We start from the raw sequence: 108,090 nt of genomic DNA, 5'->3' as shown, positions 1-108,090 counted from the left end.
TACAGTAATGCACATGCGATGGGTTTAATACACTTACCAGATGACAGCTAACCAACTAATCAACCTTACCTTTCAAGCCCACAATTAAATGCACTTTGTCATGCTCTGCCTAATCAACCTTTAAGGTGATGCTCACTCCCTTCCTTCAAGATGGTGGCTTCTCCATCACAGTCACAGTCTCTCTAAGTCATTGGTCCTTAAATGCCCTTTTTAGCCATGTTTGCATTAGGCCGTTTTCCTCAGCAGGAACTTGACAGCCTCTTTTGGGTGTCTTGAACCTTAGTACACATTTTCAGTGCAGGACCCACCCTTATAGGATCTTGTTAAGGGCCATTTTCCAGGGAGAAATTAGCAGGTACTTCTGTGTGGCCCTGCTTGGTGGGGCTAGCAGTGATGATTGATGCTTGATTGGGTCTTGGGTTAATGAATAACCAACTATTTTAAACAATATAAACAAGTTGTATTATGGTTTAATTTAGCATAGCACAGAAACCAAATATGGGCGGGCATATCAGGGCTAGTCACATTTCTATTGACACTTCCAGGGCTTGATCATGTCTCCTGCAGCCAGAGACTTTTTGCCCTCCTGATTACCCTCCAACTAGTGCTGGAGAGGGTGTTTAGGTGGAAGGGGATGAAATCAGGGCTCAACACAATACTTAGACTGAGGAGACCATGCAGTAGCAGTTTGATCTAGTAGGGGAGAAGAACCAGCACGATGCTAACACTTTTTGGAAGGTCTCCATTCTGACTCGGTTGATAGGCATGAAAGCTGAGAATATTCAGTACAAAGGAGTTGCACGACTACTATCAGGTCATAACAAAAAAAGTGAACTTGCTGTGTGTTACAAATATGGCACAGGTATAGAAACGGTGCAGAAAATTGTATCAGAGTGTCCTATGATGGTAGCAACTCTATAATTGTGGATCTTGAAACATATTTCAGCACAAAACACTGCTGACACAATATGTATGGGTGCTTAATTAACATCAAATTCAGAATGAGTTCTTGTAATAACAAAATAACAATGCTAATCCATTGTGTGATTTGAAGAGGCTACTGCTTTAAACAATTGAGGATTTAGCTTTAGTTTGCTTTTTAACTGCAAACTTGGCTTGTGAGCTAACTAATGTTAACGTATGCTGTTAGCTTATATTAGAGCCGCATCATTACCAGAACCCCGAGATGACATCATAGTCATCATCTTAGATAAACAAACAAAAATAATTTGGTGAATTGACACAGAATGACCCTGAGATAATATCATTTTGACTTAAAAGTTCATGAATTACAGGTAAAATGAGGATCAACTAATGAGTATGTGTGAACATTTCAAACTATCACACTTGGAGATTTGTGTGTTGCGTAGGCTCATGCTATATGAAATACCTCGATATCTGAAAATGCTGTTTGTGAAACCCATATTCACTTTAGTTTGAACAGTGAAACTGCAGCAATTTGTGGGCAATCTGGTGTTATGTAGCAAATCTTAAGTAAGGTTCTAGTGAGTAATAAGCACGCATGTCTAGTGAAGTTGGTGGGAAACCTAACCATTTACGTATATGGACATTTATTCTTCAGTTGACGTGGAAAGTTCGTTAATAGTTGAAATGTCCCTCAGATTGTTAACTTTTGATAGCACAACAATAGGGACATAAAGGTTAGAATGAATGGACTGGCTGAAAGCTTTTATGCTTCACCCAAGATCTTACAGCACACCCAAGATCTTACAGCACACCCAAGATCTTACAGCATAGCCAAGATCTTACAGCACACCCAAGATCTTACAGCATACCCAAGATCTTACAGCACACAGCACATCCAAGATCTTACAGCACACAGCACATCCAAGATCTTACAGCACAGCCAAGATCTTACGTCAGCACACCCAAGATCTTACAGCATACCCAAGATCTTACAGCACACAGCACATCCAAGATCTTACAGCACACAGCACATCCAAGATCTTACAGCACAGCCAAGATCTTACGTCAGCACACCCAAGATCTTACAGTATATCCAAGATCTTACAGCACACCCAAGATCTTACAGCATCACCCCAAATACCAATTTTTTTTGCACATATTGCAGGCCACCAAGTCCAAGACTACTTCACATAATAGTTATTTACTTGTGATTTTAGATACAAATACAAAAACAACATGCATACAACATGCATAGATTGTAGCTGAATGTAAGTGAAAATAAGTTTAAATCTGGATCCACTGTTTAACTTTACTTAAAGTGTAAAAGATCTCAGGATCACCAACGTGCCTGAGCCTGGCAGACGGTTAATACATAGCTACACTTAAATTGATTTGTTTTGTTTGTTTTTTGCATTTTAATTTCATAAAATTCATGATCTGCTCATAGCTTTAAATAACCTCTCTGCAAGCTGTCAGACACGCATTCCACCGAAGACCACTGTACAGCATAAAAGAAGAAGAAAAAAGAAAAGAAAAAAAAAGATTTATGACGCTAAGTTTCCACTTGGGCTCCCAGAGCAGCTATGCTTATATTATTCCAGTAGTCTTGGACTTGCCAGACATGCCCTGAAAATGCTTCTGTCGAAAAGACAGAAGCACTTTCAGGGAGTTATTGCAGAGAAAAGAAATGTGTGTTAAGTGCAGACAGTTTTGGCATTTGATTATTATTTCCTGGTGAGTATACTGTTATTTATGAAAAAATACACATACACACACAAAAATAGATGAGAAAAAAAGGCCTTTCCCTTATACAAATGGTACTTCAAAACTATTTGCAACTCTCTCGGAAGCCTGTTAATGATTTTATCAGAGGAATGTCAGGTCCCAACAAAAGTATTTTGCTGACTGTAGTAGTTGGCATTTTTTAACAGCCGCAGTCGGTTCCTAGTAAGAAACCCCTTGGAAAAAGATCATGCACAGAGTTGTCGGCTTTAGGTAGGAGTGGGAGCAGGCCTCTTATTTCCTCCTCCAACTTTTAATGGAAAACAGACGGAGCACAAGACATTTCACATGAGCTGTGGATATGGTTATTTTTCTTGCCATTCCTCATCAGTTAGACCACCACTGTGCAACAAGATGTGAATGATTTTCCTCAATGAGCCCAACACACAAAAAGAAGTACTGCTTTGAAGAAGGCTACATAAACAGCTTCCCATTTAAAACCTACAACCTGATTTTATTAGATTGTTTTTCCCTTTGTTGCCTTTTTGATCATTGTTGTAGGTAATACGCTACTGTGTGTTTTTACGACAGTAGCAGCTGGGATAGTTTACTCTCTGTGATGCAAAACGCAAAATGTGTGGAGAGAGAGTGACATACTCAACTCATTATGGATATTCAGCTATTCAGAGAGGAAGGTTTGGATTGATTTATCTGAAGTGTCCTTCTTGGTGGCCTTTAGAGCTCTCCTTAATAGATCCATACATTAGATCATGATTAACGAGTGAATACATAGACAATGATTACAATGAATACAATATGGCTGCAGGCGGCAATACGTGGGGTCCAAACAGTGGCAGTCCTTGAGGATGTCGATGCTGATTGAAAAATTATGAATGGAGATATTTCTGACTGTAAGCCACAGCAGCAACTGCAGGTGCCAGAAAAAGACCTTTGACCTTTGAGAATTGGGATTGAGTGCGGACCTTGAGGACTTATGATGCTTATTGAAAATGTAAGAATTGAGAATATTTGAGACTGTAAGCCATAGTAGCAGAAGCAGGTGTCAGACTAACTTGAGCATTTAGATTTTTGTATTTGGAAATTGAGACAAGATGCACCATGAAACTATGAGGGCTTGCATCTGCACTGAGCCACCGGGAAAGACAAACTCACTTAGATGTGTCCAGTAAAAAAAGGAAAGTGTTCAAGACCAGGAGGTTCACAGGGTCCATTATTAATTGAATTCATTTTAGAGTTTAGATACTTGTGTTAAATGTACACTTTATGCACAATTTGATACATAGTAGATATGGTCCCTGGTCACTCCGGTGTTTGGAATGTGATAAGGAATAAAAACATGGGTAATTGCCAACATTGAGTAGATTATACGCTATTAATCTCACTGATGCAGCAGTGTGGTCTCTGTGCTAAGGCGTTTTTTTTTTTAGATAATTGCATTATATAAGAGCACCACCTTAAGGTTAATATGCGTTATTTTATGCGCTTGAGTAGTGGGTGCAATTTCCAACCCAACTGCCAAAGTTGGCGTTTTTAGGCCTTAAGGATTTTGCTGCACTTTTACTGGAGAAAAATAAGAATAAGATGAATTATTATGAGAAAAAAAACAATAGGCTTAAGGCAGCCTAAAGACCAGTTTTTTTTTTTTTAACATTTGGCCAAAATGTTGAAATATTACATTGATTCTAATGTCTTATTCTTAATTCTATAGGTAAGTAAATCAGCCAGTTCCTTGAGTTGATAGTCATAGCCCACCATAATGGCATTAGCAGGACCCTTTGTGCACAGTAAGAGCTGGCCTACAACTTTCCATAGGACCATGTGTATACGCACAATCCCACGATTTGCAAATACAGTGTATACACAGTTCTTATCATAAATCTGATTATGTGCACATGAACGCATGAACTCTTCAGAGAGCACTTCCCGTCCTAACTGGCACTTCGACTTATATTTCTTATGTAAAGTAGTATTTATTGTTACACCAGGTTCTATTGCTCGTAGCTTGACTATTCTCTCCCTTGTATGTCGCTTTGGACAAAAGCATCTGCTAAAGGACTAAATGTAAATGTAAATGAATGCACTTAATGTCCACTCCTACCATTACCAATAAATAACGTCAAATCACGATTGCACTAATGACATTGAAATCACATGTACCTAAAAATTCTGATCTATGCGGTAATATGGTAGTGAGAGCAAAAACAGAAATCCGTTTTGTGTCTGATTTGTTACCACATATTGATGTTGGACAGTTTAAATATGAAGACATTCAGTTATTTTGTGGAATGTGAGCAAAGACTTGGAATTAGGAATGTACCATGCTGTGTAAGTGCAGTCTTGGGGTGCTGTCACCATGAGACAGATGAGGTCATCGCTTGGAGTTAAATACCATCACTATAGTTGCTAAAGCTAACTAACTGAAATTTCTAATAGCAGACTAACTTGTATAATCTCACCTGCATCACATGACTCAGCACATAGATCTGATAGGCTGATGTTTTGACTGACAATGTCAATGTTCAGTCTGATTCAGAATATGCTAACATTTATTTTTGTGTCTGTGTTATAAAATACCTAACCAAACTGAAAACTTTTTATCAATTATACAAAGGTCTGTCTTCCTACTCACTTACAATGGGCAATGGATCTCTGGAAATGAGTAATACGACATGGTTTTGGACTTGTGGGCCAACATAGACCTAAGATTAGACTTGCTAATAACTGATGTTATTGAGTAACATTTAGTGTATTTAAACCCCAATAGAAAACAGTAGAGGTATTTATCATGTTTTTTTTTACCAGGTTCTTTTTTCTTTTCTGTGACTGTTGTGACAAAGACCAAATGTATGTTGTCCTCCAGGGTGACATTCAGCAGCTACTGATGGTGACGGACCCCAAAGCCGCCTATGACTACTGTGAACACTTGAGTCCAGACTGTGATGCTCCCCACTGGGACTCACCACAAGCTCAGGAACCCGAGGAAGAGGTGAGGATAAAAGTGCACTCATCATTTTATTTGCTGTTTGATTTATTTAACATCATTGAACACATACAGTATTTACTCAAATGTTTATTGTACCTGAGTTATACACTGCTTCATTTAGTCACATTTTGTCTCTAATTTCTTCAACTTTAACTTTTGACTCATTTGTGTGAAATAACTTCACTTTGCTCATAGGACATTTGCTAACTAGGATAACTAATAAATAGGAACTATTTGTAGAGGCTGTGCCTGCTTTCAAGTTGAATTTCTTTTTCTCTGTTCCATCACATGCATTCAATAAGAGATCTGCAGCTCAAGCACCTCTCTGCTATTCTAATTATGGGTTGCCTGTCTCCCTTCTGGAATTTCAACCTTTCCAGCCAGCCAGCCTTACATTTTTCCAGAAGTATTTCACCAAATAACTGATGAGCTCACCGTGGAAATGTTTTCCCTCTTCTCCGTCTCACTAAGTTGGGGCCCATTCTGGAAGAGCCTTTTTCACTAATGATTTTCCCAGGTTTTGTCAGTTAATCACTAAAACACCTGAAAAGATAGTCAAATAATTGTAATTCTTTCAACTGTAAAGTTTAAACTGTAGGTGTAAACTACTCAATGAGTCTATTGTTTGTCTTTGTGTGTTTGGTTCTGATCTCAGGACAGTTAGAAGTACTACTGCCTCAATGCACTTTTGCAGATGCATCCTCCAGATTTGGCTTCTCAGGTTGCATTGACCATTTTGTGCCTGTGGTGCATTTTAGCCTTCTGCATTTTTATGAATCCTTTTGTCACTTCTATGATTTTAGCAATATATAGGAATGGAATAGATTTATGTCAAGAAATCATAATCACAAAGAGGATAATGCAGGAAGAAGTCACAGCATACAAAGCAAATGTGAGGTGACCACAACCATACTTACTGCCTGCTGTTATAATATTATTGCAAATCTCTATATATTAAGGATTAATTATCCAATATGTATCCATGTGTACATATATCGGGACAAATCCATTATCTGTGTAGCTGGGCAAATCCATTAAAATGTTACTTTCAGCCATTCATTTTTTTTTACTGTATTGTAATATAATAGCTATGCTGATGACAGCCACATTTACCCAACTTTCAAACCTTAAATAAATCAGGAGAGACAACCATGTGAAAGCAATAACCAAATTAGCTTTTTCCAATCTCAAAAACATAGCCATAGGCCTTATGTCAAAACATGATTTCGAAAAACTCAGTTATGCTTTTATTTCCAGCAGGGTTTACAAAGAGCTTTTTCACAAACAGGGTTTTGCAAACAGCTTCAGCTTATGACGAAATGCATCTGCTAAAGTTTTCACGAAAACCAAAAGAACTGACCACATTACTCCGATACTTAAATCCTCACACTAGCATCCAGTAAGTCACAGAACTGACTTAAAAGCACTGCTGCCTGTTCATCAATGTTGGCAGGACCCAAATACCTCTTAGACATATTTCAGCAGTACACACCTGCTTGACCTCTCAGATCTGTTGGTGATACCCACTGTCTGAGCTAACTTCCTGATGACATCAGAGGTGCACCAACTGTAACCAGTTTCAAATCTAGACTTAAAACCCATTCTCAGATGCTTTTTGTTAACTGATCTAATGCACTCTTCCTCTTTAATATTTTATTTGAATTGATGGTTGAACATTTTTAATGCCATTTACCTTTTGAATCTCTTATTTTTCTATGTTCTTGTATCTGCTCATTTGTAGAGCCCTTTGAATTACCAATGTGTATACATTGTGCTATATCTGTAAACTTGCATCCTAGTATTGAACCTTGTATCAAGAAATCATCACACCAGGTGGTATATACCTGCCTTCCCTTTGGTTGTCCACTAACTGTCTCACCCCTCATCTTCTTAGTACACCACAGACTACACCGAGTACTATGACTATGGGGAATCGGACCTAACTGCGGCTGAGCATCCAACAGAGGAGACTAGCACAGTGACAAAGGTAAATGAGTGACTTTCACTTGGATATGCAGACAATTGAGACTTTGTTTTTATTTTCAGTCAAAACCAGTTTCGTAAAATAGCTTGTTGACAATGTGAATGCAATACAGTTTGTGTTGAGGGATTGGTTCTGTTTTGGGCAGACAGCCCATTCTTGCATACGACACGTCAAGTCAACAAGAGGTTCCCAATGATTTCGATGATTTCTTGACTTCAGAGATTTGTTTACAAACTGAATACCGGGAGTGACCAGGACCATGTATTTAACCCTCCCAATTGAAAGGGAAAATGTAATATAGTTGCTGAGATTGATAAACTAGTGGATGTTACATATATTATAGTTACTGAGATTGATAAACTAGTGGATGTTACATATATTATAGTTACTGAGATTGATAAACTAGTGGATGTTACATGTAATATAGTTACTGGGATTGATAAACTAGTGGATGTTACATGTAATATAGTTACTGAGATTGATAAACTAGTGGATGTTACATATAATATAGTTACTGAGATTGATAGGCTAGTGGATGTTACAATTACTGGGAGAAATCTTGAAAGTTCTAAAAACTTTTGACAGCTTAGTTGTACATAACATGATACACCAGGCTACATGAAATATGGATTTTTTCCCCCCAAGAAAATTACTTAATCAAGGGAACATGATATTAGATTAGATTAAATTAGATTCAACTTTATTGTCATTGCACAGAGTACAAGTACTGAGACAACGAAATGCTGTTTAGCATCTAACCAGAAGTGCAAAAAGCAGAAAAGTGCAGAGTATGTGCATATGTATAGTGGTAATATAAAAATAAATAGGATATATACAGTATGAGATATATGGGGTATGAACAGTAAGAACATGAGCAGCAATAGTAGTGAGTAGTGCAGATGTGATATAGGTATATATAAAGTGCTGGTGTAAGTACAGGTGATGGTAGCAGTAGAAGTTATGATTATATATGATATATTGTCATGCCACATATTAAAGTCCGTCTGTCATGATGACTGGTGGTATCTAATAGGTATCAAAACACCTTTATGAGAAGGTTATGTTAGCTGTATAATGAAGGGTCCCAGTAATGTGTTACCTTCATTTTATAGAAGTGTTGTATGGGTTCATTGTGGTTCACCATTTGGATGTCTTTTTAAAACAATGAAGACATGCATTATAGACATGCATTATAGACATTCAACCAGGTGATTCAACCAGGACCTGTGATTCAACCAGGACCTTTTCCCACAGAGATCATTAATGCTGACATTGCTTATAATCTATGACTACATAACATGTGCGTCCACAGATGTGTTGCCATGTATTTCGATGTTGTAGAAATATGATTGTCTTATTATCTGTATCTTGATGTTGTACAAATATGATTGACTTATTATCTTTATCTTGAATCTTCCTGGGGATGGGCCATGAGATGCACTGTTATGAAAGCACTGATGGTCCATCTGTGATAGAAAACATGTGTTTTTGTGTTCCCTAAATGATGATCAGGTGTTTGGTATGCATTTGTTGAATTTTTAAGTTGATATCCGTAAGGTTTATTAATATTCTTTTTGCTATTTGAAAGAGGCAATACCTCTAGCATTTTGTAAGGAATAATAAATTGGTATCTAATCTGATGTAAAATTTCAGTAGGATATGCCATAGTATTGCCACTGCCTTTTATGGTTTTACAGTTATTGTTGTATTTCATTTTTTGTCATATTTGTGCTGAAGAAGATACAGGAGCAGCCAGGAACAGCTGATGAGGAGTATTACACTGATAATGAATTTGCCTACGATGCATTAGCTGGTTCTGAATCTCCAACTAAAATAACCACACCCAATAAGGTAATGATCGCTTCTCATTTTCTGTGACTAATAGCAAATGTATGTTGATGTGTGTACACTTTGTCATTGTCAGATCATACAGACATTATTCTGTTTTTGTGTGTGCTGCATACACATACTATACATTTTTAAGTGATTGATGTTTTTGGTGAAATTGGTGAATTGTACTGCCCTGTGGGGTATTTCAGGACACGAGATAAGTGATTGCACCTTAAATCAGTAAATAATGCATTACTGGAGGCTAACCTGGTTCATACAAGTAACTTAATCGCCTCTAAATAAGTCTGCCTGGTCAAGTAACTTAATGGCCTCTAAATAAGTCTGCCTGGTCATTGGCAGGCAAAAGGCATGCTAAACGTAGCAGGATAACCTTGTTTAGATAAGTGCACCTGGAGTCGGTGTCTTTATAAAACACAAGCTCTGTGCTATGGTTACCATGGTTATGGTGCATAGCGGCCATTGTCTTTCCCTGTTCTTGTCATTGATTTTCTTTAGCAGCAAATATGAGACACTATTTCAATATGAGACACTATTTCAATATGAGACACTATTTTAATATGACACTATTTTAATATGACACATTTTAATATGAGACACTTTTTAATCAGTGATGTTTAGTTAGGGATTGTTATAGAAAGCCCAGAAAAATTTGGAATTACATCCAGTAATTGTTGTAAGACCTCTTTTTCATATCTTCATTCATAACATAACTATAACTATTATTTTTCGCTACACAGTGATGGGCTATGCTATATTATACATTAATACAATATAGTCTACATGCTTGCAGTAGGAAAGATTTCAAAAGGTTATTGCTGACAGCATATTATAAAAAGATGGCGTTAAATAAAAGAAAATTGACTATACACATAAAATAAAAGTTATTCTTACATTAACTCCAAATTTAGGACTTAAAAATGCAGGCCACAATAGCCAATAGAATTTCGTCCCTCCCCTCCATGCCTGGAATAGGGTTTGACTTGGTCATTTTGGAGTCAGAATGCACACACAGAGCCGTCAGCTAGAAGACCATGAAGAGCGATTAGCTGAATTTGACAAAAAAGTGAAGACTGTAAAAGACGTATGCCGTCTATATCAGTAGCCTTGTGGACTGCCTCCTCTGGCTCAATGAGATGCTATGGAGTCCTCATCTAACTAGAGAACTAGCTAGCTAACAGCCCACATACTTGCCTTGCTGTTCAGAACATCAGAAACATCATTTAATTTTCTAAGAGAAAGTTCGCAAACTAGTCAAATTCTATTGCAGTTGTCATGTTGTTATAATTATTATATTAATTGCTAATCCCGACTATTCATTTGGCTATTTGGGGGGTTTTAGGTTACATTCTATCCTGGAAAAGTAAATCCAGAGCTTTACAAAAAGTAACAATGCAGATAGATTCCCATTTACTGACAGTTCCATTTATGATGTTCTGCCCCACCAGGAAACAGGCTATGAGGAGGAAGGTGTTGACTACATCACAGGACTGGATGAAGTGGCGGTAGAGAATCCCACAGTCACTCAGACCATGCCTGTGAAGACTGCTCAGTCTAAAGGCACACAGGACCCTGCCAACTATGACTTTAAAGAGTATGACCTTAATGAATATGACTCAAAGGATCTGGAGAGCGTGGACACATATCAGTATGGAGCATATGATGGACATGATGCATATGAGAAGAAGACTGACATCTCCCCAGAAGAGAGTGAATTTGGTGTCCCTGCTGTAACAGATTTTACAGAAAGTGCTGTGAGTAAAATAGTACATGTTAGTACATCTTCCACAAGCCTTACAGAGTCCGAAGAGTAGCTTAGAAGGAAGAACATCCACATGTATTTCTTGATAGATATTTTCTGAAGGAAAAAACATACGGATTGAAAGAAACAAAGTCCTGAAATTATGTGGAAAAAAAACATTCACTAAAGTGATCAATGAGGTTTTTCAAAACGAATGAATGAGGGAAAAATGAAAAAAGGGAGGGTAAGAGTGCATGCCCACGCTTGAAATCTCTGAACTATTCTGAATTTCCGTTGGTCTTGTGTTGATCAAAAGATGCTTAGAGCCCAGCATAGGCCTCCCTGGGCCTGTGTGGGCTGTATTTTGGCCTGGCCCTTATAGGAGTGCCTATAGGGAGATGACCCCAATGACCCTGGGCCTGTGTGGGCTGTCTTTTGGCTGCGCCTAATAGCAGTGCATATAGGGAGATGACCCCAGTGACCCTGTCAAGCAGAAAGGGCGGATGACCCAACATGGGCTTACCCAGAGTGAGCCTGCATTGAATTTCATAGGCTATGATTTCAGTGGGGCACATTAGGTCTAAAGGTTCTGTTGGCCCAGCCTGTGTGGATTCACACTCATGAGGAGTGTCCATAATAAATCCTCAGTCATCCAGACTGATCAACTGTACTGCAGGCCCAGGATTGGCTAACCCTCTATGGGTCCATTTTCAAAAGATCCAGTGTGCTGTGATAACAGATTATTTCAGGCAGTCAAGTTGCATTGCTGCGTCTATGTTGTCACAACATGTTGTTAGTTGCTGTAAGTGCAAGTTAAATAAATGGTCTTCACTGTCTGTGCAATCTTTGCTTTCACTATTTAACCTTAGGTTTCGAGAGGTGGTGGAGAAAAGGGAGAAAAGGGGGAGCCAGCTGTGATTGAGCCAGTAAGTTTTTCAGTCTTTCATTATTATCATCATCAAAGTGACTAGCTGTGACAGAATTCTGTGACGATAATATCGGCACTATTTCTATGCATCAGTGTCAGTAGTTCAGTAATAGAATGCACTCCCATTATGACTACAGCGTTGGTAGCACAGGGGTTTGCATTGCTGACTTCTGAGCAAGACACCTGGGTTTCCCACCAAACTGTTACGCACAATTCCTACTGTGCTTATGATGCATCTTATATACATATTGTGTGCCAGCTTTTTTAACCGTAATATAAACGAATGACATCATTGACATCTGCTTCATAGCCCTGCTTATCCTTGTAATAGTAACCTTATGAGCGTTCTGTATACCCACTAAATTGCTGCACAACCAATCCTTTGAATAAATGCTGGCACTCTCCATTTGAACCCATCAATCTTGATTGTATCCTCGAGTGTATGTGTGCTAATATGTTTTGTCCAGATGCATGTATGGAATGTATCTGCTTGCTTCTGATTTTCTCTTCTACTCCTCCTTCCCCTCCTCCTTCTCCTCCTTCTTTTCCTTCTCTTTCCTGGGGGGTTTAGGCTCTGGGCTTTGTAAAGTGCCTTGAGATTCTTTTTAATAGTTTTTGACACTATATAAATCGAATTTAATTGAATTGAATCAATCAGTGATCTTATGTACTTTAGCACCTTGCATAATACATGGACTAGCTGGCCAGATATCTACTGGACCAGGCATGGCTCTACTACATTTCCAGAATATGATCCCACCAAAAACTGAGACATAGTCTGACAGTACTAGAGTCTGAGTTTAACTGTTTGATGTACCGTGAGTTAACAAACACTTGCATGCCTCGTATGTATAACTCCATTTAACTGAACGAATGCCTTTTTTTGGGGTTGACTTTTTTTTGTCTGGGATTCCTTCCTTTTTTGTCTGATTGGACTTTTATTGTGTTTTTGAATGTCACTGTTTTACTTTATCTCCATTTCTTCTAGGGAATGCTTATAGAGGGAGCCCCAGGGCCAGCAGGCCCCGCTGTGAGTATCACCCTCTCTCAGATGCCTTTCACAGATGGTGGAAAGTTAGGGGAAAGAATGTCTTTATGGAAAGTGCTGCAGTTTTGGCCCAGTAAAATGAAAGGCAGATATTCCCTCCTTCTTCCTCTGTTGCTTGATGCTTGACTGTTTTGTATCTCATGTGGTTCTATATTGTAGGGTCTCCCTGGAACTCCAGGCTTGCAAGGACCTCCAGGTCCCCATGGAGATGCTGGGAATAGGGTAGGTAAACTTAACCCAGGACTACCTCTCAGATGTTCCAAGGGGATTGAAAACCTATAATTTCTGTCACAGTTATCATGTCATCATTGCTTGAACACTGGGATTGATACACATAATTTTCCTGATCCTGATCCTGTTATTAAGAATCTAGGAATATTGCTGGATTGCTGAATATTGCTCATTTGACATTTATTTGGTACCTTATGACCTAGTGCTTAAGGCAACGATTCCAGAGCCATCCACAAGATAAACACGTGGCCCAAACCTGTTGTGTCTGTTTAAGCACTTCCTGTTTTGTCTGTTTAAGCTTCCACTTCCTAACCATCATTGCAACCCCAAACACCAACACCTATGATGTACGAGTTGTATCAATAGCTGTTGTCTACATCCTTGATCCTGAGGTTTCCTTTTCTATCTTTGAAATGACTGTATGTAATATGTGTGTTTTTAGAGTGTACCTTTAATAACACTACATTCCTGTAGTTCCTGTGACACTCATCTGCTACGTCAGTACTGTCTAAAATGTTCCTCCACCAGCTGTGAATGAGCACTAGGTGGCAGTATTTCAATAGATGTCAAAGAGTACAATAGTGAATTCAGGCTTTCTGTTGCGGAACAGAAACATCACACACATGGGAACAATTTTGAGGCAAACTGCAAGACAGACAAAGTTGCAGTGGGATAGAGAGACTTGTATGAGATGCCTGCTAAAGAGTCCCTCTGGAAAAAAAAAAGCTGGTAATCAAAAAGTGGAAAGTACACTTAAATCACCTGGTCAGAGCCAAGACTTACTTTGCTAATATTATGACAAAGGGGTAGAATTATATCTGGCACGATCATGCCATGTTATATCTATCTATACTAAAATGCATGGTTCTATAGAGTATAATTAGTATTGAAATGTAGTTAGCCTTAGTTATTGTTAAGAAAGGAAAGCTTATATCTACTATATAAATGTAAAGGGAAAAAATGTATTAACCAGAGAGACTCAAGCAGACTCGGCATTAAGACTCAATGAAGCAGAATTCATTTGAAAATTGAATCCTTTAAGCTATAATTACGTTTACTAGGAAGACATAACCAATTCTGAACACAGAACAATGAAGAATGGGACCAGCCTCAATGCAAAATCACTCTCTCAGATCCTGATGGGTCGACAGCAGGGGCAGAGCCTACCCTGGACACAATAAACAATAATAATACATTACCCATCATACTGTATATAGGCAGCAGGAAAGAGTAGTTGGAAATAATTTACAGTTGAAAGGTTATTAACATGCCAGCTCCCAGATTGACTTCTTCTCTCCTGGGCACCTGGGTCACCCATCTCCTGGGCACCTGGGTAGCTCATCTCCTGGGCACCTGGGTCACTCATCTCCTGGGCACCTGGGTAGCTCATCTCCTGGGCACCTGGGTCACCCATCTCCTGGGCACCTGGGTAGCTCATCTCCTGGGCACCTGGGCCGCTCATCTTCTGTCCCTGCTGCTTGCTCTGCTCACTCAGCACTCTTCTTTCCCAAGAGTAGTGATTCATGTTGGCTGACTGGCTTTAGAGAACTGATCTGAGCCGCCAGGGGGCCTGGATGCTATGCACAGCCAGCCTACTTCCTCCTATCGTAATTCTTCATGCTCTACTTCCATGTTTCACACAGTGGGCGGACAGCTCGAGGAATGTATAGAGAATGTTGCTGAATTTGACAAAAATTGTAATGCATTATAATCAAGGATTGCCCCTTTAACTAAGGATTCTATTGTGCGTGTCACCCTTGGAAAATGATTGCAGTTTAGAATGTATTTCGAGTGTAGGTACAATAGGTATCATCATCATCACGTGGACAGCACCAATTAACCTTGTTACCTTGTGGAGGGGCACCAAATAAATGTGGGTGCAATTGTGCATAAATATTAATACTCTCCTCACGAGGGCCACCAAGATAATGTTGGCACTATCCTGACACCAGTACCAATAAAATGTTGGTGATCTCGCTCAATAGGACAGGCATCTAGTCAAAGTCAAAGTCAAAGTAGCTTTATTGTCAATTACTTTGCATGTTAAGACATACAAAGGAATCGAAAAAAACGTTTCCCACTCTCCCACGGTGAAACATATAAAGTGCACACACACAACAACAGATAAGACAAGACATATAGATATACATATAGATATAGTTATAAACATACAGATACATGTACAGCAGCATAAGTTTATTTTAAAGTGAGGTTATGGTAGTGCAAAAAAAGGCAGCAAAAAGACATCCTGTGAGATGTATTTGTTACATTGGCAGTGCAAGTATAACAGTAAGTGGTAATCTACTAGTGAAGTAGTGATCTACTATTCGACACAACAGTAGATCAATTAAGTTAAACACATGGGTGTGCCACACAAAGTGTGGTGCCTACCATAGTGGTAAAAATAAAGATCAGTCACAAATCATTCTCATAGTCTCATAAAATATACTAAACTATCAAGCATTCACTCTTATGCAACATTAAATAGACCAGCATATACAATCAAAAGCATTTATTTACAAAATGATCAGAAGTAACACTATGTAACAATACGTAATCTAACTAGATGTACCTAACTAATGAACTAAAGGGGTGTGTGTGTGCGAGGGAGAGAGTCACATGCAAAGATGTCACAACAATAAAGCTCAGTGGACAAATTAAATTAGTAAATGAACATTGCAATAACAAAAGTTATAGACTATAGTCCATTGCTTAGCCATGTAGATGATTATGCTAGATTGGCTAAATGTATGCCCAGTGATATTTCATTTGATTATATTGAAGTTACCAGTCCTTGTGTAAAAGGGGTGCGTTGGCAATTCCGATGTTTGTTAAGCCAGGCTAGAGAGAGTTCATGGATTAGCTGGCTTTGAAGGGCTGTAGTTCTGATGTTGAATGCCAGCATTGCTCTGCAGTACAGATTGGAGGAACCAGTCGCTTCTTTAGTTCAACAGAGAGTTTGGAGGTAGTCTTCACGATAACGCTCCCGTTGTAAAGTTCGCTAGCAGACTTTTGCTGTTGCAGCTGCTCACGCTAAACTTATTTGGGGTATTGTTCATCGGGTGGCGTTGTTCAGGCTACAGTTACAGTGATTGATTGGAGGAGAGGTGCTGATCATTTTTGTACATTTCTGATTAAATCACATGCAAGTTCCTGATTAATTCGCACAATCTACAAATTCCTAGTGTACCTACACAAGTATAGAAGGAAATTGCTGCTTTGTCTAGTGGCATAGAAACCATTGTTTTCACTAGTGAATTCAACATTTTAGGTGTGGTCTGGGAGGGGTCTTACATTTAGATAAAATACTGATATAATAAAAGACTAATAATTGAACATGTATATGATTTCAGCAGATGGTAAAACAATTAATATCACAAGTATCAAAAGTATCTTTCACAGATAGAATACGTGACATTTCTGGATGAAAACAGTATGGTAAAGATCCTCTATTGTCATTCCCATTTATGCATCATTCCCAAGAAAGTCACAGTAGCTAAAGACGCATGGGCACTTTTGCAAAAAACTAATGATTTAGAGAAATAGTTAAAGGTTCTTGTCAAAGGCACTAATTGGTAAGTACAACACCAAAGTTAATTAGTTAAAAGTTTGGAAAGATTTGCAGAGCAATCCTTTTCAAACGGCAGTAAGGAGTTTTGGTGTAATACAAGCAAGCTAACTACTCAAAAGACATGCAAAAATAGCCAGGTTGACACTGACAATGGCTCGCTAACATGCTAAGTTCAGTCTTTTGGGGATAGAGTGGCAATGTGAAAGCCAATTTAGATGAGCACTGGGTTATTGGGAGAAAAAGTGGACATATAATCTATTTGTTTGCATGACACAAGGCTACTGCACTGAAAAAGGTAAAAGAGAGATTGTCAAATTTACTAAACCAAATTACACAAACTTGTCTTGTTTCTCTTTAAAACATGATATTATTGTGTTGAACTAACATTTTGTCACCATATACAGTTTATCTAATTGAATTATGTAAGATGAGAGTAAATCCATAAAGGAAGGCAAAAGATCATATGGGGTCTCTGAAGAACCTTGCTGCCAACACTTCCTTGTCAAATGTATTCTAATAAGCCTTTGCAGGAATGTTATGTTATGTTTGACATAATCAAATTTTTACTGTGATGTGTTTTGTTAATGTTAGTTGTTCTTACATACCAAAAGATTTTAGGACATCGGCTGTGTTTTTCTATGAAATGTGCCATACTTTAGTCCCACCATGAGCATGTCAGGTATTGATAACGCTCAAGCTCTCGATGGTTCAATTGTTCTGTTTTCTTAAAGTAATAAATGCGTCTGAATGTTGCTGTTCGACATTCAAAATGAGTCATTTCTAGAAGTATCTAATAGCAGTGAGATTCCAATGCATCCATCTATTAGCAATGACATTGCAGTATTTCCATACAATCTATAAGATTATACTCATTAGGCCTATGCTTATAAAAAAATGCATAACATTATAATACTGAAGTTGCATGATTAAATAAAGAAATGTATTACTATTTAAAGTAACCTTAATTTAAACAATTTTTCATTTACATTTAGTCATTTAGCAGACGTTTTTGTCCAAAGCGACGTAAAAGGGAGAGAAAAATCAAGTTACGAGCAATAGAGACCTAGTGTAACAATAAATACTAAAGAAGAAATAGAAAAAAGTGCAGGAATGTAACTACTGTAAGTGCAAGTTAAGTACTAGTAGAAGTGCAAGTTAGGAAGGGAGGTGCTCTCTGAAGAGTTTCTTAAAGGTAGAGAGGGATGCCCCTGCTCTGTTAGTGCTAGGTAGCTCATTCCACCAACGTGGAACTACGAATGAGAATAGTCTAGATTGCCGTACTTGCACAGACGGCAGTGCTAAAAGACGCTCATTGGACGAGCGCAGTATCCGGGGGTAACATTTGCCCTTACAAGAGCATTTAAGTAGGTGGGAGCAAAACAAGCAATCACTCTGTAAGCAAGCACAAGTGATTTGAACTTAATGCGAGCAGCTACAGGCAGCCAGTGGAGCTCAATGAGTAGCGGGGTGACGTGTGCCCTCTTCGGTTCGTTGAACACCAGATGCACCGCCGCGTTCTGGATCATCTGTAGTGGTTTCACCACGCATGCCGGCAGGCCCGTTAGTAGGCGGGAACTCACCAAGGTTTGCATCAGCAGCTGGGTGGCATACTGGGTTAGGTACAGCCTGATTTTGCAGATGTTGAATAGCGTAAAGCGGCTTCCAATTTTATTGGAATTAGATGGTCAAGTTGTTTCTATTTTATAAGTTACCTAAATAGCATACATTTTTAATCTAAAAGAGAAATACTGATGATGAAATACAGTTGATTCAACACATTTTATTCATGTGCAGCCGATGTTCACATTCTAGTGAAGTAAATTCAACACATTATTTTTTACTGTGGATGTGTAGATATTAATGTCTGTCTTGGATATCTCATAGACAACGCTCAAGGTCAGAGAAGAACCCAAGCACAGCAGTGACCATCACATGGACGGGTGCATGTGGGAAGTTTTCAGGCAGGGAATTCATAATTAGGGAGTATACTTAACATAAACATAAGTTTATATATGGTATCCAGGAGGGCCTAATAGGCACGTAGATGATTTTGATGAGGAGAATTCTATGAGCACCGTTTCTAAGGCCGTCTTAACAGGTGGTCAGGGGACTTCCTCTGAGTGAAGGGGGGAAGTGCTGGATGTATTCTATAACAATTAATGGATTTAGGATCAAAGGTTTTATTTCCACATTTCCAAGTGAACCTCTTATATTCCATTTACATGTTTAGAACCAAAAGTGTTTTAGTAAGTAAACACACATTCAACAAATGGGACAAGAACAAACAGTCCATTTCATTTTGACTCTCCTTTGCTGTTATTTGTGTTTGTCTGAACCCCTCATTTTCATTGTCTTTAGGGTCCTCCTGGGCGGCCTGGACTTCCAGGTGCTGATGGGATCACTGGGACTCCCGGAACTCTCCTGATGCTGCCGGTAAACTCTCTCAACTGTCCATAAAACAGAAATGTGCAGTGCCATCACCCAATCACAAAAGCAATATAATCCTAATAATATGGTTCTGCTTCATTAGTTAGTTTACAAGCAAGCATGAAATCAATTAGAGCTCAGTTATAACTTATTGTTTGGCTACCTCATGTGGATTTAACTGTAGCCAGTGGGTACAGAGCTGTGCAGGGAGTCAACCTCACTACCTGACACTACCTAAGAGACGTGCTAGCACTAGACACTAGTATCCTTGGGTCTTAGCTCGCTTGCTTACATGCCCGCTGCCCATGTCCGAGTTGTGAATTAGAATCCAGTGCAGGACTTTGTTGGGACACAACGTGGGTTACATGGAGGCAGATGAATATTCCTCAAATGGATTGTCTGTAGGCCTGATGTAGACTAGCCAATGGTCAAGTTATTTGTATTTATAAGTAATAGGTGTTGCTGCCCTCTAAACAGTTAACCCAGGTCAAATCCTGACCACTGCAGGATGCCTTTACCTTTATGTTGTGAAATTCATGGCGAGTAGTTTTACTGAGGTTGACAGTGTCACTTCAACCAGCACTCCCATTTAATCAGAACTGTAAACTGAACTCTAAACTGTTTAAACTAGATAATGACACAGTTATAATAATGAGATGAATTGCATGACAAGCAAACTTATGTATCTTCACCACTGTTGAAAACAAAACTCACCATAAAATGACTACCATAGGCTGGAATTGTTTAGGCCGGCCATGATCATGACATTTTACTTCATGATTAATTGCCATTCAGATTGTGATATTTGTTTATTTATGTAGCGCAATTGAAATAGTCTCAAGGCGCTTTGCAGGGCCCAGAGCCTGAACTCCTTAGAGCAAGCACTAAGGTGATGATGGCAAGGACAAACTCCATTTTAACAGGAAGAAACCTTGAGCAGAACCTTGTTCATACAGGGGGACCCATCTGGGGACCCATCCAAGAAACATATAAGAAGGTATATACATGAAATATACAGATTTAATAGTGGATAAAAATTGAGAAAGCCAGCATTCAGTTTTGGTTGTAGCACAGCTTAGTGGGTATACAGTGTGCTCATAAGGGTAAGCAGAGCACCGGATTTCTGCTGGTGAAAAGAATGCAGCAGCATTCCTCAGTGGAGATAGGATGGGAAGAAAAGAGATAAAGTGAGTGGACAAAGCTAGGTTGCCTTCTCTGCGTATGTCATTGTAGCTCATACATCAAAGCATGCCATTACAATGTCATGTCATGGTTGCTATGCTACCTCAATATCTACTGAGAAATCCACTGCCTTGCCAGTGAGGAGCTCAGTCACAATAAGGAAGTGGCCACTGATGCACTAAGGCACTAATTCCAGAAAACTGGAAAACCATTGTCTCTCCACCCTGAGCAGTTTGTGAAATTAATAAATAATAATGGAAAATAAAGACCTAAAACAGAATTAAAAGAATGTATAAAGTATGTAAAATAGATAGGATAAAAACATCATGGAAGTAGCCCCGACTCTGTATTTATGTCTTTTGGAACACTGAAATACTGGACCATAGAGCAACAGCCCGATAACAATCCAAAATAGAATCCGTAATAGAGCCTGATAGCTGTTTTCAGATGAAGGCCCAAAATAGAGTTTAGCCCAGACTAGAGCCTTAAAATAGGCCAGCCAATCTCTTTTGGAACACGGAAAAGAGAACCATGGAGTGATAACAACCCAAATAGCTAGAATCCTTAACAGAATCCGCAATACAGCCTGACAGAGCTGTTTCCATAAGCCGTGTTGAGTAAGTAATAGCTGGTAATAGCCGGTTAAATATTCATGTGGTTACATACATGAGTGCATGCAAAAAACTTGAATGCAGCAGCTTTGTAATTACAAATAAACAGATGAAAAATGGTCTCTTAGCGACTAGCATGTGAAGGCAGCCATCCTCCTGCACCATCTTTCTGTACTTCCCTTGCAGGAGTGTCACTGACATGAAGTAGATGTCTTTGATATGAATAGACCACAGAGACAAAAACTCTAAACCTATCGTTGAAAATTCAATCTAGAAACCCTGGTAACAGTGGACTCGGACATAAGAGGCGGTTTTAAACAGAACTGTCTTATTAAAATTTTCATCCTTTTTTTCAGTTTCGTGCTGGTGGAAATCCTTCTAAAGGACCTGTTATCAGCGCCCAACAGGCGCAAGCACAGGCCATTTTGTCCCAAGCAAGCGTGAGTGTTTAAGTTGTTGTTTTATGTGATCATAGAGATTGTTCTAGTTGCAGATGTTGATACTGCAGTGGTTGTTTCATAGTCTTACTGCAAAGAAGCCTCCAAAAAGTTGACAGTATTGCTTTAGAGTGTATTTTTGTCAGCCCATGAGCTTCAGTAAAAAGGGCAATTGCAGTCATATAATGTTGTTTACTGAACACAAGATGCCCTTAAAGCTGGGTAAATTCAGCTTGAAATTGTCAAGAAAAACAAGATGGATACCAGAAATAGTAAACAGTAGTAATGTGTCAATGTTGTATAATACAGTACAGTAGTAAAGGGTGGTAGGAAGGATATATCCCTCCAATGGTTCTTATGAAATTGATTTGAATCATGATTTGCTGCAACATCTTAGTAGTTTCTGTAGTCATACTGCATTATTATCTCCTTGCAATGGAACTGTTCAGTACAGTGGTATGTAGTATGTAGGCATTTGTATCATACAAGAAAATGACACATCATGCTGAAAACTAGGAACCAGTAGTTGGAATGAGACTATGCAATAACATTACTCACTTCTGGATACCATATTGTTAAGGAAGAAATATCTCTGTAATCTTCAAAATTAGGTTTGTTGTGTGTGGCAAGTTGAAAGCTCTTTTATGTTGGTGCCTAAAGTTTTTGTTTCTAAATGGTAAAATATGTATACCAATACCTATGTGTAATTTTAGATCTAAACGATTGAAAACAGTATATTAAACATAGTTTTAGGTTCCCATTCCACTTTTGTTTTGTGTTAAGATGATTTTTTTTTTTTACTGCAGCTTTCCATGAGAGGCCTTCCTGGACCAATTGGTCTCTCAGGAAGATCTGGACCATTAGTGAGTTATAAACCTTTCTACTTTTTTCCAAATACGATCCTGACCTGCTTCTTAATATCTGTCTATCACCAGGTCCTAACATGGTTCTTAGTTTCTGGTCAGCATTGGGATCTTAACCCATTCCATCTCCAGATATTTACAGTGTTAAGATTTAATTTGTGGATAATCTCTAAATATCAATCCAGCAATAAATGTGGAAAACCTCTAAATAATCAGATATCTCAGTTTCAAGGGTTTATGGCTTGCTTTTGTCTTCAGGGTGGTCCAGGGACCCCTGGCCGAAAAGGTGACTCCGGACTATATGGACCCCAGGTACTGTAGGATGACACACAGAGCATCAAAATGTCAAGCAATCAATGTTTTGGACTGTTGCTGTTGAGAGAAGAATTAATTCAATGTAACTGCCAATTATAAATGGTTCCTTTAAGATTGGAAGATTAATTACATTCAGTATCTTATGAATTATGTTATATATCTACAAATTAATGTGTGTGATATACGTATAATGTTATTATTATCTTTAAATTAAAGGGACCAAGAGGTATCCAAGGTCCTACTGGCCTACCTGGGAAAGCAGGAAAACGAGTAAGCTCTTCACTTTGTACCCCTGCAATATCTCAGATTTGTAGCACTCAGAGTTTTTTGTAACATATTATATAGTCTCATATTTGTAACATATTATATAGTCTAATAACATCTAATAGTTTTCTGAGTTTCCCTTTTTGGTAGTTTATGTACAGTATGTATGTTTTTTTTGTGTATTATTGCTAAATTGCCAGATACCTTCTGTCCCCCCAAAACATGCAGGGGTGTCAGTATGAGGACCTTTTGCCTTGAATAAGATCACAGCAATACCAGAAGTACAGATGTACAGTAGCTATCCATGTTGAGTGAGATATGCAGTAAGATTATAGCCATAAATTAGCCTCTAGCCTATTCCATCAATGTAAGGTACTCATGTGATTCTGATGCACAACCTGCTACTTTTAAGCAACAGGAAAAGGGACAGTTTGCTAGGCTACTGAAACAAGCAAAGCAGTAAAGTAATCAACAATAAAACTCTGTGTTGAAAAGTGATAAAGTGATCGTGGTCAGCAGATGGGTACCCCCTTTGAGCTGAAGTTCTGCTCAAGGTTTCTTCCTGTTAAAAGGACGTTTTTCTTGCCCCAGTTGCCCTAGTCCTCGCTTTAGGGGGTTCAGGCTCTGGGCTCTGTAAAGCGCCTAGAGACAATTTCAATTGTTATTGGCGCTATATAAATACATTTGAATTGCCATTTAATTATTCTTTTAACTAATACAATTATTATAATTATAATGAATCATTATTATTCATCAGTTTTTCCTGGCACGGCTTGATGTCCAAATGAAAGGAGAAAATAATAATAAGATTAAAATATTTACATTTTTCTGATGAAAAATCACATTTTAATTGTAGTGTTGGGTTTATGTGAAAATAACATTACCATAACTAACTATTAGGTACATTAAGCACACCTCATCTTAATGTAATTATTTGTTACTGAATTCTAATGTTTCAATGTCATTAAAGGGTCGTGGAGGGGCTGATGGTGCCAGAGGTGCACCAGGAGAGTCAGGTGGAAAGGTACTTCCATAATGCTTTCAAAAAGATCAAAATATTATGTTCACCAAGAAGATTTGCACCTGTACAAATCATATACTTTGCATCCAGAAATAATTATCCATTACATAGGCAAAGCACACCAAAATGAACGTACTGAACCATGCACCTAGTCTTGCCATAATATGATTGTGTGAATCTGACAGGGTGATCGTGGATTTGATGGACTACCTGGGCTTCCTGGTAACAAGGGACACAGGGTAAGCGATTGGACAATTGAGTTGAAATGCGTGGTTGTTTGGTAACACATTTACTGATTTATTATGATCATATTTGAATTATCATCCCATAGAATGCTGGGATTCACATTTGTCCTGTGTTGAGTTGTTTCTTGCTCGACTTTAATTCTGTCAGTGGATTTGAATTATGTACTATGTCAGTGGATTTCTAATTATGTACTTACTTTCTTTTAACTATGTCTTATGTACTACCCAGTTACGTATCTGTTGATTTTGCCCCATGTCATTTTACTCATAACTGTTCACTTAATGTAGTCAAACATTTTTAGATCCATTACTTGTACAACACTGCAACGCTAGGTTGAGAAGCAACACAGATGCTGAATTCACCAACACAACTCGTGTTCATGACTGACATTAACATTATACTTTACTTTTTAATATTGAGGTTTATATTTCCAAAAGCAAGCCTACAGTAACAGTGGCAAAGTGTGTACTTGGTCCAGAGTGATGTTTTAGACCGTTTGTATTTGAGTTTTGTGTCCAGAGTGGTGTTTTAGACAGTTTGTATTTGAGTTTTGTGTCCAGAATGGTGTTTTAGACAGTGCAGTGAGTATTTGGGAAAAGGGGTCATATTGAGTCCATCATTTATCATGAATTTTCGACAAACTAAGCAGGAACTGATGAGCCCCTCCCACTTTCATCTCTGACAGGGTGAACATGGTACCACTGGCCCACCTGGTCCTCCAGGAGAGGATGGACCCAGAGTGAGTGTCTTTCTTGCCTCCCAACCCCACCTAATGAGTTTGGTGTATGTTTATGTTTAAACCTCAAACTATACAATGTAATCTACAGGGAGAGGATGGAGAACTTGGGCCCAGAGGAATGCAAGGAGAGAGTGTAAGTCCAATAGGTGTATGATTCACAAGCGTTTTCAGAATGTCTCCGAATATTTATAATAATAGATAAAAGCATATGCCAGTGAAGGTTGAAAATGGTGTTTTCATCAGTCAGATTTACAGCATTTCATCATTCAAACCATTAGTAAAGTGATGCTTCTCAAGTTTTGATGAACTCTGCTGCTAATGCAGTTCTTATGTTTATATGTTTGTTATTTTTGTATTTACATAGGGTCCAAGAGGACTGTTAGGTCCTAGAGGCTCTCCTGGTACACTTGGACAGCGGGTTTGTCAGATGTTATGGTGCTTTATCACAATTATATATCTAGGTTTATTTATTTCAATATCCTTATCAGAAGTTTTCATGTTTCAATCACAGGGTCTCCCAGGACTGGATGGTCAAGCTGGACCCAAAGGAAATATGGTAAAGTAAAATGATCACGACCTGCAAACCAACCACACAATAAAATGGCGTGTATCTTACCCCATGTAGCGTCCCATTTTAACTTTTTGCCACAGTCGTTAGGGGAGTCTTCTGCTATTAAATTAAAATTGAATCTGATGAAGCTATCAGAATCTACCAGAATTTCATTCTGACCAACACAATGAAGTGGTCTTTAAAGTAAGTCCAGTCTCTGTATGGAACATCTGAAAGCATTTTATTTAGGACAACAAACTACATATTAAACACCTCTAGTTCCTTAAGTTACCAACTAGAATACGTTTTTGCCCACAGATGATTACTGCGTTTATGGGATGGGATATTATTTATCATGTCAGCACAAGAGGGAACCACTATTTATCATTTCAAATCAAGATGAACACAAGAATGGCTCTTGTCACCATTGTTAGACATTGTTATCATCTATATGGTTATCGCTATTTTTACTGGTTGGATGTAGAAAGGGCATATGTCAGGTGGAAAGGTCATTTAGGATTTTGACTCTGACATTACTGAAATTAATTTGAATACAGAAATACTATTTTTGGATTTGCATTTGAAACATACGTAAACAAGCAGTGTTAAAATGATGGGTGAAATACTCCTTCAATAAACCATAAGTGACTTGATAGTCATATTGTTATATTAACTAACATTAATTAATTTCTTTTCCCACCAGGAATCTACCATTATTAAATGAATCAGATATTCTGAACAAACCATTTAGTATAACACTGAAACACATTCAATTAAATATTAAGTGGTGTATAATTAATTCTTAATGTTAACTAAAATGTCTCATTAAATCACTGTTGGTTAATTTGTGGAAGTGAAACTTGTCAGAGCAGCACGAAAATACATATTATCAGTGACAGAAGTGGAACAGGAGCTGTAGAAAAACTGAAGCTGGTTTCCATATGTATGATAATGAACTGATAATGACAGACCTTTTGCATGAACTAGCATGAAAGAATGTGTTATTTCATGGTTGGCTTCCAGCACTGGTAGTTAGAGATATCTTTTGTTGGTCTGACACACTGATTTTTTTTGTTTTGTTGTGTGAGTAAGTTCACCTTCACCACTTTCTTTCTTTTCCAGGGTGTACAAGGAGAGCCAGGAAATGCTGGACAGCAGGGTATCCCTGGTCCACAAGTATGTCTCAATCGCTTTATTTCTTTCTTTTATTTCTCCTTCCTTCATTCAGTTTAGTCTGTGAGATGGTTCCATTTGTTTTTTATTAAGATTTCAGCAGCATTGTTCTCTTGTGGTGATTATTTATTTATTTAGCTGTCAGAAAGTCCCTGTGCTGTCTGTCCTGAGTTCTCTGTATTCAAGGAGAAAAATGTACAAATAATGTCATGGATGCATAGCCTGACAGAGCATGGCTCATCATTGCAAAATGTACAAATGTATATTTACATTTTATTTGCAAATATTTCAATTCATAAGTTCCATCTGATTTTATAGGGACTGCCAGGCTCACAAGGCCCCATTGGTCCACCTGGTGCCAAAGTAAGTAGATCTCATCAAGCATCTCTGCGCAGAGCTGTCTTTTATTATTGCTGCAAAGAGCTTTTTTCCAGCCACTGAAATAAGTGATGTAGCAGATTTCATGGGTTTTCAGGCTCTTGGAGCAGAGTACAGCTGAGGGAAGTGAAACCACAAGCTCAGTCACACACATGCACACGCACACACACACACACAGTACAATGGAACTGACCTCAGAGAGCAAAATGTGTCAGGATATTAGTGATTTGAATCGTGGTACTACAACTGTTGATATGAATGAACATATATACTGTACAATAAAACTCTGTATCTGTGTAAGTATAAACTATGCAGCTGTGTTGTCAGACCTCAAAAACTACACATATTTATTGGTCATGTATATTTTATGTAGGGTCCTCATGGTCAACAAGGATTACTAGGATTGGCTGGTGCAGATGGCCCCCCTGTGAGTATTTTGTTTTCTGGTATTTATTGAGATACAGTCTTGGGTTTATGTGGGATATATGTGTAAATATATACATATAGGGTTCTAAAATAGCAGGTTCTGTGGTGTACAAAATGAAACCAAGATAAGTCATGTCTGAACTTTCCACCTTAACCACCTGAAATTTAAATATGTGAAACTGAAGTGAAAACAAACAAACTGTTTTCAGAAAAGCATTCAATGACTTGGTTGAGTGAGTGTGCACCAGCTCAATTAATCATTTGTTGATTTTTTTATTATGACTATCACAGTCTTCTTAGCCTTTGCCTGTGTCTTATGAGCGTGACACATCTTGACTTGACAATATCGTCTTACTCTACTTGGCAAAAAAGTTCTAGACATTCTCCACATTGCAAAGTCATCACTTCTGCACCGCCATGTTCCCCTAAAGATTTTCCGCTTGATACAGGTCTAGGTTCTGTCTGAGCCATTCCAAAACCTTAATTTTTTGGGAGAAGCTGTTGCTTTGTTGATTTGGATCTTACAGATGCCTCAAGCTCCTGAATTAAAGCCATCTGTTTTCTCTAGATATGCATGAGTTCTGGTTGATAAAAGCAGCCCCAAAGCATGATGTTGCTACCAACATTCTTCACCATTCACCATGGACCTCTTTTGGTTATGTGCTTTGATGTTTTGTTAATGATGTGCTTTGTTTGTTGTTACGAACAAGAGGAGGCCAGGGCTAGAGCAGGTAGATGGATAGCATCTACATTGTCCAAGGGTTCATATATTTGCTGTCATCCTTCAAAGCAGAAAAGACTAATCTCACACACCCTAAGACACAGGCCCAATATAATGTACAATTATGTGAAACTAGGACCTACTTTTGGCTCCCATTGCCCAGCAGCTTTCTCCAAACGCTGGCTACAGCTATCCCAAAGCATCATCCTTTTGATAGGTCAAGTTTTAGCTTCATTCTTTTAGTTGGTTGTGATAATCCATATTAAACTGAAAGGTAATTCAAATGCCACAGTTCCATTGTGTTCATGCATGACAAACAAATTAAGTTCTTGTATTGTTGTATTGATTGAAGTTTTTCTTTTTTCCCTACAGGGACATCCTGGAAAAGAGGGTCCTCATGGAGAAAAAGGAGGACTTGTAAGAGATATGCTTTTTCAACCATTCGTATAAGTTTCTTACCTGAAGCAAACAAATTTGATCAGCAAAGCCTTCTGATATCACATAATGTCAGATGACCACATCCAAGAGATGGCAGAGAAAATAGAGAGGTGAGGTTGGACAGAGAGAGAGAGAGAGAGAGAGGTGAGGTTGGACAGAGAGAGAGGTGAGGTTGGACAGAGAGAGAGAGAGGTGAGGTTGGACAGAGAGAGAGAGGTGAGGTTGGACAGAGAGAGGTTGGACATAGAGAGAGGTGAGGTTGGACAGAGAGAGAGGTGAGGTTGGACAGATAGAGAGGTGAGGTTGGACAGAGAGACAGAAAGAGAGGCGAGGTTGGACAGAGAGACAGAAAGAGAGGCGAGGTTGGTCAGAGAGAGAGAGAGAGGTGAGGTTGGACAGAGAGAGGTGAGGTTGGACAGACAGAGGTGAGGTTGGACAGAGAGAGAGGTGAGGTTGGACAGACAGAGAGAGGGCTGAGGTTGTACAGCATGACATTTGGCAGAGAAAAGAGGGAGGCGAGGTTAGTGTCGCAAATCTGGGCCTATACATTTTTGTCATTGCATAATTTATTAATTTGTAAGTCAACTGTTGAATCATTAAGATTTTATAAGAACTAGGTATTAAAGATCACTATAGAAGTTATTTATTATAACTAACAAAATACATTCTGTAATTTTCTTGCAGGTCTGTGTTGAGAAGACAAAATAGTGTAACTGTAATTTTGTGAATTCTGTGTATATTGACAAAAGGCTCTGTCTCAACTCTGACTCGATAAAGGCAATTGCATTGTTCTGCTAGATTGCAGATATCATACTGTGGTGTCAGTCTACTTCTTCCTACTCTGTGACATTGACTCTGTAGAGCACTGCTGCCACCTATTGGAGCAGAGGATTGCTTTGTTCCATTTTCCAGTAATTAATAATGCTGGAATAACATTAACAGGACAGGCAGTACCACTGATTAACCCTTGCTTTTGGGGGGTTGAAAAAAAGGCCTTAGGTATGGCTGTTATATGGTTCACTAATACTAGGATAAAAACAATAGATGTTAATGTTATACTTTTGTTGATAGGGTCACTCTGGTCCTCAAGGTTCTATTGGCTATCCAGGGCCTCGTGGAGTTAAGGTATGATGACTTGTTTCATTTTGCAGTTTTACCTTCTAAAGTTTGTAGATCACAACTTGTCTGAAGTGTAATTCTTTGTCCAAAAAGGGAGCAGAGGGTGTACGAGGCATGAAAGGTGGCAAAGGAGAGCCGGTAACAACTTAACATCTTAAATTACTTACTTAACATTCCTAGATATGGAATAGTAGTGTTCCATTCTGTGCTTTGATAAGGCAATTTGCCATGATGTAGATATTTCCGTGGGTTTCAACAATCCAAGTTTGTTTGTCATCACAATAATGATAAATATTTCTGTTTAGTATGCAAATCCTACATTCAAATGTTCAAATATTTAGTTTAAGATAAAGCCACCAGGTTTCAGCAGTTTATTTCTAAACACAGTTGAGAGTTCAGAGGTTTAAATGAACTAAGAGACCATTCTCATGAGCAGCTGTTTTTTAGGGGGAGGATGGTTTCCCTGGGTTCAAAGGTGACATGGGTCTTACGGGTGAGAAGGTAAGGGTGACTTTTGTATCAAATCCATATTAGTTGAATTAACCATTGTTAATATTATAATGAATTGCACATAGAATGACCATGTAAAGGTGAGATCAAATGTTTTGCGCACCTCCAAGATAGATCATATGTTTGTGTCCCATAGCAAACATTGTTTGGGTAGAGACACTGAAAATAATGCATGTTTGAGGTGATGATGTCATCATGATGCAAGGCAGAGAAGCAATTTGTTGAATTTGACAAGTATATTGGATTGGAATCATGGACTGTACCTTTAAACTTCAGAATAGACATGGTGAATTAAAATGCAAGTGTAATAACATCAAAACAACTTCAGCTGTCTCATAGGTGTGCAAATAGGAACAATTTAATAACATTCCAAATATATCCCAATATGGAACTCAAATAAGCTGTGGTATAAAATGCAGTTAGTGCATTCTGTTGTTGTCTTTCATGATGCCTCTGTCTTATTTCTGGGTGTGATATGCAGGGAGAACTGGGTGTCCTTGGGCTCCGGGGAGAAGACGGCCCTGAGGGACCAAAGGGCAAATCAGGACCCAGTGGAGAGTCAGGTCCAGTAGGCTTGGCTGGAGAAAAGGTCTCACCATACTATAACTTGAGCTTGTTTTTGTTTATTCCATCGGCTTTGTTTCCTAGTTGCTAGTACTGTTCCTTTGGATCATCTCTGTGAACTTGTTTGTAATTATTGAATGAATAGTGGTGTCTTTAATACCTTGTACTCTGATTACACAATATAGTAGCTAAATAGACATTTAATGACATGGGTAAACATTTATTGTATTGTTTACCCATTGTAATTCTTGTGTTTCCTGTATTTCAGGGCAAACTTGGTGTTCCAGGGTTACCTGGCTACCCTGGAAGACAGGGTCTCAAGGTATGTGACTGTTTTTTTTAAATATTTTTTATCTTTCATATTTTACATGCTCGCAAGCAGAGAGCTGTGTCAGAGCCGACCCAGAGGGGTGCAGTAGGTGGGGTACGGAGCAGCTGAAAAGTTCCAAATATTGTTTCCAGTCAGCAATATCTGTATGTGAAGTATATACAGTATAGGTATGCGAAACTATTACATTTTATGAGTAGGTGTTGAAATGAGAAACAGCTTATACGTATTGTATTGGGGAAAGTATTTTTTAAATTTGGTATTTCCCTCCTCAATAGCATGGGATTGCAAGCTGATTTAGGCCTAAAACGGCAATTTAAGCCTAAACTGTTATGGTTTTTGACCATATATCCATTTTATATATTCTTACCGCTTCCTTTGAAATCACTGTTATCTTGGTTAACTATAGGCACAGTTCATGGTAAACAGTTAAATGTAGGCTCTGAGCTAAGCATAGCAATGGAATGCTCTGTGTAGTGGTGCTTAATGACACAGTGATTGCAACAAAGCGTAGTCTGCTTGACTAAACTGACGTTGTAATGAAGCAATTTTATATGATATAATATTGATGATGACATGATATTATATTTTTGTCACCTACAACGTGATCGTAGGCAGGTGCAATAGAAACTTCTGTGATTCTGCATGGCACCTTATACTTGCATTGTGTCATTTTGCTGTGGGGGGTTTGGAAGCCTGGCAAAAGTACATCATTCTTTGCATCAACACATCAACATGTATGGAATCTAGTGAGCTACTCATAAAGCCAGTTAGATACCTACTCACAGTGTGAACAAGGCAGATACAAAACAATCAAGCTTGCTCTTTGGTTGTTAGCCATTTTGACAGAAGCTTGGACTCTAACTTGTTAGCAAGCTTAATTCAATTCAATTAAATTTTATTTATATAGCACCAAAACAATAAAATTGTCTCAAGCTTAGTAGGATCTGTTGCTGTCGCCTCACTATGTTGGCTAGATAGCCTCTCAAGTTTGCATCTTCCCACACCAGTTGGAGTCCAAGGTTTAATTCTGTTTGTTAGCTGTTTTTAGTACATTAATATCCCCTAGCGGTTTGTTACTTTGATTATGTCAGCTAATTTTCAGGCTATGAAATGTAGTGTTCCCAGGTCTGTGGAATGCTTGCTCAAATGTAATATTAGCTACTATACTATCACACAAATATCTGAGCAAGCATGTATACTCCGCTGTTTTAGCTGCGTTCTCAATGTACAACTCTGTACTTTTCAATAACACATTTTTTTCTCGTAGGGTTCCAGTGGTTTTCCTGGATTTGCCGGATCTAACGGAGAGAAGGGAACCAGGGTAAGGCAATGACTGGCAGAATTTCAAACGCAGCGAAACACCTTACATAAACATATACTAACCAGTGTATCAGTGTATGGTGTCAATAGAATTGATGTGTGTAGGCCTAGATTGTTATTACTTGAGACCATTAGCTAGTTAACTTTTCAGCAATTCTAATTCAGATCACCTCTTAGCAACAGTTAGTGAATGTATCCTTACATTCCAGCAGCTACTGTACATCTTATCTCACTCCCCCTTTACAGCAGTCTGTTTCAGTGTGATTTTATACAGTGCTCATTTCTTCACTTTCGTAGGGTGGTGCTGGCAAGTCTGGTCCAAGGGGGCAACGTGGTCCAACGGTACTAATTTCAGTTTGCAACATTTGTAATAGTAATAAGCATATCTAATTAGACCTTAATGTACATACCGAAATTGCAATGTCAAGAGTATTTTTTAACATTGTGTCTGTGTCTCTGTCTGTGTCTCTGTCTGTGTCTGTGTCTGTGTCTGTGTCTCTGTCTGTATCTCTGTCTCTGTCTCTGTCTCTGTCTCTCTCTGTCTCTGTCTCTGTCTCTGTCTCTGTCTCTGTGTCTGTGTGTGTGTGTGTTACTAAGGGGCCACGGGGTGGAAGAGGTGCCAGAGGGCCAACAGGAAAACCAGGTGCAAAGGTATGTGACTTCATCTTCATTGGTTTTAACACATGGTAGCCCAGAGATGTGCATTAATGTTATTAATTACATGTTGACAAAACTATGAGAGGGCAAGAGAACAAGCACAAACAGACAAAACTGGGGCATTACACAGAAAGGCAAAGTATTATGGTAAATATAAATAGAAAAGCTAGCCCGATACTAAAGGAGAATAACAAAAATGCATGTGATTGCACAGTTTTTCCTTCAACTAATTAGGTATTTCCAACTTGTTGTCCCTGGCTAAAATGATTCAAGGCTTCTCAAACCACATTCTGATGAAAATGAGAAAAAGAAAGGACCAAACCTTCCAGAATTGCTTAGAGCAACATTTCAATGTGAACCTTAGGTTTACCTGTTTAAAAAATGCAAAGTAACTTTTTAGCAATGGGTGTGGAAGTATGGAACCTGTCAGAAGTCAGTGAGGCCAGAGGACGGGAACATTGACTCAAGTGCAGACTAGGAAAAGATGGATTGGTAAAAGATCTGAAATTCAGGCGAAAATCCCCAAATCAGGTCCACAATCTAAAATTCGGAACATATGTAGTCAAGCAGGCAAGGCGATGGCACAAGTAATGCTTAGGCAAAAGTCCACATTGTCAAAAACAGGCAGGCTGTCGGATCCAATCAGATGTAGAGAGATGCAAAAACACTAACTCACAATAGATTTTAGAATTAGGTCAGAAATCACAGCAGGCAAAAATTTAAAAAAATGGGAGACAAGGCAAAAATGTAATTCAGGGATTGACACTGTTCAGCACAGTGGTCCAGCAAGAGCAACTTGAAAAGGGGGTTGCGGATCTGACACAAGATAATCTGGCAACAGTGCCTGTCATGGTTTGGCTTTTAAAGGTGCCATTATCATGTAAAAATGTTACCTTCCCAGTGTACCATGCCCATACAAATAAAAAATGGTGGAGGGAAAGGCTCTGTTACAATTGTTTATAATGAGGGCTGGTAACTCATCTTTTATTAACATATGACCGCCTATAGAAACAGAAGGAAGCTGGTACCCGCTACTTTTACAGTCAGAAGAGTTCCCTCTCTGTCAATTCACTTGGAACAATACAGATAGTATGGGATATCACACAGCCAGATGCGTGTGCGTTTTGTTGCCAGCTCAAATGTTCCACTCTCGAAAGCGTGTGTGAAGCTGAATACTTTTTGGTCAAACACGACCCACTCCTCTCCTCTAAAGCACGACTTACACCTCGGGCTAAGTCGTCGGTTATGTGCAGACCTATCGGGTTATGTGCTTGGCCGAGCTTGATGACACGCTGTCAGTGGTGAGCCCAGCGAATGCCCTGCTGAATGAAATGTGTGTGGCACCAGACTACGTTCTCTGCATGTTGTGCTGTGCAACGCTCTCCCTGGGTAAAGGGATGGCTGCCACCGTGGCGGCCCCTGTGGCTCACACTGACATGCTGGATGCTGGATAGGTACAGAGCTGACTACCTGAACTAACCTGTTTCTCCCGGTGCCCTGTTCAGACAATCACCTGGCCTCCATAAGGACACCGTGGTGAGGAGGCAGATTTTTTCCTAGCTACTGTTTTAACACAGAGGGGTCTAGACATCGCAGCCTCAACCTGCAAATAGTGCCTCAAATAAAAGATATACTTGTTTGAGTTCATTAGATGTGGGCTCAATGAGCCTAAATACATACCGTGTTCAGGCCTTTCTCTCTCCACAAGAGGGTCACAATACTCTGTGGAGCTCACCACTAACAGGTTGCCTTGCTTGACTAATCCTGCTCTGGCACGCAGCGTCACCTTGAGTAGAGCCCACGGTTGGCAGGGGTTTACAGTTACTGTTTACAGTTTGGAACAGAAAGCACTGTGGCTGTTATGAGAGAAGAAATAAACCCGATAACAGTAGTTCCCCACTCACAATCACAGAGCAGATGGTACAGCTGCTATTTTGTGGTTCCCAAACTAAACCGGGGTTTGCGCCCAATACTAGATCTGCGTGTGCTTTGAACGAGCATTTGAGAGTTTTCAAATTCAGAATGTTAACACTACCTCAGCTTCTGCATTCCGTCGATTCAGTGGACTGGTTCAGCCCGATGGATGTCACAGCTGCTTACTTACACATGCCATTTCTCCAGCTCACAGGCAGTTCCTCATGTTTGCTTTTGAGGGCACAGCCTACAAATATCTGGTTCTTCCATTTACCAAACATTTAAGTGTCTGGAAGCAGCTGTCGGTCTGCAGGACTATCATGTTCTGATCAGGATAGACAACTGAACAGTAATGTCTTAAATAAATATATAAATTGTCTCACTCTCTGTTGGCCTGCAACAGCTATCAGTTATCTCTCCAGGTGGGTGCTCTTGTGAGAGACTGGTAACCCCCCAGGTGGTTGCGCAGATTTGGGATCAGTTTGGAAGGGCCAATGTCGATTTCTTCGCATCCAAAGAAAACGTGCACTGTCTGCTGTTCTTTTCAATGCAGGATGCCAGCGCTACACTTGCCGTGGATGCCCTGGCACTTAGATGGCAGACATGTCTTCTGTACGCATTCTCCCCGGTGGAACTGATTCTACCCACATTGGATCGGTAACATCAGGAGGGCCTTTCCTTGGTTCTGGTGGCCCTCTGTTGGCCAGTAAAGCCATGGTATGCAGAGATAATCAGTCTCCTGGCAGACGAGCCTTGGTATCTCCCGCTTGCTATATGCTTTATGAAGGGAGTGCAGTAGCAGAGGAGGCTGCCTGCACTGTACTTAGTACGGACATTGCGTTCATATATTTCAGGCACTCAGGAGTTTCGGTCATGTGACCAGCTCTTTGTCTGTTTTGCTAATCCAGCTCGTGACACGGTGCTGCCCAATCAGCGGCCCATTTACTGGATTGTGGTTTATATTAGGCAGGGGCCTGTCTTTGTCTGAATGTGTGTATGCTCATTCCACTAGGGGGGTGGTAGCATTCTGAATGTGTGTATGCTCATTCCACTAGGGGGGTGGTAGCATTCTGAATGTGTGTATGCTCATTCCACTAGGGGGGTGGTAGCATTCTGAATGTGTGTATGCTCATTCCACTAGGGGGGTGGTAGCATTCTGAATGTGTGTATGCTCATTCCACTAGGGGGGTGGTAGCATTCTGAATGTGTGTATGCTCATTCCACTAGGGGGGTGGTAGCATTCTGAATGTGTGTATGCTCATTCCACTAGGGGGGTGGTAGCATTCTGAATGTGTGTATGCTCATTCCACTAGGGGGGTGGTAGCATTCTGAATGTGTGTATGCTCATTCCACTAGGGGGGTGGTAGCATTCTGCGCATCCATTCTGCTTGCTGGCATAGTTTGTGGACAGCTAGCTAACCAGCTAACTCAACAATAAAGATGTGGTGTGGTGCTATGATGCCATATAAATATTACATATAGTTTCAGGCATGCTTGTTTCATACGCTAGTACAAGTATCTGGGTCTAATTTCCAGAAGACAGTGTTACATATTCCATGATATGTTTCTTATTCAACTTTACATGCCACCATGTCCTATGACAATGATGCGAGCAAGTGTCATTGACAAAAGTATCTCTCTCTCTCTCTCTCTCTCTCTCCCTCTCCCTCTCCCTCTCCCTCTCCCTCTCTCTCTCTCTCTCTCTCTCTCTCAGATGAATTGTCAAAAGTTATCTTGCAAGCAATGAAAATCGTATACATATATTGTATTGTATTGTGATTATACCATCATTTTGTTTTTAAGGATCTCTGTGAACATTTCCAGAAATGTTCTGAGTTTGAGCCAAAGTAAACTTGGAGACATGATTGGCAGCGGACATTGGATTGGTTTATGTGACTTTGCTATATTTTCCTTTCAGTCAGATTTGATGTGTCTTTACCTTGCCATTTGGTTGTGAGGTGGTGGATTCCAGATTCCTTGTAAAAAAAAAACCTGAACAACTAACTCACATACTTTATAGAAGCATCTCAGGGAATAATATAAAATACTGTAGAATTGTATGATATGACCCATTTTAGATCATTCTCAATGGTCTTATTAATTTAGCAGTTTTGCAGTGCTCTTTTATGTTGTCAAGTCTTCATTGATATAACAGGTGGGAGAAACATTTCCCTTTGTTTTGCAAGTCCTATCTAGAGGATAAACACTTGAGCATCTACCCAGAAAAGACTGAAATATGTTTATGAAATATGATCTAATATAACCTTTGATCATTTATATTTATATATGTATTATATGATTATATTTGATCATTTCTTAGGGTTCCTCTGGGAATGATGGTCCTCCTGGTGGTTTGGGAGAAAGAGTGAGTGATCGCACCTTTGGAAAGTTCTTCATACTGTTTTGATCTGTTTTGCTCATTATTATTTCTACTTAATTGTTGAATTATATTTAAAATTCTTTAGGTGAGAAACCTGATATTGTACCACCCTAAACTAAACTAAACGCTTTAAAATAGTGAATGGCTGATGACTATAATGACAATCTAGTTGTAATCAATTCTTTGAGTAGAAAAAAGGGTCATTCCACACCAACTCATCTAGAACCTCACAAGTCATGCCATGGATTTTCATTATTAAAAAATCTGTTTAATTAATGCAGCCGTAAAACTATTTTTTTTTCTTAAAAATGTTTAAAGTTGGTACCCCAGGGCAAAAACAGTAATTTCGCTCTGCTCTGTATCCATGGATATAGTTTACGTATATAAGTTATACGTATTCTCCCCCACGCCCTCAGTCACACCCACAGTGCCTTCAGAATGAAGGTGAGCTCATGAAAGAGGTGTGATTTAATTTAAAATAGAAGAAAATCGGGTCACACCCTTGTTTATTTTGGCTGTTGGGAAAACAGAATAACTTTGTGTCAATAAAATCCATAGAAAACAAAAATCAGACTTTGATTTTGAAAAAGAAAAGAACAGTATGACGAATAGCCTCAAATTAATGCTTTTGTTTCTATGTATCACATAAATTCAACAATCTAGTAAATCACACATTTGCTAGGCCTATTTAAAAAGACGTGTTGAGATTCATTCAAGAACTTGCCCTGTAGTTGCAAATGATTTACTACAGCATTCAGAAGTGTGTACTCAGAAGTGTGTTCCAGAATAAGAACAGAATACGTGTAAATGGTGTTTACATAAGAACACCCATATTTTGGGTTTGCTCTGCCCAAAGCGCATAACTGCCTTCATGGAGCACAAGACTTAAGTCAAAAGCAGAATAAGCATAGACTGAAATGTGCATAGCTGCACGCTTTTTAGCGCATAGGAGAATCACGCCCTTTGACATGGTGATTTGACATGGAATGACCCACATGACCCAAACTGAACTACATCAAACTCAGCATGGATAAATGTGGAATTGAAATTATACCTTTAATATTGATCTAATTTACTTTATGTGCTGTATCTTGTTATGTATATGTAGCTGTTTAAAATGACTCTTTCTTTTTCTTTAGGGTCTACAAGGTCCTCAAGGACCAGTGGGAGGGCCAGGTCCTAAGGGCCCAAGTGTAAGGCTGTTTTCACATCTGCTTCCTCTGCCCCCACTGGTTTCTTTTCACATTACATTATTTTGTTGCAATCCATCGTCCGTTTATGTCATCAACATGGAAGGAACATGCCGCTTTTATTCACCAATATCACTAGGCAAAAAATGGAAAGCCACAATCTATTTGTTTGTTTTTTTCTTCTTAATCTTTTCATTAATTTGAAAATTTTTCGCTTAGCCATTAATGATGTGAAGGAGGTTTTTGTGGAGACAGGTGGCAATGCAAGATGAATTTCTAGCTTTGCCTTTGCCTCCAAACTGAGGAACTAATTTCAAGATGCATACATCTGTCAGAGCATCCAAAAGGATTTCCTTCCTCAATACCATTGGAAATCATAATACACTGCCAATTAAGATGCACACATCTGTCAGAGCATCCAAAAGGATTTCATTCACCAATAATCAATAATACATTGGAAATCATAATACACTGCCAATCTGTTGTTGCTTCTGTTATTTCCATAGGGACCTGCTGGAAAAGATGGACTACCTGGTCACCCTGGACAGAGAGGAGAGACAGTAAGTAAAAACTCCAACTGTTTTAAAACAATCTTGAAATGCCATATGATGTTTAATGTAGACACAATGATCTCAATATCAATTATTGTATTATGGAGTTGTTACTTAAGATAATTTGCTCTTTTTTTCTGTAGGGCTTCCAAGGCAAAACTGGACCACCTGGGCCAGGCGGTGTCATTGGGCCCCAGGTAACTACAACAGAGAGTATCTATTGTTTATCAGAGAGGCTCATACATGTGTGAAACTGTTATCATGAAACCCCTACATGTTATGAATGGAAATTGAAACCAGTTTTCAGTGTGATCATGAACCTATATTCATAAACCTCCTTCAGGGCTCTACGGGAGAGACGGGGCCTGTGGGTGAAAGGGGACATCCGGGCTCTCCAGGACCTCCTGGTGAGCTAGGTCTTCCCGGAGCCGCTGGAAAGGAGGGTGGAAAGGTACAACATGTATAACTTAATTTTGTAAGTGAACTGGAATGTGTGGATTGCTGCATTTGCTCAGACAGATGGCTGGTGCCATGTTGTGGATGCCACTATCCATCGTCGACATAATACAGAAATAGATGTAGCGTTACCACTTACAAGAAGACTTGGTTTGGCAGAGAGGTGTTAAGTTTATCTTGTTAGACCACCTGTTTTTAACAGTTAGAAGATAAGGGCTGTATAATAGGGGAGTGGCCATCAGTGGAAATTGAACTGGGCAGTAAAATAACAGACCGATGACAACAAAAAAACACCACACAAGTCTTATGCAGATTTTAAGACAGATGCCGAGTTGACAAATTTTCTCCCTGAACAGGTAAACATTGGGCTTCAGCTGTTAGCTAACCTTAACTAATTTATCATGGCTACTAGTAGGATGGGCATTTTAAGAAATTTCAACATTCCAGAACTTGCATTCATACTCTGTGGTATGTGGGCAGCTGGGTTATCAAGGCCGCAGGTATTCGAATCACACAGCCGGTGAGGTGATCCCAAGTAGAGCTGGCTAAAGCTCTCATGCGAACACGCGCTAATGTACTGCAGTCGGTCACACTCTAGGAGCAATGGGCCACAGCTGTTTAGTACTTAACCTAACCCAACAAACAGTGGTGGCCATAGAGGTCATCATCCGAGCATCACGGTGGGTCTGGAGAGGTCGATCAGATCATTTGCCAAAAAGTGTCTAGGTCTCCCTAGGTGCCATACCAACATAGGGCTCTATGGAAAAGGCATCCTGGAACTTCCTGAGTGCTCCAAAGTAAGGCTGGAAATTATGCTGACAGAATGCCCATGACCCATGCATAGCCTAAACCGCCCCCACCCTGGCAACTGGAAGGAAGTGGCCCTCATCTGTGGCTACATAGCAGGCTAAATCAGCCCTAAAGCATCGGGACATCGTTGGCCATGTGCAGCAAAGGGAGTGGAGGCCTCGGTATTGTCCTGGTACAAGGCAACGCCATCTCAGCATCGAGGTCTTGCAGTCAAGGGGGTGCGCCGGCAAGAGCAGGCAATGAGGTGTGCAAAGGCCGTCTCTTAAGTGAAGCAAGGACAGTGGATGAGAAGGGTGGGAGATGAGAAGAGAAGGTTCTCTTGGAAGGAACTGTACACAATTCAAACCAGCCTCAATGTATGAGACGTCCTTCCATCTCCCAGGAACCTCGGTCAATGGTATGCATACAGGAGAGCCTGAATCCTCACAAAAGCCATTTGATTGCTAATGGTCTCAGCGATCTACTCTTACTGAGGCAAGGACAGAATACATGGACAGGAATATGGGTAACACAGTAAGATAATACAAAATAATGTAAGTAGTTCATATACGACACAACAGGAAAGCAGCAATATTAAGTTCCATCATTCACCAAAACATTTTCCATTATTGCTAAGGGTCTTTTGGAACTATTTATCATAATCTGCAAGTGGTTGTGATCACTGAGTTTAAGATATTTGATAAATTTTGTCATTCATCAGTGATGTGATTGGGAGAAAATGTACTTGATGATAAGAAATGATAACTAGCTAGATAATATTACCGTTAAAAAAGAGATTTTAGACACGTTTATTTGCAACACTATATAGGTGTATCCAAAGTAATGAACTGCTACCTAGTTAGCCATGTTGCTATAACTACTGACAACAATTTATGTAGCTTCCTAAGCTAGTGTTAGCTAGCTAGCTAGCTCGGTTAACCTACCTATTCAATTATTCATTCTATATCCAAGAGAGAGATTCATTGGTATCATACACAACCATAGACAGTAATAAAGTACACACCCTTTCAACACTATCTCTCTATTTTATCTCTCTCTATCTTTATATCCAACTTAATCTTTTTATTTCTTTGTATCTGAACTGTAAATCCTATTTCCTCATTATATCACTCTCTCTATCTCTCTCTCTCTATCTATCTACCTATCTATCTTTGTCCTTATCACCTTCCCAGTCTCACAATCCATACTGTCTCTTTCTTTCTCTGTCTCCTGTTCTCTCTGTCTTTCAATCAAGTCTTTACACTCCTCTCTCTCCTCTTCCTTTTTGCCTTTCTTCTGTATCCTGGGATACTGATGTACCTCTGAAATGAGATTAAGGAGGCAGAGAAGGCTTGCAGCATGGCATAATGCTCAAACTTATGCACATCAGCAAATTTAGCAAAAACAGAAAGGAATGGCTCTCCATTTCTAAGAGACATGTTCTGCCTGGCAAGGAGGGATAGCTTCACAGCTCACCTCAGATGCCTTTTCTCCTTCTACCCTTTTCTAGGGAAGGTCCGTGTTTTTGAGTTGGGTTCTGTTCAAGGTTTTATCCTGTTCAAATGGATTTTGTTTTCTTTTATCTCAGGGAGATCCAGGTCCTCAGGGAGGAGGTGGGAAAGTCGGACCCTCTGGACTGAAGGGATTCTCTGGGCAGAGGGGCCTCTCTGGGGCCGTGGTAAGATCAACTCACACAGATATCCTTAGCTAGCAAGTTATCTGAAAACACATACTTTGAATAGTCTTTCAACATTTTTTTTTACAATCAAATCAAATTCAATTCTAACTGCGTAGAATGCATTTAATTTATGCCAATTGGGCCAACCTCATTATCCTGTCATCAACATGTGCTAACACTCTGTGTTCAGAACTCGTTTTGTTGTATCATTTTTATAATGTTTGGTCTTGCTCAAACGATTTTTGGAAATCATCAATACATTTTTTTTTTTGTAGGGGATAGGTGGTCTGAAGGGAGGGGAAGGTCCACAAGGACCATCTGGCGTTTCTGTAAGTATTTCTAACAACAATTCTTGATGTTCAGTCTTCAATCCCTTGTAGCTCAAACCAGTGATTTGCAACTTATACTGGGTTATGCTGTGGCGGATCACGTATATGCAACTTTCAGAAGGGTGTTTGTGTTCATATATACGTTTTTTTTCTTCTTTCAAACCAGGGATTATCGGGAGAACGAGGGGCAGCAGGTCCAGGAGGGCCCATTGGCCTCTCAGGACGTACAGGCCCCCAAGGAGGTCCAGGTCCAGCTGGAGAAAAGGGCGGGCCGGTGAGTAGCACCTGCTCCCATGATTGTATGATAAGTGTTTTGCCTTTGCCTTACCTTTTTGCAGGACATGGTAAGCTCTAACAACTAATCAGCTGGTGAACTACTTAGGACAACTGCTCTGTCGCTGTAAGGAATGTTAAACCATGTATCATTATCTGCAAGTGGTTGTGATCAGTGAGTTTAAGATATTTGATAAATTATGTAATTTATCAGTGATGTTATTTGGAGAAAATGTACTTTATTTCAGCCAATGCAGCTAGCTATGTGTACTTACTGCCTGGTTGCTAGCTAGCTAGCTAAGGTAACATTTTAAATGGAGAAGTGTAATTTCTTTGAAATGATAACTAGCTAGATAATATTGTTAAATATGGTATGTTTTATTTTCATAAGGGTGAGAAAGGTCCTATGGGCCCTGCTGGTCGCGATGGAATACAGGGTCCAGTTGGTCTGCCAGGGCCTGCCGGTCCTCAAGGCCCACCTGGGGAAGATGGAGATAGGGTAACATTTCTTCTTTATTATTATCTGAAATAAATAATAAATAAATCATCATTAATCATGCATATTACGTTTTTTTGTTTCCTGTGCCAGGGAGAAGTTGGTGGACCAGGTCAAAAGGGAGGCAAGGGCTTAAAGGGAGAGCATGTGAGTGTTTTTATTTTACCCTTTTACACTGCAATACTACTGTGGGAAAAGTAAACAGGAGGAACATTTGTCACCAAAAAACAAGCAATTTTCAGTTGTAGTGTCTCCTACTGCTCTTTTTCTTCTAAACCTACAGATCATCCACAGAATGTCGTAGAGATCATACATGTAAAGTTTCGTGAGAATGAGACGATGGGTATGCAAGATACAAGATATCTACTGTACTGAGGCATTTTGATCAAAATTGGTTGCTTTATATAATCGCAAAAAAAAGTATTTGGGATGATGGGCCTGACATTTTTGAGGAGGTGTCAACAAAAATGGACATAATGTGCCTGAGTAATAGGTGGAATTTCCAACCCATCAGCCGAGTTTCGTGTGTCTGAGCCTTACGTTTTTTGTGGCACGAACACTTTTAGCGGAGAAAAAAATTATAGTAATCAGAACAAAAGCAATAGGATCCCTAAATATTAGAATAATAATAATTAACAGCAAAGTACAAAAGGAAATGTGACAATAATAATAATAATAATAATAATAATAATAATAATAATAATAATAATAAAGGGTGCAAAGTTAGCCTGCTGAACTCACATGACACAGTGGGTGCTGGACTATTGACCATAGAGAGGGGGGGGGGGGGGTAGAGTCTTCATTAGCTCTGCAGCGGGGTGCTAATGAGGAGGAGCCAACACACTGGCTCAGGAAGGAAGCAGAGCGCCAACACACTGGCTCAGGAAGGAAGCAGAGCGTTGTTAGTAGGCTACCTGCCCGAAGTTGGTAGGAATTGCATTTTCCCTTGAAGGCCGACTGACATCCAGAACCTTGATGCGCTGTGCACAGAGGTGTAAAAGAGTAGGAGATGGACAAAAGATTCTGCCTCACACTTCATTTTTTGAAACTTAGAACAGTTGTCATCGATTACGCTTTTAGGATAGGTTGGAGCCATGTCAATTCAATTCTATTTCATATTGTGTCATTGACAATGTATATTGTCTTAAATTACTATTCCGTGCCTAAGGCCTCCACCCATTAGCAAGCACAAGGTGACTGTGGCAAGAAAGTCTCCCTTTTAAGAAGAAACCTTGAGCAGAACCAAAGTCAGAAGGGGGGCTTGTCTGCTTGAGGCTTACAAGGTGAAAGAAAGATAAAAGGGTTAGCAGGGAGGTAAAAGGGTAGATAATGAATGAATGAATAAATACATCACTGATGGATACACATGTTAGCAGACAGGAAGTATCCGTACATCCATGCATACATGTAGAATTTCCAGTGGATATAGAAGAGGGAGACTGAGTAGACAGCATTTGAAAAATCACTCTACATTTACCACATAATACATACACAGTCATAATATACTCATAATGTTACCATTATAATTGTGATTTGTAACATAGAGCTTTACTTTGCTGTAAGTAGCATTAGAAGATGGACAGACTGTGGCCATAAAGGAATGCATATCGTCAGCAAAAACACTCAGATGTGTCTGTGGCATTTAAACAATTCTCAGTTGCCATGAAGGGACCTAGTAATTACCCAATATGTACAAAACCACCAGCACCTGGAGTTGAAACTTGATTTGCGAATGGAATGGATTGTCCGCTGTCATGGCTATCATAGTGCATTGGCTATCATAGTGCATTGAATTTGGAAATGCAAAATAATCTGATGGCATATTAAAGGTAATGAAGTGATGATCTGATGGTAGAGAGGATTTCTGGTAGAGCTGTTAGATCTCTGCCATGTGTTAACACATTAATGATATAGTCACAGCGATGTGTAGGGGTATTCACATTCTGAGAAAATGTAATCAAATTAATTTGATCAACATTTAAAAATCTTCTCACTGGCTATATTATATTATACAAGTACAAAGTAGGATTGTGGCAAAGCATGGACTGTTTTCTGCAGAGTAATTGGAGCCACTGGTTTGATGTGACCAATTTTGATTCTAAATAAATACATACATGTCCTCTTGTGTCCCACTTTTTCTAGGGTCCTCCTGGTGCTGCAGGTCTCCTTGGTGTACTTGGAGCGCCTGGTCCAGCTGTGAGTATGCAGTTTAAAAACTACAGTTATACAGTATGCTCGTAAGGTACTATTACTATTACAAGGGTAAGTAGTGTAATGGAATAAAAAAAATGATGGTGGCTAGATGCTAAATTTGGTTAGTAAACATCAATTTGATAAACAGATAAAGAGATACATTTAGGTAAACAATTAACAGTAGGTAATATGGCCACTTTATCAGTATCAGTATTAGCTTAATGATATGCTATCAAGTAGGAGAAAAGAAAAAGAAAAAACCTCCATTATTTAATACAACCTTTCCCTTTTACAATGTATCAGAAGGGCCAAGCATGAGATTTCAGGCACATATAGGCAATCTGGGCAGATGGAGCAAAAAGCAAGACTAATGGTACATCCAGGAGCCCATTATTTTGTCCTTCTATGTTCTGAAACATGAAATAATATGTTTTTGCTCAAGTCTCAGATTTATCTTTAAAATCTTGCTTTTAAGGTTGGTTGTTGGTTAACACAACCATAGTATGTCAAAATTCTCAGTTGCTGAGTACAGAGCCCTGGAGTGTCACATATTTGATTATCTCTGCATCATCAAAGCATCCTTTTGAGTGATGCCTTAAAGAATGCAAGGACAATTACCTTAAGTATTATACAAAGAGTATTGCTTACAGCAACATTCATTTTCATTCCAATTTTCCACAGTGAGTGTATGAGAACAGTGATTACTCACACACGACATGAACTCTCGACTGCTCGATTGCAATGAGTTACCACTCATATATTTCAGACACATGTGGTTTGGTGTGTTATGTCAAGTATGTTTGAAAGAATTTTCAGATGTAATTTGGGCAAAATATTTGGTAAATGCCTTATATGTAAATAATTCTGTTGTAGTCCAGTCTTCTCTTGTCATTTACTTTTGGAACATCATGAAGTATTCATCAAACATCTACTGGGCTGTCATGGAATTAAGGGCTATGGACATTTTTTTGGTGGGTTGTAAACAAATAGTAGATATCTGTGATATTTATTAGTGATCATGTGTCTTCCAGGGTAGTGATGGTGAATCTGGACCAAGGGGTCAGCAGGGCATGTTTGGCCAGAAAGGAGATGAAGGATCGCGAGGATTTCCAGGCCTTCCAGGCCCTGTTGGATTACAGGTGACAGGCTTCATTTACGTGTCATGACTGACATGACTAATTCATTATGGATGAGGAGATAGCTAGCTAACTAGGTGAGGGACTAGCAAACTGAAATGAACTTGGTGATTAGGCCAACATCAGTCAAGCTATAAGACATTGTATTCCAGTATACTACATGTTTGACCTTAGATGAAACCTCACAATAGTTTTGAGGTTAGTTACCTAGATAAAATTGTCAGACAACAAAACTTAAGATTTATGTGTCTATGTGTAGCTTAACAAACTGTAGCGAAAGGGAGAGCGTGGTCACCCCACCCGGACTCGAACCCGGGTCTACAGGGTGCCTGCGCTCTGACCGCCACACCAAAGAGCCCGGCTCGATGGCATGGCAGTCAGAGCACATACTCATCTGGAGGGACGATCGCATCGTCACACAAACTAACTACCTATCAAGCATGGCCTTGTCTTATCTTTAAATTACAACCTTAAATGAGAGTCCAAATTGGATTCCAAATTGATTGATCATGAATGAAAGAATAATGTATTTTGAAGCCGGATAATTTTTTCTGAAAAATTCAGTACTTGGAGAAAAGGCTATGTAAGGTATGCACCTTACCAAATGGATACTAGATAAAATCCCTTCAGTTTCCTGTTCAGAATTTCTTATCTTGTGATGTTCAAATAGAAATCATATATTTTGCAGGTATGTTTTGCTTATACAATATATCACCTTTAAAATACATTTTATAATAACAATAAATAGACAAATGTCTTCCACATATCAGTAAAACTGTATATTAAGTAAGGAATTCTACCAGTGCTCACCAAAACCCATTGAACTTCCACTAAAAGGATGAAAAGGTTTATGGGACCTGCAGGGACCTGCAATCAGTTTAACAGAACCTCATTTCACCTGCCACCTCAGCAACATTATGGTTACCCCACTGAACATTTTTGAAGCAGGTGTTTTGGAAGACATCTATGAAAAAAAAAAAAATTCTGTAAAGTATAGTGCTTTTTATAATCTGCCATGTTAAATATTTAGTTAACTATGTTTGATCAATGTACAATCACTGTAATCATTATAGGGTCTACCGGGGCCACCAGGAGAGAAGGGGGAGAATGGGGATGTTGGTCCAATGGTAAGGTTGTGGTGTAAGCCATTTCATTTCTTCGACAGTTTTGTTAAGTAGTGTACTCTAATATGTTGTTACTGTTCCTTCAGTTGTTCTTCTGTATTGCGCTTTTTTAATAGGGCCCTCCAGGTCCACATGGTCCAAGAGGTCCCCTGGGTCCTGGTGGAGCTGATGTATGTGTTACTGTTCATCTCAGGCATGTCATACCATTGTTATTTCGTTTTTGGCCGTTTACATTGGGTGTGCCTTATTAAGCCATGCGCCTTCACAGGGTGCACCTGGACTTCAAGGAGGTATCGGTCCAATGGGAGGCAATGGAGAGAAGGTGGGTGCTGCCATCTTTACTCGCAGTGTAATTCATATACAGGAAGTAAACTGATTTGCTTCCAATGAGAGACTATCAGCAACTGTCATGACTTACATTATTTGAATTTGGAATCTTCTGGAATCGTCTCTTCTTCTCATGTTTTTCAGTGTCATCAGGTTATGTCATGATGTATCATTATTTTGTACCTGGAACTGATTCTTTTAATGCTAATTCTTTTCCATTCTCTTCAGGGAGAGACTGGCGAAGCTGGAAACCCGGGACCCTCAGGAGAGACTGGAATAGGAGTATGTGGATGCTTATGAGTTTGGTCTAGAAAGTCCTCAAAATAGTGAGCCAAGCAAGGGATGATCATGACAGGGGATGTGATTGTTTGTCACCATACAATTATTTTGAGGAAGACGTAATTGTTACTGTTCAATTTAGACATTCGGTGATCAATTACTTGTTTCTGGTTACATCTGTATCCAGCTAGCTGGTGAGGAGAGCAGGCAAACCTTAGGCTACGTAAGCAATCCTATCAACGTCCACCTTAACTTCTGTTGCGAGCAGCATTAATGTACAGCAAATGTACAGGTCATTTTCATTGTCAAAATGGTATTGTCCCTGATTGTTGTGGAGGTATTTTATTGTTAAATGAAATTCAGAGATTTTAAAGTCTTGTTATGGGTTTGAAGCTTTTGAAGTAATTTTGTTGTGTTGAGCATTGAGGGACCATAGAATTGAAATAAAATGTAACAGCAATTTCTGATCTTTGCAGGGGCTAAGGGGTGATATAGGGGAGAAAGGAGAAGCCGGTACCCCAGGACCTGCTGGACCTCCAGGTTTGAGGGGTCCTCCGGGAGACGATGGCTCCAAAGGCAATATTGTATGTAAAACTCTCAACTCAAATAGCCCAATCTCCAATTATTCATCATGTGTGATCACTGAGAGCTATGTACGCTTCCATTCATTCAACACAGGGTCCTTCTGGCTTTCCTGGAGATTCAGGTCCCCCTGGCGAACCTGGTGTTGCTGTAAGTTTAAAATTAAACTTCAGCGTTTTTTTTTTTATTAACTATTGTGGTGTGGCACAGTAGGATATGATACAGTATGGTACATTCGGGACTAGTACCTATGTGGATTTCTATCTAAAGAAGTACCACTGAAGGTAGGTGGGGTCACCAATAGTTGAAATCTCACACAACTTGTTTACAAATAATAAAGCAGGAGTTGTAGGTTAACATATATTTTGCTAGGTAGGCTATACAACTATACATGGTATGTATGATTTAAACAGGCTGTTTAACCACTGTGCTGCATTTGTAATGAGCAGCCTACAAATAAACCAAACGTTTTACACTTTATGTTCATATAAGGTTCATTCTATAGTGGTGTGAGACAGTCAGATGGTATCGAGTCAGTGGACAAAGACAAAGTTTAAAAGCATATAACCTTATTTGTGATCTCCTAACCTGTAATGCGCTACATATGCCAAGTTGCTCAAAAATAATCTTTTCATAGGGACTTGATGGTTTGTCAGGAGACAAGGGAGATGACGGAGAAGCAGGCCAACCTGTGAGTTATCTTTAATGGTATTTGTAAGCTATCAGAAATGTTGCAGTATGCAGCCCCATGTCATATAAAGTATGGCAGTATTTTGCGTTTTAAGACAACTATTTGTTTACTGACTCAATGATGAATATATTGTTACAATGTATTATTAATCACTGGAGGAATAACTAAGAGATTTGATTTTTAGGGACCGTCTGGTCCATCGGGTGAAGCAGGACCCCCAGGGACTCCAGGTAAAAGGGTAAGTACATAAACTTTGTGTCAGAGTAGACCAATTCATACTTCCAAAAGAATTATAGGAAGCCTTAAGCTTTACTAACAAAAAGACTACAAAAACAGTTTGTAGAAATTCTGTCAGCTGTCAGCTATCACTTGAAACTCTGAAATTGTCAGGGTCGATCACTAACCACTGCCGCCACGCCCCCTCCCCTCGCGCACATATTCCGCGTTTACATAAAGTTCTGCAGCCGTAATACTATTTAAAAAAAATATACACATTTCCTTCGGAGGGGCAACTTCAGTCGAGAAGGGCAAACGGGCAGTTGCCCGAGCAACCTTAGCACCCTCCTGTGCACGTCCCTGGTCACAACTGTACCACGGTGGCTACTCATAATGATGCATCAGCCTTAATTAAGTATGTCACAACTGTACCACAGCGGTTACACATAATGATGGATCAGTCTCAACTCAGTTTGTCACAACTGTACCACGGCGGCTTCACATAATCATGCATCAGCCTTAATTCAGTATGTCACAGCGGTACCACGGTGGCTACTCACAAAAAAAGGTTCTATAATTTATCCAAAGTTTTCACAGATACCGCTTGATGAAATGCATTCCCAATAAAGGGCATTTTTTTGGTCTATGTAGGTCCACAAATGGATAAAGGATTGTGGTTTACTAGGATAGATTTTAGGGGTGGGAAGAAAATCGATTCTTCGATTTCTCTCGATTCTCTCTAGAACGATTCTGGCTCGATTCAGAAAAGTTCAAAAATCGATTTTCTAATAAAAAAAACATAATTAAAAAAAATGTTTTTTTTTTTTTTTTTTTTTTTTTACACATTCATTTTGTGTTGAAATCTCATGGGTTTTTGTATTAATTCAGTTGACTTTTTAAATGTAAGTATTTTGTGGTAATTTTAAACTTTAATTCAATACATTACAAAATGTATTTTTATTTATTCATTGTAAACAATCTCTCATGCCCCACACTTTTGAAATCACTGGGGAAAAAGGGTATATAAAGCTTTGAAAATTCCTAGAACTTCCTACACCTGGTTTCCTAGAATAGAAAAACACAACCAACATGCCGCTGTTCTACCAAATTAATGAACCGGGCAAACGGGCCAATTGACCAATAGGCTAGCTACAACACTGAGAGGGTGCTGCAGCCCATTGACTGAAATGGGAGAAAGTTCAGGTATCAGGAAAAGTAGCTTCTACGAAACAATTCAGATGAAAGCAGCATCAAGCCGTGTCTGGTGTTTGCTAGAAGCCATTTGAGAAAACATCTTTTGGATTTTCTGGTTTGTCTAGAATCTATTCTGACTAAATTCTATCTATTTTGAACTGTTGAGCTTTGGAGTTTGGAGTAGAAGAGTCTTTTTTGTGTGGAAAGTTGATTAATTGACATTGTTTTGCTCCACAGGGGCCTGCCGGGCCTGCGGGGAAACAAGGAAAGCAAGGAGAGAAGGGATCAAAGGTATTGTATGGAAGTTCATGATTTTGTTTTCCCCCAGAACATATCTAGATAATTAATAACGGTTCGTTTTCTGTATTCCCTGTGGTTTTAAAATGTGTATGCTTATCCCTTCTGGAAGTAAATCTGACTTTTACACCTTTACACTGTAGACTTATTAGTCTTAGTTTGAAATCAAACTGTATTCATTAGAGATCCCAAGAAACTCTTTATTAAAGGCATATTGACAACAATACTTTTACATTTACATTTATTCATTTAGCAGACGCTTTTATCCAAAGCGACTTACATATGTGCGACTTACAATGTATACACATTTTACATTTACACTGATGGCACACTGCACATCAGGAGCAATTAGGGGTTCAGTGTCTTTCTCAAGGACGCTTCAAAAGGGAATCGAACTAGCAACCTTCTGATTACTAAACGACTTATCTACCTCCTGTACCACTGTCGCCCCAATACTGGTGGGAAATGGCGCCCTAAGGGTTAAAGTAACATATTAAGTAACATAAAAGTCTGATTTAGCTGCCCTTATTTGGAAACGTTTTCATTTTGGTAACATTTTACTTTCGGAACAAATGTCAGCCATTAACACATAACGAATTGGTATTCCTAGCTGCAAACTTTACTTTACTGTTCTATAGTCGAAACGCACATCGGCCCAAAAGTGGCCCGGATCCCCATAACAGATCTGCAGCAGATACGGACCAGCACTGGTCCAGCTCTGTTTCAGTATGGTCCTCGCGTTCCAAATGTGGCACGGATTCGCTTACCAGATATCAGCCAGCTCTAACGGCTTCATGGGCAGCATTTTAAATAATTTACTATGCTGGTCAAGTAATAATGTTACATTTCCGCAATAGCTCAATTTGTAGGCAAATGTAGATAGCTAAAACCAAACACAGTAGAAAACTTCACACAGAAATTGTTCAGTCATTATTTTTTATTTTATAAAATAACCTGGCTGTGAAAGGAGACCACTTTCCATCTTTAATTTGAGAGGAAATTACACTGTTCCAATTGATATTCAGTCATCTCAAAGGTTGATCTGTAAAGTCGAAGACAAAGTAAACGTCAGTTTATATGTATTCATGTTTGAAACTATCTAACAGTTAGAATTGATTCTTGTCAAATTAACCTGTTAGCGCCAACATCGTACCGTTAGCATACTTCTCGTCAAAATAGTTATGACTATCAGTTATCTTGCCCATACGTTAAACTAGAATAAACGTTAGTCAATTGTTACTGTATGGACAACATAAGAGAGCTAGCAACATTTACTTGTAAGAGTTACGGGAAAGTTCTCAATTATTCTGTAACTTCACAAAAGGTAAAAGGTAAAAAGCAGATACAAACCTTCATTTTGCCGAGCAGTAATGTTCTTTTCCCGTACATGCTGTCGGTAGACGATGGGTGGTAAGCAGACGATCAGTGGTTCAGTTACCTGACTGGTCTTAACCAATTAGCGACCAGAATTATTTCCTGTTACCACCCATTGTCTGCTTACCACCCATCGTCTACCGTCACATGCTTCAGGCTGCCTCCGAGAGAGAATAGGTGGATTATTTTTACCAGTCAGGTTTACCAGTCAGTGCAGGTGAAAAAAAGTTATCCGACTGAGATAGCTGGTGCCTGGCCGTGGCCCGTATGATCGTAACACACAAATACAATTACTACTCCTGCTGCTGGGTTATGCAAAACGACTAAGTACAGTTACTAAGTACAATAACTTAACAAAATGATGCTATAGCTTTATTTCAGCCTTTACGTAGACAAAAGTGGCCAGTATTGTACAGCACACCTAGCCTGACGATGTCATACTCATAATTCTAGTCAGAATATGAGTCTGATACCGCTCCGTTGGGCTGTGATTATGGGGCGTGTTTCAACCGAACCAGGAAAAAAAATGCCTCTTCGCTCAATTGGATATATCTAGAACCAATCAGAGCAACGTAGTATGACCATAACGTAGACCATGGGGCCAGCTGATACATTAAACTTTTACCGGATCCCGTAGGAAGGACGGCAAAAGCATCTTTTCGATCGACAAATGCCTTGATCGCGTTTCTCTGTTCCTCTTTCAAAATGAATGTGCTGTCAATGTCTTCTAAAACAGACTCAAATTTCCACATTTCAGCTCTCCAACGGCAGCCATGTTTGTTGAAAACGAATTCACCCCAAAAGCTCTTTGGTGACGTGGTTGATTACGTTAGGTTTGATCATCTGTCCATCATCGTATAAAGCCCGCCCTGACAATTTGATTGGTCTATCTATCTCCTCACAGATTTTTGTCCCCAACGGAGCGACACCAGACCGAACTTCCCGACCAAAAATGTTGTGGGCGTGGCTAAGTTCGTCTGGCATCCAGGCTACAGCACACCCCCACCATTTTTAAATTTGTTTCATTCCAATTATTTTGACCACTATCAGCTCAGATCTGTATTACATGTTCGGGCCAAATTTCCTTGTGGAGTTTGAGAGGCATTGATTAAAAATTTCAGTTGGGTTGGTGTCTTGTTGCAAATGGGGCATTGATTCTAGTGTTGTCTCAAATGGGGCATTGATTCTATTGTTGTCTCGAAGATGGACATCCTTTTGCCTGCATAATTGTCTGTCTCCTCCATGGCAAAGTGGTCGCTGATAGAAGGTTGAAGCTGCAAGTGATGAATGAATTGACACAACTAGAAATAGCCTATGGAATATGGGAAAAAGTCAGTTCAGTTAAGTAAATCTTGCACTAGTTTGTATGATGAGGAGTCATGTGGACTTTTAAAAACTCTAGTTTCTGAAGAACCCATCTCTGTTTGGGAGTGAGGGGGATCAGACCACTATTCTTGGAATGTTGCCAAATACGATATTTTCATTGGCTGTTTTAATGTCACAACAGCAAACATGACTACTATAGAACAGACCGCTAATGAAAAAATTAAACATGTTTGGCTGAAGCAACAATGGAGAGAATCGCAAAAGATTCAAATCTGTCACCCAAACACACAACGATCCCTGCTGCGACTAAACATTTTGACTATGATCATCACCAACGTTCCATCGTTTCAAAATCGTTCTTAAAAATCAGGTCTGTTCGCAGCTTTAGCTAGGTGTTGGCTGACACTTACTGCTGGTAAAACCACACAAATTAAATACATTCATTTTTGTCTTTTAAGGGTGAAGCTGGTCCTGAGGGACATATTGGAAAAATTGGTCCGGTTGGTGCCCAGGGTCCATCTGGAAAGCCTGGTTCAGAGGGCCTTCGTGGTATCCCTGGCTCTGTGGTAAGCAAACGGGCTGTTTTCACCAGTTTAACCGGAATTCACGTAGATGTTGTGTTTAATGAAAGTGTGCCGTTTCCAGGGTGAACAAGGACTCCCTGGTACTTCTGGTAAAGATGGGCCCCCAGGACCTATGGTAAGAGGTTACTGTCTTAAAGATTAAATTGTAAGAATTGTTTCAAGTTGTTTAATACCTCTTAGTCACATTTCATACTTATTTCTATCCTTTCTTTCCATCCAGGGCCCACCTGGTCTCCTTGGTTTGCGGGGTGACCCAGGTTTGAAAGGAGAAAAGGTAAAATATTTATTTAAGCATCAATGCAAAGCATTGACAAATATTGTAATGTCTGTGTGTCCTGTATGGTTCATATCATACCACATTACATTTTAAAGTCAAAGTTAGCAGTACTTTTAAAAACACACCTTATTTTCATACGATATTGATCATTAAAACCTATTCATTTTTTTTAAGCCATAGTAGCATTCCAAATTTTTATTTTTTTATTTTTAAATTAAGATGACCTGTAATTAATTAATTAATCATGCTTATACATTTCCATGGCAGTGGGAGTTTAGTGATTGGAGTCTTGTTCGGCTTTAAATTGAAACTTAAATAAAAAAAATGTTTTGTTTTTCATTTTCATTTTCATTTTTGCTTATAGACAAACATGGCTTGGGGAGGGATCCCTTTTTCACCCCTTTAAGGCCTGTCGTGAATGGATATTAGCCAGAAATGTGCTACATTATTAGCAATGATTAGCAATGAGTACAAAAACCCATAACCACTGACTACAGTGGACAGAGCCCAAAGCCTTATTTAATGTTACAGACCACTAGCTTTTTATGTAGGAGAGACACAGGATCAGAGCATAGATAGTGAGTAAGATACGTGTTATCTATTTCTATCAGCAAACATTAACGAACGTAGCCTTAACTTCACGTTGTTTCAGTCCAAGGAGTATGTTCTTGAAAAGTGAATTTGTTACCATATCACTAACAATCAGACTTTGATACCAACCTACTAGCCCAACAATGCAGCTGTAATGTGTCAAAGCATCAAGAGGGAACTCTTAACGATGCAGTCTGCAATTGTAATCCAGCACATTTTTGTCAGATTCAGCCAAATGCTCTTCACAGTCCTCTAGCTGTCGATTCTGTGTGTGCGATTTTGTGTTCGTACTCAGTTCCAGCTCTGTAAATGGGAAACTAATAAAGTGGCTTGTACTGGGCCATACACAATAAAATGGGCAGGGCCATACAAACTTCCAGCCCATCAACATGTTGTGTCAGAAGCACAGAAGGGGATGGGTGTAATGTGATTGCCTGTTGAGCTTAAATGACAACCTTTTGCAGACTGTACCTTTAATTGAGGGATAGGGTGTAATACAGCCACAAACTGGGCAAACTCTGTGGCTGTTGACAATTCATACTATTAGTACAGACTCCTGGTTGTTTGTTTGTCATTTCAGTCATATTTCTTCTATGTACAGTATAGTAATCTATATTAACCTGTACCAAGTCTCACAATAAAATCTGACACTGAATTATTTCTTGCCCCAGGGTCATCCAGGTCTGATTGGGTTGATTGGTCCACCAGGAGAGCACGGTGAGAAGGGAGACCGTGGGTTACCTGGTCCACAAGGAGCAGGTGGAGGAAAGGGAGAGACTGTAAGTTACTATAGCAACACCACAAGAAACAGACAACCTATCGCAATTGTAAGATAATCTTCTAAGGAATACTCAGTACAGTACCTGTACTGCAAGTTCCAATAATTAGGGTGTGCTGACACCCCTTTTTACTGATCGCGGTCAAGTACTGAGCACTCCATTTTGAGTATTAACCAATACAGAGTACCAATACAAATACTTTTAATTACATTTACACTTCATTTCACCACCACCATGTTCAACAAAATGAGTAGAATTTAGAAATCTACTGTTAGCAGTATCTGGCTCAAATTAAGCACTACCAAAGCCCTGTATTTTTCCACTAATGTCCCAACTCTACCTCAGGTTATCACACAGATAGCAAAAATGGTATAACTAACATAGTTCATCCTCAGTGAATCTGGGGCAACTGAAGTTTTTTACACAAACTACAAATGTATTGATTGATGTGTTTCACAGGGTCTTGGTGGAGGTTTTGGTCCTCTTGGCCCCCCTGGTCCCCCTGGTATTCCTGTAAGTTGTTTCCTGTTCCAACATTGCAGATACAGTAATGTTGTGAAGGCAGTCACATAAACACAAACATGAGACCATGCTGCATTATGAATTAAGTTACAATTAAATTCAAGTACATAAAGTGCAGTGTTTTGTGTTAGTTACTGTGTAAGTACATGTTTTGAAAGAGTAATTGTTTATTTATACATGCACATTTTTTTATGTAAAGCAGCATTATATTATCATTCATGGAGCCTTGATATTAACTTTCAAATGAAGACTCAACGGTTTCTTTTTTTTTAGGGACCGTTGGGATCGAAGGGATCGAAGGGATCAGCCGTAAGTGACACAGTTCAATTTTATTCAATACAATTTCATTTTATTTTATGTTTAGTATATTCTACTGTATATTTATTTTGTATATTTAGTATAGTTAGTATATTTAGCATATTTTTAGTTTTCTACTTTAGTATAGGTTTATTATATGTTTATTATATGTTTAGTTTATGTTCAGAGTATTTATATGTTAAGTTATGTTAGGTTGTTGTGCGGTGTCTTGTCACAAGAATTTCAGTGCCCAGTCTGACTCTGTGTTGATCTGTGCATCTGACAATAAAAATACTTGAACTTGAACTTTTAATGAAATACAGTTGCTATGAGGACCAACCTATCTCTCTGAAGGGATGATATCACACTGCTTCTTTTCAGGGTTCCGGTGGCCAGAAGGGAGAGCCAGGCATGATTGGACCCCCAGGTCCTCCTGTAAGAAACACTTTTTTTCTAACGTTTCTAATGCAAATAGGTTGTGGGGATAAGCTTTAATTTACCAACCCGCATGTTCAATTTTACCATAAACTTGTCTATATCACTGGAAACCGTGTGATGATTGCTTCTAATGTTAGGTGTCTTTTGATAACAGGGTCCTGCTGCAGATGTCATCCAGCCCCTACCCATACAATCTGCAGGAAAATCAAGAAGATCCTCTGATATTCAGGGGGATGAAGAGGCTGCAGGCATGGCGGACTACGGTCTAGAGGGGCAGGAGGGCTTGGAGAATGTATTTGAATCCCTAAAGAACCTCAAACAGAATGTCGAGAACATTAAATTTCCTTTGGGCACCCAGGACCACCCAGGAAGGACCTGTAAAGACTTGCATCTTAGCCAGCCAGACTTTCCTGATGGTATGATCTTGAAGAAAAAAAAAAAAAAACATTGTCAGAATTTTCAACAAGCTGTAGTCTAGTACAGCCAGCTGTATATTAGAGTGTGCGTATGGTGACAAAAATAGGTGAATTTTGCCTAAATGTCGGGTACTTGTCGGCATACTATTTAGCATGAAGCAATAATGATGGTACCATAACTATAACCATAATTATGAATTGCAGAATAGATTTCAATGACAATGTTTAAGCCTGGCTTATGGGCAAACTGTTAAGGAATAATGTTTGAATGAATGTAGTTCATGTATTCAATACTGCCTGCCCGTGTATGTGTACCAAGTGTAATCAGAAATAGTAAGAATAGTTCCTCATCCAGTACCAATGGTACCAGAAGGGTTTAGGAGAGAGGGGAGAGTTATAAACCATTTAAGTAACTTAGTAACCAAAATTGGATGTTTGTTTTTTAACTATCACAACACAAGCAAGTTCCATTTTACAGTTAGATATTCCTTGTATGGATCTTAATATAAAACATTTAGTTCTTTGGCCTTTAGTTCATCTATTTTATTATTTTATTAACTGATTATTTCAATAACATAATATAGAGTGCAACATCAGTCTTGTTTTGTAAACTAAACCTTCCAATAACCCCTTGCTGTGATGACCTTTTTCTGTATATAGGTGAATATTGGATTGATCCAAATATGGGATGCACAGGAGATTCCTTCAAAGTCTACTGTAACTTCACAGCAGGTGGTGAAACTTGCGTCAGTCCTGACAGGAAGTCCACAGGGGTAAGTGTAATTGTATTACAGTTTGCGTATAAGAAATAAATTAGTGATCTCCTGCGGCCATTTGAAGCATGTTTTTAAGAGCTACAAGTACTGGTATGTAGGTATGTATGTATGTCTATGTAAAACTATGTCGATAGTGGCACTTATTTACATTGCAGGAAAATGCCAGCACATAGTATGGGGTAGAATAAGTGTATGGCAGTGGAGTGGGGTGAGTAGGCATAGACTGAGGGTTTCTACAAGTAGATTGGGTGGAGAGACTACAGCAGCATCCCACAGCAAAGAAAGTCTAGACTAGGAGGGGAAGAAAGTGAGTGGCTGGCTGGTAGTTCGGCTGCCAATATGCATAAATGTACTTAGTGGATATGGTGATGAGGAACAGTGTTTCCACATCCATCAACATTTTCTATACTATAAGAGAGAAGATATGGTTGGTAAACATCAATTTGATAAACAGATAAGGAGATGCATTTAGGTAAGCAATTAACAGTAGGTAATATGGCCACTTTATCAGTATCAGTATTAGCATTAGCAATATGATATAGAAGGAGAGGGAGAGAGAGAGAGTCTACCTGGCAAGGTGCATGGCAATTTTATTTATGTTTAGTTTTGATGAGTTATGTTTAGTTAAGGTTGGCTGACATGTTGCATGCGGATTTTAGTTAGGATGGCAAAGGTGGCAGGATACACAACAGTACCCAACTGGCGGGCGACAGCCACAACACACATTAAGGCACTCCTTCATGGTACAACATACGCCGTGTGTAGCCTAGTTTTATTGACATTGGGAATATTATACGTGTTCAGTTGTGATGAGATATGTTTAGTTATGTTGGCTGACTTGGTGCATGGGGAATTTTAGATATACAAGCATAGTAAGGATGGCAGGATACAATAGCAGTGCACAACTGGCTGTTGACAGCCATAACACGCGCCGTATGCTGTACCTGAGATCCGTAAAGGCACTCCTTCACGGTACAACATGTGCTGTCTGTAGTCCACTCCGGCTAAACACAACAACATGGCCAGCAAGAAGAAGTGAAGAATGTTGCGACAGGTGACAGGTTTTGATGCATTATTCATGATTATGGGACGCACTAAAGAGGAATGTCTTTGTCTCATTAAGGTCTAGAAAAACCAGTATTGAAGTGCACCCATGATCAGATGCGATAAGTAGGTAATTCAGAACTTTGACTAAGGCCGTTTCAGTGCTGTGATAGGCTCTTAAGCCAAATTGGAAGTCGTCTTCGATACTGTTTTTATGTAGAAAGGAAGAAAGTTGCTTTGCTATTACTTTTTCAAGTAATTTTGACAAGAAAGGGAGGTTAGATATGGGCGTATAGTTAGCCAGATTATCAGGTTAGGTTAGTTTTGTGGGGATAGGGTCTAGTGGGCACTTTGATGATTTAGAGTGAGTTCAAGGAGGTCAATGGGTGTGAAAGATTCTAGGAGCGCCCCAGGTTGTCACAGTGTAACAGAGGTCATCATAGTGCATCCTGGAAAGGCTATAGGGTCATGGAGGGGAAGGACACTGAATTTCTTCTCTTATTGTTATAATTTTGTTATTGAAAAAGGTCAAGAAATCGTTACTGCTTCAGGTTAGAGGAACCGAATGTGCGATTGTATTGTTTTTTTGTTAGTAAGGGAAATAAGAATAAAAACAACCCAAGGTTTTTCTTTAGCACCATTTCTAGACTAACATCACAGAGTTACTAAAGGCTTTTTTAAATGAGACAAATCCATAGTAATCCAGAATGCTGACATGAGGGGGGTTTGCTGGTTGAACATCCTGTGATCCTAGTTTTGTATACTCTCCCCTAGGAATACAGGGACACATCACCTATTGTTGCAGCTATTGGATTTCTAACAGAGAAGATCTCTGCATTTGTTGATTATTATTTCCTCCAGTCATCCCTACCATTGTATCCGAGGGACACAATGGACTTCATTCATGTCATCCAAACTTCCCAACTCCCCGACACACCATACCTTTTAGTAACTTTGGTCGTACGTGTGTGTGTGTGTGCAGTCTCTTAACACTAATGTAACATTCGGCATTGGCCTCAAGACAGCAGAATTCTGTCTAATCCAACACACACACACAAGGTTCCTGGCACACTAATCCAGTTGTTTAAACCTGTGCTTTCTATGTGCTAACTATTTTCTTTTTGGATTGGATTTTTACTTCCAAGTGTCTGGAGTTAGTATGGGTTCCAAGTGTCTGGAGTTATTATGGGTTAGAGGTGTTAGAGGTGAAACAATTTGTTTCTCTTTTGTACATCCGTCATTCCATTAATTTGTGAATTAACTTGGCGAGTTGTTGAATGCAAGTGTGATATGGTGAAATAACTGTATCTTCATAGATGCGCAAATTGCATAATTTTAATTGACATTTTAAGGAACACAGCACAATTAGGAATTCAACACAGCTGTGGTATAAGGTATATATGCACAAGGGTATGTTAAATATGCATTATATATATGTGTGTGTGATGTTCATTAATGTCCCATGTGAATGTTTCTGTTTCTGAAACAGGCTAGAATTTCTTCATGGCCAAAAGAATCTCCAGGGTCATGGTTCAGCGAATTTAAGCGTGGAAAAATTGTAAGCATATGTGAATTGAACGTGATGAACATGTAGTGTTACAGGTGTGAAAATGCCTATCGTCTTTTCAATGGTATTTTTTATTTGAGCTGCGCCCAATGGGTGGGTGGCAGAAAAACCTGCTGATTGAATTCATCATTAAATTATTATGAAATTACTAGACATTACTATTTACGTTAATATTAGTGACAGTCTCAAACATGCCCAGAAATCTTGAATATTTACAAGTATACTTATAAAGTACACTTAAGTATACTTTGATGCATACTGGAAATATAAAGCATCTAATTTCTGTCCTTTCACATTCCCTAGCTGTCCTATGTGGATGTGATGGAGAACCCCATAAACACGGTTCAGATGACATTCCTAAAACTTCTCAGTGCATCTGCCCGACAGAACTTTACTTACATGTGCCATCAGTCAGTCGCATGGTATGATGCTAAAACTGATAGCTATGACAAGGCTCTCCGCTTCCTTGGCTCCAATGATGAAGAGATGTCCTATGACAACAACCCCTTCATCAAGACCCTCTCAGATGGCTGCTCGGTAATCTTACATAAGACATACACCTTACAATACGACATCCCTACTGACACCAAACAATATGACATCCATACTGACACCAAACAATACGACATCCATACTGACACCAAACAATATGACATCGATACTACAGTATCACATGACCTTAACTTACCAAACCTTACCTGTGCTATTGGAAGATATTGATGCACAACATTTCTCTTTCAGCTGAGACAAGGCTTCTCCAAGACGGTAATGGAGATCAACACCCCACGAATTGACCAACTACCAATTATCGACATCATGCTGAATGACTTTGGGGATGCTAACCAGCGATTTGGGTTTGAAGTGGGGCCTGTCTGTTTCTTTGGCTAAAGAGTATCATGTCATTCTCACAATGCTGTACAGGAAGACAAACCACTGCCACCTTGACCACATGTATGGCTTGTCTTGAGGAAACCGGTGGAGAGAGTGTGCTGATGTATTATTTTTATTGTTTTTATTATTTTTATAATTTTTTTTTTATTGTAGTTTTTTATGTGGGAAGTTCATTGCCCTTGTAGGGCAACTTAAAGAAAGGGTGATGGAGGACCATCATTTCAAAGAGCAACGGACAATTGATACACATCGGAAACCCTCAAAATCCCTTCACTTTTGTTCTCAAGCCTTTCTCCCTAATTTTTTTGGTAGGTAATCTATGTGTAGAAGGTGCTATTGAATGTGCTTTTGACAAATGTGTTTTTTTTTTTTTTTTTTTTGCAATACTGTTTTGTGAAGGAGATTTTAGACTGCATGGTTTTTGTTTTGACATATATTTGTCATATGGATGTTTGTAATAGCCATGGAAAAACCATTTTCCATTGGCCCAAAGCCAATTAATCTCTTTTTACAAAAAGTCTTTTGTAAATATTGGATACATTCGGCTAGAAATTAATTCATATATGTAGGATTGGCCATAATTAATCTACAAAGTTATTTGTTAATCATGATCTATGTCATCTGATGACATAGAAAATGAAATATTTTGTGATGAAAAGTGCATAATTATTAAAATGTGATTGTGAACAATGCCATAATGACTTTTAAATGAATGGAATGGATAGAGTAGTAAGCGTTGAACTATCAGATTTGATGTTACTGAGCACTGGAGTCTCACCTCTAGCCAACCAGGGCTTTAAATGTTTTCACAAAAAGACTTTCAGGCAAGGACAGCCACAGTAAAAGCTTCTGTGTGCAGCTGAGTGATCCCAATTATTAAAAAACCTGGGCTGGGCTTGAGCTAGTATGCAATAAAGAAATAAAGGGAAGGTGGCTGCCCAGCCCTCAGACCAAGGAACAGTTTTATGTGAAAATCCAAAGCCAATTTACCAGACCAAGTGAATGATAATTCCAGTTCAAAGTGTCAGGACTGTCGCTAGATGACCTCCGGGTGACCCAAGGTTCAAAACAAAACCAAAGAAAAGCACATGCATAACCTAATAAATGAAAATACATTATCATAAATTCTTACCTAGCTGCGCTAACTACAGAACCTGACAATGCCCACAGGCAGACCAGCCAGCCAGCCAATTGGTAAGAACAGCAGCACAGAAACCCAAAAGAGCAGAGGCACAAAACAGATCAAAACAGTTGAGAAGTCGAAACTCAACAGAGCCATGGGATGTTGTCACACAGGTAAGCTATCACATGATTTCTCTAAGGGGTACAATCTCAAAACTGAAATAGATCAATTGTGTGACACAATCCCTTGAGTCAGCATCTAGTTTACCTGTAGTGAAGGTCACCCAAAACTGAGTTTAGCACAATTTTCCCACTTTTCCACTTCCAAAGTGAAACTATGGTATACCACATTTCATGTGTTAAAACTTTTTTTGACTATGGGTAGTTACATTTTTTACTTTCCTAGGATTAGAGGTGTTAGGAATGTGTGATTTTTATGCTTTTACAACAGTAACTACAGCAAGTTGCCACATGTATTTTGTTGATTATTCAAAGCCCTGGCAGGTTTTCTCCATTGAATTAGAGCTGCAACTGGTAGGGTACATCACTGCGTCAACAGACTTTGGTGTATTGCAGCGGACATTTCGTTTGGTTTAGCGGTGCAGTATATGAAAGTCCCTCCTTTGGGGAAAAGAAAAAGAGAAAGAAAAGGCCAGTGCAGACTTAGTGTCCAAGTAGAGTTTGGGAAAGAAAAAGAGAGTAACAAAGCATTACATTAAACATACAAAACATCATCAGATTAGAACAAGTGTTTCTGCCTTGTCTGTGTGGAACTTTTTAAAAACAGCGTGCCAAATGAGCCTCACGTGATTTGTCATAATTTTGGTAACTTTTCTGTTCACTTAAGATGCTGCATTCAGTTTTGGATATAAAATAAAAACAAATCTGTTCACAATTAATTATGTGTTCTTATTTGTTTAAAGGACCATTATGTAATACATTTACTGTACTAAATCATAAATTGAACATGTCATCAGAGATTGAGGAAACATGCTAAACTGAAATACTGGCTTCTCCAACTACAAAGCTACAGGCAGTATATTGTCCTTTTAAAAGAGAGAACTTGCAGTAAACAAATTAAGAGAGCATTTGAGCCACCCAACAGGGGTTTTGTTTTTCAAAAAATGATGAAGCCCTGTAGATTTTAACAGACAATTTGTGGATACACCGTTTTACTGAAAGAGGCAAGACTACAAGTGGGTGCATAAGGGGGACGGAAGTGTAGAAGACGCTCCAAGATACATGAGGCTGTTGGAGGGCTGTGAATAAAAGGCCCCAGTAAATAATCCTTGTCATGGGAAGCATGTTTGTTATCAATTCCTGGAATTTCTAAATCACATCCTTGGCATAGTCTAAAAAACAGCTGCTAAATAAAAGAAGTTCATGGCACTAGAAGGTTCTCAAGGTGAAAAATGACTTGGTCAATTTATAGACTTATGATATGTGAGTGCCATACGGTCCAAAAACTGGAACTACTTAATTGGTGTGCAAATATCAAAATTTCTTTGACATTCTACAGAACACGTCACAATAGGAAATTCAACCAAGCCATGGGCTAACTTGTTTTACTATTACTATTCTGTTAGAGAAATGTAAAATCTTTTTTATAATCATATGCCTTTGTGTGTTGAAACATGGCTTTTCTGTATCTGTATGCGTGGCCATGATTTACTAATAAGTTTACTATTGAACGGAATACTGAGATTTCAACCCAGCTCTTGCCATCCGTTTCATCTGTCATTTGAATGTGGTAAGTCATTTTGACTGAGATGGTTACCTGAAGAAATGTCATTCTGATCAGGCTCATTGTCAGATTCTTGATATGCATTGTGGATCAGTGTAAAAGCAATCATTGATGTTAAAAAATAAGACACATTGGGATTTGCTTCATCCAGCTTCATGTAAAGCTGAAAGTGGCTTAGACCTTTATCCTTGTGATAGATGCTCAGCTCCCTGTTGTGTTCAGACTCCCAGACTCCTCACTTTTCCAAAACTCCCAAAATTCTGAAACAGTATATTGTATATCACTCAAATACGACTGTTAGCCAGTTAGACAAAACTCATGACTCTTTCATTTACAAGGACAGCAATCTCTAATTCCTGTTATGTTTATTGACCTCTGTGAACTATTTTAGTCGAGCTATATCTTCATGCAGTCACTTCTAATATAAACTGGATAGATGCTCAGTAGTTTCGCCTCTACCGTAGTCTGAAGCAACCAAGTTAAAATCCAATGGAATATTGACCAAAATGAATAGACTGAGTTTTACTTTGCACCAGTCTATATGTTCAGTATCACACACAACATAGCTGTAGATTTTAAATACAGGTGCGTGTACATCAAGCCTCGGGTGACGTATCTAGAAGGTGTAGTGACTCTTCCCTTGATTTCAATAGAACTGGAGAGTGTTCTGACTCTGCCAGTTAACTTCATGGTGATGTCTGGTGGTCATATATTCTAAACTACATCGATCAAATTTCTACAAAGTGTGAGATGAACAACAAAAATGTAATATAATGAAACATAACAAATGGCACATTCTCACATTGGGTTTCAAATCTGAATAAATCTGAAAATAATTCGATTTGATATTTTTAGATAGTCATCTGAATCTGCTGGCTCAACCTCCCTAATCTTGCTGCGGATACTCACCCTTTGACTCACGTCTATTATTGCCGTCTTCCCTGTTCTGGTTTGTTTTTGGCTCTGGTTTTCGTTTCTCTGAGAGTGTTATGGTATGTGGAGATGGACGAGTTGTGTGATTCCTTTGCACATTTCAAGTGTGAGGAAATGGAATGTAAAATGTATTTTAATTTTTCGAAACCACCAATAAAAAAATAATACAACTACAGTAATCGTCCTTGGTGAGTACCTCAGCAACCATAACACTCTGTTTCACTCAGGGTGCGACATTTGTACACATCCATATGCCACAAATCATCACAAAGATGAACCACTAGATGTGCCTCGAGACTACAGACCGTCCACCAAAATGAATTTAGAGTTCATTTGAACTTCAATTTAATTAAAACACCATATTGACTCTTATGTGCTGCAACAGGCATGCGTTAAGTTTTCTAAAACACATTTTCAAGAGTCACCAACTGCTCATTCCTGAGAAACATCACCCATGACCTCTTGACTTAACCTAAGCATTAACAGCCATAAACCCCATTAGCCTCTTCCTTTCATCATCTCACACAACACAAACAAAAGAATCACAAGATCACATGACCACACATCACAAGATGAAAACTTGACCTCTTGACCTGACCTGCATATCTTCTTCCTATTGCACGTATATTTATTTGGTTAGCAACCACTGTACTTTGTATTGTACTTTGCATTGTATTGGTGCCGTCCAAGTGAGGATGGTGCCTACAGTATTTTAGTTGAAGCAGACAAGACAGTAAAGTTCTGCACAGATTTTAGAAAACTTTCTTCACTTGCCTGTCCTTAGAGTAAATCTTGTGAGGTGTGAGTTCGCTAAGGGCATTGTGACGTACCTTGGCAGGTTAGTGGGGAATGGTTACATTTGTCCTGTATAGGCTAAAGTGTTTGCATATTGGAGAGGGTATTTGGGGGGGAAAGCAAATGAGGCTATGTTTGGAGAGATATGCAACTGCTTAACGTAGAGAGTCCCTTTTTCTGAAACATGGAGGACCAGAGTTTAAGGTAGGCTACCCTGTCACTTACACTTCACGGGGTAACAAACGTGTAAACATAATTTAAAAAAAAGGTTGCCTAGTTCAATCCTCAGGGTGCTGGTGTTAGGGGTAGGTGGCACTTTGATTTGTTTTGTAGGTTTCTCCTTTTCTTTGTCTACCATTGTAATAGGATGGACAGATGGTGGTATGAAGGTGTAATCACAGGACCAGTGCACCCAAGCAGGAAGTGCAGTCTGGATTTGTTCAATTTATGTGTCTATGGTTACAGTGACTAGGCTTTACAGTAGTTGTGGTGGTTAACTGCATTCAATAGTCTTCAGTAAACTGCTGTTCTATTGAAACTATTCTTCCTATGTTGAAAAATCCCTATGCTTTGACTATATATGAAACAAGTAATCCAGATTTGTGATGAGAAGTCAAACTTAATGAGTTGGATGAGCTAGGTAGCTAGCGATGCAGGCAAACAGCAGGAAATGTAAGCATGACTGAAGTGTGTAGAGCAGATGCAGGGAAAGGGAACGAAGGGAACAAATAGAATTCTGCACTGGCTTGTTCCAACTATTGCCAGGGTTATCACTGATGAGGAGAGCATCATTTTGGGCACCTTAAGCCGAATGTCACAGCATAAGAGGTAAAATGAGAATAAATTATGTGAAGGAGCCCAACGAAATTCATCACTCTACTCCAGAACTTCCCTTTAGAACTCCATTAGGTGCCATTTTTGTAAAGTGTGTATGTGTGTACAATGGTTCACAACAAAGGATTTTTAAAATAGCTTTTAATGAGTATTTTACGGCTACATCTTGACAGAGATATTGTTGCATGCATAATAATACTTGCTTACTTGTAACAACGTCATAATAATACTTTGTTTACAAGGCAGACACAAATATCAAGTGATGCAAGGCTCCTCACTGGACTATGTCTTTAGGGAATATCTAGGTCAGAGAGAGGTGGCTTAATCTTCCTTTTAGCCAAGATATCTGGGACATCTGAAGATGGTCTGAAAAAGAAAAAAATTCTATGGTGACTGGTGGCTTTTTACCTTGATCTCTTTGAACCCTCCTTATTAATTGATTCATTAATATAATTTTGATAATTATCCCATCCATCATTATTTGTACATGTGATTGATAATACAGTCAAATAAGGGAATAAGTCCTCTAGTTGGAAAACAAACTCTCATTCCTATTCCCCTCTTTTTGAGTTGTATTTGTGACAGCCAACATGCTAGCAGCCAAGCTTAGATGAATGCTCAGCTCAAACCAACTGAGAATTGTATAAGAGTATGTTTTCTTTGACTTTGTCAGTACAATGTGTCAACAAATATGCCTTTCTCGTGAATATCTGAAATGGGGAATAAGAGAGATCCTTTTAAGTAAATACAAATTTCTTGAGAACTGAGTACAATATATAATATGAAAGATGTGGTGACACTTTAGGGTGAGGGTACATTAATTATCACGACATCATGCATTCAAATCTCATGAATCATCAGAAATGAACATTGGAGTTGTCTCATTGGAGTTCAAAGTCTTTCATTCATGACCTTGCGCATTAACAACACATTCATTTAAGCATTAATTAAGGTGAGCACATCATCATGATCATGCTGTATTGAGCCACTACAGTACAGAGCACATCATTAAACCATTATTAACGAAGCATAAGTTTGTGGCTCTTTTGAACCATTTGATTTTTAACGGTAAAGGGAAGGTATTTAGCAGACGCTTTTATCCAAAGCAAATTACCTGGACATCCTGAAGTGGGCGGACATCAAACCCGGGTCAACCTCTAGGAGGGCATGGACATGCAGTACCATGAATTCATCCATGATTTCATACATGAAAAAAGCATGAATTCACACATGTAAGACGTCTTGAATTATATAAGGAATGTTCATGTAGGACATGCGTGCAGACAAATGTATTTAGAGTTATATGTTAGCTTCAGTGTTAATTTTGTCTCTGGAGGAAGAAATCCAATTCATTAGAGTGATGCCTTATTCTATGACTATTTGATTGAATTAGCATGAACTATCAAATAAGCCTGTAAATATGATGTGTGTTGTCTAGTTGACAATATGTTGTAGTAGGCCTACTGTGACACCTTGTGGTTAAAATGGATTTTATGTAATGGATTCTCTTTTAAGTTGTCCCTATAGAGTTACTATAGGCAGCACATAAGACATAATTCCCCCCCTCTGTTGGATGTCTGGCCATTTACCTGTAAGTTATAATAATAATAATAATAATAATACATCACATTTATATAGTGCTTTCCAAAGTTCTCAAAGACGCTTAAAATAAAGACAAAAAAGGTAACAAAAGAAAAGAAAATAATAAAGAAAAAAACATGGGGTGTGTGTGTTTGTTGCGTGTGTGTGTGTGTGGGGTGGGGGGGGGGGGGTCGGTTAGTTTGGGGTGGCTTGGCTGAAGAGGTGGGTTTTGAGGGCCCTTTTAAATGCTAACAGTGTGGGGGCATTTTTTATATAGAGTTGGAGTTCCACAGGGAGGGGGCGGCGACCGAAAACGCCCTATCACCCCAGGTTCGGCACTTGGTCTTCGGTTATCTCAAGTGTTTACAAAAAGGACATGTAAACTAGTAATAATGCGCTGAATGTAGTTAATTCGTATATGCTGACAATTGGTCTATGGAAATTATAATGTAAGTTAGCCTGAAGCTAAACATATTGATATATAACTATTCCGTTAGTTTCATAAATTGTTGTGCACACAAACAGCATATATATGAATTTATTCTTAACTTTTACATGCAATTGACATTTTTTTTATTTTATTTGTATGTTTTATTTTTACAGAGCTTCTGAAGTTAAGGCTTTAAACAGAAATCCTGCATCAGACCTTTTCTTGGGAACCTGTTACTTATCTGCCAAGGTAGCAAGCTAGCAACCACACTTTAGCAGGGGCAGAATATTATGAATGTTTTATTTTGAACTGTTTGTTTCACCTTTAACATCAAAATTTGCTTCTGGTATGACTTTTTAGGCAATACTATTGGTATGTTACATACTATACATACATACTACCATAATATGTGGTAATTGATTTGACCACAATGAGACACAAATTCCGATTACATTTTAACATAACTTGTAAGTTTTTGTATTTTTTTTAAATACATGATTCCATAATAGTAAAGGTTGATCAGAATACTTTATTTGAGGGGTTACAAACATGATTAACCGAACTACTAACGCCTCATTCATGTAATTTCACAATTGTGACATCATCGATAACATGTCGTTCATCAGTGTTAAAGAAAGCCCAATTCACCACTTCAGTTGAGGAGCCACAAACACGATGAAGTCATGAGAAGCTAATGCTTAGTTAATGTATTTGGATTTCAACACAATTCATGGGCTACAGCAAATATAAAATGGTTCACCACTTTATTTTAAGGGCCACAAACTAATGCTTAGTTGATTATGATTTCACGATGTGCTCTGTGCTGTAGTCGGTCGGATTTGGTTCTGTAGTCTCATTTTTTAAAGGTGCCATAGAATGGAGAACTGAATTTATCCTAGCATCGGAGAGCATAAGGAGAGTTACATTAGCATAGTTAAATAAGGAGAGTTACCCTAGCATTGTTAAATAAGGAGAGTTACCTTAGCATAGTTAAATAAGGAGAGTTACCTTAGCATTGTTAAATACAGAGAGTTACCTTAGCATTGTTAAATAAGGAGAGTTACCCTAGCATTGTTAAATAAGGAGAGTTACCCTAGCATTGTTAAATAAGGAGAGTTACCCTAGCATTGTTAATTAAGGAGAGTTCGGTACACAGGAATCTCAAACACTGTTGACACGTCCTAATGGGCTCAATGTTGTTGTTTCTTTGTTTTTTTTCACATTGTCATCGCATTGGAGATGCTAAGTTCCTGGTTTTTGAAAAATGCCTCCTCAGCCTGTTTGAGACTTGAGACAGGGTTTGTAATGTCTGACAACGCAAAAGAGGGACCTTCATAGCCGTTGACCAACTGTGCCCTTACTTTGAGTTCTTTAGACAATGTCAGTCATTTGCAGCACCCGACAACTGGTTTTGGGGAACTGGTTTTGGTCTGTAAAGGTGTCGATCATGAACCATGGCCAGGAAACATTAAGTCTAATGGTCAATAGCTGACCCTCAAAATGCAAATCACTTACAAATGACAACATATAAAGGGAAACTTGTGTACAGGCTTCTCTTTCCAAAAGCCAAAAAGGGAGGACACGCCATCAAACGAGTAAAGACAGAGCCAACATTTTGTACGTTTTACAAAAAATATATTTATTTCAAACAATACTTCAAAATGTGCAAAGAAACAAAGCAAAGTTGCAAATAAATAAAAATACCTTTTCACGGGATATGTCTGAACCCGACATACTGCCCTGCAGCATCAGGTAACTCTGATGCGTAGCACCAGAACATGAAGGGATGACAACACGGACACTTCTTCCAGGGAAACCCCAGCACCAGCTGACAAATCACCTGTAGGCCAAGTGTCTGCATCATCTGCAGGGAGAGGAGAGGAGGAAAACACATATTGTTTCTTCTGCTCAAGGTTTCTTCCTATTAACAGTGAGTTTTCCCTTGCCCATGTTGCCATTGTGCTTTCTCAAGGGGGATTCAGGCCCTGCTCTGTAAAGCGCCTTGAAACTAATTGTTTTGGCGCTATATAAATAAAATAAAATTGAATTGTTTGTTTTAGTATTTATTTGGTTAAGAGTTTATCATTGGGTATATTTGTTTGATGCTGAAGCAAGATAAAGGTGTCACATCAGTCACTATGTTCATCGCTTTTATGAGTGTACTCATTTCTGACCTAGATCAGACAGCGTCTGTGAATTTGTATCCACTTTAGTTACCTGTGGTATTTACCTGCAACATTGGCTATATTTTTTCTCTCTTGAGGGGCATGTGTGCAGGTTCCACAAGAACACCTGGCGAAGAAAAAAAGATATTGATAGCCATTGATGTAAGGTTATTTATTAATGGTATAGGCTAATAATCAGATATACAGCATATTCAGCAGGGGAGTAGTAAACAACATTACCAAGTCTGTGATACTGACATTGACAAGAGGCTTCTATATTGTCTGTACTTTTTGTTACCTAAATAAATATCTAATCGATAGCCTACTAAAGTCACAACATATGAAAGCAGCACTCTCAATTCATAACAAACAACATATTTAGGAGCTGCCCCTGCTGTCCAGAGTTTCTCATAAAAACTGCATGTCAAAGCTAGCATCGTAGAATCATTGTTGGCAGAGCTGCACAATACTTACAATGTTCTTGTTACAATGCTAAAAACAAAGTTATGACTATGCAAATGGCTGTTGCTGTGGCTAGGCTGAAATGATGGAATTACAGCTAACTTATGTGTAGCAGATTGTTACTGGAAACACTATATGACAAAACTTACCACTTAGAAGTATTCATTTCCAATCTCAGAGCAACTGGCTGGTCTTCAACATCTGTTTCCTCCTCCAAATAAACACTCCATGGTTCAACTCTCATGGCTTTTAGTGATTTATTTCAACATGTTAATGTCTGTGTGAACCATCACAGTGACTTGCTGTAAGTTACCTTAGCCAATCAGAGCAGACTAAAACCACATCTGGACACTCTTTCTATGTAGACACCAGAGAACAATTTAAATAACTGAATAAATGTATTCTATGGAACTTTGAATAAATCGTACGTCATGATGATTTACTCCCCTCGGTTAGTGCTGTAATTACTGTGTTGTTAATGCATGAGGTCATGAATGAAAGACTTTGAAGTCATGTTAATTCCTGATGATTCATGAGATATTAATGTATGACGTTATGCATGATTTCATGATAATTCATGTACCCTTACTCTAAAGTGTTACCAAAGAGGTTAGTTTACATTTTCGTTTCAAAATTAAGTTGATCTGTTTTGATGAAATATTTCATGGCAATCAATACAATACATATTTTACTTATTTTTTTAATAATAATATAATTTTAATATTTATTCAAATCATTTTACAGAGATCTTTTGGTTCATCTTACCCTTCTTCTGGTAATGCATCAGCAGCTGTCCCAGCATCTGTTCCTATCCTGCTCTTGGAGCGCTCCAGATTCATCTGGCTTTGTGTCCCTTTGAGGGAAAGAAACACAAGATAAAAAGAAGCAAACAGATAAAAGGTATGGTAGTTATTCCACTTAAGAAAAGGTTTTCCTGATGGGGGTTGGTGAAGCATACTTCAGGCATAATTCAGATTATTGATTTTAATTTTTTTTTTTTTTACATTTTAAGGACCCGTGGAAACCTTTGATTAGTATGCAGAGCTTAAGTAGTGAGATACTTAAGACTGTAAGGAAACCAGGATCAGACTACTGCCCATATTGTAAGGATCAATTCAAGGCTAAACATGAATATGCTTCATTCATATACATTTACAGATTTAGATGCTACAGTTATCTCAAGAATTAGAAAGAGAAAGGGCCATGAGAGAAGGAGAGAATAAGAGAGATAAAGGGGCATGAGAGAGGGAGGGGAAAACAGGGGGCCAGATGGCAGACCCAGTGATAGAAGGGATGTGAAAATAATGGTCAATAACTTCAGACAAACTTCAGAAGACAAAGGTGCGTTATAATATAAGAGAGACTCTCCACAGTCAGTATGAGATGTGTTTCTCATTGTTTGCCCAAGTAAAAGATTCCTGGGAATAAAGAGCCTCACAAGGAGATATCGGATATAATGAGTTTTGGCCCTCTGGTCAGTTTAGTTGATTTTTCATTTTCAGAGTGCTTCCCACCTTACAAACATACCCTGTAGGTCTTCATTGGTAATACATGTAACCTTTCAGGAGTCAGGTTGAGTATATAAGCCGAGAGAGAGAGAGAGAGTGCTGAATGGTGTGATTGAAACATTTTTCTTGAAAAAGTTATTTAAATCTTCAAAAAGGTATAGATTTCATATTATATGACATAAGAGTATTTTTCCGTGTTTGCAAAGATGTGCTCACACTTCATTTGGTACTCTAAAGAGTAGAAGATAAGATATTGAGATAAGACTAACCATCAGGTACCACAAGAAATAAATTGTCATAATTCCTAGAGAGAGAGTAGAGGTGTGTGTGGTCAAGTTTTTGAGCAGCTATTTGAAAGAGACAACAGTAAGAGTAAGTGTCATGGAAGTGTGACACTTTATAGTCAATGAATACAACTTCAACTTCTGCTTGGAGCCAGCCAGGTAGAGGTAGAGATTAGATAGAAAAGGGGGGGTTGTGGCATACATGTATTAGGATGGGGAAAATGCATATGATACATACAAACATAACATTGCATATGTATGATACACGTACACATAAGATGATACAAATATATGATACATAAAAAATTGATAGTGGACAAGATGGGGAGAGAGCATCCAAGTGTTGAAGAGCAGTTTAGTTCAGAGTATACATGTATACAGAGTGCTCATAAGGTTACTATGACAAGAGTAAGTAAAAAACTATGTCGATGATTGCAATTATTTACATTACGGGTAAATAGGCTAGCACAGATTAGGTATGCATCATGACTGAGTGGGGTAGAATTAATTAATGAATGCATGACAGTGTGGTGGGGATGGGTAGGAGTAGGCAGAGGGTTTCTGCAAGTAGATCAGGTGGAGAGACTACAACAGCATCCCATAGCAGAGACAGTCTAGACTAGGAGGGGAAGAAGAGAGACAAAGTGAGTGGGCAGAGCTCGGCTGCCTAATATGTGTCCTTAATGGCGATGGTGATGAGGAACAATGTTTTCACAGCCATCAGCATTAGCGGGCAAAGGTCGTGCTATGAGAAAGAGAAAAATTTGGTTAGTAAACATCAATTTGACGAACAGATAGAGAGATAAATGTAAGTATGTAGTATGTCCATTTTATCAGTGTTTTAATGAATTAGCATAATGTGATATAGAAGGAGATGAAGAGGGACAGGAGAGGCTCCCCGGCATGTGGGAATTTTGAGTACATTTGTTGAGTAATGTTTAGTTATGGTTGGCTGACATGGTGCATGATAATTTAAGTTATACAAGGATAGCAATGGTGGCAGGTTACAACAACATTGCACAACTGGCTGGCGATAGCCACAAAACGCACGGCATGCTGTACCCAGGATCCTGAAAGGCCCTCCTACACAGTACAACACAGACTTAACGATCAAAATCGGTCCAGTACTGCGTTAGAACGTTAAAACCAGCAACCGCAAAACGGCTTTGCAATGGAATCCTATGAGGCAAGCATCTGCATCAAAGTAAACTTGTTTTCGCCAGTGACACATAAATGTTAATATAACTGTCTGACAACATTGAAAGGATCCATACAGAGATACGGAAATTGGCAAATACTGTTCTACGCCAAATCAATGTTGAGAAAGCAAGAGCTGATGGTGAATAGACTCCAGTTCAACCTTCATCTAACTATTGACTATGGTCGAATTTTGGTAGATTCAAATCTCATGTGCTGTTTAATGTACAATATTAGTAAATCTACAACATGTATGCTACATATGCATATGAATCTGTTTGTTATCAACTCTATATGCTACATTGTATATATGTAGTTATAACACACAGGAGCAACTGTCGGTAAATAAATATATTTATTTAGTTATTTCTTTTTGTTTCAGGCCTTGGATCTCTGTAGTCCCCAGGAGCCATTACTGATGTAGGCCTTATCTGTAAAACAGAAAATGATGTAGAGAGGAATATGCAAACTGACAGATACCCTGATGTCATACACATACCTCTATAGTATGCTACAGTTGAGAATACAGAGAAAAAAGGTGGTGCTTGGTTTTGCTGTCCTTTGTTTTCTGTGCACAAACTTACCAAGCATGACGTCTTGGAGGGGTGAAGCTTGCCTAGGGCACCAAATGGGCTAGGTCCGGCCCTGGACCCTGTAGGTTTTCATTGGTTATACATGTAACCTTTCAGGAGTCAGGTTGAGTATATAAGCCTAGATAGAGAGTGCTGAATGGTGTGATTGAAAACAAATTCTTGAAAAAGTTATTTAAATCTTCAAATTATATTATATGACATAAGAGTAATTTTCTGTGTTTGCAAACATGTGCTCACACTTTTTTGGTCATTTGGTACTCTAAGGAGTAGAAGGCAGAGATTGAGATAAGTCTAACCATCAAGTACCACAAGAAATAAATGGTCATAATTTAGTAGAGAGAGAGTAGGGGTGTGTGTGTGTGTGTGTGGTCAAGTTTTTGAGCAGCTATTTGAAAGAGACTCTCCACATACTTACCAAGCATGACATCTTGGAGGGCTATGGCTTTGAAGCCTATTTTCAGGCCGGTTGAAATTAGTGGCAAGGCTGTTGGTTTGACACTGCATCCTCGTCACCACCACTTCTGAAGTGTGCCCATCCACCAGGGCAAAGCAAGAAGCTAGAAAAATCAGGTACAGTATGTAGGCAGGAATTATGACATTTTCACTACAACTTTTAACAAACTAGATAGCTTAGAATGAGCTATTTTACAAAGCTGAAATAATATGCGGCTACCTGAACTAGCCAAGGATACCCGATTAACCTAAGCTTTCCATCCTCATTTGAACATGACCAGAAATATGACCCATTATAACTTCACTGGTCCTCTAATGCCATTAACATATATTTGTCTTTAACTAAGCTAGTAGCTAATACAATAACATTACATTTTCTCCTGTCTAATAGCCAGCTGACCTAATAAGTTAAAGTAAGGTGACTTAAAGATAAGGTCTGACGATCAGGTCAGTGTTAAAGTTGGCTGTTGTCAACGTTCAACAGTTTGATCTTGGCTGCTAGATCTGCCTAGCTAAGATTCCTAAGAGTAAGTTATAAATAAAAACATATAAACAAGTGCTGACATTGATACAAATGTACTAGTGTTAATTTTAACTACAAAGAACAGTGTAATGTTCCAGCATACTTAACACTAATTTTGCGAAGGTTACGTTAAGAGTAGCCTTATCGTCAGCCAACAGTCGAAGTTATTTAACATTTGCATTAGCTGTAATGTTAAATATCAATGGTAACTTAGTTTGTTGTTTAAATTAAGTGATGAAGTTGACTGGCGTTTGTTCATTATGCTATTGTCACACAGTTGTTTGCTAGCTCACTATGAAGCTTTCAAGTTAAGATTAAATCATCAAAGAGTGTCACACAGCATGGATTGCTACTTACAGGTTGCAGTTGGGGTTGTGATGCCAATAAAGCTGAAAGTGCCTCTCTCTTTAGCATCAAACGCTGAGCAAAGCCTGCTCGATATTGTCCCAGGTTTGAGAAACTGTCCAGAGTGAAATGTGCAGAGCACACTAACATTGATGTTGCTCAGTTGTCTTGTTCTCATTTTCATCTGTGGAGCTGCTGAAGCTGTGCAGATCTATTTTCCCTGGGCTAGAAGGTGGGCGGGAGTATGTTCAGATTGGGGGCATAAATATTAATGAGAAACCACAGTTACGACACCGTGTGGGATTGTTGGAACTGGCCCGTTTTACCACACTGCTTTGGCTCTTTGGATTTGCATGTGAAGGACGACACAACAGTGTTTGAGATTCACAGTATGTCATTTCCAGGTTCCGAACTCTCCTTATTTAATGATGCTGGGGTAAATTCAGTTTTCCAGTCTATGGCACCTTTAAACGGTTAGTGTAAACCGTTATGTAAATGGTTCGAGAAAATCTTTCATAACCAGACAGATTTGTAAAGCTGACATTGGGTGAAATATAGACTGATATTAATGGCTTATTTTTAAAAAAAAACATGATCTAAATGGTTCTGGTCTACAGCTGGCAAAGCAAGAATGTCACAATAGGACATTTCAATTAATTTATTAATTAATTTAAAAGAGAAAAAGAGGGATAAAAAACAAGAAAAAAAAACAGGTGGCAGTGCAACCATGTTTACACTACACGGGATCAGGACACAGATGTCAGAGTTGGAGCGGTGTCGATATCTCAAAACGCTAGGAGCATAAGCGTCCCAAAAGAACGGGTGGAATAAGAATGAATAAAAATAAAACTGAAGATCAATAGTGTGCTTGTTTCGCCATGTTGTGTGCCTGAGCAATCACACTAGAAATAAAACTTAAGAACAATAGTGTGACCAGTGATAAAAACAAGCACTAGCAGGAACATACTGTAGATGTCAGTCATTGCTGTTGAACTGTATTGAAAACATTCTTTCAGTGTTCTTTGTGGACTTCGGACCATTTTTCCTCTGTGATTATATTGATGAACTAGACTGAAGGACTACCCACCTTCTCGCCTGATGGTTTCCATTGCTTGTTCAAGGCCTGGATTTGAAGGCATTGGGTGGACTCTGAAGTTGCCTGGTGGTGTGAGATTACATTGTAAAATAACATTAATGCCTATTACTTGTAAAACAATAATTTGATGTATGAACAACTTCATGTAAGCCTATGTACAAGGTGGTGTATATTTCTTAGGTCATGCAAAGCACTGTTTCCCCTAGGATTTATTTCAGCAGCAGAGGCGTGCTGAAATGAGCCCGTGAAGCTGAAATCTCTGTACTTTTCTTTAAAAGAATAAGTTTTACTTTATTATTATTATTAGTAGTATTATTATCAAACTGCTACTGACATTAAAATAGTTTATCTACCAATCTATATTCATATTATATTTAATTTATTTAAACCTTTCTTCCATCTTCTGTACCTAATAGAAATACTAAATAGACTGATACGTACAAGTGTTCTTTAAAATTATCTTCAGTTAATTTATGTCCTGAATACTAACCTAAATACTGAGTATTTTATTCATAGGCAGTTAAACAGAAAAGTACTGTACAATGATGTAGGGCTACACTGATTAATGGAGCACTGCCACTTCAGATGGATGAAGTTGTTTCCCTGTTGGGATGTGGCATGAACGCAATACTGTAAAGCCCATTGAATGTTGCATCAATTCAAGCTGAACTGTTGTTTCAGTGTTTAGTTCGGGATTGCAACACATGGCAAATAAACTAAAAAAAATTACTGAATGAGGGATGAGAGATCAGATGAGATGCTAGCCTTTAAACTGGTGTTTCGTTAGATTTTGGCATTTAAATGCAGTGAAGTGCATATGAGAATCGCATATGAGAACTGTTTCCCTTTCCTTTATTGTGTTATACAGCCTTTTGTGCACGTAAACGGTCTTCAAAGTTGAAAAGCCCAAAGTACACACCAGAGGGAGTAATACTCTCCCATAGAAACCACTTTTTTCAGCGGCCTGAAACGCCTCCTTTGTTGATCTGGTTTGTTGATCTTGTTGACAAGATGATGGGGGCTTAAGGCACATGAGTTCTAACAGAGCGTTTCAGACAGAGTGAATAGAGATGTACAGTGTGAGGAAAATAATGTGTTTTTGGAACATTGAAGCATGTAAATCTATTCTAGTAGACCTTGCTAAAGTTACGCTTCTTCATTAAATAATGAATTAAAAAATCACATGAAATTTCAGCAGCATTATTCATTCAGTAGCAGTGGTGCACTGTTGAATGCATACAGGGGAAACATTGCAAAGTTCATAGGTAGATTTGTATTCATGAGACATATCTTACCCACAGTGGGGAGGATGTGGTGAAAGTTAAACCAAGCTCTTATGAAAGGGTAAATAGAAATAAGGAGACCTGAAAAGGGAAAAGCTATTTTAGAACTGTATTCAGCATTCTGACACCAGGGAAATTAGCAACCGAGAATGCATCACTTCATGTCTGGCACACAAACATTTCTAATGGTTTTAGTTAGTTGGCAACACTTTGTTAACTGTTGGTATTTTTCTAATAGCAAAGATGGTGATGGTGGAGACTCAGTCAGAAAATGATCAATCAGGAAACAGGCTTTATTCTTGCAATGATGCATCAAGGGAGAAAGGGGAGTTTCACTCAGCAGATTCAGACGTGTCTCTGATTAGACATTGAAACAGTCCAAGTTTAAGTATCTTCCACAGAATAAAGGGGTGTCAACCAACAGCCCTGACCCTACACGGATATATATCAGTCTGCTTCCTCTGAGGGGAAACGCCACAATGGTTCACAGGGGAAGATGTTGATTAAGAGATCCAGCTGTGACCAAATGTCTCAGAGGCCTGTATTAATAGGGGTGGGGGTATAAGGAATATAATTACATTTTTATGTGTTTGGGGGTCATTTTTGCTCTTTGCTTTCCTCTGTTCTTGTCTCTTCTCTTCTTCTTCATCTTCTGCTCTTTCTGTTTGTCTCTCTTTCACCATTTCTCTCACCCATTCATTTCAGGTTTGGTTATTCATCTCATGCATTCAGGTTCATTTGGTAATTTAAGGGAATTTGGTGTAACTGTGTATTCACTTGCTATTATTTACATTTGTACTTATTCATTTGGGTTGTATATTACATTCAGTTTGACTAACACTTGTAACATTTAAGCTTACCGTTTATTGTATTAATAAACTGTTTATACATTATCCATTCATATAACTCCTTGTGTGCCATGCCATTACATTTATTAAGATCTCACAATTGGCGTATATACTGTTTGGTAATACTGTAGGTCATTTAATATGTAATGGAGTCAGATTAATTGTATATTCCGCAATACTTATCACTCTAACGCTTTCTACTGTCCCATAAGGTTCAAACACATACAACCTTGTAAATGTATCATAATTTATACAAATTAATGTATATGTAAATATATACTATATAATTTGTATATATACATGATACTTTTTTAAATGTAATTTGTAAATTTGTAATTCTGAGCGTTCGTGCATTCATCCGCTGATGTCATTTGGAGACTTTTTTTGTTGCGTTTTCGTGATCCACACAAATACCCCACCCCCCAAACAAACCCAATGGAGCAACCACTAGGGTGCAGTGCTGTTTTATTCAGGCCATGGTTTATATAATAGTCAAATCTACAAGAATTGCATTAGGTTGTTGGCAATCGTGGCCAACAGCCGAGGGGTACAGGGAGCAGTTGTTGTCAGTGTCATCATGTCATCCATATAAGCTTGGATGGGAGGCAACCAATACTAAATTGACATCCCAGAAACCCACATGACCACCCTAGCAACCAGCATAGCAACCACTATGACTACCTAGCAATGCCCTAGCAACCAGCATAGCAAACACTCAATTACCAAAAAAAAACAGCATGACTACCTTAGCAACACCCTAGCAACCATCTCAATTACTCTAGCAACATCTTGGCAACCATGACTATAATGACAACCCTAGCAACCATCATAGCAACCACTTCAGTTACCTTAGCAACCTCCATGAGTACCCCAGCCACCATCATAGCAACCTGGCGGCACAGCCAATGCCGTTCTTCTGCCGTCCGTTCTTTATCATGATCTACTGGCAATGATATTTCCTAACAAGAAAGTTATTAATTCAATCTTTGTTACATAGTGTCATCAGAATGAATCAACTTTGTTTTGAAGAACATCCAAACTGTTAAATTGATCTTTGAAGGCATTGTTCTTTTGCTCTACTCTATCTCACTTTAGTAAAGACAGAAAACTCAACACCTCTTGTCAGTTTGTTCATCTGGAAAGGAGATTATCTGTTGACTAGCAAGGCACTTGAGGTTGAGGACAGGACACTGATGCTGTGTTGAATACAATCAGATTGCTTTCCACGTAAATGCAGCTACTTCGGTGGTGTATATGTTACGGTTCATGGGTAAAAACAGTACATTTCCAAATTTGGCTGAAGAGTGTCTACCATTTTCCCAGAGAATGTATTGATTTCAGCGTGAAGGTGAGTGTGTAGAATTCTAAACACGAGTAGGCTACAGTATCATCACGTTACCAGCTCACTATCGAGCTTTACTCTCTTGAACAGTATTAGCAATACGTACCTTCTGTGCACAGAAGGTACAATGAACAGACTAGATAATGCTAGATAGCCAAACATTTCTCCCACACAGAAGATAATCTTGGCCTGATGGGCTAGGCTAGCTAGCTCTTCAGCAATCACACTCGCCACTGGAGGCACTGAGATGCCCAGTGTGGCTGGAGAAAACTGTAGTCCATTGTTCCACTTATGGTGAATCACCACACTGGTAAATGTTTAAATTCTCCTGGAAATGTACACACTTACCATTTCAACTGTAACATACAAGGTATGGCATGTGAGTTTAAAAGAAGCTGCACCATAAACAAATACAATTTGGTATGAACTAGTGCTGTCAAACGATTAAAATATTTAATCGCGATTAATCGCATTTATGTCATAGTTAACTCAAAATTAATCGCGATTAATCGCAAACTTTTATCTATTCTAAATGTCCCTTCGTTTATTTATTTTTTCCATCTTCTTATTTTAATTTTAATGCCCTTATCAACATGGAAAAGTGGATTGGCTTGCTTTATGCAAATGTTTTATTTTATTGAAAACCAACATTGCCAAACAGGGCGGTACAAAATAACATTGTAAAGTGCACATTTCAGGTAAACAAGGACTCAGCATATAGTGCAGTTAAACCATGGCTTAATATTTTCTTTTTTTCAAGTTTGCTGGAAACATAGTAGTCAGGCCTCTTATTTCAGAAACAATGAACCGTAACAGTTAGGTTACCAATAAAAGGTAAGCCTACTACTTCTTTGCTTTCAGCCAGCTGCCTGTTGACATTTTCAGACAACAGTGAAGCTCGCTTCTTTTGCACAACACAACTTTTAAAAGTAAACTTTCCATTCAGAAGCTTTTTATCATCCATTTCGCCGTATCGCGCTCACCATTCAATCAAACCGTAACGTTAGCCTACTACACAGTTTGCGAGGCCAAAAAAAAATATATATATATATATATAAATTTTTATTGCGTTAATCTCGCGATAAAAAAATTAACGGCGTTAAAATGGGCTTGCATTAACGCCGTTAATAACGCGTTAAACTGACAGCACTAGTATGAACACATAGAACACCAGCACATAAGTAGGATAAATGATTGTTGACCTTGCCTGGAAGACTGATTGCAACACCTACAAGCCACACTTTAAACTCATTACATAAAGTAGCTCAGTTCTTCAGGCTCTATTGTTCAAAATGATTTGTATTTCTTAATACAATTCTTAATATGTGTTGCTATTGATAACTACCTAGCTAATATCATCTCACAGAAATTAATGTCAACTAGCTACATGAACTTGCACTAAAGCAGAGATGTTCGAACATACATGTCCAGTGATCTACCTAATTGTAAGGGTATGACACCAAGCTTTCTATATTGTTTATAGTGCAGTCGTCTGCCTGTATTTCCAGTTTTGCTGATGCCTGTGCTTTAACCCTGCATAAGTGAAATGTTTGTTACTGTTTCACTGGTATTGCTCAGTCCTCCAAGAACACGTACCTGTTCTTATCATACAGTGTCCTTTGGGGATCACTGCCTCTGCCCACCGTGGAGCTTAGATTACAGCATTGGATCATATGTTAGCCTGAGATCTGTGTCAGATGGAATCTCATGGAAAATAGCCATGACTACTAGAGCAATTGTTATAGCCCTGCTAAAGATCAACCAAATGTATCATCACACAAGAACAACATTAGAAAAAAACAGGCTGTCAGCTTTCCAACAGAAAGATTTTTGTCCTCACAAACAGAAGATACAAATTTAAATTTCACAATAATCTAAGTACAGCACTCAAACCAGATTACCTGTAGGTTTATGGACATATGATGCAGTCATCCGAATAGGCTCTAAATTGTGAAACCTGCTGAACTTACCCAGGCCCCCTGCACCCAGGAAGATGCCCCCTACAGCATCAGCATCACAGTCTTTGGAGACACCAATGATGATGCATCCTGCCACAATGCTGAGCAGCGCAGAGCCCACCCGTAGGCCATGGTACTCCCCAATGCTGACTGCGTTCATCCAGCAGGTGGAACCCCCACCTGCCTGGGTTCCACAAACACACACGGACCTGTCCACACTAGAGAAAGCACAGATGGAATAGTCTGAGATGACTGTGACTCCAGCTCCTCTGAGGTCCAGAAACACATACACCACTTTCACTGACACAGGTACACCAACTACAGGCTTACAGCCTTCTCAAGATTGATCATGCATCTTTAAACACAAGGGTTCTTGTTTCCCACTTAATTCATAGTGTCGTCAAGTGCTCAAATTCAAGCTTGATTACAGTCACCTAATCAGACATGCATGCATAAATAGAAGCTGTAGAACACTCACAAAACTAAGACGAATTTGACATACTAGAAAGGCAAGGATCTAGAATATGTCCTGAATATTACCTTAACACAACAAAACTTTGGTATCTTTCCTGCCTTCTTTGCAGCTGCTTGAGAGTAGACTATAACAGGGCAAGGTCCTCTGATTCAAGGAGGTCCAGGGAGTCAGTTCAGGGACAGGCTCAAACGCCTGTGTCGGGTTTAGTTTTATAATATAGTTTTTCCTTTCATAAATATTCCTTCTGACTACAGTACCATTTGTACATGTATTCATATTTTTCACCTACACATTTGCACGTTTGTGGACCTGGCTAACTCATAAATCAACCAGTCAGAGGACTGTTTTTTAGTGTTTCAATCAGGTGTCAACCTGTGTTTTACTCAATAAAATAATAATAATAATAATAATAATAATAACCTGTTTTACTCACTAAAATAATAATAATGTTAAGCCTAAAAGTTGGGTAAAGGATGTTATGTCTACTGTTTTATATCCCATCTGTCTGAACTTGCTAGAAGCCTTAAATGTTGGATGTGAAATGCTAGTTAATGAACAGGCTTGGGACGTCATATTCTTGACGCCGTCATCTTGTCTGGATCAGCTGGTCAGCATAGCTCTATTTAAAATTTGGGCTTACCTGTCAATTTCACAATCTACTGGTAAAGTGCTAAACTTGATGGGACTATGGTGTGCTCTCTTTGTTGAATAATTGGCTGCAACAGTGTTTGTCACCATTGAGACAAAAGTCTGAAACATTAGCACAATTATCAGCTAGATATCAGCCACAGGTAAGCTTACGGTTCTGTATGTCACTGTTTCATATGAAAGATCAAATATGCAAGCACCATTTTGACAAGATTAGGTATCACCCATTCTAGGGATGCTGGGTTTCAATTTTGACAAAATCAGTCACTTCCTCTAAACAAATCCCCCTGCTTCCTAGGGTGTATGCTGGTTATGCACTGGGTGCGAACATAAAGTTTACGAATGAGATGCCAATTAGCTATCTAATGATGATCGCTAATCCTTTTTATAGGATTTATAGGTGCTTACAGTATAGGTCCTACTAGGTTGTGCGACAATAAAAACTGGCTGAAGTCAGCCTTGTTTGTTTGTTTGTTACATTCAAATGCAGTAAATAATAACAGAGGGAGGAAAGTTGGATCGGTGACCACTATTTGATTTTGAACCAATTTTCTTCCTGTGTCTCACTAAGGTTTTGCCTTTTTTCAAAGACACTTTCAATACTTTTCTTGACAGACTTTAAGCATTCATTTAGTTATTATCTTCAAGAATTCAGACAAATATGGCCTATGCCCACTAGCTCCAGTCAGAGGGCCAGAATGATTATGCTAATTACCATGCCAAATTCTGAAGCCAATATCTGTCAATAGAATTTCAATCACTACTCATTAGTTTCTGCCCTTTTTTTTATCAATTTGAACAGGTCCAGACCACAGAAAATAAAGTGAATGTGGATCTGAAACCTATCTACAGTGAATTCCCAGATTACCCTAGGACTACGTACGAGCTACTAAGAAACCTTACTTGTGTAGTTTACACACATGCACAAGTCTGGATGTGGAAGTGGTGTCCGTGGTCCTAGGCATATGACAGCGTAAGGATGACAATTCAATTATTGGTTTGTGTTATTAAACTCCAAATATATCTTTATATTAGTGCTCCCTGAATTACTACCAGACAACAAAAACACTTTTGGGAAACTTTGGGAATGCTCTAATTTGTTGTCATCTTTACCTGTCCCTTAATGGTCTTGATATAATTATAATAATACATCACGTTTATAAGTTCTCAAAGACGGTAAAAAAAAAAGAATAAAAAAACATAGGGTGTGTGTGTGTGAGGGAGGCATTTTAAATGATGACAGTGTGGGGGCATTTTTTACTCATGATGTAGTGATATATGCAAATATGCTAAAGTCACTGAAACAAGTGCCAGAGCATCAAATGTTCATTAGAATTTGTACCAAAACAAACAATATAAAGAGAGTAACCTTGGATAGAGATCCTACTGCTGGAGTGCCCCAGTCATAAACAGAAAGTCATTGCAAAGAGGATATAGTGGATCGTCAGACTGTTGCAATTCAAATGAGTTTGAATTCTATAGATGTGAGGGAGCTGTATACATATCTATGTAAATGCAAAAATCACGAGTTATCAAAACATAGTAAACCAATTTGAAATTTGAAAGAGCAATTCTCCAAATACAATTACAAAACTTACAGTTTTTATGATTTTACCAAGCAGAATTACTGTTGAGTTTTGGAGAAGAAGAGAATATCAAGTCGTCACTTTCACCATAAGCTGGCTATAGATAGCCTGTTAGACCTGACCAGTTAGACAGACAGCACTTATTCAAGGTCCGGCTGGGGCCTGGCCCCACCACCAGATGTCCCTGTGGAGCAGTGCACAATATGATCAGTAATTCCATTTCCAGTGTAACAAGTTTTTCAACTTATTGTTGTGTGTTTATTATGCTACATATGACAACAGCAGTGCTGTCTCCTCTGCTGAGTCATGTTGAAAAGGATTAACACATTTACACGCAATTCCATCGGCAACAGAAGTTAAATGCACTTGCTATACTATAAATGTAATTCTTCACGGATTGGTGGACTTTGACAGAAAAGCTATTGACAAGTTTGCCTTGGTGAAAGATCGTCGTGCATCTTTCCATTTCAAGCAGCAAACATCCCTGGTAAATACATTGCATTATTACAAGGCATGCTATTTTGGTTGTAGGTCAAGGCCTTTTCCAATGGGTTTCCCTGCTCTGAAATGTTGCTTAGAATGTTATTACAGTTGCAGACCACAATGGTTGTATACTGCTTGATAACTCCTGCCCTGCGTTCCTTAATGCGTGTATTGATGAGGTGTGTTTGTGTTCGGATTTATTGAGCAAGTAGTGTTTTGTATACTTTCACTTACAAGTCTGATGCTGCCCATACAGTTTACTGTGCCCCAACAGACTTTTTGTGCCAGATAAACTGAATCCATCTACTGTAATCTCAGAGAAAATGTCATACTGACGGCCAGTTTGTGTGTTGCCATTTCCAGTAACTATCAGGCCATGATGTTCGTACACCAGTCAAATATTTTCAACAGTAAATATTTTTTTGGTCTATGTACACTTGATAGATTTGCCCAATATGTTTTTGCAGAGCTACCTGAGGTGGGGTGCCTGCCATAATACATTGGGAACAACTGGATTAACCCAAAAACTAAATTAATTTGGAATCTGTCAGTTTCATTGCTGATCTTAATATACACCAATAAAATCACCTTCATTCTTATATAGGCTAACTAATATCAGCTGTGCTTTAGAGTGACAGAGAATGTGATACCATAGGTGATACCTTTGAACCCAGCCCTTTTCTTGTGGAAATACATATAGCTTGGATTTGTAAATACACACTTCCTACCCAGGCACTGACCTCACAGCACGTCACTACCTGTATCCATTGCAAACAACAGCAAGTAACACAATAAAAAAAAAATCCTCAAAATCTTCCGTTAGTCACGTCAACTGCAAACTACAAAGGGAAGGATAACTCCGAGTTGACCTCTGTCTTTTCAGCTTCTCCTTTGCTAGGACCGCCTGTTCACATTGAACATTCAGTCAGTCAAAGTTTAAAACTTCTGCAACCAAGCTTTATGACGTTATATTAATTATACTCAAGGGGGAGCTGTGCGGCGCTGACTTTATTCGACGCATGTTGGTTAGGAACGTGTCGACTTTTGCTGACACGGTGGAACGTAACCTTGTCGCATGACATGTTACCCTCGCAGGAGCAAGTTTTTCAAGTCAGGCACTGCATGTCAGACGTTATTCTCCATCCAATGCACGAACTAGAACACCCTCATGACATCAGAATATCGCACTCATTGGCTGGAATCTCCAATGACAAAGATGACGTGTTTCCTTGCGTGAATAACTTAAATATTTAAGAAATACCAGGATCTGGTATGCGATTTCGGCAACAATGCCAATGAAAACCTTTTATTACTCTATTATTGTATACTATAGTGCAGGCTGATAATGAACATTTGCAGAAAACACTGAACTCTGAGTTTATGTGATCTGTGATGCTGACCTGTTGAATATATCCCAACAATGGTTTGTTAAATGAACACTATGATTTATTCCGTTCATCATGTTCATTTTAATGAACAGGTAAGGGGAATTTCACACTATATGGTACACAACGTATTGTGCAAGCCCTGGTTATGTCTAAACTAGACTATTGTAATTCAATTTAACAAGCCTGCTGGCATGTGTAGTGAGACCGTTGCAGATTATTTACAATGCGGCGGCACGTTTGCTCTTTGATCAGCCAAAAAGGACACATGTAACTCCTTTGCTTGTCAACCTTCGCTGGCTCCCTGTAGCTGCTATAATTAAATTGAAATCCATCTCTCTGGCCTATAGGTCAACCACTGCATCGGCACCTGCGTATTTAAATGTTGATTCTGCTCTATCCCCCACTCGACCACTTTGCCCCTCTGATGAGCATGTTTTGTCTTTGACTTCTATCCGCAGCAAGAGATCGCAAGAGACTCTTCTTGTTCGTGGTAAGTGCTGTCCGTTCAAGCAACAGCCTTGGTACATTTAAAAATGGTTTTAGAACTCACCTTTTTAGTCATCATCTGTCTAATTAGTTAATTTGCTTGAGGCCTACTCCGTAGTCATAGTTTTGGTATTTGGCATTGTTGTTATTTTTAGTTTATCTGTTTTCTAATGTCCTTTTTTTAATGTTTCTGTAAATTTGCTTTGGACAAAAAAGTCTGCTACATACTATAACGGTAACCAATTTCAGCTGTATCCAGTGGTAAACAATTCCGTGAGATCTTATCTCATCACTACAATGGAAGAAGCCCGCTAGACGGCAGTCTTTTCAACCGCTCCCCGATTGACACCGGCAGTTCGCTTTGACGATCAACATTCGTGCAGCAGGTGGAGAGCAACTGCAGCTTCTAATTAAGGGCAGGACCAGAGGGGGGTGGGGGGCTTCAGTTGGCACGGGTCACCGTGAAGATTTGATTGGGTGCCACCCAAAATCCTAGTCTATAATTGACCATAATAAGCAGGCGGGACTTTTCTCAATATAATTTGTGGTTCAAATCAGAGCGGGAGTCCGGAGTGACTGACTTCAAAAACGTAAGTACACGTTTTAATATAGCCATGAAACACGTGTATCACATCAATATGTGTAATTTGTTGTTAGCGTGTGAATTAGTTTACAACACAGTCGCTCTTACTAACAAGCAAAGTTATTTAGCTAGCTAGCTAACGTCAGCTAGCTTGCCGATGAACTACAAAACTCACCAGGCAGCTAGATAACAGTTAGCTAGCAAGCTACCTGTCATTAAGTGAATGTTGTAGGTTAGCCAATTGTCATGTTACTTCTGTAAATGCGTATATTTTATGCATTGTTATAATTATATACTGTTAGAAAGTAGCCAGCACTTATTTCCTGGCTCATTAAAACTAACTTACTTCTTCAAGGGGGTCTGTATCATTATGCTTCCACACCTCAATGGTGGATAGCTGGCTAACCAGAAAAGAGTAGAGCACAGTACTATATTTTAGTCTTTAATTAGAGTTTATTTAATTGAAAGCTTTTTGGGAATAGATAGTGGTTTGCTAGGCTTTTCTGAAGGTCATCTGGCTTTATTGCAGTATGAATAGGGACCAGAATATCCAACAGTTCTTCATAAGGAAGAAAAGCAATACTGGTCAGGACACAGAACTGATCAGGACAGCTAGCAATGGCAGCAGTGATTCAGATAAGGTTAGTAGTGAGTCAGATGATGACAGTAGGCAGGTTGAGGAGACTGAACTGACAGCTTCACCTGGGTTCTGGCATGTTCAATCTAGAATTCAATATTATGAAGTCATTGATTAGATCAATATTATTTGGAATGATGACTTTTTCTAAGATGACATTATTTTAATTTACACATTTAATTAAAATGTTTGCTGCACATAGCATAAGTCATTTTAGGGTACTATCAGGCTAAATGTAACCTATTTGGCAAATTGTTAAGTGTCATTCATATGTCAATTTTGTGTTATTCAGACAAGGGTACTGGAGACAGTCATTTCATATCCCTTTGAGGGTATGTACTTGACTACTCTGCTCTATCTGATTGTATTGGTATGTTGCATTTGTTTTATTTAATACAACACAATGTGATTTAAAATCTTTATATTCAGTCACACTAGAGGCCCAATTGCTGCTACCACCCCTGGACCTCATGGTGTGTATGCTGTAGTCATGTTGTATTGGAATTGAAAATATTTTTCTCTACTAATATCCTAGTGAGTCCTTTCGTTGCTACATGTTTGTGATACAAATGTAGGATCTGATTAATTATTCTATTTTGTTGCTTTTAGATATATCCCACAATCAAGGGTAGCAGATCCCAGTCGACCTCGCCTTAAGATATTCCCCAAGACAACACAAGGTGAGAGGAGTAACAGCACAGTAAATATTCTTGGCTAGAATGAATGTGAATGAATTAATGGGAATGAATGAATGTGAATTAATGTGAATGAATGAATGAATATGAATGAATGTGAATGAATAGGAATGAATGTGCTTGGTGAGCAAAGATTCAGCATACTGTTGGAATGCATGTAGGAATGTCGCTCTCCCCTCAGCATTAGAGTCGGTTTTTGCATCACAGACAGGGTTTTCCAGTTGTAAGAAGGTGTGTTTAAAGATTAAGGCTTTAGGTTGTATGACCAGTCACACTGTATACGTCATGCTCGCTTGCAAGGGTATAAGATAAATTTACTGACTGACTTTGGGTTACTGGATTTGATCATAAAGAATACAAGAGAAAGTTGAGGAGAACCGAAGATGTATAAAAACAATTGCGGAAGTTCTGCTGTTGACTGCAAAGGAAGGTCATAGGGGCCATTGGCAGACAGAGTCGGAGGGGGGGGGGGTCCTTACAATAATTGCTCAATCCAGCTTTATTGACTTCCAACATGCACAGGATCTAGATGCAAAGGGGCACAGTAATGGCATCATACAGTGCTTAGTAAGTTATGGCCTTAATTACAAAACTAAATTGGATGGGCAAGGGTATGATTGGACTGCAGTAATGACTGGGAAACACTCTGGAGTGACAACCAGAATTCAGGCAGAGGCTAAGCAGGCGTTTCATGTACACATGCACACGGCCTGACTCTTGTCTTAGTGGACACAGTCAACCCCAAATCAGAAAACGTTGGGACGGTATGTTAAATTAAAATTAAAACTGAAAACTCTTTGACCTGTATTACATTGAAAACAATACAACAGCACATTTATTTTATGCTTTACCTCGTGAATTTGATTGTTTTTTCAAATTAAACACTTAATTCAATTTTGATTCTTGCAACATGTTTCCAAAAAAGTTGGGACGGTAAAGCATTTACCACGTTGTAATGTTTTTTTTTTTTTTACAACACTAAAGCTGTTTAGGGACTGTAGACACCAAGTGGTGAAGCGTTTCAGGTGTAACTTTGTCGCTTTCTTCCTGCAAACTTAAGGTGTGCAATGGAACGGGGTCTTCGTTGTCACCTTTTGCGTGTCAAAAATGCACCACACATTCTATATTGGGGACGTCAGGACTGCAGACAGGCCATTCCAACCCCTGCACACTCTTCCTCCTCAGTCATGCCTTTGAAATGTGTGTAGAATGTGGTTTTGCATCCTCTTGTTGAAATATGCGTCCCTGGAAAGGGCGTCCCTGGAAAGGCTGTCGTCTTGAAGGCAGCATATGTTGCTCCAAAATCTCTATGTACCTTTGGGCATAAATGGTGCCATCACAGAAGTGTAAGTTACCTTTGCCAAGGGCACTGACACAACCCCATAACATGATTGACCCTGGCTTTTGGTCTTGTTGCTGGTAACAGTCTGGATGGTCCTTTTCTTCTTGGGCCGTAGCACACAGTGTCCATTTCTTCCAAAAACGACCTGAAATACTGATTTGTCTGACCACAATACACGTTTCCCACTGTGTGATTGTCCATCCCAGATGCCTCCGAGGCCAGAGAAGTCGACAGCGCTTCTGGACACAGTTAACATAAGACTTCCTTTTGGCACAGTAAAGTTTTAACTGGCACTTGTGGATGTAACTATTGTAGTGCTTGACAAAGGTTAGCCAAAGCAATCCTGAGCCCATGTGGTTCTATCGCTCATAGATGAATGACGGTTCTTGAGGGATTAGAGATCACGGTTATTCAGCTTAGGTTTGCGCCCTTGCTTTTTATGCGCTGAAATTTCTCCAGATTCCTTGAATCTTTTAATTATGTTATGCACCATGGAGGGTGATTTTACATGCATTTGTTGGGAAACTGGTGATCCTCTGCCCATCTTTGCTCCTAAAGGACTAGGCCTTTCCTGGATGCTGCTTTTGTACCAAATCATGATTACAATGACCTGTTGACATCACTAGTTTCAAATCACATCATTATTTTATTATTCTACCTCATTACTACCCCTAAATTGCCCCCGTCCCAACTTTTTTTGGAATGTGTTGCAGGCCTGAATGGCAGGAATGGATGTATATTTACAAATTAAATGAAGTTGACCAGACAAAACATGAAATATATTGTGTTCATATAGTCTGCAATGAAATACAAGTCAAGGTATATTTAAAAATCACTGCTTTCTTTTTTTACTTGCATTTTCCATATGGTCCCAACTTTTTGTGATTTGGGGTTGTACATGACCGGGTGTTATGTACATCAGAAATGGCTGGAGACTCAAAAGGATACGAATGGTGGCCAATGCAGAGAGTTGCAAAACCTGAGTGGCACAAGATGGGTGTGTAGGGAGGTGGGTTGCTGGAACTTGATGAAAAGATTACCAGCTGTTCTGCATGTTCTTGAGATCAGCTCTGAAAACAGTGGAGACAGATCAGTTGATACTAGAGGTTGCCTTGCCTGATCCTAGACTCCATTATGAGTGAGATAATGAATGGGAAACCGACACTTAACCTTCAAAGACGTACATTCCCAGACAAAGGTCAGCTGCCAGTTGTGCCTGTTTCTGTTTTTGTGGATGTCGCATTATCCTTATGCTACCCTGGAATGAATCAGGGCTTCACTTGGGCCACTGCAGTCAAAAAAGTCTAGAATCCCGCCGGCCTGACCTAAAAACTCTCAGTCTAGTGGTGGTTTCCATACGTTTAAAGAGATACCGTTACTCTGCAAAAGTACTTCAACAAAGGACAATACAGCAAGCTACTTGTTTCGAACATCTGGCCAAGTTCTAATATACTTTACTGTGCGTAGTTGCGACCTTAGTCTAAAACCGGTAAATTATACCGCAGCCCAGCAGTTTCAAAGAAATAGAAAGCAACCGGATCCCTTTTCATTTGTCGAACGTCGACATCTATAACTCAAAATCTTTCAAGACCCATTGGCCGACCAACGGGCCGCTGAGGATCTTCAGCTGACAAGGTGTGAAAGACACAAACGTTTTCCCCTTGGACCTGCGTCTCCGCGCTGTTCGTCAGATACCAAAGAATGCACCGTCAAGCAAGAACGATCACAAGTATGGCTGGCATCTGGTTAGTTGAGTAGACTAGGTTGGGTTAAAGGCCTAGCTGGGACTCCCCCTCAATTTGGAGATCCTTTGTCTCACACTCAGGCATCCGGTGCCCATCCCCACTCTAGTTAGTGCCTAACACACATACATCTCTCACCTGTTCGCCTGCACACACTGCCCATCCCCACTCTAGTTAGTGCCTAACACACATACATCTCTCACCTGTTCGCCTGCACACAGTGCCCATCCCCACTCTAGTTAGTGTCTAACACACATACATCTCTCACCTGTTCGCCTGCACACAGTGCCCATCCCCACTCTAGTTAGTGCCTAACACACATACATCTCTCACCTGTTCGCCTGCACACAGTGTCTCTCACTCTAGTTAGTGTCTAACACACATACATCTCTCACCTGTGCGCCTGCACACAGTGTCTCTCACTCTAGTTAGTGTCTAACACACATACATCTCTCACCTGTGCGACTGCACACAGTGTCTCTCACTCCCCCTCTCTCTTCTGTGCGCAGCTGCACACACCTGCACGCTCTCATGCACACTCCCTCTCATACTTGAACATACAGCCTTACTACCTTTTATTACCAATTCCACTTGTGCTTTCATTATTATTTTTGTACTCTGTAATCTATTGATCATGCCTGATCAATATTAGTTGATAATTATTATTTCAAAAAATATTTTTCTTCAGAGTAAACTTGTCCTGTCTGTTCTTGCGGTAAAATCCACTGAAGCATCCTCTGCCAACAAAGAACTAGTTGGGTGGTTGTTTCATGAGTGTTATAGTCTTTGTAGTGTAATTGTAATATATTAGTAGTGCAATACCAGCTAAGACTGTAGCATAGTGTTTTAACTAGAGTTTTCATCAATTTCAGTAGTTTCAGTATAAAATATTGAACACCAAAATGAATGGTTATTCATTCTGAGACTTTTATTAAACTGATCTGTTACGCCCCCTGGTGGCTCGGAGTGGGACGCAACATAAGGGCAACAGGTTTGGGCAAGTGAGGGTGCAGTCACACAAAGCCAGGACACGAAAGTGACAAGAAAGTATTTATTTACATAAAAAGCAACACAGGGATCAACAAGGACTGTCAGTGGCACCAAAGAAAAGAACATAACAAAACCACCTTTTATTTATATTATGTATATTATGATCAATAGTTGCAGGGTAGAGTGTTAGAGTGAAGTCTATGGGGGTGGGTTGGGCTGAGGGGGAGGTGTTTATTTTTTGGATGAGCTGTTGAGAAGCCTTATTGCACGAGCATAGAAGCTCTTTGCCATTCTGGAGGTGTGTGCTTTTGTGGATCTGAACCTTTTCCCTGACTGGAGTAACGGGAACAGATGATGGGCAGGGTGGGAAGGATCCGTGAGGATGCGATTTGAACGCTGCAGGCATCCGGAGCAGGAGATGGAATAGATGTCGGGCAGCTCTGCTCCGATGATCCTTCCCGCTGTTTTAATCAGCCTCTGGATGGCTGCCTGCTCAGCCTTTGTGCAGCTAAAGAGAACCATACGTTCAAGCAGTATGTCAGCACACTCTCTATAGCGCAGCGGTAGAAGTTGCTCAGTAGTCTCTGAGGAAGGTGTTCTTTCCTCAGCTTCCGGAGGTAGAAGAAACACTTGTAGAAAACCGAGGCAAACTAGGTGAATTAAAATGTAGTTCAGTTGGTCTTTTATAATTAATGATGGCTAAAGCAGAAAAAACACTGACTATATTGTGATACTTGCCTCACACCTTTCTCATAGGGATTTAAATTTTTCCCCAGAATTTGTGAAAATACTAATCTGAAGCCTACAAAATGATGACAAGACTCACAGACACTATGATTAGCTAAAGAGCATTGAAATAATCTGTCTTGTCTAAATTAAAAGCTCATCAAATATGTACACAGGTCTTAACTGTTTTTTATTTTTTTTTAAGATAATTGTTTTTGCTGTTATTTTACTTGGGCTCAAGAAACCACAGATAACCGCTGATTCCTTGCACAGTTCATACAGCTGTGGGCGCCAACCTTCATATTTCAATGTGTTTTGTGATTTGTGCGCATGTCTGTAGCTTCTGAGACATTCCTGCATCACTCATTAAGTCTGTATGTTTCTGCTATAATGGTAATTGCGTGAAGAACCAGTGAGAAGTCTTGTTGTGAAACTAGCGAGCTAACTACACAAACTCAGCACTGATAAAAGCTTGCAAGCATTCTAACTGGTGCCTTTTGGTGATATAGTTAACAGTGTCGTGCTGTGGAAGCTTTTTTTTATATATTTTCACAGGGTGGTCCATCCTTGACCACAGAACTAGATGGTGCATAAACTGCAAGGCTAGTTGTAGTAGTTAATCGGTATTTCACATGACCATATGCCATCAAAATGATGATGATACCAAAAGTGGTTGCTTATGAAAACGCCTCAAATTGCATACCTCAAGTGGGAAATTGTTGCATACTGTTGCTTTAAATTGCTCATCCCAGTGTCTATCTGCTACAAGTAAAGAATCTCAATTGGTTTGCTATTTAGATTATTAAAAGGCATACAGCAATATTGCAGTTTGAGAAGCAACCACAGAGCCCAAAACAATACAAGGAAGAAGTAAGAACAGATCAGGGAGCGGAGCAGAACGAAGAGATTGAGCCTGCAGAAGGTTATGATAAATGTCATAATTTCCTATTATATACACTAATATTATTAAGATTAAAAAAAAAAAAAAAAAACATGTGAATTTGTTGTCATTATTTGTTCTATTGCATTGGGGTGTCTGTGTGCCATTTGAGCCAACCCCAAAAGAGTCTGGATATACTGTTGTTACCAAGCTGCTCCACTTTGGTTTAACTTGTGAAAATACAAATAGTTTTGATAAGATCACACAAAAATGTCTTGCAATGGTGCGTGCCGCTGATAGAAACACAACTGTGGTCTTGAGAGTTCATCCAAGCTGTGCATTCACAGCTGTGTCCATGGGAACTAATCAAATGATGACCAGTCCTCTGTCCTACTCTGAGCTCGGTCTGCATTCTTAACATTAGACAAATTGGTTTCTCATGGTTATGTGGTAGAAACTTTATGTTCAGTGTAACTCAGTTTAACCAGGACAGAACAGCCTATTGTTATGGTTTTAGGGTCTGTTTTAGAGATTATGGATTCTAACTGTGGAGCCCTGAGTTACATTATTGTTCTGTAGATGCCATAGCAAGATCATTGTAATCTTTAAATTTGAATCTTGACTTTCAGCACATACCATGTCCCATCAACAGGTACATGAGGTTGAATTCAGTATTAAGATGTGTGTTCTTGTTTAAATACAACAACACTTTTACTGAAATAACCATCTTTAGAATGTCTTCTGAAACCGTTTCTTTTGGATGCACAAATAGTTTTCCATGTGCTTTCAGTTGCCTGACTATTTGCTATACAAAGAATACCGCAATAAACGAATGTTTGACCACAAAGTGTTGGCCCACACTTGAACAGTGTTGCACTTGTCAACTCCCTCCTCACAAACTCCTTCAGTTTTTATGATCTAAACAGTTTTCTTGGTAGCTAGATTGAGCAACTCTAGTTGACACTCTATTTAGAGGGTTAGATTTATGAATTTTTTTCCTTTTGTCATTCCTGTAGTCTTGTTGCTAAGAACACTGTAGAGGTTCTAAAGTGAATTTAATCACATACTATATCACAAACTGTTTTGCCTCCTTGGTATTGGGGGGGCACACATTGTTGCAGTGATTATGACTGTGTTAAGGCTACTTCATTTTCCAAATGTTTTGACACGTTTGTCACAAGCATGAGTAATATGTTTATTACTACATCCCTTTATGTCCATGACGATAATTGTTCTCTTGTTTGCCTCAAGTCAAGTAGAATGAATAGTTTCCATTCCTCTCTGTCCCCCTCCCTGCATACTGATAGGCAGAGATGTGACCACTCTGGAGGCCGTTGACTCCATTTGATCTGGAGAACCAGAGGAACCTGTTTTACTGGAATGCAGTGAAACTGACTGTGGCATTGTGACGGGAATGGCTCACCCAGACACTGCCTAATCCCTACACTCTTAAAGTAAAGATGTGCATTCTCCATTTTGAAACTAGAGGAAAACATATTCCAAATTGTTATGTATAAATTATAAATGTCTTTGTGTTGTGCTGTGAATTTCTACATTTGTACCGTTGTGAGACTCCTTAATCAGTGCCATATAACAGCACTGGTTGGAAGTTATATACCGATATCATATATCTCTGTGCTCATCCGTTCAAGAGTGCCTAATTCCAAACAAAGAACCATTTGATTGTAAGTGCTGCTTCTCTTTTGCCTACAACTTGTGCAAACATCAGCCAATCACATTGGGGTGGGGTGGCTGGTGAGGGTGGGTCCAAAAACCCTGAGACCAGGGTGTGGCCCAGAAACCAGGTGGGTGTTGGCTCCAAACTGCATTCATCCGCTCTGCTTTAAAACTAGGAGGTAGTGTGTCCCTCCCTGGGTCTGTCATTTCTCAACTGACTCTTGTCAGTGTTAAGACGTAGTACTGGCTGCCTCACACAGTTAAGGCATACTATTTTTTTGAGGAGCTTTGCTAAGATTGCGAGGATATACTGGCTCAGCCACACTCATTCATCTGTCTTTACAGCCGTTCTGCTTCATCTTCATGTGAGTTGGTTGGTCCACTAGAACTCTGTTCAGCTATCTGGAAAAGGTTGGGGACTCCTAGTGGAACTATAACAGGTGAGTTTTCATTTATCTTTGTCACTACCTGTTTCACATTTTGAACAGTACTTTTTTGGCTTATCTTAACAATGATCCTTTTTCAGTGTTTAAAGAAACATTTACTTTTACATGTGAACCCATTCAATGGAAATCTGTGCACTCACCATGTGTCTAGATTTCCATTCTTCAGCCCACCGGTTGAACCTGCTCTACATAGTCATAGCTGATTATGCAAGCTTTAACAACCAACTCTTGGAAAAGGATGACGAAACCTTTAACACAGTCAAAGATATTTGGATATTTCGTACATCAGCCCATCAATTAAGGACTATGAACAAACCATGAACACCAGCATTTGTAAAAAGTACTAACAATTATCAGGAATATTGAGTGCTATAGTTAATACTTAATGTTAACTGCTGTGTTTCAGTCATTTAAGTCAATTAACCCCATTATCTACAGCGTTATGTTAGTTTACAATATCACATTTTGTTTAAGAGAGTTTTCTTGAACTCAGTAAGTTGGCCTATATGATTACACACCTGCTATTTAAGTGTCATATCATGGTAAAGTGCAAAAAACACTTTGTCCATTGTCAGAATGGACTACTACTGTAAATGTTGTTGTAGGGATACCACCTAGCTATGCTGTGCTATATCTGTATGTCTTGAATACTGTTTTTACACGAATTAGCTGAGTGATGTTTGTCCTTTTAAAATTGAATACTTTGCATTCACTTTGACCTTCCTGACTGTTGCAGTGTATTGCCTGCATATGTATAGCAGGTCTACAGAGCCTATTGGTGTTCTGGCTGTACTGTTTTACATTTTCTTAACACTTTTTACATCCAAGGTTCACAATGAGCATCTAAGGATGCAGCTTTCCCCTCCTCCCTTAGCCAACCTTGCCAACAAGGGTGGTTCAGGGTACAGCAACTCCCTTGTAGACACATGTCTTTTTGCTAAATTGCTTGAGCTCAGGCGAATTTAGTTTTCTTAGTGTGAGGAAGTCGAATGTAAAATTAAATCTTAAACCTTTTTTTTTTTCTGAAGTAAAGCTAAACGTTTAAGATGTAACTCAAACTGGTGGAGGCTTTCTGTTTCATGTTAGTTCCTACCAGTGTGATGATCCCTTATCAGACAGACTGCTCTGTGATTGCTCAACATTATGTCATCATGATGATCTGTGTAGAAGCACTTTCTACATACATATTTAGCTGTCTTTCAGTGGTGATGTTGAATCAGAACCATGGTCTTTTCTTAATATCAACATGAAGTTTGCCTGTGCACAAATGATTTTTTACCTTAATCACATCTGGAATTACCCTAGTTTTCTGAGATGTGATTTCAACCGTATTTTAAATTCTCTAGATTTCCATCCAGAAACATCATGATCCAAGAGATGATCTCAAAGATCTTGCAGTTCCATGACACTATGCGGAAAAGAACAGGTAAGGGACCCCTTAGTATTTTGTCAGAAGGGATTTATTTTATTTATTTGCTGTTAAGCACTTTGAGCTGCATTGTTTTGTATGAAAGGTGCTATACAAATAATGTTTTTATATAATAATATATATATTATATCCATACTTAATGCAATATTTGGTAACTAAAACTGAGATGGATTACTGTAGTTTTCTTGCAATTTGTTATTTTGATGCTAAAGATGTAATATTGCAATTATTCTTAGATCATCGTATGCGAGATTATCTATTGATGCAGAGCCCCATCGAGATGACCCTCATCTTATTGGGTTACATATTCTTTGCTCTCTACGCTGGGCCACGCTATATGGCAAACCGTAAACCCTTCAATCTCAAGACAGCCATGATTGTTTATAACTTCACCATGGTGTCTTTCAATGCTTACATTGTCTATGAGGTGAGTGGCTGAATAATTTATTTGCAGAGGAACATGAATATTTTGTATTTGGACATGTTTGCATGAATTATCAATTGTATTGATTGGTAAAAAAAAGTCCCATGCTTCTTTCCATCCCATAGTTTTTAATGTCTGGCTGGGGAACTACATATACCTGGAGATGTGATCTCTGCGACTTCTCCAGCAATCCTCAAGCCCTTCGAGTAAGTAGGTCGTCTGCCTTCAAGCTAATTGATAGAATGATTGAATTGAGTTAGCATCGATAGACATTTTATTACAGACTTTTGCAACACACTGGTTTACAGTACCACCACAAGTAGTCAAATGTTCTTTACCCATCCCTTTACCTGTTGTACCCATCTTATTCATATTGATATTTTATGCTGGAGGTGATCTGTAAACACCTGACCTCCATTTTGCCAGTGACAATAACCAACCAACTACTCAAATACCTAAATGAGTGCTGCTTCACAGTATCAACATTGCTCACTTTTAACTAGCCTTGAGTTGATTTCAGTTAACCCATCCCCCCCCCCCTCCCCCCCCATTTTTGATTTGATTGCAGTAAGCTACTGAGCTTCTAAGAGTCTGTCATAAATCCAGTTGTATTGTATCGAGTCTGTAGGTGACCTATTGTGTAAGGATATTAGTCGTCTTTGGAGTTCTCCGTATAATCAGCATCAACAGGGACATTTCAAATGTTGTTCTGGTAATGAGATATGAGGTTTAAAAAGAGAATTAGCAACTGTCCTATTGGTTGTCCTTTATAGTACACTTCCAACTAATTCATTTAGTCCATGTCACTCAGTTTCTTGAGTTCCTCACCTGCTGTTTCATGTTTTATTGTGTTTAAAGCGATGACATTTAAAATATTCAGATATAGATTTAGGCAGTTCAGAAAGCGCTCTGCCTGTACAGGCACTCATTATCAGTACTGATTCACCTGTAATGAATTCACCTGGAGCAGATACGTTTTGGTAGGCCTGCTCAAGATTTACATTCACGTTCCCTCTGCAGTGATTAGCACATTGATACCCCATTACGTTTTTAAATGCAACTGACCAAGCTAGTGACCATCAAATACACTCTGTGATTTATTAGTCAGATGAATATTGAGAGATGATTATTGCAGTTCTGCATTACAGTCGCCAACTCTATTTTCTGAAGCACATGAATTTGCTCTCTTGAAAAATAAATGGTCAATATATTGAACCACCCTCCTTATATAGGCTACTCCAACTCCATTTCAATGTGGTCCATAGTGATTCATGGCCCTTCAGTTTAATTCCTCAGTGGAGTCTATCTCCTAGGTGAGGTATGGAGAGGGCTTGTGGTACTACCACATACCATGTAGAACTGCAAGCATGCAGGTAATGCATGTTTAAGAACGAGGTGTCTTCAAGTAATTCTATTAACGACGTCAACCACATAAACGACAGATTCAGTGAAAAGAAAACAATTATTTTGATTCTATTCCAACCATTTTTGAGTGTGTCTTTGCCAGTTTTGTTCTACTATATTCTGTGTCAGAAGTTCAAAAGTCATCTTTCTTTCCAGATGGTTCGAGTGGCGTGGATGTTTTACTTCTCAAAATTCACTGAGCTAATGGACACAGTAAGTGACCCTTTGTTTGCAATTTCTTTTAATGTATTTATTGGGATTCAACTTTAAATGTCCCTTATTGTGCTTAATATTTGTTTCCCATTATCCTGTTTTCCTGGTTTGTTATAAATTAAGCAGTATTTTTCCTGAGGGATGTGACTATTGAATCAGGTTGTTATTGTTTACTGTTTGTTAATGTTATTGTTTGGCCAGTCTCTCACAAATTAACCGGCCTTTTGTGATTAGTCATGATGAAGTAAAATATTTGGGGTTAACAATTTCTAGTAAAGTAGCCTGAAAAATAATGTAATTAACTTTATGTAATGAATGCGTATTTGTCTGCATTCAGTTGCATATTCGCCACTGCATCTTAGTGTGCTAGTAGTAGTGATGGTTTGTGTATATAGTTTACTAGTAGTAAGGATGGTTTGTGTATATAGTTTACTAGTAGTAGTGATGGTTTGTGTATATAGTTTACTAGTAGTAGTGATGGTTTGTGTATATAGTTTACTAGTAGTAGTGATGGTTTGTGTATATAGTTTACTAGTAGTAGTGATGGTTTGTGTATATAGTTTACTAGTAGTAAGGATGATTTGTGTATGTAGTTTTCTTTGCACAATATGTTAAGGTAGCAAAGAATGGAGATACAGTCCAGTCAGACTAGCAGTCTGAAATCTTCCATTAGGTTAGTGGCTACATGCCATTTCCTCTCAAACATGGATACAATTAAAAACCACTCTGGCTGGAATGTGTGGCTACTGAAACACATAATTTCTGGCCCAATTTTGAAAGGATGGAATAGTAATTGAGTCACTTGAAAGACTTTTAAAAAAAAAGAAGATTCAAAACATTTTGTGTTTCCTGATTGTGCAGAGGAACTGGACAGAAATATGTATTTTCAGCATCTGGTTATGTGGATATTTAGTGACTTTGCCAATATCTCATTCAATATTCACTGTTTTAATTACATAAGTAGTAAGTGGTTGACAGAAACTATAAATTTGATGTTGTTTCCAACAGGTGTTCTTTGTGTTGCGGAAGAAACATAGCCAGGTCACATTTCTACACATTTTCCACCACTCTTTCATGCCATGGACCTGGTGGTGGGGCATCACAATAGCACCTGGTAGGTTTCATGAATGGCTTCAATGATGATGGCTGAGTACATATACTATACACAAAGTGTATACCCACCTACTAGTATCAGTTTATTGCACTGAAAAAAGTTTCCAAAATCAAACTTTCCAATATTTACTGTACATCATCTGCTCCAAGGGGTAAAAAAGGATGAGGTATAGGGAAGCAAAACTTTAAGGTTTCTTTACCTGTGAGGGAACGTATTATTTTCTTTCAACTGAATTTAAGTAGTCCAAAACTCAAGAAATCCATGCTGTTAAATATTTGGAAAAAGTTTGCAAAAATATTTGTTTTAAAGCCTGCAGTATAGTTTTAAAAAATCTGGTAAAGATTTCACATAATTTTGAAAGTATTTGCTACGCATGTAAAGTGAGACTATGAATACACACACTATCAGTGTTTCTCCGTGATTCTTGTGCAGTGCTTCATTAGTTGAGCTGATTTGGGCATAAAAAATTATAATCTGAAAGAGAATGATCATGTTGTCCCTTTTCTTTTAGTTGGTGGAATGGGTTCATTTCATGCTATGGTGAATTGTGTTGTGCATGTCATCATGTACACCTACTATGGGTTGTCTGCTGCTGGGTTCCAGAAGTACCTTTGGTGGAAGAAGTACATGACAGCCATCCAATTAGTGAGTATCCAAACAGGAATGAGAAGGTGATCATGAATTGTGCTACACAATTAGTTTGCATTTTCTAATTCTAAACCTCCATTTTTCCTCTTCTCCTTAGACGCAGTTCGTCCTGGTTTCTGTCCACATATCTCAGTACTATTTCATGGAAAAGTGTGAATACGAAGTCCCCGTTTTCGTCCATCTTATTTGGATCTATGGTTCCTTCTTCTTCATTCTTTTCTCCAATTTCTGGTTCCAGGCCTATATCAAGGGCAATAGACTCCCTGTTCCTAGCCAAGAAGTGCAAAAAATGAATGGTATTACAAGTGATGGAGACGCTGCCAGTAGTAGTAAACAACAGGAAAATGGTTCCACAAACCAACTGAATGGATTTTGCCAAGGGAAAGTGAAAGAAGTGTAAAACTTGAAGTGAAGTTTAAACTGGACTTGATAACGTTTCCAACAGCTCAAGTCTTTGTATTTCTGAATTTGTATCACAACTGTTTTTTTACATGCACCTTATGCACAAGAGATGAAATGACAGAATGGATGTGGCAGTTGGGTTCATGTTCCTTACCTTGTAATTTATTAATGGGGCTTGGGCCATCTATTGGCACATCATCTCATTTATGAATCTCACTTTTGTAAAATGTCTGTATAGTTCCATTAAAAAAGATTTTGTAATTAAATGTACTGATATTTTCGTGGTTGAATTTGTTTTATTCTGCAAATATCACTGACCTTTTGTCATTGTAACAAGTGCTTTTAATAACTGTATTTGTCATAGCAGTATTAGTCAAAGAGTATGTACCCTGGGTGACTGCTTACAAAAGAAATGTGGTGGAGATTCTTTTTTTTCTTCACTTCATTAAGTGTTTTGATTGCTTACCATATTTAAGGTCCCACCCATACTTAAGGAACCAAACTAAGCTGTCTAGCTCTGCCATAAGGTCCTGATTTCAGCTGAAGATACATTTTTGCTCCTTGGTTGCTTTTGTTGCTTGCGTTTTCTAGACTATTCATTGACTACCTGTAGTTTATATAGCCATTTTGCTCACCATAAATGGACAATTGAGGGCACTCTGTGCATGAGTGCAAGGAGTCCACCCAAATTCACGTGATTTCTTGATTTGGGATTTATAAATGGTTCAGACGTGGGATGGATTTAGGAACATTTTGTCTTAAATAGGGACAATCAGAAGCACATTTGAGAAAGTGTTGTACATTCAAATGTAGGAAAACTGCACACCCTCATGAGATCCCTGGGCGTGTTATCCCAAATAGGCCCAAAACAAGTAGTGTTCAGAAAAACAGCCTGTAGTAGGGTTGTCATGATGGCTTGCATTACAATTTACAAATATTTATGAAGAACAGTATAAATAAGATATCAAATTCAGAGTACTTCTTAAAGTAATTACTTATACCGGTAACTTAAAATGAGCCTACTTACAATATAATGTATTTGATTCTTAAATGTGTTTTAAAGAATCTTGTGCTTTCTGAGCATGTGAAGTTAGACACCTTCAACAGTGCACTTTTTGGTTTCCCTTACTCTCCTGTGGATGTGAGGGACAAGCCTTACCCCATATCCTTAAAACAGTCCTCTGGGCAGGTGGAGATGCTTACAGTCCTCTGGTCAGGTGGAGGTGCTTACAGTCCTCTGGTCAGGTGGAGATGCTAAAGATTCTGCCGTTTGTCAGACAGCACTGGAGAAGGTGACCACTCAAATGCTGCTTGACTTGTGTGTGTATGTTTCATGGAATAATGTATGTATCATGTGCATATGTTGCATGTGTGTTAATATGTTTTATCCTCTGATATGTGTATGAATCCATCTGCCTGCTCCTGATTCTCTCTTTCTAGAACCACACAGTTACTGTTTTTTTATGCTTATTGGTAGCAACATCTTTATTTGTGTTGCGATAAGACAACATTTAGTTACAAATGACTGACTGATAAAAACCTTTTTTTTTTTACTTTTTGGGCAATAGCTCGACAACCCTTTCACAGAAAATTCAGAAAAACGTTTACAGCCAGTTGGCCTCTAGGGGGCGCATGACCATAGCTTATTACAACTCATTTGTGGAGTGGTGCCACCTTGTGAATAATATTCAATGCAAGAATCCAGCGCTTCACTAGCCAGTTTCTTGTGACTTCATGAAATTTGACACCCTCCATCACTACCACATTCTTTGAATGCACACCAAAGTTTGTGAGATTGTGTCCATAGGGGGCACTTCCACTGACAAATTTCCACATTTGAAGAACTGCTTAAGCTAAAATGTTTATAAAAATATCCTCCCTTTGTGGGCGTGGCTAAATCGCTTCTGGTGAAAGGTCCATTTTTATTGGTATTATATAAATATTAAATTTGAATTGACTTAAAATGAAATTGAAAAATGTTAAAGATAGTCCAAATACAATTTTTACCCATCAATGGGTAAACATTTAACTGTTTCCAGATACAAATATCATACCTAAACAGTATTACCTTATGCATCTATGTGTATGCACTTTGAGTCAAAGCAGTTCAAGCAGTATCTGTGAAGCACAACCAACTATATGAATGTAGTCAGAATGTACATGATAAACATCCAATTGTTTCAAATGAGGTAGAAATGGGCCTACTCTCTGAGGTGAACATTTTTTCACAAAAATGGATTGAAACGTAACGTTTAACGTAACTTTGAATGTAAAAGGAAAGATGAAATCCTTCTTTGGAATAGAGCAAGTGTAATATGTAGCTTCTGTGCAGTGGATTGTGCTACACGGGAATATGTACACATTATCTCTAATGTAATCAATAATACTCCAGAGTTGGGACTTTTCTGGATGAAAAACATTTACATACAGTATATATAATTTGGAGTATATACAGTGGGTACTGAAAGTATTCAGACCCCTTTACATTTTTCACTCTTTGTTTCATTGCAGCCATTTGCTAAAATCGAACAAGTTAATTTTTTTTTCGCATTGACAGGAAAAAAACAGAAATGTAGAAATGTTTGCAAATGTATTACAAAATAAAAACTAAAATATCACATGGTCATTAGTATTCAGACCCTTTGCTCAGTATTGAGTAGAAGCACCCTTTTGAGCTAGTACAGCCATGAGTCTTCTTGGGAATGATGCAACAAGTTTCTCACACCTGGACTTGGGGATCCTCTGCCATTCTTCCTTGCAGATCCTCTCCAGTTCTGTCAGTTTGGATGGTGAACGTTGGTGGACAGCCATTTTCAGGTCTCTCCAGAGATGCTCAATTGGGTTTAGGTCAGGGCTCTGGCTGGGCCAGTCAAGAATGGTCACAGACTTGTTCCGAAGCCACTCCTTTGTTATTTTAGCTGTGTGCTTCGGGTCATTGTCTTGTTGGAAGGTGAACCTTCGGCCCAGTCTGAGGTCCTGAGCACTCTGGAGGAGGTTTTCTTCCAGGATATCTCTGTGCTTGGCCGCATTCATCTTTTCTTCAATTGCAACCAGTCGTCCTGTCCCTGCAGCTGAAAAACACCCCCATAGCATGATGCTGCCACCACCATGTTTCACTGTTGGGATTGTATTGGGCAGGTGATGAGCAGTGCCTGGTTTTCTCCACACATATCGCTTAGAATTAACGCCAAAAAGTTCAATCTTGGTCTCATCAGACCAGAGAATCTTATTTCTCATAGTTTGGGAGTCCTCCATGTGTTTTTTGGCAAACTCTATGCGGGCTTTCATGTCTTGGACTGAGGAGAGGCTTCCGTCGGGCCACTCTACCATAAAGCCCCGACTGGTTGAGGGCTGCAGTGATAGTTGACTTTGTGGAACTTTCTCCCATCTCCCTACTGCATCTCTGGAGCTCAGCCACAGTGATCTTTGGGTTCTTCTTTACCTCTCTCACCAAGGCTCTTCTCCCACGATTGCTCAGTTTGGTTGGACGGCCAGGTCTAGGAAGAGGTCTGGTCATCCCATACTTCTTCCATTTAAGGATTATGGTGGCCACTCTGCTCTTAGGAACCTTGAGTGCTGCAGAAATTCTTTTGTAACCTTGGCCAGATCTGTGCCTTGCCACAATTCTGTCTCTGAGCTCCTTGGGCAGTTCCTTCGACCTCATGATTCTCATTTGTTCTGATATGCACTGTGAGCTGTAAGGTCTTATATAGACAGGTGTGTGCCTTTCCTAATCAAGTCCAATCAGTTTAATTTTTTTTATCTGGACTCCAATGAAGGAGTAGAAACATCTCAAGGAGGATCAGAAGAAATGGACAGCATGTGAGTTAAATATGAGTGTCTCAGCAAAGGGTCTGAATACTTATGTCCATGTGATATTTCAGTTTTTATTTTTTAATAAAT

General features: G+C 39.0%; 3 protein-coding genes across 5 annotated transcripts; 2 read left to right on the top strand and 1 right to left on the bottom strand.

Annotated features, from left to right (window-relative positions):
* The first annotated feature begins 5,481 nt into the window (after positions 1-5,481).
* LOC122129116 (collagen alpha-1(XI) chain-like) lies at positions 5,482-62,960 on the top strand. Its single transcript, XM_042704158.1, has 63 exons — positions 5,482-5,656; positions 7,548-7,640; positions 9,375-9,488; positions 10,934-11,239; positions 12,096-12,152; positions 13,143-13,184; positions 13,362-13,424; positions 19,363-19,437; positions 21,581-21,664; positions 22,468-22,524; positions 22,783-22,836; positions 23,056-23,109; positions 24,074-24,127; positions 24,310-24,363; positions 25,056-25,109; positions 25,198-25,242; positions 25,474-25,527; positions 25,621-25,665; positions 26,782-26,835; positions 27,151-27,195; positions 27,584-27,637; positions 28,730-28,774; positions 29,867-29,920; positions 30,008-30,052; positions 30,362-30,415; positions 30,906-31,013; positions 31,257-31,310; positions 32,587-32,640; positions 32,937-32,981; positions 33,237-33,290; positions 37,531-37,575; positions 38,730-38,783; positions 39,287-39,340; positions 39,475-39,528; positions 39,675-39,782; positions 42,165-42,254; positions 42,530-42,583; positions 42,750-42,857; positions 43,248-43,355; positions 43,446-43,499; positions 45,495-45,548; positions 46,577-46,684; positions 47,755-47,808; positions 47,922-47,975; positions 48,074-48,127; positions 48,361-48,414; positions 48,888-48,995; positions 49,090-49,143; positions 49,631-49,684; positions 49,869-49,922; positions 51,332-51,385; positions 54,550-54,657; positions 54,737-54,790; positions 54,896-54,949; positions 56,215-56,322; positions 56,782-56,835; positions 57,118-57,153; positions 57,523-57,576; positions 57,734-57,995; positions 58,656-58,768; positions 61,305-61,373; positions 61,686-61,919; positions 62,124-62,960. Exons 1-63 carry the CDS (start codon positions 5,513-5,515, stop codon positions 62,268-62,270), a joined length of 4,839 nt encoding a protein of 1,612 aa, XP_042560092.1. The 5' UTR covers positions 5,482-5,512; the 3' UTR covers positions 62,271-62,960.
* A 4,989-nt stretch (positions 62,961-67,949) lies between these two features.
* kncn (kinocilin) lies at positions 67,950-81,406 on the bottom strand. Its single transcript, XM_042704148.1, has 5 exons — positions 81,370-81,406; positions 79,634-79,702; positions 78,330-78,401; positions 73,105-73,192; positions 67,950-68,067 (listed from the first exon to the last, which is right to left on the bottom strand). The coding sequence occupies exons 1-5, from the start codon at positions 81,404-81,406 to the stop codon at positions 67,992-67,994; spliced, it is 342 nt and encodes a 113-aa protein (XP_042560082.1). The 3' UTR covers positions 67,950-67,991.
* Positions 81,407-88,313: 6,907 nt separating this feature from the next.
* Positions 88,314-104,457, top strand: elovl1a (ELOVL fatty acid elongase 1a). Of its 3 annotated transcripts, XM_042704155.1 has the most exons (14): positions 88,314-88,441; positions 88,808-88,839; positions 89,085-89,425; positions 90,348-90,387; positions 90,485-90,528; positions 90,665-90,735; positions 98,453-98,547; positions 99,900-99,979; positions 100,219-100,409; positions 100,532-100,612; positions 101,967-102,023; positions 103,032-103,137; positions 103,649-103,782; positions 103,883-104,457. In XM_042704155.1, exons 8-14 carry the CDS (start codon positions 99,919-99,921, stop codon positions 104,183-104,185), a joined length of 933 nt encoding a protein of 310 aa, XP_042560089.1. In that variant the 5' UTR covers positions 88,314-88,441; positions 88,808-88,839; positions 89,085-89,425; positions 90,348-90,387; positions 90,485-90,528; positions 90,665-90,735; positions 98,453-98,547; positions 99,900-99,918; the 3' UTR covers positions 104,186-104,457. The 3 variants fall into 3 exon arrangements, with proteins under 3 accessions (XP_042560089.1, XP_042560090.1, XP_042560091.1); XM_042704156.1 differs by lacking the exon at positions 88,314-88,441 and having other exon boundaries at positions 88,640-88,839; positions 89,085-89,221; XM_042704157.1 differs by lacking the exons at positions 88,314-88,441; positions 88,808-88,839; positions 89,085-89,425; ... (1 more) ...; positions 90,485-90,528; positions 90,665-90,735 and adding an exon at positions 97,748-97,884.
* Positions 104,458-108,090: the final 3,633 nt, after the last annotated feature.

The sequence above is a fragment of the Clupea harengus genome, unplaced genomic scaffold, assembly GCF_900700415.2.
Source record: "Clupea harengus unplaced genomic scaffold, Ch_v2.0.2, whole genome shotgun sequence".
Classification (NCBI taxonomy): Eukaryota; Metazoa; Chordata; class Actinopteri; order Clupeiformes; family Clupeidae; genus Clupea; species Clupea harengus.
This window is presented reverse-complemented; position numbering and strand designations above follow the sequence as displayed.

Coding starts and splice junctions, on each gene's coding strand:
- LOC122129116 (XM_042704158.1), top strand. CDS start 5,513: ATGTATGTTGTCCTCCAGGGTGACATTCAGCAGCTACTGATGGTGACG. Junction 33,291..37,530: donor CAGGAAAACCAGGTGCAAAG/GTATGTGACTTC, acceptor ATCATTTCTTAG/GGTTCCTCTGGGAATGATGG. Junction 54,658..54,736: donor GTGGTATCCCTGGCTCTGTG/GTAAGCAAACGG, acceptor TGCCGTTTCCAG/GGTGAACAAGGACTCCCTGG.
- kncn (XM_042704148.1), bottom strand. CDS start 81,406: ATGATAAAGAACGGACGGCAGAAGAACGGCATTGGCT. Junction 78,402..79,633: donor CCACATCCTCCCCACTGTGG/GTAAGATATGTC, acceptor TCACACCACCAG/GCAACTTCAGAGTCCACCCA. Junction 73,193..78,329: donor GGAAACCATCAGGCGAGAAG/GTGGGTAGTCCT, acceptor TTTCCCTCAAAG/GGACACAAAGCCAGATGAAT.
- elovl1a (XM_042704155.1), top strand. CDS start 99,919: ATGATCCAAGAGATGATCTCAAAGATCTTGCAGTTCCATGACACTATG. Junction 100,410..100,531: donor ATGCTTACATTGTCTATGAG/GTGAGTGGCTGA, acceptor TCCATCCCATAG/TTTTTAATGTCTGGCTGGGG. Junction 102,024..103,031: donor TCACTGAGCTAATGGACACA/GTAAGTGACCCT, acceptor TGTTTCCAACAG/GTGTTCTTTGTGTTGCGGAA.